General features: G+C 40.6%; 2 protein-coding genes across 4 annotated transcripts; both read right to left on the bottom strand.

The window, feature by feature from the left end:
* Positions 1 to 8,182: 8,182 nt before the first annotated feature.
* Positions 8,183 to 82,475, bottom strand: EXT2 (exostosin glycosyltransferase 2). 2 transcript variants are annotated; one of them, XM_033062613.2, is made up of 15 exons: positions 82,435 to 82,454; positions 81,798 to 81,907; positions 80,114 to 80,673; positions 79,852 to 79,941; positions 75,032 to 75,148; positions 71,508 to 71,703; positions 68,007 to 68,146; positions 67,029 to 67,122; positions 47,936 to 48,067; positions 38,395 to 38,584; positions 25,909 to 26,075; positions 18,903 to 19,046; positions 18,264 to 18,392; positions 16,995 to 17,077; positions 8,183 to 10,968 (listed from the first exon to the last, which is right to left on the bottom strand). In XM_033062613.2, the coding sequence occupies exons 3-15, from the start codon at positions 80,647 to 80,649 to the stop codon at positions 10,830 to 10,832; spliced, it is 2,157 nt and encodes a 718-aa protein (XP_032918504.1). In that variant the 5' UTR covers positions 80,650 to 80,673; positions 81,798 to 81,907; positions 82,435 to 82,454; the 3' UTR covers positions 8,183 to 10,829. The 2 variants fall into 2 exon arrangements, with proteins under 2 accessions (XP_032918504.1, XP_032918503.1); XM_033062612.2 differs by lacking the exon at positions 81,798 to 81,907 and having other exon boundaries at positions 82,435 to 82,475.
* Positions 82,476 to 88,666: 6,191 nt separating this feature from the next.
* Positions 88,667 to 102,337, bottom strand: LOC116998086 (probable inactive 1-aminocyclopropane-1-carboxylate synthase-like protein 2). Of its 2 annotated transcripts, XM_033063438.2 has the most exons (16): positions 101,652 to 102,337; positions 99,932 to 100,545; positions 99,071 to 99,130; positions 98,236 to 98,247; positions 96,450 to 96,520; positions 95,851 to 95,920; positions 95,121 to 95,187; positions 94,555 to 94,652; positions 93,917 to 93,994; positions 92,806 to 92,906; positions 92,046 to 92,135; positions 91,017 to 91,062; positions 90,725 to 90,866; positions 89,985 to 90,127; positions 89,470 to 89,623; positions 88,667 to 89,262 (listed from the first exon to the last, which is right to left on the bottom strand). In XM_033063438.2, exons 1-16 carry the CDS (start codon positions 102,286 to 102,288, stop codon positions 88,964 to 88,966), a joined length of 2,682 nt encoding a protein of 893 aa, XP_032919329.1. In that variant the 5' UTR covers positions 102,289 to 102,337; the 3' UTR covers positions 88,667 to 88,963. The 2 variants fall into 2 exon arrangements, with proteins under 2 accessions (XP_032919329.1, XP_032919330.1); XM_033063439.2 differs by lacking the exon at positions 98,236 to 98,247 and having other exon boundaries at positions 101,652 to 102,336.
* Between the last annotated feature and the right edge of the window lie 33,182 nt (positions 102,338 to 135,519).

The raw sequence follows: 135,519 nt of genomic DNA on the forward strand, positions 1-135,519 counted from the left end.
TGTCCATCAGATTTGCGCAGGCAGCTGAGCACAGTGTTGAGAGCCTTTTCCCAGGTACACTAGTGATCTTGATGCTTCCCACTGTCAGCAGGCAGTCAGTGGAGGGCTGCTGCCTGAATAGTCCAGTACCCTTGTTGACAAGGCAAATTAGCAACAAGCAGAGCTAAGGAGAGGGCAGTGGGGCAGGCATATGGGGACAGGTCTCACTTAGCCTGCAAGTTCTGAAGGCAGCTCCAGTGGAGGGCTGTATCTATTCAAGAGCTTAGCTGCATTCCCTACTGAAGTTAAAAGGTAGCTTTTCCTCACAGACTTCCACAGGGCCAGTATTTCATTTGAGCTGTTTAACAGCCCAAAGGATTAAGTACTGTATCCCTGTCTTGTAACAGAGAGAGGAGAGTCTCCTGGCAGCAGACTTGGCATTCAGAGAAGCTTGGCCCCCAATTTCTCTCACCTTAAAATTCATGTGGAAAGCACATGTTGGACTCAGTCTAATTTAAACACCACTGCGCATGCCCAGCCCTCAGCCTGCCTGAAAACAGCATGAGGCAAAGGGAATGTTGTTCCCTGGACCCCCTTCTGCAGGGCTCCCTTCCCACCTCCAGCTGCAGGCAGCCCCACTGCTTGTCAGGCTCTGCCTCCCCTCTCTAGGTGCTGCTGCCATTCTGGCACGGTCCCTTGCACACTTCTGGGTAGTGCTGGTAGGGGTGCCCCTCCCAAATCTTCAAAAGCAGTTGTTCTGGTAGATTTTAAGCTACATGTATCTGTACTTACACACATTTTTAAAATTAATTTAAAAGGGTTTTTTAAACTAGCTGTTAAATTAACATGACAAACTGCATAAATATATATATATATATACTTATATATATATATATATATATCTTAACCTAGCCAGCCTGCAGCTACTACATTTCTTAAGGGTCACAGGGTCAGTGCTGTTCTTGCAATCTCATGTTATCATTATGATACCTTTTTTAATTATTATTATTATTGTTATTATTTTAATACCTTACAATTCTATTTATGACTTTCTTCTCTATTTATTTCTTATTTAGTATTTCACTCCTGTCTATACATTGAATCACAATTTCCTAGCTTGGAGTTGCCTTCGAAGCTGCAAGCTTTGTCCCCATCCACACCAAAATGTCTCAGAAGCATCAGCCGTCCCAAGACTTGCCATGCCCTTGGTGGCATCCTCTGTGGGTGCAGCCCCAGCTAACTGGGCTCACCCAGATGCTCCCTCCAGCCTCATGGAAGTAGCAAAACATTTCTCCCAAGCAAGTCCTGGCTATGCAGCAGGCATCCTACAAGGTTGCCCATGGCTGGGAACCCCAGAGATGTCCCAGAGCTTTGAGACCAGGAGGATGCAAATAGCAAGAGCAGCATGAGTTCCTGGCACTGGCTTAAAAGTGGTTGGGTACCACTCACTGCCAAGTACTCGGAGGCACTTCTTGCCTACAAGCAGTAGTTAGTGCTTCGGTAGCAATTGCAAACCAGTGGGGAATCAGGCTTGGGCTTGCTGAGCCCTGCAGGGTCCAGACTCTAAGGGCTGCTGTGCCTCAACAAGCTCCTGGAGAGGGGCCACGTCTGCCCCCTGGCACATCACCTACTGCCAGCAATGCCACCCACCTGCACTCCCATCAGGCTCTCCAACCAGGCTCCCGCTGCTTCCTCCAGAATAAGCTACCCAGTTCAGGTCCTGCTGCCCCAGCACCTGCCTGGGTAGAGCCTACAGGGAGGAAGACCAAGACAGCAAAATAAAAAGAGAACCACCCTCCCTCTCCTCTAAAGCCTGTGGCAGAGTGTGATTGAGCATCCATTCCTACCGGAACGCGCGTCCCTTCCAGATGAGATGTCCTTGCAGGACCACGCCTGGCCCGAGCCATCAGCATGGGCAGGGTGTCAGGGAAACACCACAGGCAGTGAAAATGAGTCACATGTGAGGTCACAGAGCTGCAGCACACATGGCTTCACCTGCCCCATCAGCATCACCAACCCAGGCCATGAGTACCCCATGTGCTGCCTGCTGGTTTCCTCCTGCAGCAGAGATGTTTTGGGGTGAGGAGGCGCATCCCTCTGCTTCCCAGAGTACACTCAGACCGGGCAGCACATTGTAAAACACTCTCCAAACAAACTAAAGCAAAAAGGTAGTTTTTTGCAAAAGGATTGAAAAATAATCAAGCAGAGGCAGAGCCCTGTGTTTATTTTGCTGCTCTGACTGACACAGCAAAAAGCAAACAGACTGAGGGAGAAATTAAACCCAAATGGGAAGGGGGTGGAATCGGATGGAAAGTCATTCAGCTCTTTGCAGTTTCCCGAAGGGAGCTGGGAGGAGGCGAGGGAGCAGCCCTACACCCCCTTAACTCTTTGCTGGTAACTTGGTTCTCCACTCCCCCCACATAGCTAGGTAGGTAGGTAGAGCTAGGACTTTTATACTACTGATTTTGAAGGACAGTTTTCAATGTATAATAATATATCGGTTTAGGTGTGCAGTGCTTGAAAGAGAGACTGGGAGAAAGAAAGAAAACAAACCTCAATCAATATTATTGGTTTTTGTTGTAAAATATTGTAACCTTGTATAAATGCTACCTTTTTTTTTTTTTTTTTTCTCTTTAGCTTAACGGCCTGGGGTAGAATATATAAAAAAATAAAAAAGTTTTAAAAATGTTCAGGAAAAAAAAAGAATAAAAAAAAATCATTTAAAATGTTGCCACATGAGGTTTGTGCCATGCAATGTTATTGCCTATGCAACCATGTATTACCAGTTCATAACAGTGGAATATTAAAAAAGAACAAACAGTCTTGCAGCTTGATTCTTTTTAACTTTTTTTTGAAGTAAGTTATTGCACTTGCAGATTTTTTTTTTTTTTTGGAGGTGAAGGGCTGGAATTTCCAGTCACCAATTTTTATTTTTTCAGGTTTTGAAAGGAGTGGCATCACTGGGAAGATTCCTGCTTCCCAGCCACCCTGGCCAAGAGGGCACAAACACTGTTGTTGTTTTGGTTTGCAATAAACTCCTTCTCTTCTCTCCTCTCAACTGCAATCTGGCTGGTTTGTTCCTGACTCATGACAGATGAAATGTGATCAGAGGGGCCTCCAAAATCTCACGTTAATTGAAGCTGGCAAAAAATACTAACAGTGCCCTTTTGAACTGCTGACGCAGTCCAGAATGGATTAGCCGGGGGTAGATTAACAACAGGTGGCAGCTCACGGGCTGCTGCCTCTGCTGGTACAAAGAGCTGGTTCAGAGCCAGCAGCCGGGCACAGGAGCGTCCTGCCAGCGCTCCCGGCTAACGAGGCCTCGCTGGGCAGCCGCACTGGCCAGCACAGAGGGCACTCTGACTGCAGGGGAGAGTCAGCTTTGTGACTGCTCTGGAGCTGCTGCTACCAGCACAGCATAAGCCTCACAGGGCTACTGCAGGTCTCCCAGCCCTTCTCCAGCAGCCCTTAATGAGGCAGCCTGTAACCACAGCTGACAGGCAGAAGTTGACTTGGCAACAAGAGGCCACAGAGCTGGGGATCCTCAGCTCCCCATGCTGTGGCACCACCACTTTTAGATAGCACAGTCATGCTCGGGGCACCAAGCACAAGGTCTCTTGAAGCCCTGGAAGACACCTGGGTCTGGCAGTGTTTCCCATATTCCCACAGGCTATTACACTCTCTCCCCTCCTAGCTCTACTTTAGCAGAGACATCCAAGCCTCACCCACCCTCTCCTCCTCTGTGGCTCTGCAGGGTTTCCCAGAGGTGCCTGCCAGAAGCTGCTCAGTGGGCTGTGGGGCAGACTGAGTCCTCTGGGTTTCACTTGTCCCCATGAAAAGGGAAGGGTTTGTCTGGACCCCACCAGTTCACAGGGCACATCTCTTGTGCCGCTGCAGGGAAATCTGGATTCTGTGAGGGCCCTTTCTGTTGCTTGTACTCCATCAATAAACTCAGCTGCAAACCTGTTTCCTTCAGACTGCACAGACCCACCAGCACCAGGACCAGTAAGAGCTCAAGTCCCTGTGCTAAGTGGACTGGAAAGAGCCCTTCTTGTTCAGGCAAAGCTGAGAAGGTGCCCAGCAATTGTCAGCAACTCACCAAGACCCACAGAGCCCCTATGGCCTTTCCATCAGTTGTCTAGGAGCATAAACTTGCTTCAGATGGTGCATGGCTGTTTTCTATCTCACAAAGAAATGGATAATGCAGGTGCACTTGCAAGCTTATCCATTCCTCTCACTTGTAGGAGAAAAATTCCTTCCCTCCTCAAGCACTCAAAGCCAAATTCTCCAGATGTTGGCAGAGTTCAGAGTGTTGAGAGCCGAAAGCCAGTTTCAGTAACATCCTGCTTGTATGGGTTCACATCAGAAATTGCTTCTGGCCTAAATGATGACAAAGAACTATAAAGTGTCTCTCCAAACTAGATAGTGGCAGAACACAGATTAGAAATGTGCATTTTCTTCTTGAAGCTGCACTTTCTTAGTAGACTTACTGGAGTTATTTAAAACACATGGAAAAGCTTCTCTCTGGGAGATGTGGCTATAGCTCCTAGGTTAACGCGTTCCTTCTCTGCTGGAGAATACGACTTTGAGGCAGGGCAAAGTTCGGGCAGTTTAAATGAAAAACAATTTTTTATTCCTGTAAACTAAACAGATTTGCCTTTTTTTCTTCCTCTTTTTAAAAGCAAGTTATTAACCTTTAAGCAGATGGATGTTCAATAATCTTCTCATTGGCAGGGAAGGTAACAGCCATGCAAGGTGCATCTACTTATGGCCAGCTGGAGCCCACATGTAAAGGTGTTGCATTTAATCTGAGACAAACAAGTGTTTATTATTTGTGAAAGGATCTTCCACTTTCTCTTGCTTTGCAGTTCGTAACTTACTCACAGGGCAAAGACAGATGCTCTGAGTTAGCAATCTGCTCCTTTTGCTGTAGCCTTACTGAATTCCTGGATCTCATTTTACGGTCCTTTCTCCTTCAAACCTTTCCCCTTCCGTGTTTGTATGAAGTGTGGCAAAGCAGTTATTGCTCCCATCAGTCCTCAGCCGAAGGCACTTGGCTCTAACTGTGCCCAGCACCCAGCTCAGACCTGGCCCTCACCTTCAAAGACACGTTTCACAAAAGAGGGACCTGTAAGTTTACAAACAGCCAGCCAAGCAGGTGAGAAACTGTGGTTTTCTTGAGTGTATGGCACATACACACAAGGACACATGGCAGGGAACACAGCCTGTGGCTTGAAAAGCCCAGGTATCTTTCCAAAACATTATGGGCTTATCTCCTGGATGAACACAAGATATTCACACTGGGCTGCTGGATATCTGTAAGTGGCACTTTGTTCAGACAGTCCCAAGCTTTTAGTTGTACAGGTTCCCATCACTGCACAGAATGGAGGGGAGGGGCTAGAAGAGATATGCCTCATCCTTAAAAGCGCAGGATGCAACAAAAACCACACCTCAAAATGACACATGGAAAACCTCATGTGGGTCTGCATATCCCAAGTTCTTCACACCTTCATTGGTCAAATGGTCCAGCTTTGACCTTTGTACGGCCCCCCTCAACTGAAATTTAGGTTAAAAATCTAATAGATGTGACTTAATAATTAGGTATTTTCTTAGTCACAACATCCCCCCTGCACAGAGTCTGGTACTGAGCACTGACACAAGTTTGTAGACCTAATAAAATCATAACCAAGTTGCACTGATCTCTGTCCATGGTCACTACAGAGTTGTCATGCTTGTCTGGAGCAGGAGCATTTCCTGTTTATGCAAGTAAACAGGCATTTAGCATGACTAAAGGAAATCTGAAGGACAATTACTGGATCCTTTTCCAGACAAATGAAGACAGCAAACAGGCAACCTTGCAGGAAGAACCTTTGAGTAGCACTGTTTTCAGTCGGAAAACTCGCTTCGTGCTGCTAGCTCCAAGCCAGTCCACATAATTGCCTCAATTGTCCCTGTTATCCTTTAATGGGAAACATAACTCACTTTCAAAGCAACCACAAGAAGCTGCAGACAGGGGAATCCTGAAGATCAGCAGAGGTGGGACTGCATTACAGCCATTTCCATCAGGCTGAAATTACACAGAGTGCACCAGGAATGTCTCTAAATGGCTTCAAGCCAGGGCCTGCTGAAGCCTGCTGATTCTTAAAGTCAAGGCTAACAGTCCTCTACCTTGCTAGTGAGGAACCCAAAACTCCAAACAAAAAACAATTCAGACTAAAGTGTAGCTGTTCTGATAAATCCCAGGCTTGGGATACTGGTGTTCAGTCTTATTTTTCCCCACACATCTCCAAAGGATATCCAACTGCCTCTGTTTCCTTATCTGCAGCTACAAGGAAGAGGCTGATCTTACCCATGCAGGAGGACCATGAAGCTCAATTTCTTGTACTTAGATACAGCAGTGGCATGTATCATAAAAAGAACTTACACTGTCCTTCAGGCACTCCCAACTGCATGTGATAAAACTTAAGGACCTATGACTCAATATTAAAGCAAAAGTGTTCTGCCTGAATTTTCTGCTAGGCAAATGTTATCTCTGTCACATGCCAAGGTTAGCAAGAGGTTTGAAGTGGCCAGCTGCTCATGGGACAACTTGCAGATCCTACAGAGTATTGTGTTTGGTATTTTCTGGCAGGTTTTGACAGAAATTATTATATTCTATTTTTATTTTCAAACTAAAAATTGAAATGAAAAGGCAGTATAGATGGAATACTTGCCAGGATTTGCTTTGCTCTTCTCAGCTCTTCAGGATCAGACTGAAGTTAGCAACTAGACCAATTGGAATTGGAAAATTGCTCATTTTCTAGCACAGATTTGATCAAACATACATTTGCAGATTTTTTTTTCATTATTCAAGTACATGGATGAGATTATCCACAAGAACTATAAGAACTACACATAGCTTACATTTTAGTTCACAAAAGAACACATTTTGCAGCAGTCATAGTAAAATTTATGTATGCAATCTTCAAAGAGAAAAATGAAAAAATTCATACTCACTCTGTGTGATCCCATTTTCTCATCAGCACCATTGATTTAGTTTTTCTTCCATTTATCATGCTTTGGTTGTGAGAGTAGCTTCCATGTAAGAGGGCTGGACAGATTCATGCAGTACCCATTAACCCTTCTGAGATCTTTCCTGATCAAAAGATGCTCTACCTGTGAGAAGTACCCAAGGTATCAGACATTTGTTATGCAGGGCATTCATATCAAATCTTGGAGGTATATTTAACATTAAAATTGCCCATCTAAATACATTTTGATGTGTCTCAGTATAGCATCTTCCTAGAATGCTGAACACTGACCAATACAGCTTTCCTGAAAAGGAAAATGAGTCAGAAGTACTGAGCACCACTTAAATTCCACCTCACAATTATTTTGACCTCTGTGTCTCCAAGGTCCTTGAGTTTAAAAGGCCCTTGAATAGATAATTAAGAGGATAAACTTGTTCCCACAGTAAAGCATATTTGAACCACACCAGTGGAAGCATGATGGATGGCAGGAGGTTCCAGAGCAGGAGGTACAGATGGAAGGACAGAGTCGTTCAGAACATCAGGGCCTGAAGTTTCACATCCGGTAATGAGATGGTGGAGCTGTGAGGAAGGAAAAACCTCATGCATTATAGGAAGAGTTGGTGATGCTAAAAATGCATCCTTAGGACTCCCCACGACTGGCAGGGCAGCCCCTGCAGGCTGCAGTACCCCCCCACTTGCTATGCACAAGCAGCAAGGTGTGCCATGCACACACTGCCCTCGTGCAGCATGATCCACAGGGACTCTGCTGCAGCGCTTCTGGAAACAAAAAGCTGCCACCACATTGGATTCCACAATCTCAGTGACTCAGTCAAAGATCTCAAAAGCAAAGTTATTTAACATCTGCTGTATCTCTTTGCAAAAAAAGTTAAAAAAATCTGTTCCATATTTCTCCAAGATAAATGCTATTGTCAAATCTTGGCAGACAATTAGAGTAACAACTACTCTCCCCAAAAGGTGACTGGGATGAATTCATGCAGACCAAACTTCTGTTCTCAAGACAACCGTCAAACTCCAGTTATGGGAAAGACAAAATATTGACAGATCTTTCCAAAGTGCATTGTGGATATTCAAGTTTAACACAGATTTATGAAGTAAAAGAGCTTGTCACTGAAATTCTCTCTTCTGAGTTAATTCCTTGTGCCACTCCAAAAATGAAATACAATAAACACTCATGTGATTTAATTTTTAATATACAATTATTAAGTTTTTCTGGATATCATATATACAATGAAAAGTTTAAAATTATCTTCATTTAAAGATTGACAAAACCCCCATTCCAAATCAGACACACAATTACATCTTACCTTTCTAGAGTTTGCATCAAGAACATCACAATCAAAAATGCAGAGAGCAAGCAAATAGCCAATTTTACAATTTTTCTTTATGGTCAATTGACTAATTTTCTTCATGGCACTAAACAGAGACAAATGGGGCTGTAAATGAGCTAGCCCTATAAAAGGAACTGTAAAAGCCCAAAGGATAAAACATGATTGTTAGGGGTCAGTGGGCATTTTGTGCAAGGGGAAACTCGGATGCTCCTGGATGCAGGCACAGCGGCCTGTTACCTTTTTACTGACTGGAGATTATAGCTCAGCTTAGCAGGACTGGTTTGACTGTCTACATCTAAAAATATCCAACCAACTATTTCAAATCCTCAGTGTCTTTTAAGACTCTGTGCAAAACAAACTTTTTACCAGCTTCCTGAGAAAAAATCAACAAATCTACAGCAGCTTCACAACTCTGTAAGGAAGGTGAAACTCAGTGAAACTGCTAGAGCCTGCCAAGCTGAGATCAGCTCCAAAAGGACAGCTAAAACAGAAGTGACTACTGCACTGCCACAGCTACTCTTTTAAAGCAAACTTCTCAAGGGAAATATGCTGGTATCTCCTGGTGCTCATGCACCAGCATGTAAATCAATAGGAAGATTCAGTAAGAAGGTTCATATTAATAAACCTGAAAGGCTGCAAAGGAGAAATAATGAATAACAAACCTTCCTCTCTCTCTCTCACTCATGATAGCCACTGTGCAGACAGCAGTTGTCACTGCAACAGCTACTCTTTTAGCTCCCATAGCAACTCAGGAATGAAACAAAGAGTGCAGCAAAAAACATTTACTAGTAATTAAACACTCCCAGAGAGTCAGATGATACAGTTTGCAGGCACATCCCAGGGAGGTTATGAAGTGAAGTATCCCCTCAAAGCTATTGTTCCAGTATGATTTTCATTCACAGCACATCCACTGCATTGGGCAATAAGATAAGTCTTAGTGGGGGTGAGACAAATAGGAGCAGATGTTTCCTGTTTCTAGCCTGACTTTCATTTGGTTTCTGTCATTGCTGCGTATCCAGCTTAGGAGAGGGGGTGAACCATGATGTCTAACACTTGTCCTATTGTTTGGGGTTTGGCAAATCTGAGGAATAAGGTTGCTTGCACTGTAACAGAAAAACAGCCCATCAAGTAGAATGTGTCTGTAACCAGCAGTAACAGTGGTTTCAAAAGACAGTGAAATCACACTTATCTAGTAACAAACATTTCATCAGCAGAGCTAGAAAAGAGATTGCTTTCTCAGCCCAGCTTAGGACCTTCATTAATACTGAAGGGCAAGAGTAACAGACCAGGCAACTTTATTTCTAATTTTGTTGCATTTCATTTTCTCACTCGAGTTCATTTCAGTATGGAGAAACAATTCAAATGCTCCTAAGAAATATAAATCTTCTCCAAAAGACTTCCTAAACTGTATGTTTCAGCCTATGGCAATGGGTTCCTTAAATTACAAGCAAAGACCCAATAGTTTTTCCAACAATGGTAACTTACAGGAGTTTGTAAGTGTGCATTAACAGTGTCTTACACATACACATATGCCTGAAAATTGAAGCTGAAACTGGGAATTTCTGCAAATATAGGTGTTTTACAAATTAGTAGACTGCTTGCTAAAGAGGATTTAGACACTAAAAACTTATTTCATACTTCATCCCTATTGATGGCTACAATGTAAAACTGTAACCTGATTGCTGGTTTGATAATGAAAATATAAAATGTAAGACGACTAAAGACAAATAATTTTCTGTATAATACAACTAGTTCTGATATAGAGTCAGAGTCTTTTGCATGAGTGCAGCAGAAAACCTGAGATTTACACAGGAAGTGCAGCAATTGCAGTTCTTTCCTGCAGGTCTCTGCTTTGAAGGAAAGTATCCTCCTGGTTGCTGTGTCTCCATTTCCATAAAAATAATTGAAGTAACACAAAATGCTTTTCTCTTTAAACTAGATGTAAACAGACAGATTTTTGTTTTGATGTTGTAAAAAAATAAACATTTGTCTCATATTACAGAAGAAAATATTTGTTACAGTTACTTAAGACAACATTTAAAGCTCAAAAGACAGAAGCCCACCAGCCACACAGGAAATAAACTCCTTCCAAAAGAGAACAGCTCTACATTGCAGACAGTTGCTTTGAATGGATGGATGCTCACTAATCAGAGAGCCTGCAGCACATTTGATAGAAGAGGTCAGTCATGCCAGCGAGTCCACAGAGAGCAAGACCCTGTTATACTCTTCCAGGTGCATAGCCTCCTTTGGACAAAAGTGTATGTCTGACATTCTTTGGAGAACCCACAAATAGATTCAATTCTCTGTGAGCCACACAGAAGCAATTGTTCAGATTTCAACTACAACTTTGTGCAAGGTAAGAGAAACACAACATTAATTTCCATCTCCCTCAGATGCAACCCACTCTCTAGCAAGTTTTGTCTTCAGGGCCCTATATTCCTCATAGCACCTTTTCAGTTGTTGTTTTTCTCATTGAGGTTTGTCTCACTCTTTACAAGCTGCCAATATTGGGAAAGCTCTTCAGTTTCTCAGGAAAGTCATCTTTGTACAGGACAGGATCAGCACGATGTTCCACCACTTTGAGAGGCATGGTTCCAAAGACAGAGGCAAACTTATTGATGCATTCCGACCTGGTGAAAAGGAAAGCAGTAGAATTAAGAACTCCAACAACTGGGCTGGCTAGCAACTCCCACACCAAAATTACTGGTAGAAACCTTCCCTCTTGCACTTGTAAGTATTTCAGCCATGCTGGCTACTAATAAATAAAAAGAGAGCCTCACTGCAGAGAGAACAGAAAAGAAGCTGGTGTTCTTTGATTTATCCATTTAATCACAGAGACGAGCAAGGGGATGCTGGCAGCAGCACATGTGCACATGGAGGTCAAAGCTTCCCTTCTCCCTCCCCCTAGAATTCCAGTCATTCTTAAAGCAATGTACATGCTGTAAACCAGAACAGATTAACTGCCAACATGTCTCTTAAAGGGCCACTGTTGGGTCAATTTCGTTTATAACGAAGGTTTTGCAAAAACCAAGGCTTTGTGAAAACAGAGTTCTAAAAAAAAAAAAGTCTGTCTTTTTTCAGGCTTCTTCAGAAGCTCTATCTTTTCCCACAAAATATAAACAAGCCTTAGAGAATAGGCAGAGCTGATTGTACTGTAACTTAAAGGTGAAGCTGAATTAATACTATAAAATGAAACAAACTAACTAGTTTATTTTCCTTGTCTAAATAAACATATATTGAACAAGAAGACATCACATTAGCACAAAAAAACTGGACCACTGATGACTCTTTCAGTTTTAATAATCTCAGGTATCAGGAATGTGGAGAGGCAAAGCCATCTTCTTCAAAAAACAAGCAAAGAGATGTTTAACCATTACATTGCTCCATTAACTCTCACTGAAGGGCACTGTACCTGTGGAAACAAGGCAGAGAAAACCTGGCTCATCTTACCCCAGACAATGCTCAGTTAACATTAGCTGCCTGCTGCATAAAACAGCTTTTAAGGAATTCAGATACCAAGAATCATGACAACAGCTCCCTACACACACCAGAGAGCTACAAGAAAACAGGTGACATTTCTTTTGCCATTCAAAAGAGAAAACAAAAAGAGAAGTGAGCACTTTGACTCAGCTGCACAGACTGATGTGCTGCAGGCGGTCTCAGAGCAGGTCTCTCACTCTCCAACCACTGCACCCTCTCCCGACCCCTTTGAAGGGTTAGGGGGTCACCTTGGCTCCAGGATAATTTTCCTCATCAGGACCTGGTCAATCACACCAACTAAGTGTGACAGTTCTATGATGGGGACTGCTCAACACTGCCCCAAACACTCTTTTGAAGTAGACGGGACAGCAAGAGCAGTTTTCAAAATTATTTCCTCAACCCCATAGCTGTTACAAGCTATAATGGTCATAATTCAGTCCATTTTCTGCCTCGAGAAAAGTGTTAGAAAACTATTTCATATGAAGTAATACTTGAATAAAATATTTATACAGGTAAATGCAGATGCTTCACTTTTTGCTGCCTTCCCTTTGCTACCTACTTCATACCTTCCTATCTTCAGATTCAAATCATTGGGTCCACAAACAAAAGAAAAGGAATTCAGAGTGTAAGAGAAAATCATGTACAGTGGGACACAACCTCTACTCCTGTGACAAGCTCTATCTGCTCCAGTGTGGCACAGATCTGACAGAGCAAAGGAGCCACCAGTGAGGAGCCAGGTAGCTGTTCAATATCTACAATAACAAGGTGAACCATCAATAGAATGAGATTTGGACCCCAGGCACTAAAAGGTGGCAGTGGCTCCTGCAGACAGCGGGAGCTGAGTGTTATCTCCAGGAACATTAAGCAGTTTCTGTTGCTTCCACGGGGTGCCCACTGTGAGATATCTTAAACACAACTGATTTTTAGATAAAGTCAGACTTTCAAATGATCTGTTACTTGTAAGAAATCTGGTCAACTAATCCATGATGTGTATTGGAGAAGCCTCATGGCAGGAAACCCACAAACTTCACAGGCAAGGAGGTAGATGCACTGGGAGATGTGCATGCTGGGAGTTTGCACAGCTGCTGGCCTTCACTGGTTTCTGGAACACAAGAATACTTTTAGTCTACTGGTTCAAATCCTGCCTTTGCCAGTAATGACTGAAAGACATTGTAATGTAACAGCTGCTTGGTGGCTGGTGTGAAATGAATTAGTTATCTCAGCCTACTGCCTGGTAGGCAGGTGTCCACATCAGACCAGCCATTGTCACAACCGGAACTAAGTGGCACCCTCAGAGAAAAAGACAAAACTAAATGGATAGGGCAGACAAAATTGACCTCTTCCCTCCAGAGGTTATACTCCCAAATCAAAAGTGAGGTCTTATGACAAAATATCAAGATGGGATCCTTCTACAGCCAAACTTATTATGGTGGCAAGTCCATTTAAGCCTGTGAGTACAATATCTTTAACCACCAAGAAACCATTTCACTGTTAAAGAAATGGCAAAAAATAAAAATGGAAAAATTAGTATGTTCTAAACACTCTGGTTGAAGCAAAAGTTACCCTTCCACAAATAAATATCAAATTCAAAGATCAGAAACAGGATTTTTTAAAGGAAAGAAATGTCATGCACAAGCCACAAAATATGTTTGAAAGAAAGACACTTCTTTCCAAAAATTTCATCTCTAGCACTGAGCTAAATCACTTGAATTCTGAAGTCCTTGTCACTTTTGGACAATATAAACCAGAAGGGATATCTAGAACATGAAACACTAAGAGCTAGGTAGCCAAGAGAATGTAATGTCATCTCAATATGGAGGGAAGGCATTTCACTTAGTTGTGTCAATAGTTTTGCACATTCAAAGTAACAGAGGCATGTTTGCTTCCAATAATTATTTTTTTTCTTTGCTTTGCTGACAACGCGCAGTCATGGTCAGCTAAAAAAGACATGAAGATTCTGTGAACTGAGAAATTGACAGCCCTATTGCCCCTGGATGAACTTGGTGTTTGTTAAGGTCTCTCTTAATCAGGTTCCTCACTGCTATAATCCAACCAATTCTTTGGCAGTCTAGCCCTGTACCTGCAGCATTTGGCCAAACCTGGGCAGTTTGCCTCTTAAGGAAATGACTTCCTATTTTGACTCTGACAAATACATGTCCTAAATAAAACATTGCTGTTATTCTGGCTGCAGAAGCAGCTCAGCCCTTTGCTATATTTACTGTACTGGCAGTTGCCCTCTAGATTGAAGTTTACAGAGTTCTCCATTTTGAGAGCCAAAGAGGCTTAAGGCAGTAAACTTGTCGCAACTTAAATACCTGTAAATACAGGGATTATGAGACCTTCCTGCAGTTTCTTCTGTGACCTGATGTAAAGGCTAACCTTGTAGGACAAGAAGAGAATTCTTGGCTCAAAGCTTTCTTCAGTTAATGTATTTTAATGATGGAGTTCAATAACCCTGAGGACTAAAGTCTTCTATTTAACTCAAATAAATTACACACCATGACTTTGCTCTCCCATGATTCAGTGCATTGCTAAAAGAATACAATTTCTTGATAAGAGACAGAGTTCAACTGTACCATCTTCCTTTGTCTCTGCTGAATGAGTCAAAATGCCCAACAAAACCAATTAGTTGCATATCTTTCCTAGATAGATCTCCACAACTGACTTCTCCAACCTTCTCCATTTACAAAACCAACAGGCAGTTGCTGGGCATCTCTTTGCTATTTCTGAACCAGAAACCTAACGCTAAATGTTGTGCATGCACGTGACAACCCTGATAAACTGTTTGTTTCACAAACAGTGGGTTGATCCCTGGATTTCCGGGCAAGTAATTAGCTCAGACTACCTGTTTGTTATTTCTGAATGATAAAAAGCAAGGAGTCAGGCACTTAGGAAAGCTGCAAATAAAGTTGATAATAGCTCTTTGCCTGACACCTCAGGTATTGTTCTTGATACCCAATACTGCAAAAAGTTATTCTTTTATAATGACAAGAATTCCTTGATGCATACAATTTTTTCCATTCAGGTTCTCTCCTGACCCTGAAAAGAGTTAGTGATTAGACAGACAGACAGATAGATAGACAGATAGATAGACAGACAGATAGATAGATAGACAGACAGACAGAGAGATAGAGAGATAGATATGAGAGCCTTACTCACTGCTGAGTTAGGAAAATTTGCTCTAGGAGTTGTTACCATTTATTAACCACTTTAAATCAATATCTAGCTTAGAAGATTAAAAAAAATAAACCCTTTCAGATTCTCAAATAATTCCCTTATAATTAGGTAGATAATAACACAAGGCAAGAAGGCATTAGGTGTAGCAAGTAGTTTCAGTATGATATTAAGGATTTTCAAAATCAAGTCTGAATACACCTAAACTGTATATCTTTCCAGATTCTCCTACACTCAGACTCTATCTCAGCATGTACTTCCTTGGCTGGGCAAACAAAAGTATGTGGATTTGCAGTCATCTAACACTTCTCACAACACAGTATTCGCCACTTTTCAAAATTTCAAGACAAGCAAAACAAAAGCTCAAACATGTTCTCAATAAACTGTCAATGACACTTTACTCTGAGGATACAAGAACTGCTATAGACATGGAAACATGACCTTTACCCAGCATCATAATGCACTTCAAGGCAAAGAGCACTTTTTAATCTCCTGTTTTTATAGCATTTACCTTAATGAGAACCTAGTTCATAATTAAAATTCCCACGTGGTGTTGCAGTGCTACTACTATGACCATAGGAAAGCTTAACTGGCTTCAGGTAGTCCTTCCTGTAAGCCAGGTCAGAATTGCTAGACATGGGGAAACCTCTTGCTCCCTTTCAGTTAACATTTAAGATCTACAAAACTTCTCACACCTTTCTCAAGTATTTTCCTGCAGAGTAATTTTTACCATCTTAATGGAGTATGCTTTACTTCTGAGTATGTTTTACTCCTTTTTAAAATCCACTCTTATTAAAGCCCATACAACACTTTAAATTTTCTATGTTCTGCAGACAAGGACAGAAAAAAGCTCACTGTTAAAATGATAACTAGCAAGATAACCATGCTATAACTCCCCATAAAAATCTGAAATGGTCTATTTTAAATGCAGGTCAGATTATTTTTTTGGTCACATCTTAAAATCATAGAATGATCAATGTTGGAAGAGACCTTTAATATCGTCAAATTGAACTGTTTCTTCTGGTGACTTCTTCCCCCAGCTTACCTACCCCATCCATTCTATGGTTGCAAATAATTTTTCCCAAAGTTTGCAGGAGAGATGCAACAGCCCAAGAAGTCTAAAGTAAGATGCCTTTATCGGTCTTAGATCTCAGGTTAATTCCACCTAATAACTAGTATGTACATTTATTGTCAGATAGCCCATTTGGGTACTGAACAACTTTGCAAAATGAAAAGACTTTCCCCTATTACACATGTTCAGAAGCCAAGGCAGTGAGAACCCTAGTGTCTTGATCAAGGCTGGAGAGCCCTTTACTCTAAAGCAGGGAATGCAAATCTCATACTCACAAACTTTCAGTATTTCACCCTAAGCATTCACTGCCTTTCCAAATGCATACTTAATTTCAAAAATATATTTTCAGAAAAATATAATAATGCTGCCATTATTAAAAAATGCAACAAGGAATTGTACAGCAAGCGCCCTTCACTTCTCTCCAAGGATTGTGAAGCACATTCACAATCCTAGCTGTGAAGCACAAGGATTGTGAATGTGCTTCACAATCATTGGAGAGAAGATAATGTACAAATAGCATTACAAATGATTTTATTAATATTTTATATCCTTTCTGGTCTTTGGTAAGCTACCAATTGTCTGGTTAAAAAAAAAATTAATATTTAGTACAGCTGATATTCTATGGCAAACAGAACTGTGTTACTATTGACAGTACAGACAACCAAGAACCTGAACTTCATATATGTGTCCTATAATCTTTACAGCAAACCTGCTAAAAATTGTACCCTTCTAAAATGTTTTTTCATAGTAGTCTACTTTTCAGTGACATATTACCCACTGTAGGAATGACTTATGCTGATCAAATCCATGTAACATTCTTTCAAAATTAGTAATTTATAAAAACACTTTTGATCCTAATGCAATGAGACACAGGATAAGATTCTAGGGATCAGAACAAGGCAATCAGAGAAATAAAGAATGGTCACTCACCTTTCTACCATGTGTGTCTGGTCCAGTGATAACCCATCAATTGCTGTGCATTCTGGACATTTGAACTTCTTTCGTGGGGTCACCTGCAGAAAGGCACGCCAGATATTATCAAATATCAACAGAAGGGACATTAATCTCCTTGCACAGAGAGCAGTGCAATACCTCTGAACATGCCTACACTGTAAGCTGAGCTGTCTCAAAAAGAGGGGGTGTACAAAAAAAAAAGCCACTCTGTTCCTCCATTCAGCTCCATCTGGCCCGGCTAACTGCAAAATTCACAGGGGCCCAATAAAAACGGCTTGGAGAGTTTTTTCCTTCTGTAACTGAAAAGAAGTGGCGATGACAAGCTCCTTAATTCCTGTTTAATGACTGTTTTCTCACTGCCAAGGTCCCTGTATAAACACCATTTGTTCTTGCAGCCATAACAGCGATGAAATATAGCTTCCCATACTTCACCATAACGTTAATCCAACAGGCGCTCTTTTGCTCTCTCCAGTTAAGAGCTGACTGGCAAACTCTGCAAGACTCTCCGAATCGCACAGAGGTGCCAAATTGCTCTGCTGTGCCCTCATACAGCTCCAAACCTTTTTCAGCAAAAGTACACGCTTTATCTTCTAAAGACTTTTCTAGGAAATGCAGCCACCAGTCCCAGTAAATGATGATGGACAGATGGGAGAACGGACCCTGCTAATTGAAGTAATGCCTGGTGGCCTCTAAATCTCATTCCAAATTGACACACTTGGAAATGAATGTACGGAGTGAATGTCTAGACCTGAAAACGTGTCGAAACATGTCAGGAAATTAATTCAGGGATAAAAAGTTCATTTAAAGCTGATCTTGCAATTAATGTTCTTGCAATTAACATTCCTATAAATCAGCTGTTGTCAGGCCATGATAGAGCGAGCTGTGGACAGTTGGCAATTTCTTTCCTCTAGCGATCTCAAATACCTAAAATATATGTATGTGGGCATGTACATACACACACACACGTACAGCTGTCACTTAAATTATCTTTTTTATAGCTCATCTAGATGGTTAAAATAACCATCAGAAACAACCGGTAAAAAACAATTCTCTGTTCTCAGTTAATATAAAAATTTTACTAGAAGGGCTCTTCTATCATGGAAGGAGACCAAGATACCATACTGGGGGAAAATGAGAGAAAAAGGAGGATTAAGTAACCTAATGATATTGAAACCTAGTGAATAAATTTAAGTATGTACCTCATGTTTTTTAATTTTGTAAAGATAAACAGCAGAAAAGCCTCACCTTAATGACTGATTTGCCAGTGACATTTGCTACTAGAAAATTCATGGCAATATCTTCACAATTCATATGAGCATCCACCCAATTCTTGATGTCTCCAGGCATTTTATAGGTGTAAAGGTAGTTGAAATACTGCAGCAAGGAGAGAAAGAAGATAATTTTAAATACAGATACAGTAACTGCAAGACTAAATATTTCAGTCATGGAATGGCAGGCAGCTAAGTGATAGTGCCTTCAGACAAGAACTACTTCAGCAGATAGAAAATAATTTTTGAGTGCTAAACTGCATAATTATTCCTTTCCTGACCAACACACAAATTTTGTTAAAATTGGTTTTCTCTCCTAAACCTGTCAGCTACAAAGCTACATTCCCTGCAAAATTCGCTATGTACTTTCAGGTCATGCAAACTGGCACGAGTTTTGTAAGTTCACAAAGGTAAATAATGATTTAATTGGCAGAGACAAATCAGTGGTTTTCACAGCAACTGAAAGAGTTCTAGGGAAAGTTTGCAATCAGTTCTCCAACTGTTTTAAAGAACATAATCGTAGCACCACAAAAACTGATGGAACAATGACAGAAACACATACAGATATTTTTTAATGTACAAATTAAATGCACAATTAGTCCAAGTTGTATATTACCTTGTGATAAAAAGCTGCCCCAGTGAGCACCATTGAGACTTCATTGGTCCATTCTGATTCATATTTCCATTTGTTCATCTCATGGTCCCAAAGATGCAGGCGGCCTGGGTATCCAACCAAGCGGTCAGGGAACTCACGCCAGACCTGAAGAGAAAAAAAAAAAGTGACATGCTGTTAACCAGGTCTGCACAGAAAGCAAATGCAACACATCTGCTTTGGAAGGGTAGAGTTTCAGTGGGGCAAAGATCACTTAAATTCTTCTAAGTCCACATTCTTGGAACAAAAATTGCCAGGAAGAAGTAGAAAAAAGAACAAGCTTGCTGCAGAAGGACTCTACAACTCGGAGAAGCCACGTCCCAGAGCAAAAGGCAGTTTGTGGAATATTAAATTATTGTTATAGAGAAACACAAATTACTATTCAAAGATATTTTAACTCTAATGAAACACAAGTATGATTAAAATGAAACTTTTGATGTCAGTAGATATGACTACAACTTAACTACTTTCACAGCTGGCTTTGGATCTAACCAACCTGCTTCCTTTGTCAGGAACTGGCTTAAATTTTAATATTTCTGGTATTCTTTAGTGGGTGCTCGGCTACATGGAAGGCTGCTTTGCCCTTGACTTGTTCCAGACAGCTGGATACAATCAAGATACCATCCTTGTCACTCCATACATTATTTTATAGCTGACTACAGGATCAAATACAGTAGACAAGAACAAGGAGAAGGGCATCATTAATGCAACCCCAGTTCTCCACACTGCTGGCCACATTAAATAATGGACAATTTTTCCATTAGAGAAAAAACGAGGAAAGGTTATAATTTTGTAGAGGAGTCCGAATGCTATTTGTTTACTAGATAGTTTGTCTGCTTTATTTGCAGACCAATTATTTGAAATTTGTCTATTAATCCAGATAACTGCCAGTTGGAAGAATGAGCCTTGACTCTCTAGCATACAGTTAGGTTACAAAAGTTTCTGCTTTAGGCTGGTAATGTATAAACAAACAGATGCATACATAATGAAATTTTTGTATGCTAGATCAACAACAACAAAGAACCTCAAAAATCCTCAAGGATTTCTTCACAATCTTTTTTGTCTGTACAAAAGACAAGGGAACCCTACAGCTGAATGTACAGTGAAGTGTTATCTGGAATTCCACCATCCTGCAAATGTCACTCCATCAGCAGTTCACTTTGGGCACTTTTTATGTGTCAGTGCATTTCAGTTGGGAGGCCTGGACTACAAAGACTCTATGCAAGTATTTTGTCAAAGTAAATACGATAAAACAATCAGTTTTAAATTACTGCTTCTGCATCTACATTTCTGTGATTTTGCATTACTATATACCTTTTCATCTATACATCTCAACACATTTTATTGCTGTCAGTTAATACAGTTTCAGAATCCCATGATGAGAGCAGTTATTATTTCAAACGTCCAGATGAGGAAACCTGCCAAAAATCATACAGGAAACAAGAATGGGAACCAGATCTTCTGACTCCTCGCCTTCTATTTTATCCAGAAATCAATCTTTCTAGACAGTTCTAGGGCACAAGTACTGGGATAGTATTTAGATATGACAATGCTCCAACACAGAGGGTTCTTGAAAGCAGAAATAACTTGGAACTGAAGGAAGAGAATTCATAGGACACTTACAAGTTGGTGCCATAAGCTAATTAAAACAATACAGACTTCTGGCAGGCAAGCCACTGAAGGTTTGAGATATCTATTTTGACATGATGTAGAAAACCTTAATAAAGAACACAAAACTAAATGTACCATACTCAAAATTTATTCCTCACTCTCCAGAACTCAAAAAAACCTAATGATTTAGTTTAAAACCTGAATATTAAAATGTCTATCTCCCAGCTGTTGGAAGGCACCACCACATAAGCTACTGAGGCTCAACAAAGGATTTGACAGAACACTACAGATCTGCACCGTACTGGGCTAAGAATTCTTGTAGAGGAAATGGCATGCATATTAACAGCAGCTGAAAGGAAGATTAAAGTCAGCTACTGCTTCCCACGGGACTGCAGTGCCTTCTCAACACAGAACCCTGGATTCAAATCCCTTTTAGTTTTCGCCCTTGATGTCATCTTCAAGAGTCCAAATAAAAATAAAAATAAAATAAAAGCCAACTATAATGCACGTTGCTCATACAGATGTCCTTGTGTCACTCTAAATATCAATTCTACCCTGCAAAAAAATTTGCTGGCCTCTGAAAATTGTCAGTTTGATGCATCTAAAAAATAACTTTGGTGTTTTGAACAAAGATTGTCTTTAAAAGTAATGCTTTCGAAGTCAGTGGAAAAGCTTGGGTTTTTCATAATGTTCACCACTAGCTCATTCAATGGCAATTCTGGAAAGGCTCCCAATGCTTTGTGCCAAAATTAATATATACAGCTACTACTTACAAGGAAGCTTTCAGAACAAAAATAGTGGTAATGATTCTAATACTATCCTCTATTTTGTACTAGTGTCCATTTTCTTGTTTGATGGTTGCATATAATTTATTAGTCTGTTATGAATATATTTCATTTTAGCCAGTGATCTTATTAGCTTCCTCAGACTAAGAAAGATGGCCTGATTTAATACTGGTAAGGGACACATCCAAGGAAAAACCTGTTGCCAAGTGAAGAGGAGGTATGCAACTTTGCAGACAAGTCGTTCCAGAGACTCTAGTCAACCCTGAAGAAAAATATTTTTGGATGAAGCATCTCCCAGATGAAATGTCAAATAGAAGTTCTGACTTAGTAGTTTTACTAAAAGTCTTGTCAGAAAAATCAAAAGGAAATTATTGTAATTTTGTTTCCAAATGGAGTTCCCAAGTGACCTAAACAGCATAGCTAAAACACCCTCCAGCCTCATCACTCTTTCTGCCTCACAGCCTCAACTATTTTGTGCAATTGCTGTGCCATCAGAACAGTAAACTCTCCGTGCAGCCAGAAGGACAGGGAATATCCTTCTGCAAAGCATTCTCAAACATTTATGCATTAAATTCAGTAGACTATATTTAACCACATGCAATTTCAGCCATTTAATGAACAGAAAAATACTCAGCATTTCTAAAGCTACCATGACAACATTTTAAGAATGAAACACTGACTGCTCTCTACAAATGAAAACAAACTCAACCCATCAGTACTCCTTCCGCCTTCCAGAGACCCATCCACTCTTAATTCTTTCCCAGTCCTCAAAAGAATGGCCTGTGCTATTACTAAAACAATAAAGCAAAATGTAAACATAGAGTCCATTAAAAGGCACTTGATGCTTTGCACACACACATTTTGTAAAATATCACCAATTTGAAGAAGAGCTTTGAATGTGGCCAGCAGTGAACATTGCTTTTGTTAATCAGAGTTATAGTACTTGTCCTACAAAGGAATGCTGAAAACTAAGCTTTTAAAGTCAAAATGAGCAAGGAAGAATTCCTCTGAAGAAGGCATTCAAACTTCATGAAAATTTCAGCCTAGAAAATATGCAATTCAACAGAGAGTAGGTTTTTTAAAAGAATGCCTGAGACATGAAGCACTGAAAAACAATTCTGAGACAAAACAAGATCATCTATCAAGAGAAGGCCAAAAGTTTTCAACAGAAAAAATGCAAACTTAGCAATGCACTAAACTGTACATTTTATGAACAAAAAAACATAGGCTCAGAACAATAATCCCCATTTAGACTATTTCTATTATTGCTCTAATAGAAATATTTTGTTCTGTAAGGACAAAGTGCTGCATAAGTATGTGATAAGAAACTACTTCATGCTAAGACATCTGCCTCGAGGCCAGCTGAGACACAGAGGTGGGAATGCTACAATGTTTGATTTCATACCAAACACTTCAGAGGTGGCCAATGGTTCTGCTTTAATTTTTTAAGATTATGGTAATCTAAATACTTGTTCCATTTCTTTGGTCTTTCTGGTACTCTCTCTGTGAACAAAAAAAGTTCAGTAAGAAAAAATTATCTAGACATAACAGTTTTTTTCCAGGGTCCCAAGTCATGAAACTTAACAGAACTACTTTTTTCAAAGTCAGAATGTCATGAGTATTCTTCTGCTACCTTAACACAGCAGCACACAGGGACTATTTTTCTGCTTGCTCCAATAGATTTATGCAAGGTCATAAATCACTGTACCATAATAGTTCACTTTTAACAAGTAAAAAATGTCTGACACTTTGAGTGTTACTATAATTTTTATGGCTGAAAGTGTACTGAGATCAAAGTTTTCCGGGTTTTTTTTTTAGGCTTGCTCTATACATTCAGACAAGTGTGTGACAGAGGGGGTTTTGCCACACGTTTAAATGCAAAGGCTCAAGGATGTCAGGAGAGAAAAGAAAATTACTGAATGTCACGTTTCCAGCCCTTCACATGACCAAAGCAGAAGCAGGCCTACTTTTAAAAGAAAACTTTCTAGTAACCTTATATGCTGCTACTGTTCCCTCTGGATTCCCCTGCAAATGAGTCAAGAGTTTGAGAGATACTTTTCTGGTAACACACATAAACAGATAAATAAATTATCACAGGCTGAGGACAATTTAAACATCTGGGAGCCAGCTCAGGCCTGTCAAGCAAGTCACAGACACTCAAGGACAGGAAAGATCAATCTTCAGCCCCTGATTTCTGTGCCAGAGAGTAGGAGTTACATCACCCACCCCCTATACGGGGAAAATGGTGTACTTCTAGAATAAATTGCTCTGTTTCTGTATTCAAACACATTTCTTTTCATTTAATTTACTGGGGGGGTAGGGGTGGTGAAGCCAAACCCAAAACAGAGGGATTCAAATTACTCATAGGTTTGTCTCAACTATCTTCTCAATATGGAACTTTAATTTTCCATCAATGTTACTGCATAGTAAACTGACTTCCCAGAATCAAAAAGGAATAGGATTTATAACAAAATGCAAAAAACTGCAGAAGAAATAGTTTCCAGTCTGCCAAACTAAACAACCTCATGTCCAAACAGTTACATTCACACACAGAATACAAGGACTGTTACTCAGATAGTCCCTGCAACCAAGGGACATGGCCATAAGGCCAATAAATGAGCCAGCACAGCCAAACTGCTGGACCTGTTGGACTTAATCCTAGGAGATGAACAGTCACAAGTCCGAATTATCCCCTAATTGCACTGACTAAAGGGGAATTCACATCAAATTTTCTTTGCCTTACTTTTGTTTTCCATGAGGATAACTCCTTTCTGTGTGAGTGACTGGACTCACTATATGTGATGTCACAGATATTGTCCATTGAGGGTGTTAAAATTAACAGTTCAGACACACAAAAAACAAGGTTCTGCTTCGCAAGACTTCTGGCTGACACAGCTGGAGCTCAGCTGCAGTTTGGATCTTCAAAGCCCTTCAAGGCTGCTCTTCTAATAGCAGAACTACTTACACAGTCACTTATGTGACTTTGGTAAGTCACTCTTTACTCTTAGCCACTTCATTTGAGATAGCCTTATGAAAATGAAAATCAAACTGCAGCTGGAGCAAGGATTTATGCAGTGTGCATGTTATGGATCTGCTATCTTTCATCTCATCAGATCACCCTCAAAATTGGTAGCTGGAAGCACCAACACAGGCAAAAGTAAGTCAGCTTGCAGAGCTGCCAGCACTTGATTGCTCTGTTGTTGCAGTACCCCATGCTTAAAACATTCAGTGTAGACAACAAAGTATAGAGAAGGTCTGTGTAGCCAAAATCCCCCTCCTTCAGTTGTCTTCTCTTCCTTCCATCTTTCACACCTCATGAATTAACCTGCTACTCTTAACCTGGCAAGAGAAGTATTTCCTTTCTGGAGACATATGATAAATGAAACCTCTGTCTCCACTACTTAACATCTTTGTTATTACTTCAGCATACCTACATCATCACAAGACATTTCTGGAGTCCAAAAGCTTGTTACTGGCTAACAGTCTCTTTTACTCAAGAGGGAGAAAGAGCAATATTTTACCACACATGTACATATATTAAAGAAATATTTCCAACATATTTTTAAAAAATATCATCTTGTATTAACTGCACTTAAGATTGCTAAAAATTGAGCAACTATCACATTTCACTAGCTTTCTCTACCTTAGAGAAGCAGTTTTCATAATTTCACTCAACTTAGGTAAGTTTCATGTACCAGCTCTCACATAGGAAACCCAGTGTTGTTTTGCTGTTGACAATGCATGTGTGACTAAATAATTCAAAGCTTTCTTAAAGGATGGTATTACATTTTTTAATGTTTCTGATTTGTTTACATATACAGGATCTTTGTTTTAAATACACACATATAACAGTAATGTTAGATTATGGACTGTGTCATAAACTCAAATACAAATGGAAGACAAAAATGACCTAATTCAAAACATAGTTTTAGAAGGAAACGTTGCAACAGTGTTGCTTCAAGTGTACTTCTAACAAACAATTCAAGTACCTATGAAGACTGTCACCTCTTTGTACCACCATGGGTAACTGATTTGGACAAGCTTTCTTTCTGTCCATACCCTCATCACAACAGCAGCTGTTGAAGCTTTGCCATTTCAAGCACATGATCCATGTGTCCCCTCCTTGAAATTCTTCAGCTCTTCTTTTCACTGCACTCCACCTTACTTCGGCATGTCCTCAAGAGGCCTCCTCTGTTCCCAACACTTAATCTCTGAAACTTGTCTTGTCCATCAAGACATGTTCACTTGGCTAGCATTTCTGATTTATCTGAAGCTGTTAGGAAGAATGCAGTTCAGTCTTCAGGCTGTTTTCACTATACTAATTCCAATACAACATTTTCTGGAGTCCCTTGGGACTCCTGTGCCAATTACTGAAAACCTCTTAGCTGGCAGGTTTTTCAACAAAATAATGACTATCTATAAAACTATTTTGGTCAGCATTGAACTGTTATGGTAAAGAGAGATGCAACAATCTGAATCAACAGACTGTGCAGTGCTTCCGCCAGTTCATATACACTTTATATACAATGTTGAAGCGGACAGTCTAAGAGACAGGGAAAAAACAATTCTCTTACCTCATACCCAAACTGGAGCTCATCTGAGGTTAGCATAATGATATCATCATCAATAGCCAAGACTGCTTCTGTTTCAATCTCATCATAAGGGAAGAAGCGGTTGCTAAGTTTGTTTTCTGCAGTCCTAACAACTTTCAGGGGAACACGAATCTTTGGCCAGAGGGAATCTAGAGAGAAAAATTAAAAGAAATAGAATTCAGTGTTATACTTTACTTCTGAGTCTGCATATCCATCTTAGCTGCTCTTTAGTCTTTTCTTCTTCGCATCTAAACAAACACTTCTTCATGGTGAATTTACAGCAGTTTCAGTTTGGCAAACATGAGAGCATATGAAGGCAAGAGACAGAAGTTCAGCTACATTTCCCTCTGTGTCTCTCAACAAAGAACTTCACAGGCAGTTACACAGAGGATACCTTGCCCAAAACGGTAGCTTGGAACATTCACAGAGCCAATATGTATTGCTTAGGACATACAGCATGAAAAGATACTTCACTCAATTGCAAATAAAATAACTTGAAGCAGCAGTGTACAATCACTGGCTGCAAGTCTAGGGGTCATAAAGAATTTGACTGAGAATGCTAATTCTATCCAGGGCTGAGAAAAATAAATTTTATTATATCAATTAAATGTTTAGCACAAAGGACTATTGCTAAGGAGTAGATTCAGCATCTCAGCAATTTCTTTCATCTTCAAAGTCCTAAGTCACAGTGAAAATTTAAAACTAGATAAATACAAATGGATTCTAATTTGTGCCCTACAGCATTCTTCCAAGATGAAAAGAGGACTGGAGAACACAAACATTAAGATTCACAAGTTAAATGAGGATTTAAACAGCAACAAAACCACCTGTATATAAAACTGGATCCAATTCACTTTACAATAGGATTCATTTCCCTTTTTTCTATATGTTTAACATGTAGCACTTTGTCACGTTAACGGATTCTGCATATATTAAAAAATTTTAAACACTATCCTATTCCTACAAGAGAATAACTGTAGGTGTAAGTATAGAGCACCAAGCTAAAGAAAATGGAAGTAAGGGCTGAATAGCAAACATTCATTCTAAACACATATAAACATGTACAGTTTCTAGCACAAAGGTTAATAGCAGTCATTATTACAGTATCATGCATCCCAAAAGCAACTATTAATGAAAAAGTATTTTAAATAAAAGCAAGAGAGACATGGGCAAACTGGAGAGAGTTCAGCAAAGAACTATGAAGGTAATTATGGCACTGGAGCATCTCCCCTACAAGGAAAGACTGAGAGAGCTGCGGCTATTTAGCCTAGAAAAGAGAAGGCTCAAGGAAGGTCTCACCAATATGTACAAATACCTGAAAGGAAGGTACAAAAAAGATAGAACTAGGCTCCTTTCACTGGTGGCCAGTGAAAGGACCAGAGGCAATGGCACAAACTGAAATACTGGAGGTTCCCTCTGAACATCAGGAGAGACTTTTTCAGAGTGAGTGTGACTGAGCACTAACACAGGTTGCCCAATGAGGTCATGAAATCTCTACTCTTGAAGACATTGAAAGCCATATGGAGGTGATTCTGTGCAACCTGCTTGAGATGGTCCTGCTTGAGAGGAGAGCTGGACAGCCGATCTCCAGAAGTCCCTTCCAAACTCAGCCATTCTCTGATTCTGTGGTAAGTGAAGTCTAGAGGAACAGATACTGGGCCTGAAGCCACTGGAATTTTCATGTCTGAAATACATATTAATTTCCAGTACAATTTGCAAGTGACACAAAGCCTGGAGATATGAAAAACAGTGAGCACAATAAAGTCATACAGAGTTTACTTAAGTCTATATGACTGGACTGCTTAGTAAACTAGGCACATTTGAACAAAAAACACACTGACACATTTGACACACAGGACCAAGGTAACTTTTTCCCTAAAAGCAGCTTCTGAAAAAGATAAAAGGGACAGAGTTCTCAGACATTAGTTCTCAGCATGTTGCTGTGGCAGAATGGACTAATCTACTTTTTGTATATATAGATGGGTATGTAGTGAGTGGGGGCAGAAGGCTAAGGAATTTTACCTCTAAGCAGACACAGACAGACAGATGCTAAAATACTGTTTCATTCTGGTGTTTTTATATTACAAACCATGTTAAAACACCAAAAATGGTGCAAAAAGAATCGTATGAGTTATTTGAGGTCAGGAGAAAATGCCTTTTGGTAGAACATGGAGATCAATCTGTTTAGTTTACTAAAAGAAGGAACAAAAAGTAGATTTGATCAACACGTACAAGCACCTACACAAGAAGAAAAATTACATGTATCTTCAACAAACTGGAGAACGACATAACAAAAAACAATGACAGGAATCTAAAGCCAGGCAAATTCAAAGTATAAATAAGGCAGACATTTTTAATAGCAACAGTGGTTAACCTCTGGCAAAAGTTAAAAAGGACAGCAGTTGGTTCTGTACATCTTGTCATTCAACAAGACTGGGTATTATTACAGAAGATATAGTCAAGTTAGAAGTCACTGGACTGAAAAGAAAGGCAATGTGGTGACTCATTCACAGGTCAATCCAGATGGTCTTACTGCACCTTCTGCCTCAAAATTCTATGAACAGTAAGATGATTGGCACCAGCATAATAGTAGGAAGTTTGAATAAAACTACTAGGACATGGGGAGCAAATATAGAAATTCAGAAAAGAGCATAAGGAAATAAGATCCTTGTTTCTGTGTTTTGAGAATGAAAAGTGGAAGCTGAAATAGGTGTCAATGAAAAAAGCCACTCTAACAACAAAAATAAGAGAAGTCCTAACCTGAGAAAATGGTTTAAGTTTTTAAACAACAACATATGATCATATTCTGGAATTGTTCTCAGCAGAAGGATGTGATGAATGCTGGCTGACAGATGACACCAAAAATAATGGGATACAATTATGTGCACACACTTCCACTTCCATTATAACCTTGAATCAGGTCTGCCTCCACGACAGTTTTGCACTCTTTCCACCATCAGTCTGTTGCACTAGGAAGACAGTAACAGAGAAGAAAAGCTGCTTTATTCCCACATGCACAAGTAAAATTTGCTCTAAGAAGAAGTGTCCACATCCTCATTGCCACTGGGCCTCTTGGATTTAACAGCTCACACAGCACTCAAAAAACCCACAAATCTGCACACTGCTAAAAGACACCAGAGTCCAAACACTACTTCACTCAGGAAAACAAAGCAATATTTCCAAACCACAGCAAGACTTCAAAAGTCAGTTTTTCTTGGAGCTGTATTTTAGAAAAGAGGATTGGCATGCATGGGTGGCAAAAAAAAAAAGAAAAAAAAGAAAGAAAGAAACATGGAGTTGTGATATTTACTGGCAAAATTTGTATTCAGTTTCCTACCCCAAGGTTTTTCCTGTAAGGTCGAAAATGTGTCTGTAAAATCTACTTTTATCTGTGTGGTCTTGTGGACCACGGCCTTTATCTGACACATATGCATGATCTCGTCCTGTTTTACTCACTCTTGTCCTTCTAGTAGAAGGCATAAGGCATCAGCCCTGGCACACTTGAGTGGTCTGTGATAATAACCAGTGGTCAGCTGGAAGGATTCCATCCCATTACTGACGGACCCAGTGGAAGCCATGGTCAGCCACCAGCTGGGGAGATACAGCAAACTCCTTGGGGCCACCACAAAAATGGAGTATTGATTCCAATTACAGCCTTATGAGTTCATTTTATTCTCAGCACTGTAAGGTCTTTAAAAGCCCTGAATTAATCATAATCTGAAATGATAATTCCAGTAGGAGACCACTGAAATTCTAAAATTTTCAGCTTACTAGTCATTGTAACCCCAGAAGGCAGTAACATTGAATGACTGGAACTGTTTATTGCAAATTAGTACTCTTGATTTCACCCACTGCTTCTTACTGGTTTACCATACAATGTGCAAGTGCCATTTTATAAATGGTAACAGTTACAGGTACTTCACAAAGACAGATGCCATTGCCTCAAAGACTACAGACTGTGTAAGGTTTGCAAGCTTCTTAAAGACCTTTGGATAATTGCCTATAATGATCCAAATGTAACCCCAGGATTGGTATAAAATAATTTTAAACAGCCTGATAGATCCCAAAAATACAAGTGTTTCAGTTGCAATCAGAATTGCCATAGATATGCATGCATTTCTAAATTTGTATTTATATGCAACCTCAAAGTTTACATTTGATACATGTTCAGCATTCTTTGATTCAGCCTTTTCTTCTTTTAGTGTCTACTACATGTTGAAAAAATGACAACCAAACTGCACCAAAGTGCAGGAATATATTCAAACATAGATTGAAACTGAAAAGTCACTAGGATCAAAAAATAATACTTCAGAAAAACAAGCATGCATTTAAGCATTAAACTTCCAGCTCTTCTGAAATATCAATTATTTGATATCTTCCTAACAGACATGCCACTTGCATAAAAAATGGTTATAGAAGAAAAAGTAATGAAAAGTGTATGAAAAATGAAGATGTAATCTAATTATAATCAGCACGCATCTCAGATGTCAGCAAATCCTCTTAAATCCACATGATTTACTAAGGTCTTGGAAAGCCTCTCAAAAGGACCAGTTCTCAACAACGGGTACGTTACTGTCAAATATCTGTGCTTTGAGAAACATAATATAAAGTTTCTGAATTTAGCCTTCGATTAATGAAAAGAAAATATAAGCATTTCGGAGAAACTCTGAATAAGACATAAGGGTACCAGTTACTCTGCAGCATGCAAAATGTCAAGGCTATTTGTGGCTTAGAAGCTGACTTGATACTGGAGGTTGCTGCCCCTACAGAGATGGAAGCACATGGGAGATGTTATGACACAATGACACCTGGGTAACAACTGGCAACCTGGGCAAAATTGACTATCATAAAGGATAGCAGGCTCCAGTGAGAGATCTAAATATTACAAATTAGCTCTGCCACAGGAACTCCAAAAGAAATATATAAAAGACAACAGTCACTTCAGAAGTCAAAGTTTTGGAATCCATCAGGAAGGTTAAAATTGTCTCTATTTATTTTAAAGGATCACAAAAGGAAAGTATTTGTATTAAAAGAGCAATCAGAAACAGGGTGTGCCGTTTCTGTAATATCAGACTTTGAATTTTCAGATACTTCTTGGAAAGTTCTGAGAAACCTCAGCACTAGCAAAACCTATATGGAAGAAATTCTCAGTTTACTAGACTTTGTTATAACCAAGGTAAAAGTACAGGCTTTGTTCTTAAGACAGACCTTTAACAAAGTATGACAAACACAAAAGAAGCTTAAGAGTCTTACATCATGGCACAAGATCCTACAGGCATACAAAAGTAAAAATGCATGTTTGGACTGAGGACTACTCTTACTTTTTAAAAAATCAGTGAAGACTCTGTGATGCAGCAGAAAATAGAAACAAATTATGGAAATAAAGCTCTCTGGAATGAATTCAAGTCTATATACATAAGGAATCTGAAGAGAATGACAGGCACCTCCTATTAGGCATCATATTGAAATAATCATGAGAGAAGAGTGAATAACACTTACACTTGCTGTCTGGTAATGACTCAGGTCACGACTGGCATTATGTGCTATTTAGGACTGGACTACTGATGCACTGATTGCTGGAGAAGCCCACAGAAAACAATGTGTGGTCCTCCAAATACAAAATCAGTAGTTTCCCAATGCAGCTCCCTCTTCTAATGGGATTACAGACCCTAACAACCACATACACACTGTGTTTCTAGCCCACAATTCCACCGTTAAGTCCTGCAAGTCCACATCTCACAGTAAAATTTTCAAGCATGATTTCAAGATGATTTAAACTGCGGGATAAAAAGGTGCCATAGTTATATTCCCAGTTAAAGCACTCACATATAAACAAGCAGCAAAAGTCCCATCCTCTAATTATCTATTTCTCAGCTACAGCTGCCAGTGAATCACATGAGACATGTAAATAAGAGAAGGGAGGACAGTCATGAGAAAGAGGCAACTTCATTAGAACCTAAAGGAATACCCTCTCAAAACAAAACATCTCTCACTTTCCATACTTCCTTAGGTTTGTGATCAGATGTTTGTAATGAAAATGTAACTAACATAAGGTTGCATACTGTTTATATATCAAAATGATTTCTTAGTCTGAAATCCAGCCCTGTTTCTCAGTACTGAATGAACTTTTATATCATACATGAAAGGGGATCATTAAAAATAATAGAGCACAATATTTCCATGGAATGTATTATTTCTTTTCAAAAAGAAATGGCACAGTGTCATGGTTTGGGAATGGTACTCCCCCGTTCAGTGCCCCCACCAAGACTCTCCAAACCACACGCCTCTCTTGCTCTTTCCCTTCCCCCTTCCTGCTGCAGAAGGATGGAGAGGAAGAGAATTGGGGGTACAAATGGCAAACATCACAAATTGAGGTAAAAACAACTTACTGGAAACAGCAATGAGATAAAATGAGCAGTAACACTGTGGTTACAGTGGCAATAGTATTAACAACAGGGTACAAGAAAAAAGAACATTCACATGGAAAAAAACCCCAGGGATACACAATACCAGACAGCTCCTTCCATCAAGTTTTCTTGACCAGAAGGAAGTCCTTCTCCTTGGATCACACTCCCTTCCCATCAAAACAAGTGAGGTAGTACAGAACAGTGAGGTGGTACAGACTGCAAAAATTAACCCTGTCCCGGCTGGAACCAGGACACAATATTCTGTGTTAAATAGCACCATTCCCTGTATCTTTGCTTCTGAAAAACTGGAAAGTTAATAACATCTGAAGAAGTCCTTTTGCAGCACACACATTATTGTTGATCTCGTCAGCAGACAGAAGTGTATTTACAAAGGAAATTACTTGCTCTACATATTAATCATCTATTCCCAGTTTCAACACTGAGCCTAGGGAAAATGAGAATCAGTACAGCAGCTGTACAGAGCTAACCAATATTCTTGGGACACCACTTCTAAGTAGTATCAGGTTCAAAAAATAGCAAGTGATACTTGAATGCTTATGTTTTGTTGCATTTGCAGTGGAAGCAGCAGGTAAGAATAACTTGCAACAGAAGTAGCAGGTAAGGATGAGGAGCTGGAAATACAGCCTACACTCTTGATGGCAAGAACTGAATGCCTGTCAGTATTAAAATCAATATGACAAATTTTTAAAAATCCACTTATTGGCTAAAATCACAGCATTTTGATGACTCATACAAAGACATTTGTACAAACATTCATTTTGTGCTTTACAGCCTCAATAACAACAGCTAAGAATATCTCATGACTAGTGATAACCTGAGTTCAGAACATTAATTCATATAATGCTCTGACTTACCAAAACCTCTATGGAGTCCATTTGGAAACATAAAAAGAAAAAAACCTTTCCAGAAGTTGTGCAAGGTAGAAAAAGACTGATAAAAAACTGACAGAAAACATCTCTAGATATGCTCTGTTTGTACCTGCAGTTGCACAGAATCCCATACAACATACTCAATTTTCATACCTGAACTTTTGTACAAGCTCTCATCTGATGCTTAATCTAGCTGTAGTTTGCATTAATGCAACTAACTGAACATTGCTGAGGAAACCTAATTAATACTTTTTCAGCCTCTAACACTGAATGGCAGAATTTAGCTGAAGTCTGAAGTCTCAAAAAACCATCAGAAACAACATCAAGCATGTTAATTCTGCTTATTATCAGAATTCCTTACATTATGGCTGGGTGAAAAAGTCTGTTCAGTGTTCAAAATAGGTGCTTTCCACCCACATTACAGTGTTTATATTGTTCTACAGAAATGCACAGAATTCCTTTTGTATATAACAAAACAGAATACTTGCTTCTAGGACACTAGGGCCCAGTTTGATAAGATTATCAAGATCTTATCTAGATTTCCCTAGGAAGTAATATAGCAAAATGTTTGTAATATGCCTTATAGAAAACTAAAATCACCATGAATTAGTTCTCTAGCTAATCAAGGAAAATGGCAGTAAGTCCATCATCAAGAAGTCAAATTAATTCAAAACTCAGAGAAAAGTTAAAAAAACCCATTCCTATCAGTGCTAACTACCAAAGACACTGTATGAAAAAAAAAATCCAAACCTGAAGATGTCTTTATTATTTTTTTTTAAAGATAACACTTTCTTAAGATACAGTAATCCAAAGAATACTCACTTTCTTTAGCCCCAACAGTTTATATCAATGCTGTCCATTATCAGCATCAAATAGAAATAACAAATTATTATTTCAGTAATTCCATAAGAAGTTTATCAGCAACCTAGCTCAAAGGATCCACAACTAAACAGAAAATATATATTCTTTAAAATACACTTTTCATTTTCACAAAACTGAACCTAAAAAGGAATCAAGCTACAATACATGATGTGTAGCTTGCTGCATATTTAGTAACGGTAATGAATTTATACAATGTAATACGATTTATGTGGCAGACAAAGTGGTTTCTTCACTTGTTTGAAACAAATGTTGATGGAAATTTCTAATACAGACTATTTTCTTGAATTTCAGAATGAGCAATTTAGAAAAACACAATGAATGAGCGGAAAAAAAATATTTGGCTGACTGAGAAAATAATGATTTCTACACAAACATTCCCAGCACCAGGCACTTGGACCAAAATGTTTAATTGATCCAGAGTGAGTGAGGGAAAAAATTTTTTTCCTGTAATATTTCAAGACTTTTACTATTTTTATTAGTATTATACACACAGTTATGGTCCTACCAACATTACCGCTGCATTGATGAGTATCTTGCATACAATGCATGGCAGAGAAAATATGCAAATCTGAGCCAAAGACACACAGCAGAGATCACATCCCTAAATTCATTGAGTGCTTAAGATAACAAGCTGATTCTATAATGTTTTAAGGTTCTAGATTAGAATCATCATTGTATGTCATGTTTTCTTTCTGCTATTTCACATATTAGATTTAACATTTTTACCATCAAAAACACTGTATTAACTTCAAACTTTGTTGTCTATGCACAAGACACCTTGTTTCCTTTCACAGATTCTAAAGAAAACACAGAACCATGAGTTCAGACTTCTACAGACAGCTCCCAGACATTAAGCTAAAAAAACGATCCTTACAAACTCTTAAGTCAAAGGAAAAAACAATCTTAAAATTACTACTGATATCTAGCCCCCATAGATGTAGTATTATATTTTTACATGTGACTTGGTTGAAAACTTTCCAGTCAAGTGTTTAATTAATTCATTGTCCTCTTACCTGCTCACCTTTTTTATCAACCAGCACAACAAATCATTTCTGTTGCATCAGAGCTGCATCTGTCCTGAGAGGTCTAGGTTTGAAAGGAGTTTGTTTCCGGACACCTTGCACATTCCCCACACCTGTTACCACTGCACAGCAGTAAAGATCAGCTACAGCCTCTTAGTTGGGATGCTCAGCACTACTGATGGCAGTGACCATCTGTGACTCCATGATCTTAAATTTCGTACCATTTTTAGAGTATTTAATTTTCATTTGGTTTTCCCCCGAAGTCACAAGTATCATTACATAAAGGCTTTATGTGAAATGCATAGCATATTGTTTTGATAATAATGATGTTTTCAGTTACAATAATTTTCTGGTGTTGACAGAGGAAAGAAAGGAAAGGCCACATGTCACTTGTGTGGCACTTTGCCAGCTGCATCCCAGGAAACCTAAACCCCATTCTCAATTTAGCACACATACTCACTAAGGAAGGCAATGTGGATGTTCTTCACCCAGCCCTCCCACTTACACATGCAAAACAAAACGAAGACACAAAGGGTTGCAATGACAAAAGCCAAGATTTGCTTCTGCACTGACACAGGTCCCTTATGTGGAAAGGACCAACAAATGGAGCACTTGATGCTCTAGAAGGTTAAGCGCCTCTGCTTTACTACAACCAATTAAAAATGAATAGCCATAAAAGTGCAGATACTACTGTAGGGTAATAAACTAGACTTTATCAGTGACAGTGGTGCACATTACAAACTTCAAACTCATTCCTTGATCTAATCCATCAGAAACTTCCTGGCTTTAACAGGCTATAAACAGCAGAAGCTTTGAAGTCCGAGGATTAGGATCACTAATAGACAGACTGAACGAGAGACTGGTTGAAGAGCCAAGTGGAATGCCCTGCATGGATCTGGAATAAAACAAGTTCATTTAATCAAACTGACCTCTCTCTAGCCATAGGCCAAGAGATTACAACGGTTGTAACAGCAGTAAAGGGACAAGGGACACTAAAAACAAATAGTTATTCGCTGCAATGCAATGCTTAGGCTAATGCAAGGACAAAATGGCTTATGCTTTCAACTGTGCTCTCAAGTCCACAATTTTAAGCTCTACAGGTTGTTTTTTTTTAAACTAGTTTATGACTTAGCGGTAATAGAGGCAGAAAAAAATTAAACACACTTTGGTTTTCAATATTAATACAATGATTGAAAATAAAATTTTACTGTAATGATCTATTTGCTTAAATTCTCCTGTACCTCAGGCTCACTTGAAGGAAATGTGGAAACAATTCATTTGGGTTGAATTCACCCCACACTCAGTGATCACATAACTGTCTATATCACTAAACCTTTTTGCTTTTAGAAAAGAAGTGCTTATTGCAAAAATTCCTGTTGTATTAATTGCTACACAACAATTTTTACTCTAAAGGGCCGCAAAACATTTAAAATATGACTAAACTTGAGGTATTTACCCCAGAAGTAATAAAGAACACTTTTTAAGGTAAACAATAAAGCTATTCAACTTTAAACTGCAGCAAATTGCCAAAATGGCAAATGAGCCAAGTGAATGATAGCAATAGATTCGCTCTGGGAATCTCTTAGGAGATGGCAAATTAAGACAAGTGGTCAGGGATAAATTTCTACATTGCATCTTGCTGCTATGCAGAATAACTAACCTTGAAGAGTAGAACACAGCAGCAGTTGAAGCCTCTGGAAAGAGAATGATAAAGTGAGGAGTCCTAAAAACACACTTCATTCACTACAGAAGACAGAAGAATCCACAATACAGCATTTTTTTGGAACATATATTCCTAGAAGACAACATTTCTTGTCCCACAAAATCACCACATTTTCAGATGACAATGACAGATTCATATGTACAGCACATGGGAACTAGACTCATATACAGTTACTATAGCTACAGTATTTAATGCAGAATGAGAAGAGGAGGCTTCAATTGCCTAGCACAATGCTCAGGGTTTTAGTACTGGTGTTCAGAACTTGAAGAAAGTCACCATAGGGAACGTTAAGCACAGGAATAAAATGAGCAGTGTTGGAGAGTTCCGTCTAGCACTGGAGAGGATTACCAAAGGCCAAACCTTGCTAGCTTCCCTTACATGGGGCAAGACCTCCCACTTATTCCATGGTGATTTCATAATGGAATTCACTAATGTCAGGATCTGTGTTTCCAGCTGAGGACCTGGGAAAAGATTAGGAGCAGCATGGTCTCATGAGGCAGGCAGCCTAGGGATGGGAAAGAAGTGAGTTGGTTGGACATAGAGCAGCCCATGGAATGTACCATGACATTGCATGGAAGGAGTCAAAAAAACATGAGATAAGGATCTTAGGTTTGAAAATGTAGGCAGCAAGCTGTGAGGACTGGGTAGGCTGAGACTGAGGTCTTGCCACAAGGGGACACAGTACGGCATATGCCAGACTGGCAAAGCACACCTCAGCTACTGAAAATTAAATAATTGAGAGATTTACAGCACTGAATTCACACTGGAGTAATTAATATACCTTTGAAACCAAACCTTGTTCCAAAAATCTACACATATAAATAACCAGGGAAAATGCCTGTGAATGAGTACTGATTTTAAAATAATCATAAATTAAAAAACAATTAAAAAACCAAGCAGATGACCACCAGATTGATTCACATACTACAAAGAGCAGCACAGTATACCATGTGTTGGAAAGAGAAACATTTAAAACAGGCACTTATATATAGTCCTACTGGGCAAACATTAGCATTTCATATTCTAGTGGTATGGAAATGCTATTTTTGACACCTGAAACTTCCTGAATTTTCATTTCATCAATCAAAATATTCCCTTATTTTCTAGCTCCAACCATTCAAACTACTTTGGTGCTTTGGACCACATTTGCTCTAGACACAGTCCAGTAGCAGCAGTATGTACACCATGACGAAAGTGTCTACAAAGAAATAAAAGTAAGTATTGACAGATCAAAAATAGGCCTCTCCTTACTACTCCCTCCAAAAATGTTAAGGACAGAAACGTTTCTGTAATATTGTATTTGTAACTTTTGATTCAGAAGTTAGCAGAACAACCACTGGCATGTTTTTTTTTTCTTGTTATCTACTTTGGCTTCTCTTATCTCACTTTCAAACACTCCGTCACAAAAAATCCAAACCAATTATTTTGAAAGAACCATGAAATATTTCTTGAATATAAATGATGTAGGAGAGAGGTCATTCTGTAACAGGTGTCAATAGACATGCTATGCCCCTTCCTCCACCACCCTTCCCATGGGTTTTTACCTTCTGGTGGATTCTTATTCTGGTTGTTCCAGACCACCAACAATTTGGATAGACTAGGCACCTTAGACACCTCGGTGATAACTCGGAAAAGGCTCTCCACTCGGTCATAGGTCAGAACTACGGCTGTGAAACCTTGGGACTGAGGTGGGATCAGTGGAAGGAAGAGTGGGTTGCTCACACTGCTCCATTTCTGTGAAGGAAAACAAGAAAACAGCAAACAAATTTGATTAAAGTGAATTATCACAGTAGAGAGTAATTCATATAGCCAGGCCCTAACCATCAGATTTCCAATTTGCTCAAATAAGGCAGGCCAACTCTCCAATTCTGACATTGGCAATTTCTCAAAACCTTTATTCCAATCTCTTTCTTATTCCAATTTTCATTTTTGTCTAGCTGTAATGTTGCAACAAAATAAGGTTTAAGATGAAAACTAAAGTGGAAGAAGAAGATAGATTTGTGGAGAAGGAAAATGAAAGTGAATTGAACCCAGCTAGCATGGTTCAATTCTTGTTTACTAATCATTATTTCAAGATATTTACATCTATAGTCAGGACTCAATGAACAAAGACAAACTTAATCAGCACTACAATTTCAGAGTGAAAAAGTGTTTATGACAACAAAACCAAAGGAAGAAACCCATAAACTTGGCAAGAAATGTGCACCCAAGCAAAAAGAGAAAAAGCAGATACAAAGAGGAACAATGTACCAATTTCCACAAAGTTTGTTCAATGGTGGAAAAAACCCATCTGTTACATAAAAAAAAAATTAAAAATACATGAGATTCAAATAAGAATTTCAGAGTTATCTGTTCCTTGTGAATTTTAACTAGGGCATCCCTTTTAAGACTTTAAAGGTCTTACTTCAATACACAGCATAGGGAAGCCAGTGCAGACGGCAAAAGACAAGACAGACAACTGAATTCCCACTGAATGTGCCAACCCCCTTTGGAGCTGACAACATGGGGGAGGAAGCAGTGAAGGGACCATTTGACAAGAATGAAAACACCAGCATTTTAGTCTCAAATTTTCCATTCCAACTGTCGTTCCAAGCAGGGGTCGGACAGAGAAGCAAAGGGAAAAACCAAACCCTTTGGGACAAGGTGAAAAGGGGAGTTGAGAAAGCAGAAACTGAGTGATGCTGTTTTGCAAGGAAGTTTTGAATCCTAGCCTGTAAAAACTATGAAGAGGTTAGCAACTGCCAGCAGCTTACAGAAATACTGTGAAATTCTCCAGCTACACTCATACCATAAGCCTGCTTGTATCAGGAGTAAAGAAAGTTTTAGAGACTCAGAGTAACAAAGTCATATTTACAGAAAGTAAATTTTGAAATTTTCTGTTTCCCTATTTAGTCTTTGGTTAACTTTATACATCCAGCAATCACCTTCCTTACATTTAATGGTTAGACACTTCTAACTAGAATGACTTCAAGGATGAGGAAAATAAAGAGCCTATTTACTGAAAGACATCATAACATTTTGACCATTTTGGTAAAGGAGGAAAAAATAAGATATGAATATGATTTCCTTCTATGGATAAATCAAAAGTGAAGAAGGGATAAATATGTGAGGAGGAAAAGTTAAGCATAGCATTGGCACACTCTTCTCCAGGATGGTACAAGAGTATGTTCCAGGTAAGGACCTGTTTTAGTAGACTTCCTGAAATATTTGGAAAGACTGTCCTTCAGCTATACACACTTTATCTGGAAAAAACAGCACTCATCTTAAACTGTTTGTGAGGATCCCAATGGAAAACACAAAGTTCTAGTTTTTATCTAAGAGGAATAATAGAATAATGTAGAAACAATAACAGTACAATATGGAACTTTGGCTCATGAAAGGGACATGGCTACCTGTGAAAGCACACTCAGTAATTCAGAAAATATACATCCATTACTTCAGTAATTGATAAGTGCAGAGAAAAATCTGCTTTCAGATTATTAAATTTTCTAAAATAAAAGACTTTGTACATACTTTGCTAGTTATTCAAGATGATGAGTGGCAGATGGGGACAGCCCACTGATTTTGCTGTAGCTTCAATAATTCCTACAGCAAATCACAATCTAAATGTTACCAGAGCATAATCCACCTCATTAAAGCTTTACTGCAGACTTGTTTTCACACAACCCCCACCCCAAGGCTGCTATTATCCAAACGACCCTGGTAATGTCAAGCAGCTTCTTAGCACAACTCTCAGGAACCTCTTTTCATTAATACTTGAAACAGAGGTTTAACATCATAATCAGAGTGCCAAGAAAATATTATGTTTCTGTCCTACAAGAAGAAATAACTGGTAGAGCCATCTGCAGACAACGTTCTATTTATTACTTATGGGTGAGAATTGCTACCTGGATTAATGGCTCCCATTTGAAGTTTTTCTAGAAATATTTTCTCTCTGTCCACAGCACTTCCTAACAAATTGCTTGCTATAATATCTTTTGAAAAGGATTATTCCCTTTCCTTCGTCTAAGACTATTCTAGGTACTTACAGAAAGAAATATATCATGCATATGTACCTAGAATGGCCATGAATTTGTCTTATAAACCTAAATTTTAGGTACATTCCTTAAATTCCAACTTCTACTACTTTCAGAAAGGCATGAAAATTTTCCCCTGCTAGTCATAACTTAGGAAAAATAAGGCAACTTTTGAGAAGGTTTTACTTCTGCACTTATAAAGGATGATGGAAAGAGGGAAAACCCTGTAGACACACACTAATGGATGGGAGAACCATGCCTCTCATTTGAGAAAAACATTTCAAAAAGGCAATTAAGCATCTCTCAAGTGCCATTAAGAGCCAACCCCCTGCTGCCTGCCTGAAGAGTGTGTCTACAGTCTGAGACCTATTGACCCCACTTTCTGCAGGAAATCAGGCAAATTCAAGCCTCCATAATTTGCTAAAGTCTTCCAGATTTCTGCTAGGGAAAAGCAAACCATACAGGCAATTAATACAACAGCAACCTAATTAAATCTCCATTATGGCAGCAAAGCATGAAATGGCTAATGACATAGGGATGGGTTCTCCCAGTCACTGCTCAAGCAACCAAGTGATGAAGGCACATTTGCTCCATTCCCATCTTTATTAACATTCTTGACAGAAATTCACAGGAACTTTCACTCTCAGAGAGGAGAGCAAACAGCAACAGTAGATTGATCATCCATCACCTTTCTTTGACAAAGTGCTGACACTCAGCTATGGATAAGACAACCCTTCACTATCGCCCTCCCAGCTAATATCATCAGAAGGGCCGGGATAATTAATCCAAGATTAATAGGTTACTTGCTGTGAATCATTTTTATGGGCAAAAAGGATCAAATTGAAATGTTAGTTTCCTAAGAGTAATTTCACATCCTTTAAGTCTCACAGTCTCAGTTGTCTGACAGCTCTTTGCAGTTCATATAAAAATCCAAAGTATTGCAATGTGAGCGACAGTGCGAACTTGGGAATAGCCTGAAGCTGGAAGAGAGGAAAAGTCAGGAATGGCTAGGTATGTAAAGATATAAGGATTGAGACTGCTGCAGCTGTTCTGTGCATGCTTTCTGCAAGTGTAGAAGGCATTGTGTAACAATGCCTTAGAAACAAGGCACCTTCCTTTAGTATAGCTCAATCAAATATTGTCCAACCTGATTCTACTTTAGGAAAAATAAATACATTAAGGATGATATATCAAGGGAGCTGAAATCTCATTATGTGGGAGGCTTCAGGCTGGACTTGATGTAGAGTCTTTTGGTTCAACTTAGCAGGAAAGTTTATAACAGACCTTTCTTAGCAGAAGGGAGATAGGTGGGAGCTTTACAACATCAATGAACACAACTGGACTGAGAAATGGACAATCTTAATATTTAAATTCTATGATGCCTCCAAGATATTGGTAAAGCATCAGAGACAACAAAGACTTGGTCCTGTCCCACAACATCTCAACTGGTTGTTCACCACTGAGACTTGAAGAAAGGTACAGTAGACACATTAGAAACTACATCACAGAATAATCTCTGGGAAAACAAGGCTGTGTAAGATGTTCCATATTAAAGATGAATCAAGAACTTCCCAGCTATTTAGTGGGAAAACTCAGCAACAGCACTTAAGAAGAATAAAATTTCACTACTCCCATGAACAAGACAGTGAGCTTTCCCACTTTATTTTCAACTGCTTGTTGTTGTCAGCCTGCTTGTTGTAAACTACCTATTAATGAAATCACATAGTCTGAACAACAGTTCACTGTCTTTTAAAAGCACAGAGGTAAGGACAGCAGTGTGTTGAACTTAGTAGCTGAGCAGTCCTATACATCTAAGAAAAACAGAGATATATCCCCTGCCACTCTGGTTAAGGTTTTTTCAGCTAGATGGTTCTTAAAATCAATCTAACCTCAATATGGTTTCAATTATGAATTACCAGACAAAAAAAAAGCCTTGATTTATTCTATTTTTCTCCAATTATTTATGGTAAGTTTCTATTCAATACTTTGAGAAAATATTTCATCATGCTTCCCATCCTCAAGTGGTCACAGGGCAAACCCAAAGGAATTAACCCTCCCTACTTGTCCAGAGACAACCAAAGTGCTTACACCCAACAGAATTACAAACAAAGTTGCAGTGGTCATCATTTCATGTTTTAATGCAGATCATAAACCCTCCTCACAAAAAAAGTTAGCCACAAGACAGATAGGAACTTCTACTTACTGTAGAATAATTCACTGTGTAAGAAAAGTACCCTAACCTCTGGGCAGGTAAATTAAAGAACCAACTGTTAAATCATGTTCCACACTCACATAAAACTACCAATGTTTACATCTGAATACATGTGAGATATTCAACCTTAACCCCAACACAACAAAAACAAAAAATAAATAAACTGAAATGTATTTAATATAAAAAAAGAATATCTATTTTCTAACATAATAAATAAAGCATTATTTGATCCAGCTGATTGAAACCATCACACAAGTAGTTGGAAAATACAGTAGAAATGGAAATCTAATATTGTTCAATTGAAAAAATACCAGATATGCACTGCCCAGAAAAATGCTAGCTTGTTCTTATTTACAGGTAGATAAAAAATGTATGCTAATGTTTGCTTAATGTTTTGAAGATGAAAAATGGTGCTAAGAGGGATGCATAGTCATAACAGTAGCATTTACTGTAGACTGAGGACTATAACATATTAGTCAAAGAGTTTAAGAATAGTTTAATTTTTTAACAAGTGTCAAGTGCCTAGCAATTGGCAGGACCCACAAAGTATTCTGTAAATGAACATCCTACTTGGGCTTTGCTAAATGAATGGCATTCTGGGCATTAAGAAAATTCTGCTATTTTAGTTTACACCAAATGATGGTGCTGTTTTCTGCCTCACTGGAAGAAATGAAATCTGGTATGTTTATTGTTCACATACTGATATTCTCAAGTGATTATTAAACTCTGGTCTGTATCATCCAAGGTCAGAGCTCAAAAGCAGCCTCCGACAAAAAAAAAAACATCTAATGTTTCATAGGTCTACATTATAAACAGGCTTGAAAGAATTTCAACAAAAGCAGCTGAAGAATTCTGAGAAAAATCTGTCTTACTCATTTTTCAGAAACCCATATATATATTAGGAAGGTATAAGGCAAAGAGAATTTAAGTAATCTACAATGAAGCATAAGTGAGGAAGTAATTTACCTCTATTAGAGCATAACAAAGTACTTAATTGAAGGTAACAGATCACATCTCAAGCCCAAGTCATTATTTCTAATCCAGCCCAAACTGGTAACCATCAAAATGCACACCATAGAATCAGTCATTTTCTGGTTTACTTGGACGTAACTGATTGCCTCTGCCTAATGGATAATGGTTGGGCCAAAAAATACAAAAGACACTAAACTCTCATGCTTCCAACAAAAGACTGTCTGAGACATAAAGGGTTCGAGTAGTCCAGCAATGAATTTCAGGCCCCCAAAGTATCATTTGCTCCTCTTCATTAAAAGGAGGAAATATGTCATAGTGCACTTTTATTCAAAGTATTATTCCATAACATATTAGCATGTTATATGCTACTAGTCTTCCATTTCCTCAACAGAACAGTGAATAAGTAGAAAAATAATCTACTTCATAACTTTTTTTTTGCTTGAGAAAGGCCAACAGTCTTCAGTCAGCCCATAAAAACACATAAAAAATGCTTGGATCACTTCCCCTGTGCAATGTACTAAGTATGGAATTAACTGTATATGCATTTATCTGCTGCATACCTTATACTCCCTCCTGGAAAAACACCCTCCTGTACCACTGCTGGATGGACACACTGGTGAAGATACTCAGGCAACAGTCTTACTAATATTTTGAGCCAATATAAGTCAAACTAATGCCAAGAAAAGCAGCCTTCAAGCCACCCAGTCCCTCCTTTGCACACATCCCCATGCTTTCTTTTTTATCTTGCCTGGTAAGTTTTATATAAGGAACATTATTTTGGCGAATTCACCACAAATGAAATAGAAATATAAAAAAAAAAGTTGCACATGAAAGAGGAAACTGTTACCCAGCTGTAGAAGAGTGCAGGACTGCTTCTTTGGGCGGCAGTACCTACTATAGTGGTTTAAAATGTTTGGGAAACTACAAACTCAACACAGGATGGGCTGATGTTTCTTTGTGTTGAGACTTGAGAAATATCTCAGGAACAGGAATAAAGCTTATCCATGTGCAGATCTAGCTATGAGTATGCCTCACTGATTTTAAGTGAGTATCATTTTCATGCTGACTGTACAAGGTAACAGCCATCCCCTCAAATGAGAGATACAAAAATCAATGCAATCAATGCAACTTTGCAGTAAAAACAATGTAATCATTATATTTGCAGATGTGTCAATTCCTATTTTGAAGTATCTCAGCTCAAAGAAAAGCAAAGAGAAGGCTATCAATCCTACTTTGTAATTCACACCAAACTAGAGGCAGCCTTTTTTGAAAGTTGCAGCCTTCTCAGCTTTTTATGTGCTGCTGTTAGAAACTAAATTGAACATTTGAGACCTCTAAAAATCTTTTATCTGGCACACATGCTGCCATCTGCTAAGTGTTTGCTAACTGAGAATCTATTCTACTATACTACAATCAAAATACTAAACGGCAGAACTACAGAAAATCACAGAAAATAGACTGAAATCAGAAGATGAATCTAATTCTGGAAGCAAACACATGAAGCTACAATACTTCAACAAAATGCAAACTTTAATGTGCACCTTGGAGAGTTATGAGCCATTTTAATTGTCAAAGTAGATATAATGGTTATACTGCTTTGTCTAACACCTGAAGCAGTTGTAACAAATGAGCAGTACAACAATTAGTAACCAGGACATTTTACTAAAGCTTTTCTATTACTTCTCAGGATTCTAGTGACCTACTGTGCAAATTAACCCCTAAAAGTGCACACAAAAAAACCCCACCTTAAAACAAGAAGGCAGGCAGGTGAGCAACCATGGCCAAGAGTTCTTTCTTAAGTATCATCCTTCCCTACATAATGATCCTGCACAGTAAGCTCTTCTTTCGATTACATATGTGAATTTGTTCTAGCAAGTAAATTCACAAATCCCTTAAAGCTGGCATTTTCCTGTGTAGATATTCCATAGGCAAACCTGTGCTCTCATTTTCAAAACCTCACTACTCAGAGTACAGGGATCTGAGGTCTATGAATAGCCTTGTACTAATTAAAGAAATTTCTGGCTAATTTCAGTAGGCCCTGAAAACAGTGATTGCACCTCTTGTTAACGTGCCTACAGTTTCTACATACTTTTTCTGCACCTTTGTGTTCCTATCAAAACCACATAACAGGAACAAAAGCATACAGAAAAGTATTGCCCTTCATCCTCACTGACCACAACAGCACAAGGAACAACAAACAGAGCTAAAGGAACTGGCTGCTGAGTCGGCTGAGTTTGAAGGCAGAATACACATGGCAATTTCTGGAGGTTAGTTCTGGCCAGTAACATAAGAATTTATGACAGTTACTCACACTTTTCACCGTGGTATTAATGTTAACTCACAGGTACTTATTTTAACAGTTAGCTATATCCTAGCCCTGAGACTGACCTGAAATCGTTTTCTTTAAAAGCTTCAGTCATGGAGTTTCTTTAGAGAAGAATACAGAAATTCTCTTGTAAACAAAAAGTACATTAGTCACTTTGCCTTATATAAAAGTTAGAGGATACAGCTGCCATTTTCTGCTACCTCAAGTGTATATATGTAAGTCCTTCCAACTCTGTTTCATCCAGGGTGATGAAAAACTGTAACGCTGCCATGAGTGGATACTGGGCAGGAGCTAGATCAGACACGGGCTCAAGCGGATTGTTACTGCCCAACAAGCTGACAACTTTGAAACTCTGACTAGTGCATTTATTTTAAAAAAAAAGTATAGGAGAGAATCCAAGAGATGTTTTTAGGCTCCCTTTAAAGACTGACCAATCCTTAAAGCATTTTCTTCATTTCGCTAAGTATGTTTCAAGGCACTTGGTTCTGCTACCATAATTGTAAAAGTGTTAAGGTATTCTGATTCCCTTCTTGTGGAGTACACACTTGTGCAGATTAATTTCTTCCTTAAATACTGACCAGGGCCACATTTCCACTCCAAGAAATGACAACAGGAGATTATTAATGCCTTTGGCTAGGCAATGGAAACACAACTTCTGAAACACAGCAATAACCTTTTAACTCTTCATCAGCAACTGTTCACACTCTGTCGGTCTGAAGAGTTTAAAGTAAAACACACCTCCCTACCCAGTACTCCTACCCACCTTTCTTCCTCTAAACAATCACAGCAAGATAGTTAACAAGTTTGGTTTTATTAGTAAAACAAAACTATTTTTTTATATTTTGACACAGAGAAAATTAACTGATTATGAGTGAAAATCATCTACAGGCTTTTATATAGTAAAAAATCAGAACCAGCTGCTTGGTGCAGGAGGTTAATTAAAACTGCACTGTTTTTTCTTAACAGAAGTGAGTTCAACCAGTGAAACTTCAAATTAAACCAAAAACAGGCCAAAAAAAAAAAAAAAAGTAAAACTTTGATCATTAGTTTCTGTATAAGAGAAATTGTTAAGAAATAACATGGAAAAAATTATAGGCATAAGAATTATTAGCTATTTCAACAGAATTATATGGAAGATCCCTGCAGATTTTTTGAGATCTTCAGGATTTCCACTATTTTCTCTGCAGTCATACAGACTGTGTCCAAATATATACAGTGCTCCAAAATCTCCCTGAATTAAATAGAAACAAAATGTGTGTGTGAATCAAGGAAAAATAAATAAATAAAAATATAATCAAGGAACCAATCCAATGTGTCCAATAGCAAAAGTTAAATGTTCTCATCTTAGTGCCAGGACACAGAAAGAACTGCTAGTTATTTTGCCAGTTGTCATAAAATATATTAGCTTCATCTGTGCAAATTACCAGCAGAACACATCCAAACACAAACCCAGACACAGAATTTGCACCAAGTTGCATAGCACATACCTTTTATACAAGGGGAAAAAAACCCAAAAAACTACAATTTGTTTTACAAGTAAATCAAATGAATTTACTTACCACAGCTGGGGGATCATTCCATTCTTCATAAGAAATGGCAGCATATGGATAAATTCTATCATTGATAATCTGAAGAGTAGCAAGAGCAATTGCCTTCATTGATCGAAAATATGCTTCCCAGAACCACCTTGCCTGTAAAGAGAATAAAATTGACTTTCATATTGCACAGATCCAGTGCTTAATAATCAATTTTGGCTTGCCATGCACAATCTGTTCCGTGTAGTCTATGTATCAGGTGGAAATTAAATTAGGAGGCATGTTTATTGTAGATAGAGTATTTCCATAAAGCCTGAAGGCTTCAAACTCAACTCCACCCCTTAAAAGGACTTACAGCCAATAAAAAGAGGCAGCAGCATTATTTTGCAAGTGATTAAACAGAATGAAAATATTTGAAGGAATCAAGTATTTTCATACTTTTATCATATGTTTTCCTCCTGAAAAACATCAAAAGCAGTTTGTCCAGAGAACAAAATTACTGTTATATTCCATTTTTTCCTAAGTTAAAGGAATCTACACTGCAGTTAAATAGACAAATAAAAGCATTCTGTCTGAAAGGCAGAACTTAGAAGTCACTTTTTAACATCAGTATTAAGAGACACTAGATCAGATAGAGAATTTCAGTAGTCATGAACCCTAATAGACTAATAGTTTCCCAAGTCTTCCAAGAAACCTATTATTTATATACGTAAATTATTATAATTTTCAAATGAAAGTACATGTACATGCCAATTTATTACAATCGTTAATCTAGGCTAACTTCTAGCACAGTGTAAAACTGCTGAAATGAAGCATGAGATTGTTATACACAGGTGCTCTGAATTTCACAGATGAGTTATTCTAAAACTAAGGTCCTGTACAAGTTTTCCTCCTGTCCCAATTTCTGTGTAAGACAGAAATTATAGAAGAAAATCAGGGGTCTGGAAATGAAAATGTTGATTTATCTGACTCTCTGTTAAGAGATATGAACATACTTTTTCAATCCCTAGAACTATCAAATGACCCTGTATGTCTCCATTCAACCTAGAAGGAAACATGCTTAACCAAAACATGCAGTTCAAGAACTCTGGTCCAAAATATACAATTTTTTTCAATCTTACTTTTCTTCAGGAAACTGCAGCACTTTGAACTCTCCAGAAATTAATTTCATTTGCCAACTCCCTATGGTTAATTACCAACTATAAAGTATGTGTTTGCTTCTAGGAGGTAGAACAGTTAAAACAAATGCATTTTTTGTCAACTGGAACCTTTAGAAGCTTTCAGAGTCAGGACACAGCTGAGGACAATACACAGATTTGGGCAAGTGCTGTTTTACTCTTGCTACAGAATTCTTGCATAGCAAAAAGGCTCTATAGACAAGCCAGTTCTAATAACATGCTATGAAAATATTAAATAATATTATTTACCTTATTTCATCACTGTATTATTTACTTTATTTAATTACTGAAGGAATACCAAGTTTCTGGAGGTACAGATCTTAGGATGAACCAAAAATAACTCGTTTGTCTGTTGTTAAACGCCAACAGATCTCACTCTGTAGGTCAGTACTTTATAACAGAAGACACACAGTGATTCCTGCATATACACTTCCTTTTGTATATTCCCAGACTAAATAATAGTATAGAGGAAAGATTAGAAGCACAAACTTGCATATATTCATGTTTATGCTACCCTGTACTTTACTCTGAGTGTAAGCTATGGGGTGTAGAACTACAGACTTGCTGCCAAACCACCAGCCCTAAAATTCTACTCTGTGAGTAAAAAAAATTTTTAGAAAATTAAAAAACCTGTAAAACAGATTCTGCAGAATATTTCTGTAAATATTTAAGATTAATAAAATCCATGTTACAATATAAAAAGCAAACTAGGAGAGAGATTAGTGCTCTGTAAAGCACTATATTTACTGTGCAAGCAGTCATAACTCTGACTGTTTTAGGCTATTTCAAAATGTTACTACAGAGTGACAGGTATGTCCAAAATGACACTAGTCTGGGGCTTGTCATCCAGAGAGAGAGCAAAGCAACTTCAGTTTAGAATGTAATAACTTCCCTCTCCTTATTTCTCTTCCTGATAGGACTTAACAGTTGGATAACAGGTTGATTACCAAGAACACAGAACAAAATTACTACCACATTCAAGTATAAAAGCAGAAGAATTATATAAACGGGTAAGAATAAGTAAAAAGACACTAAATAAAGCAAACACCACATGCTAAGCAAAAGCATTAGTATTTCTTTCTCCATGTCCTTAAGAAAAATATATTATCAAACAACAAACCATCTGAAAAGAAAACAAGAAGCAGATTAAGAATTAAAATGGACCAGAACTAACTTCTCTGTTCAAGTGTGCTAAGTAAAAAGGATTCTAAATTTTATTTTCATGCTAGACAACAGTTTAAAACAATTGCTGTAAGCAGCACTAAGTGGGAAGGAGAAACTATTTAATGTAGCCTTTTAACAGACAACTTTATAAGCAATTAAGTAACTATTAACATGTGAAAAACAGCATTATGTATTCTACTGTTATTAAATGACAGCATTCCTATAATGTTCTAAGATTGTTTATTAATATCATAGTATCTATTATTATCTAGCTTCATAAAAATCAAAGATGGTTTTCTTCCTTCAGCAAAACTAGGATGGATCTGATCTAGCTGCTCTTTGCTTAGACTGCTTGTAATGTCAGGGAAGGTTACACCTTTATACCAGAAGCAAATCTGGAGAAGAGGGCAGAGGGAATTTATGTTTTATAGACTAATATTTATGTAATTAATTTTTTGTAAAGAGCCATAAAATGTTCCCACAGTTGGTTGTAATATTTTTGGAGTTGTGTTTCTTTAAGGCAGAACTCAAAACCTTCTAAGGGGATTTGAAGTCCCCAAACAGATGTTTCAGGGTCTTATTACTTCCTCCCCACCTTGTTTGCTTTTATAAAGCAGAACTGATTAACATGGCTTGCTAGTGTCTGCTGCTCCGCATGCTGAGTTACTAAATATTTTGGGAAAGTTTTCTATTGGGAAGATGTATGTTGATTCCATTTGAAATGCATTTACTACTCAGTGAGGTTGAAAAGCTTATGTTGGAATGTAAGAAATAGAGGGGATAGAAATCCCATGAACACATTTGTGATACAGGAGAGAGTAACAACAATAAAAGAAAAAGGTTTCTGTTCCAGACTTCTATGCCAACTTATTGTTTTTACATAGCTTTACACAGCTCTCTGTTTCTCTTTTCTATATCTATGAATCCAGAAAACTCAAGAGTAACTTTAAGACACTAAGCAATGTTTTTAGGGTATGGTAATTGTAATATACTAATTAGAGCTACCTGAACGCCTTTCAGAATCTTGAAATAAACAATCTGTAAGTCCAGACCTTGGCTTTCACATAGCATTGATTATACAAAGACTACAACTATGATAAAATTAGACTTCTCCTTTCAACTTGAACTGAAATCAGCTTCTAGTACTCTGGAAGCCTGCTTGATGAGGTTTCCAGATTTTTTCTAAGGAAACGCTCTATGTAGACCACAGACTTGTAGAGAAAGCTAACTTTGTATATACCTAAATACTGCTTAGGCCATGGGCAACCTGGGTGGTTAACAGAGATCAAACATCTACTCTGTATGACTGCCAAGACAACACAGATCAATGTACATTAACCTGTATGACAAGGAATTGAAAACAGAAAGAAAAAAATTCTCTTCTCCTTCTGAATTTCTGGATAAATAGAAAATCTAGGATAGATCCAAAATGAAAGACAGAAAAGCATTATTTTCGGAAACAGCTTTACCAATGCTTTGTAGAGCCAAATCTAGCATACTGTATGACTTGCCTGACAATGAGAAATACATTATATTATTGGGCTGCCCAGTGGGTTGGAATTGACTGGAAATTCTCATTACACAATAGATTGCCCATGAAATTAGTTCATCTGAACTCAATTTCTGCAGTAAATTTAACAAAACCATAACTTCATTATGGAAGCCAAAGACTGAAGGAATTGGAGACCAAATTCTCTCCTCTCACCAAGCAGTGAGTTCTGCAGACCAAATTCACAAACATGGCCATGCCAGTAAGTAGTTCTAAGTCACTGCCCTTCCTTTCTTCCTTCCTCCTGCCCCACTTTCAACTGCTGCATCCTCACTAGATCAGCCATGAAAACTCATCACTTTCTGTAAAGGCCAAAATTTCTTATAACATAGTGTTATCAATTTATCTCTACAAAGATACATGCACACCTTGAGAAAGACTAGCAATATCTGTAAGACAGATGTTCCTTAAACCAAATGAGCAAGCATCCAACTCAAAAGTTCAATTTCATCTGTTTTCAGTTCCAAGATTTAGTTCAATTGGACTACAAAGAAACTAAACTGACAATATTCAGTACCTACCAGCACAGGCAGGAGTTTGGGAAGGGAGCATTTGTACTTATTTTCATACCAGAAAACAGGCAGCAGCATGCAGCAATAGGGCAGCCTACTCATAGAAAGTAACATTTATTTAGGTAAGGTGTTATTTTCCTTAGAAATAAACACACTTGGGGGCCTAGCATCTCTTTATAAGCTCTTTACAAGCCAACATAGCATCAGGTTACAGAGTCCATTCACTTTATGTTTATAAGTTCTAGTGTTAATGCCACTAATGGTGCTCTGGTGTAGACTGCAAGACAGATCCATGCAAATCTTTTGATTGGTTTGTGAAAAAAAATCCATTGGGCATAAGGCAAGGAAAGGACTACCTTCTGTAACATTCAGATCAAGGGGAAACAGTCCATGGAAGGAACTTTCTAGCCTTCTGTCTTTTCACAGCCCATGATTTGGTGGGAGTTCATAAAAGTAGCAAGAGGGGGGAAAAAAACAAAATTCGCAAAAGAGTAGTAAAATTTAACTGCCCATAAACCACCACTTTTCTCAACTTTTAGGTCAGGCGCCATGATGCTGTGAGATTCTGCCCCATTGCAACAGTTCAGTGTTTCCAAAATGCCTTGAAAGGGTTTACAAGGCCTTGAAATACAACCATTCTCACACCACCTATGGTGACTCTACTTAAATGCTTTCCCTTCTTAATGGCTCTTGGTGTTCCTAGTTTTTACTCCCAGCTGGATTAGAGAAGTCTATCCAAGCAAAAGCATGTGGCCTACCTGCTGCAACTGCAGTGGTATGGAAACTTGTTTACAAATAAAAGTTTGGCATTCATTAGATTTCTTGCTTCTATTTCAGCCTCTCAGCAGTATGTGTAATATTGACCTCAAAGAGATGTTGTGAGACTTAACCATTCTAAACCTTTCAAATTTATGGATGGACAGAAGAATAGGGAAAAAAACCAATAACTTTATCTTTTCTTTTTATTTGCAAATAGAAACTTTAAACTAATAAAATATTTAGCTAAGTAACTGAAGTTACTGACTGCAGTAATCCTTTGCTAAAGTGTTTACCTTCAACAGAGATACAAAAGATATTACAGTAAATATCTACAGCTCAGCTGTGCATCTGACAGCTCTGGACATGGAAGTGCATCCACAAAGACCTGCTAAAGTTATAAGTCATACTGTAATTAATCAAATGTTTTCTAAATTACTGAGACATAGCACATTATTTCCCATCAAATACACTACTCAGACTGGCCCCAGGCAATCCCCCCTTCCCCCAAACTATTTCCATTGGGCAACAGGATTAAATGGGCTACTGAGGTTCAAGATAAATTGAATTTTTGTATGTCTGCCCTATACCCAAGATGCATATGAATATAGCTGATGTTATAGAATAGTCAGATAGCAAACCTGAGCCCCCAAGAGCCCTACTGAGCTCCCCTGCCAAAACGTGGCTGAAGAGAAGGTAAGTTACTCTTTTGGAGCAATATGCATTTTAGAAAAAGTTTCCTGAGATAAATTTTAGGTTCAGACTGAGGACCTTATGGTCCTAATTTCACACATTTTTCTGCTTATAAACTGCAAACTGCACCCTCTTTCTGCACTCTTTTACTGTTCCTACATCTGGTTCCCTGTTCCAACAGTTTCCTTGCTGATCACACATACTACTTTTAGTGTGCAGTTCTCCAGCAAAGATGATACCAACTTATATTAGCTAAAACCAGTGATATGTTTAGTTTTTTTACACAGGCTTACAAGAAAGCCTCAGAAGACTACACTATTAAGAATTAAACAGTACTTTGTTGCTTCTAGAAAATTGTAAGAATTTGGGATTAAAAAAATGCTTGATTGGTTTAGGACCCTTGGTGATAGCACTCAATCACATTCAACATACTAAGGCTGGATGGCTCATTCTCTCTGTAATCAGTGCAGGGAAAAAACTGGGTTATTCAGACAGAAATTTGGACCTCTGGTACCTTAAAATACCTTCTGAAAAATCCGTTCTCTTAGTAAGGGAGCATGAGAGGATAAAATAAGTGACTACCTGTAGGTCACAGTCCTTCCTCTTAAAGCTCTCTTTTCAATAGTGACCTGAAGTAGTCTCATTTTTTCCAGAATGACATGAAGATTTGAAATGCAAATCTAGGCTACACAAATCTACACAAATGTAGGTTACATTTTGCAAAAACAACTCAGATTTTGCAGCGTATGAGTAACAGTAAGAGAGCTGTGATCTGAAAAGTTCTCACTTTTGGGGTGCTAGTACAATTACCTGAAACTGAAGGTAAACTCTTTAGAAATTGCACTCTGAAAGTAAAAATTAGTTTCTTGTCCCCATATATGGCCTATGTAGGAATTTTAAAAGCTAATCAATTAAATCTATGAAATACTGGTAAAATCACACTAAATTGCCTAAAACTGAAAAGTTTTCTGAATTTTATGTTTTATAGAATATCAGATTAAAAGCATCTTTCAAATGCTACCTAAACTGGCTGTGCTGCATCTGTTTCTCACCGCAGACCTATGCAAGAAAAGCAGTAGTGCAGACAGTATATAAAGAGTGCTCAGAGTATCAGCATGTCACCTCTAAAGCTAAAAAATGGAGGCAAGCAAGGAATTGGAGTTTTGGAGGCCCATGATCACTTCAGATAAAGACTAATCCATATTTCAGCATCAGAGTTATCTAAATCTCAAACTAGAAGTTCCTCTGCAAGGGAAAAAAGAGGAATGAGCAGTAGAACAATGCAGGGCACACACTGTTATTTACAGTTAACTAAGGTTTGTTTCTAACGCAATCTGACATCATTCTTTCAATATTATTTCTGAACTTTCATTCCATGTTTCTGAGTTATGCACAATTCTCAAGTAAAGCCCTGAAAATACTCAATCTGTCTGTTTAACTTACACAACTTATATGAGTGGCCTATAGAGGAAAATTCCTTAATTACAAGACATTTCAGCAGTATGAGCAAACAAAACAATAATTTATATCATTACAGTCAAATATTTTAAGAAAGAGATTCTAGACAGATATTTCATGGTGCTGGTTTTTATTGCAATACAGCTTCAAAAACAATCTCTTCAAAAGTGAAGCACTAAGTGGATGTAATCCTTTGGCTCGATATTCTCTGCTGCAGTAATTTCAGCTATGAAACAAGCACATTTGCCTCCTTCAGATACAGAGAGTGAAAACTGAATCCTTCCATTATCCAAATTTCTTTTTTTTCTTTTTCTTTTTGAAGCTGCCAATTCATAAGGGGACAGAGGTCAGAGTTCGAAATGCTAATCTTACCCATCAGATACCAGCCACTTGGGAATCACTCACTTCTACTCATTCTCAGTTTTATTGCTGGAGACTACTTGCTGACTCTTCTAAGAGTTAAAAGAAAATGTTAGTGCAAGCTCAGATATTAAAATTAAGCTTCTTGCACTGCAGCCTTCCTCAGATTCTACTCTTTGGTGCCTTGAAAAAATCACATCAATTGTAGTAATTCATACATACTGTGCATACATGAGAATGGTTCTTAGAAGCTTATCTGTTAAAGTTAGCATTTTCACTCTTGCTTCCTCACTTTCACATAACTTTGGGAGTTTGAGGGGTTTTTTGATTAGTTTTAGGGGTGGTGGGTTTTGGAGATTTTTCTGCTTTGGTGTTTCTAAGGTTTTCATCTTCTTATGAAGAGCATTCTTCTGCTTAAATACATGACACAAAACAAGGTTTTTTCAAGAAAAGTTCTCATTCTCTCTCATTACATGGCAACTTTTTACATAGTTTTGAAATCCTGCATTATCTTTACCCTTTAAATACAGATTTATGCTATTCCTTGTCCTAAAGATAGCAACTCAATACTAAAAATAGCAAGAACACAAGACTTGAATAGATAAAAATACCACTTAGCACTGGTGTTCTCCCCTTCCTCCATATATTTCTGCACCTCAAACTTGCTTCTTTGATTAATGAGTATGCCAACTTAGCAACTCTGTTGCAGAAGGCAACACTGCTCCAGCCAGGAAACCTGACTTACTGTCCTGGCACCCTACAAATCCATGGTTAAAATACTTTTCAGTTATGGAGCCAACAAACAGATACCAGCACTATGAGCAGCAAAGAACCCACCCCATTCTCAGCTGTGGCTGGGAATACTGTTGCAAAGTATGGAGACAGAGCCAGCAAAGAAAGCAGTAGGATGAGAGGAAGAAACAACAAAACCCCAAAAAACCCCACAACCAAACAAAACCCCAAAGTTTCATGCAGTATTTACAGCTTTAAAAACATGAGATCTAAAAAATTACTACAATTTTCTGAATTCCCTTTGCTCCCAAAGAGCTTTCAGTTTGTCTCTCTATTTACAAGCAAATGGTATGTGTTGACACCATAGAAATAGCACAGCTGAAAAAGAGAAATAGATATAACTCTAGCTTCCAGATAAGCCATTATATCTACATAGTCATCAATAATGATGTAAAGACACAAAGACCAGCCTACTCTCTTCCCTCCAGTTTCCAGGAGCTTGCATAGCTCTCTAATTACTCCAATTTCACCAGGCCATTACTGTAAAGGTAGTGGCAGGCACACCTAACTTGGGGAGTAGTCAAAAATACTTGAGCCTGTATCATCCTTATCATATCTGTTCTCAACATACTCAACATAAAACCACACCTATAGTGAGCTAGAATTGTGTTGATTCAACAGCAGTCGGGAAAATAACAGAAAACAAATATATGTATGCAATTGCAGGGAACATTCGACTACTGCATGACCAGAAGTTGGGGGGTGGGAAGATGTTTTACCCACATTTCTTGACAAGTGATGGACAGCTCCTGAAACTGAAAGCAATAGGTTTCTAGTCCTAGGGGTATTGCCTTCAAATATGTCTGTGTTCTCAGGGTAGATCAGTTTTCCCTGCTGCAGGCATCCTGCTGAGAGGTGAGGTCCCAAGCAAAACACAGGAATCTGACTGCAAGTCTTTGAGGTGGCAGGAGCCAAGGGAGGTTCAAAGACAAGGCTGGCTGGTGGGCAGCACCTCTGAGTACTGCAGAGGTTAGAGGTTAGTAAAGCAGGAGCCACTGGCCAATAAAACAGTGTTTGGAGAGCCCACCCTATAGATAAATTGGGGATCTGTTTACACCTTTCCCAGCTTTCTGTGTTACACACACTGATGCTTCCCACTGTGATCTTGTCCTGTGTCCACCAGTATCTCCCTTCCTCGGCAGCTGCCCTGCTCTCTGCTGGTTGGCTTCATAACATAGCTTGGAAACTTTTAATCAGCATCCAGAATCAAAAATAAATAAATAAAAGCACAACTGCTTTTATTTGTGTCAACTGCTGCAATAAGATCTGGCTTGTTTGAGATTTCCCATGACTGCTGTACTAATGCTGGGAGAATAGAAGCTTAAATTCCCTTGATTAGAGAAGCTAAACACAAAGCAAGCCCAGTGCCAATCACACACATGAAAGGACAGCTTTTTGAAGGAAGAAAAAAAATCTAGGTAAGGTTACCACCATATTATAGCTGTCAAAAATCAGCACATATCTCAATTTCAGAGCTTAAGCTCTATACCAGGAAGAACTTACCCTTTTGATGAAGGTATGTTTTGCTCAGTTTCCTGTAAGCTATACAGCTCTGTTTTATATAAGCACAAACATAATACAAATACCCCCATACACACAGTTCTCAACATTGGACTTTAACCACAGACATCACTGCCAGCATTGCCTGAATACAAATATATCTTACTGACTTCTCTGAGGATAAAAGCTGAAGGACTGGTAGTCATGAGGTTTTTTCCATATTTACTGGAAAAATTGCATTTAGGACATGGTGTTGCTTTTTTTCCTCTACATCTTAAAAATAACTTAGCTTGAGCTATATAAAAGTACCTCATCCTTCATGGCTCAAACTGCCCATGGCTGTATGGTCATCTGATTGCAGTGGGGAAGGTGAATATTAACTGCAGGTTGTAATAACACTATGTGGTAGTCACACTACAATGAAACATGATTGAAAATAAATTAACATGAAAAAAAATCATTGATAGACATCAACAAGAGTTATTTATTTCTTCCTAGCAAACATCTGGAATAGCATGCTATCCTTTACTGTATGAAGCCAAAATTCTATCCATGATTCCCTAGTCCAACATCAACATCCTGGAATATGCACATCCTCTACAATCCTGCACATAGCATCTCTATGGAATTACGTCACCAGGTTTCAAAGACAGTTAATGCCAGGTACCATTTTAATTTCTAAAGAGCGTTCAAAATTGTTGCTAAATGAAGGAAAAAGAAAAAAAAAAATGAAAAGGAAGAAGCCAAGCCCCAGATACAAATCACACCATTTGAAAGCCAAGGGGCACTACAGCATATTCCTAAACCAGCCCAGTATTCAGTTTGCAAAAAAAGACCCATAATTTTCCTACCTCCAGGCATCTAAGAAACTATTCAGTATATCTGCATAATTTATAGACAAAGATGAAAGGAAAAGTTGGCTAAAGATTATCTGGTGGCAAATTGTTTCTATAGAAAATGTAAGACCTTTCTAATTTAAAAGCCAGATGTTCCTACTGTCTTGTGAGATACGTTTGATACAGTCATTAAAACAGGATCTAGATTTCTAAATTCTATTATTAATATTATGATTTGACCTTGTACAAGTTGTTTACATATCTATGTATCCATCAGTAAAATGGATACAAGACTACTCTACTACTCTACTACTCTAATATATTCACATACAAATTATTACAGCAATGCAGTGTATTTATTCTATATAGATAAATGCTAAAGTTGCAATACTTTCAAAAATTAAAGGGGGTAAACAAAGCAAGCAGATTTGATAATGAATGCGATGTGGTACAACTATACAGCAGCAGAGGGAAAGTACAGAGCAACAAAGAAAGAGTGCAATACCAGGAGATATGCTTAATCATCCATTTGTCTGCAGCTAACTATTTCATGTGCATGACAGAATATTTTCAAATATTCTTTCTAAAAGTACATGCCTTTCCAATTTCTAGATCATCTGGTTTATCTGTAGTCTATCCAAGTTGTGGATAGCAATCTGCAAAGGGTAAGTACCAAAAATCCACCATGCAACAAGACTCTTAAGACAGACTCTTAAAATCTCATCTGAAAACAAAAAAAAATTGTCTTAGAATAGAATAATTTTCCTCTTACAGTTAAGTTTAACCTTTTACTGTTTAGAAGCTGCCAATGTAGATACAAAAGCAGCCCAAATGTATCCTATAAATTTATACATGGAGGTGCTGATTGGTCTCAGATTTCAGAGCTCTTTCTCAGAGATGCCACGAAGACAGTTTTCTTCATTCTGAAAAACAACAAGGCATAACAGGGAAGAAAAAAATCTAGGATAAGGATACTCTCTGCAACAACTGAAGGGAGAGAGGAGCAATGAAAGTCTCATATATAAATGCCAAGGATTCTACAACTCCCATGGTGATCCTGGCAGTAAGCCAGGAAAAAGTTTTTTCTTTCCTTTGCTGTTTGCAGCAACAAATCTTTCCTCTGGGGGAGGGGTGAGAGGGCTGGAACTAACTTCACTGCATCTGATAAGATGGCAAATTGTCCAGGCCTGACATTTATGGGGGACCCAGAGCTTCACTGAAGCACTCTGGGAGGATTAAAGCAGGGTTAGGCTCTGCAGTCGCACTCCTTAAAACGCTACAAATGGCAGGCAGATGAAAGTTCTCTTAAATTTGATAATGATGATTCTACAGAACCCAGAGACAGAAGCTGTCCCCTGTCAGGGAAAGAACTGCAGCTGTAAGTTTAATATTCTCATTAAAGGACTTGTAAAAGCCTAAGTATGCTCAAAGAGCATCTAGTGTCCAGATATTGAAATGAATTTCTGTTTAATTGGTTAACAAGAACTAAATCCCATGTCTTTCATGTAAGCTGCACCACCCACAGGAAAACTACACCACCCATTTGCTTTAACTCTATCCAAGACCATTTCACTGCAAGAATGGGATGTTTCACACGCTGGCAGTGGTTGCCTGGAGCCAGCAGAAAGGCTCATATAGCTGTCAGCAAGCTGATAAGAGTTGAAACTACTCTACAGAGCCCTCTTTAAAGAAGAGCCAAAGAAGCACATTAAATGAAAGGGAGGAGGGTCAGAAAAGCCAGCCACTCATGTTGTTTTAACGTGGCACTAAAACAAGTCATTGATTTATGCTTGTGTCTTCAGCTCTGTTTGACCTGGAGTCTGAACTTCAGGGCTGAGGCACAAGGCATGTGCACAAGAAAAACTCCAACTGCTTGTCCAGGTATGGCAACTGTGGGAACAAACATTGCAAACTACATGTTTTCTATCCACTACTTTTTACACTGAATTTATATCCTTTTTTAGCCTTTAATTGTCCACTCAGGCTAAAAATGCAAGAGGTTGTGATTATCTAAAACTTTAATTAATGAAAAGCAAGAATGGTACATGGTCACTATTTCAAAGTCTTGTGGAACTCCAGGAAAGTGAAGTACACATTCATCCAAAGAAGGAGACTATACATCACTTTCAACAGTCTCCCACTGAAGTGTTTGGCAGCCAGTGAAGTCAAGATGCATTTTAAAAACCACTGATTGTCTGACAGCATTATTACACACAGCAATACAATACTAAAGTGCTTTGTAAACATGAGTCCTGAAGCTGCCAGGTCTGACCAAATGGCCTTCTGTTCCCATATTCTCCCTCTGACAGTGCTCCACAGCAGGTACCTCAGGAACGCCCCCCTCCCACAGACACAGCAGGCATAAGCCACCACTTCCTCAAAGTACTCTCCAGCTTCCAGAAGTCTGCAATGCAGGAACTTTTAAGCCAGAAGGTATATCTTTGCATTCATCTCTGACAGATTTTCCTCCTCTGGATTTCTTCATTCTGCCTTTTATGTCAATAAAACCCGTTCACTCACACAAAATTATGAAGCGGCAATTCTCACAGACTACCTCTTAGTTCTGTGAGATCATCTCTTTTTTTTTTAGACCAGATTTCAAATAATAAAAGTACCGTGAGACATCAAATGGAATTGTATCAAACAATGTACAGTCACATCCATTCACATTTTCATTACCTTCTTATTTTATAGTTCTGTATTATATTCCTGCTTCATCATCACCAATCATTCATTTTCAAGACAAAGAGTGTTAGGCTACTTGATCAGTCTTCTCTTGAAACTTTTGATCATCTTTGTTCTAATCTATCATTTTCAAGATGGGAGAGCCCTAACTACAAACTGTATTCATGGTGCAGACATACAACAGATTTACATAGTGGCATAGTATTTTCCATCTTGTTTTCTTATCTCCTTTCTAAAAATTCTTTGTATTTTTTTTTAACATAACTGACTATGGAATTTTTACTTTGACATACCTATTTATTACATCTCTTAAGAATTCTTTTCCAAGTGATTGCAGGTAGTTAAGAGGCCAAAACTACCTATGAGAAGGCTGTTTTAAATTGCATATATACCCCTTTGTATATTTATCACCTTATCATTTGGCCTTTTTGTACCTGAATTTCTGTGGCCTACGGAGTGCCAGTTCCAAACAAAACCTTTCCCAAAGCAGATAATTCATAATGCATAAATACAAGGGGTTTTCTATGACTGTTAGCTCAAGTTGCAAAGTTTCTCTTAAAAGGCCATGTTATTCTGGGGTGCTTAACTCCTACACAGGTACCTAACTTTATGGAATTTCTTATCTCCAACCTCTCTACTTCTCTGTAAGTTTGGTTGGGCAGCAAAAGAAATCAGAAGAGAAAACAGCATGCACATTATATATGATCATACCCATGTTTCCCTAAAAAAACAGGATGAAAAGAATTCCCACACTTAAGAATACCAGCTCTTCATCCTTGTGTCATCAGAGCACACAAAGTCATCCAGTTTTCCAGAACAGATATGAATTCAGAAGTTTTATTTCTGGGAGATGGGAAGTGTTACAAAGTCAAAAAGGATCAGGCACACAAAGCCACCTTTTGAAAATAAACTCCTTACCTAAAATCTATTCAGGGAGAAATACTACCTAAATAAATGGAAGAGTAAGTCTTCTATTCTCACTACATAGTACTTCCATATTCTGTTTCTATGCCTTAATGAGTCTATCCATGCCAGAGAGTTCTAAATACAGTAATTTCACGATTATAAGCTGTACTGAGTATAAGCCGCACTTCCGGGTGTCAGCAACTTTTCATTCTTTGTCCATACATAAGCCGCACCTGATTATAAGCCGCACATTACAACACAGAGTGGGATAAAAGGTATCTATTTTATCACCATCTGTTGAAGGTGGGGGCAGTGATCCTTATCTCAACGGGAGATATTCTGCTAATGGGCCATCCATTGAAACCAGGCAGGGCATTGTTCTTTATCTTTTCACAACCCATCCTTCCTCCAGCGAGTCATTTTCTGCTAATGGCCATTGAGTCCCACTGTGTGACTGATAAAATTACTGCATCCCATTGGGAGTTGCTCCAGCCAGGGGCAAGAGCCCAACATTTCTTACCAAGATAAAAACAGAGGGTTTTGGACACTAAGGGAGCCCCTTTCTCCACTGGACTCCAGAGGAAAACCGGATTTCTCCACATCACCACTGGACCTCCAGAGGGAAACTGCACCTTCTGCAGGAGCACTGCTTCAACTGAATCACATCTGTCACTGCAGGAGGATGCAGCCACCATTTAATGGGACTGCTACCAAAACCCTGCCTGACGGGCTGTCAGGTTGTACTCTGACTTTGTCAGGGTTTGGAGTTTGTTTCTTTGCAGTATTGTATTTCTATTTTAATTTCCCTAGTAAAGAACTGTTATTCCTAATTCCCATATTTTTGCCTGAAAACCCCTTGATTTCAAAATTATAATAATTTGGAGGGGGACGGGTTTACATTCTCCATTTCAAAGAGAAGTTCCTGTCTTTCTCAGCAGACACCTGTCCTCCAAACTAAAACCTCAACTTTTTGTTCTTTGTCCATATATAAGCCGCACCTGATTGTAAGCCGCACTTTGGGTTAGGACCAAAATTTTGGTCAAAATGGTGCGGCTTATAATTGTGAAATTGGTATTGGTATTAAGTGAAGAAAAATGTTTACAAGATGCCTATATATTCAGATAGACAGATTCACCTCACAAAAAGAGGGGGAAAAAAACACAGCAGCTGACATATAAGCTGAGGAAAACTTTCACACTAGAGACATTTATATATCAGCTACAGTGCTAAAACATGTTTCCAGAGACTAATAGGTTTTCAGAGTAAAACCTCAAAATAAAAACAAAACAAAACAAAAAAACCCCAAAACTGTTGCAAGGGAAACTATACAAGGCATGAGACAAGGTGATACCAGCAAAGTTTTGTTTTGCTTATTTTAATCTATTTCACTCTGCATGAGCAAGACAAAATTTCAAATTTTATTCTCTATCATACAAGCCCATTACATCTGCCTCTTCCCCTCCACTTCTAGAACTTTGCTATTACCTGGATGCTGGTGCAGATAAAATGAAAACATAAGGATGCAGTATCAACTCTGAGCAGCTAAGGTGCTTATCGAGTTGCCTTTGGGCACTTCTACCAGTGTTTCAGGCTCCATATGGAACTATTTGTGAGAGGGGGTTGGTTCAAGGAAGCTTCAAAGAAAATGAGAATGACAACGTTACCGCAGAAAACAGAGAAGACAGCAACCCCAGAAATACGTAAGTTTTATCCAGACTGCTATTAATTTTAGCAGCTCAATCAACAGAGGCTGGTTTTGATGGTCAAAATGTTGCAGTTTATAAGAGCTATTATACGCCACAATCTGGTTTTCAGGGACATAGGCTCTACATGCAGTATTGAAAATATATATCAATTTTTTACAATTGTGTAGACAAGGCTACAAGCACAGAAACTATTTGTTTTTGTGAGGACAGACAGGAAACTGCACTGGGAATTGTTGGGAGCAAACTGTCCTGCAAGTTTGAACAGTAAAGGCATAAGTTAATACAGCCGATCTCCAAAGATCTCAGTGCAATCAGGTATGATGTAGGACAGCAGAATTAACTTTGATTTCCCACACTCAAGCTCTGCTCAAACCAATGAATCTCCTACTCAGTTTATACATCTACTGTCTGATAAAAAAATGAGCAAAATAAAATTGTGTTGTAGGAAATCACAGCTCAGGTCATACCAGACACAGATCCTAGCAGATGATGTCTCCAAAACCAAAACTCCTGTATTTTATCCTCTTCATGACAGTGTTATGTGATGTCCATGATAGGTATGCAAACTAGAAAAAACACTTTCAAATATGAGTTCTTATATAACTTAAATGTAATGACTTCTCTCTACAAGACTTCCTCTCTTTCCCAGTTGATGTATAGCTAGAAGTATCTCTGGAAACAAAGAAAAAATTACCCACAGAGAAAATTTTATTCATTAATAGCAGACAACCTTCAAATTTGAAAAAAAAAATGTATACAGTTATAGGTAGGTGTCTGCTTATATGTTTATGTCTACATTTTAACCTTGATGTATGATCTTCAGAGAATCTCCTGCGATAAAATACTGCAAAAAAGTACAAAGTAATCAACAAAGAAAGTTGGCAAGTAAACATTTACAGTAATATTTGTTTTAATTGTGATGTTTTCCAAATAGGGATAAGAATTCTATCATAAGACAATCACTGAAATCAATGCACTCGGGCACCAAGGCTCCAATCCCACAAAGGTTATCAGACCCAAAAAGTCTGATAGGTATGATAAATGCATACTTCAGCCAGGAGAAATTCAGAGCAAGAATTTGTTCTATTTGCCTAGAAAAAGATTATCTCAACCATACATGTCAGGTACTGGTAGTCCACACAGTATCAGTCATTAAGTACTTTTTTCACCATACTAGGTGGCTAGAAAACAGAACACCTATCAGCAGGGGAATTTCAGAGACACACAGGGATTTTGCTGTGTAAATAAGGCTGACAGGACATGAAATGTATGGATAACATGTTTAAGCATCCTCAATACACAAACAGAAATAAATTCATGAAGAAGAAAGACCTTTTGATTTCATCCTGTTACTTTTACTATCAGAAGCAACAACATGTAAGAAGAATCTTTAGAAAAATACATCACACCTTCAGCCAGTAGAATCACATTTTCCAGTGATGTTCAGTGGTGTTTTGAACCCAGTGATAATGACTATATAAAACCACATTCACTCTGAATAGAGACTATATCTGTACTATGACCACTGAAATACCATCTATTTTAAGCAAATTTTATAGAATTACAGGTAATACAGATAATGTATACATCATCCAATTTAAAGGGGTTATTGCTGGTTTGCTTCATTGTGAATGTTTATGGGGTTTGCTCCTTTGTCTTTATTTTGTTGGTTTTTATTTTACAGATGAGTTGCCTGATTTCATACTTTAAAGTTAGTGTTTAAGGTGTCACTAATATCAAGTGCATTGTCCATAGCTGGAGAACGCTATCCTGAAATTATTATTTTATGTTATCAGTGAAACAGACAACAAGAAAGTTATTGCACACTTTGACAGACTATTAACATCAGTTTTAAAGCTTTATAGGTTAACATCTCTAAACCAAAAAATACATCTCTAGGAGTTGTAACACTAAGGTTACTTTCTCACCTCCTGGTTTTGGTGGTATGTTGGTGCTGCCAGCAGGCCCCATCAAAATGGCTCATTTGTGTGAAGGCACTAAAGAGAAAGGAGACCCCTGATGGCTGCTGTGGTATTTGCAGACTCAGAACAGAATGAAGTGAAGCTGGCAGCAGAATTCAGGTGTGAAAGAGATTTACTTCTAAATTTGAGAGTCTATTTTCTCTTCATATATCCGTATTTATATACACTAGGTATCTTTTAGTACTGCCTAAGCAGAAATAACTAGAGTGTTGTAGGCTACACTCTAAAAAAATGTGTTGAGTCACACAGAACATGACTTTGTTACTAAGGTTGCGTAAGGGAATTTCAGACACATAACTTCAAAATTCTTGCAGAAACTTGACTACAGAAATCCCTCACATCCTGAAAAGTCATCTGAGATCAGATATTAACTTTTTCCTTAAATACTTAGCACTTATTTCCTCTACGATTTTCCTGATGAGGAACTGAGGCAATGATAAGAGTACCGTCTTAGCTTATAACAATACACTCTCAAGTACAATTAAGATGTCAAGGATGAAATATCCTAGATAAAAGTGTACATTCCATGTTAATATCCTCTTTACTGGCCTGACAGTTCATGGTCTCAGCTCTTGCAGTCATCAAATAAGAAAAATCTCTCTCAGAGGAATTGTCAACGTGGATAAAACAGTCAAAATATTTTGGATTTAATGCTCCCCTCACATTTTAAGTGACTAAAATTTTTCTACAAACCAAAGCTTCTTTTGAAAAAAACACAAACTCTTGAACATCTTTCCTAGAATTTAAATACCACGTAAAAAACTGAAACAAATACATGCTGTGATTTCATCAGAAATATGTCAATAGTTACCAGTAGGCAGTACACTTACATTCAGGGAGAGCTTCCATCCCACTGAAAAGTGATGGCAAATGCAGATGTTTAGCATAAAAAAAGAACAGGGTCAAATTATAAAAATACTAACATGAGAGTGTAATGGATGTTTCTGCATTCCGACAGCTTTCAGAGCAAGGCAGGTGTATGAACCTACACTCCAACTGTAAAGCAAGTAAAATAATGTTAACATGGTACATTGCTTTACCTGTCTTTGCATCTCTTCAATCTGTCGCTGGGGGATACTTTGCAGAATACTGTACATTTCAGGCATCTTCTCTTCAGGGATGACAACAGAGGCCCTAAAAACAGGGGAAAAAAACAGAAATCTTATGGCAAGGTGAGAAGAAAGAAATTCTACATTAATAGATGTTGACTGCTTTTCCAACCCAGAATCTTATCCTATTTTAATAGACATAATCAGAAGACACAGGCAAAAAGAAACAGTCTTCTTTCAGTGTAACAAAGTTCTCCATAGCAGTTCCTTCCCAACACCAGCCAGTCTGCCCACAGATAATGCCACCAAAGTCTGTAGACTTATCTGTCCAGGCTATCAAATATCTATGCAAGGGACAGAAATCCTGAATTCTCATCTCTGAATTGCCACTGACGTGCTGTCAGCAGAGATGGTTTGAATAACCAAACAGTAGTAGCATATATAGTGTTACACATAAAACAAATAATTTTTGTACATATTATCCCTATCCCAAGATCATGTCATTTGGCATAGTGCGTGCATTGAAAAATAAATTCGACTCCTAACTCAGTGTACTCAGCCACACAGTAATGATACCTTTCCATCTCAGATAAATTTGGGAATCACAGTGCAATATAGAGAATTAGCATTTCTGTGAAGCAATATTTAGTACATATTTTCCTTCAAAGAGCCTGAATGGAGACCAATACTCATTGAATTCAAGTACAAAACTATACAGCAAATCTGTTTTAGAAAAAAAAATTACTGGCTACAGGATAATCAAATGCTCTGTTACATCAGTCTCATTTTTTTTCCTCTCCTATTTCTGATACATACTAGATCAAGGGCAAAGACAGTGTGCATCTTACTCTGCATTTCATCTCCTGTAACCCCCAGTACACTTGACTTATCCCACAGATTTGATTCAAATCACTGAAGGCAGTGATTCACTCAGGCAGTGGTTCAATGTACAGCAGTGAGGGTACAGACCTCTTCCAGTCCAGAACCTCAGAGAAAGGTAGAATGTAGGAGTCGGCAATGATGACTGGGACACAGCCAGCTTGAAGAACATCACTTAGCACAGCCTGTCCCAGGCGGGCTCCACGTAGAACAACACAGAATGTAGACTCCTGCCAACAAATGGTATCCAACACACAGATGAGAAAAAAAGGATATGCTATATTTGCATTGTGTGTTTGTGTGTACGTATATATGGATTATGTTTTCCTGCCCTTCCATTCATAAAGAAAAAAAATCAAAAGGAAAATCAATTTGCTCTCTGCAATCAATATATTCTGAATTATTAGCTAATTCAAAATAATTTTTCAGCTTTATCTTCCAGAAGCTAGGAAAAATGCCATAAGTGGAGGAATGAGAAATGGGCTGGTGGGACAATTCTGCACTTTATTTTAATGGCCAAACTTTAGAATTCAGCTGAGAAAACTCAAGGAGAAAAATTAAGTTTAAAACATTTCAAAAGTTTGGCACAACAAGATTAAGATGAATTTATTTGAGTATAAACTGATGGAGCCAATTTCATTTTCTTCTGTTATAAGGCAATGCAGTTCTACAGATAGCAGGGAAGTAACATATTTCATATCTCAAGTCATTTGACATGTTTGGCAGCATTTTCACAGTCAAATTAAGAAATCAGGGGCTAGATAAAGCCCTCACAGGTTTTACAGTTACATAAATTACAATTACAGAACTCCAAGTATAAAGTAGTTCACAGTGGCTCACAAGTAAAACAGTGATAGACCAAGTAATCTTTCCTAAGTGCAACAGCATTCAATGTGTCCCTTAGTTAATTGAGTAGTAGAATTAAGACCATACTTATTAGACTGACAACACCTATGATTCTGTAGGATTAGCTGATATAATGGATATCAGGATTATATTTCGACATCATATGCATAAATCAACTAAGAAATACTGATACATGTAGAATTCAACACTTAGAAAAAACAGCAAACTGCACAAATAAAAATCATGAAGTAACTGGCTAAGATCTGCACTTTGCAGAAGAGGGCATTTCCTGCAAAAGAACAAGCAAAGAAAGGGCATTCATGTGACAGCAATGTTGTACTGTTGAATGAACAAGCCACTCCACCCACAGGTAGTATTCCAGCCCAAAAAGACACGCAATTTAAGAAATCTGAAGGATTCACTTACTCTTCACTGTAACAAAAGACCTCAGACAGAGCAGGGCTCAGTCTTGGGCAATGCACTTCCAGTGGTAAGTAAAGGATGATTACTTACCTTGAAAGTATAATCTACAAGGAAGGACTGACTCTGTCAATGTTACTTATTCTGAAGGAAAGAGGGCAGGAGGAAGGGAGCTTCAGAGATTAAAAAAGTTATCACAAAAAAGAGTATAATCCATTTACTCATGTCCACAACACAGAAGACAAAATGCCATGAGTTTAACCCGCAGCAAAGAGGACTTGTTGACTGTGTTGCACTCACCCTCTATTTAGGGACTTTAGTTCTCACTGCCACTGAGGAATCTTGCTACAGATTCAAGATCGCAAAATAAATGCCAGTAGAGTCCAGCTACACAACAGGGAAAAATCCCAAATCAATATTATCTCTAAGTTTAAGAAAGAAAAATTATAAAGTTGATACAGTGGTTCCCACAGATAAGAAAACATTTTTCCAGCTTGTGTTCCATGGCCTGAAGAAAAGGAGCCAGAAGGCTCAGCAGGGCAGCAAAACATTAAGATGGAGCTAGGAAATACAAGGGGTTTTGCTGGCTCTTCGCTTGTTTCCTGATGCAATCATAAGACCTGTGTTCATACCCTAGGAGTACTAAGAGACTTGAAAATCTCATCCAAGAGAAGGCTACAAACAGGAAGCATTAACAGCCCAGAAGTCCAAGAGTCTGTCTAGTAGGACATCTGTCAAGGCAGTGCTGGAAAGGATGAACTGTGATCCAAGTCCCCCTTCCCCCACTCTTAGACAGGAAGAGAAGGAAAAGAAGGGTGTGGGGAATGGAAGGAGTCGAGAGAATGAACACACATTTTAACCATTGACTCACTAGATCACACAGCAGCAGGTGGAAGAGACTAGTAAGGTCTGAGAGAGACAAAAAAGAAAAAATAAAAGCCCAGATGTGGACACACATGCTCATCTGCCCAGATAACCATTTTTCCTGTCTAGACAAAGGTTACTATAAATACATCTCCTCACATCACCACTGTTATCAGCCAGACATTCCAAAGGGAAATGCAGGGGAAAGTATTTTAACAATCTCGGCATGTGCCAGCTCTCTTCTGAGTTATAAAATCATATATAGAAAGATATAGATATAGATTCCCTGACTTGCTATCCTTTAGCAATTCAGTCTATATTTAAAGAAATAAAGCAAACAAGTTTTTGTTACTCAAAATTTAGGACTCACAATGACCCTTTCCTCCCTCTCCTCCTCCTCCACATGGAATTTTAAACATATTTCCTACAAAACATAACAGGAGGGATGGAAACTTTGCCTCTCTTCAGCTTGTTTGTTATTTTACCATCACTTGCTGAAGTTCAAAGACAGATTATATGCTGGTGGCCGCAGACAGTGGCCTATGGCATAACTCACTTCACCACACTGCATGCCAAAGCACCTCTGCTAGTGAATTGCCAAGAGACACAGGGGTCTGAAAACACTATCTAGTTTTATCTTCACTGACACATCAAAAGGCCTCTGGAAGTTGGGCCAAGGCCATGAAACACATTTCACCTAGATGTTTTCATAGCTGCATGCTGACAAGATTTCTAGCTCAGTCTGTCATATCTACCCAGACAGTTTTGTACAATTTAACTACTAAACTGCATACAAAAATGTAATCTGATTAACAACTCTCCTTGAATGTAACACTCTTTTTTGTGGTCCAAACATAAGAGCATAACCTCTTTAAAGCTCATTCTAACCTTCTATCCAATTGACAAACCCATCTTCAGTTTCAAGTTTCATCTAGCAAGGCCCAGACAGTCATATCTGAGAAATCAATTCCAAATTCATGCCTGCTGAAAGCCCTTTTGCCAGCTATTTCGGAAGGCGCAAATTCCAGTGTTCCTGTCCAGTTTTGAAGTAAGCCACTTCATCTGCCTTCAAAAGCTTTTCCTCACAGTCCTCCGTTTTATCATCCCATTGCTGCTGGATTTGGCAGTATCTTCATGTAATTTTAAGTTTACACAACACTGCCTCATGTTACTAAACCACCATGACCAGTCTCATATAAGCATAGTCTGCATATAAGTTTGAGAACATAGCTTTTGATGCTCTTAAAAATAAGGATAAATACTCAAGGATGTAATACTCAATACTACTGAGGATATATCCTCAATAATTAGGATATAATACTCAAGCTAACATAACAAATTATGCATATCCAGCACATTAATTAAATACAAGGAAGTACCCTACCACTGCTAAACAGGAACAGAATCACTGCTAAGACAGACACTGCTGGGAAGAGAAGTCTGCAGGAGAGACAGCCTTACCTGAAGCACTTGAGGATAATCAAAGACTTGATTCTTGTAGCAGCGTTTGCGAACAGCAGGGACCCCATCTGACAGGTTTGTACATTTGTCCAGGATCAGCACTGATTCCCCATTCTCAGCCTGAAGAGCTTCCAATTCCACGCGGTATTCTGGGTGCAGAGCCATTTGAGATGACAGAATGAAATACCTGCGAGGACTGAAAAAACACAGCCAGGTTACCTGACAGCAGTGCAAGTTTACTTCCAAGATGCTCAAGAAGACATTTTCTTCCATCCTGGAAAAGCAGAGCAAGATGTGGACATGATGCCAAGGCCCCTGGAAAGCGTAATGATGAAATATAATTAAGTCTGGGATAGTAAGTGGCTCAACATTATTTACAATTCTGAATAAATCTGTGCTTGGTAAGAGTGTTTATTACATTAGAATAGGCACTTGCATTATAACTTCTATTATAAACTTAAATAAACATTATTTAGCTGCATTTTAAATCAGCCTGATACTGATGCCAGGATTGTTTGTACTTTTGTTTGATGTTGTGCACTAAAACAAAGTAGATAGGACACTGAGTGCTTCTAGTTTCTCCTCCCATATATGTTCTCATCAATTTTAATTGAAAAAAGATGCTGAACTGACAACTCAGTATTTAGTATTTAGCTTATTTAGCCTTGATATGGTGACGGCAGCAATAGAACAAGCTCATCTTTTTGAACTGTGATTCAGTTCTGTCCCTCAGGGCAATATAGAGGCAATATTTCCAAGGAAAAGTTGAAAGTCCATATGGTGTATGTTATCCCATACACTCTCAATCCTACCATGTTCCAAAACCATGAACATTTAAAACATGCTGAACATTTTAAATACTGATGTGTTTAAAAACACTAAGTAACACTGGAAGTAAACCACACAGGAATACAAGCTCAAATTAGGTGCTTGCTGCTTAAAAAAGTTGTACTAATATTGGAAAATAGCATGTCATATAATTGTTATCTACTTGGGTTTCCTTTTAAAACAGGTCAGCTAAAGTCAGGCTGCTCCAGCACTCCCCAGTGAAAGGAACACACATAGTGAGTGAGTGCCCTCACGCTGCCAAAAGAACACAGGAAGCACGAGGCCTGTACTTAGGATTCCAGTTCTACTCCACGTGATGCTATCTTTAATTTACAGCTCTGAAAACACACAAACACACACACTTTATAGAGTCAGACCTCTCCTGCTGCTCTTCTCACCTCTTCTACTCATTTTCATGCTGGTCACTTTAGTCGCTCCAATTAACAGATGCATAGTATTTTTTTTAAACATTCTTTTTCACAAGTCTCCAGCTGCTGCCAACTTGCTACCAGCAGAAGTGGATTTTAAGCAATCCAATTTAAAAGGCAAGTATATCAAACCTCCTCAGTTCAGGTCTGTAAGAGGCCTTTAAAAAAGGAAATAATGATACAGAGTGATAAAATGCATATAACCAGCTAACAAAAAAAAAAAGTAAGTTTGTTTGTGTATATGTTTAAAAGCAAATTTTGTCTTGAAACTGTCATCACTCTGTGACACTCAAAATCTAGCTTATCAAACATTGCTACAGAAGAAAGTTCACGCCATCTCCCAAGAAATAACACACTAACGCAGTGTGATGAGAAGGTTTATCCCAAGCAAGCCTGGCTTCTGAGCGGTGTGTCCTCGTCCCACCCGTCCTGCACAAAGCAGGCGAGGCTGGGAACCCGTCTCACTGTAACACTGACTGGCCACTGGATGGCACTCCGGACACCGGGCTGCCCAACACAATTTTTTAAAAAAGCAGTTTTGAGAAACGGAATCTCCAACGCTGAACTGAACACAAGACCTATTTCTCTATCTGACCCAAAAACTAAGTTCAGTTGACTACGTGGACATGAACAATATGACTGCTTCTCTCTTTACAACATGCTGGAGCCTATCATCACACTCATGCTGTCCAGACAGATACACAAAGCACGCTTGCACTCTGTGTCAGAATGTAGCAACACTTGAGACCTACGACCAAACAACTGGGATGCAACCAGATGCCACTCGCTGGCCTGGTCCAGGGGCATCACAAGCAAAGACATAAAGGGTGTGAGCAAAGCAAACCACTGCTGCACAGGTTTGTCCTAATTGACTGCATTATCGTACTCAGAGAGGCCAAGAGCAACAGCAAGAGCACTGCTCTTACCAGAAAAGACAACTGAACCCTAAGACCAATAACTTTTGTGTCCAACAGAGGCTGCACCATTTCAATCAGTTTTCAGTTTTGAAAATTCATATTCTCTACAGAATGCAGCAAGAAGAAACAGACATAAAAGTTTATACATTTGTCAACTTGATCTTCACAATGAGCAGACAGATCATTGCCTCTGTCTGTCCATCTTTTAAACCATAACAGAGGTAAGACATTGTTAGAGTGAAACTTTTTCAGCTGTGCAATTAGAAGACTTATGAAATGTAAAAAGAAGAACTTTCCATAACCAGTTAAAACATGTCTTCCAGACTTCTATCTCCTCATGTTCTGAAGACATGAATGGATTAGACAAGCCACCATCGCCAGGGTAGTTCATTTCAACGGCTAATTACATGCTTTGAGAAAATCAGTGCTTTATTTCCCAACATTCTCGCTTTACTTCCAGCTGCAAGGTTCAGGGAGGGGAGGGTTGTGTTGTTTGTGTTTGTCTTACTCCATTACTTTAAAAAAATAAACAAATAAAATCAGTATTCTAAGCTCTGGATGTATGTATTTCCATGATCACACATACAAGTCTTCATTCTTCTTTCTCATGACAGGTCAGGTGCAAATGGTGGGTGTTACATCAGGCTGGCAACTTGTCACAGTGGGGTTCCTCAGGGCTCCAGCTTAGGCCTGAGCTCTTCCACATCTTCATAAACAACTTGGACACAGGACTGGAAGGGATACCTACTAAGTTCGCCAACAACAAAAAATTGGGAGGAGCTGTTGGCTCCCTTGAAGGCAGAGAAGCCCCACAGAGAGATCTTGACAAATCAAAGAGCTGAGCAGTCACCAATAGTATGAAGTTTAACAAAGACAAGTCCCAGGTTGTACCTGGAACAGGGCAAACCTGGATGTATGGACAGGCTTGGAAACAAGAGGCTGGAAAGCAGCCCTGTGGAAAGAGACCTGGGGGTCCTGGTCAATGGCAAGTTGAATATGAGCCAGTAGTGACCCAGCAGCCAGGAGGGCCGACTGTGTCCTGGGGTACATCAGGCAGTTGGTCAAAGGAAGGGATTGCCCACTCTGAGTCCTCTGCACAGTTTTGGGCACACAATACAAAGAAAGTATAAAGCTATTAGAAGGAGCAGATGACAATTGAACCAAGACCATTAGCACTGGAACCATCAGCATTGAAAGCATAATCTATTTTAATAGCAACAGCTGTTAAAAACAACTCTTACAAAATGGCCCAAGTTCACCATAAAGTTAGTAGTTATATTTATATTTCATAATCATCAATATGAAATATGATACTGAATATGCTTCGCACAATTCATGGAAATTACTTTACCCTGGTCCTCTTTCTGGCAGATCTACTTCTCCTGACAATGGGCTGTAAACAGGAATACTGACATCGTAGCCTTGCCGGTAAGTCCAAGTGGAGAAGCCTCCACCAGCCAACAGAGCTCTGGAAAATACAAGAAAGTAAGTTTAAACTGAGAATGTGTAACATTCAAACTCCAGCAATTCACTGCTTGTCATTGCCAGAACAAGAAGACGCATGCTCGGAGGAAAGCTTTTCCCTCAGCATTTGCCAGTGGTATGTTTTCATGATGGTTTTAAGTTGACTTTAGCTTTTGTGATCTTGGTTTACTGCTAAAATGGATTTAGTCACCAACAGAGTGCTTGCAATTGTGTATGATCACTGAGGAATGGAACATTTTTGCATTAATATAGGGAAATGTAATATAGTGTTGAAATTTACAAGCTTACATATCCTAAGACAATTTTAATCTGGAGAAATACATTCTGAATTATTTATACTAGTTAAGATATTCCTTGATGCCTGTATTAAAATTGGGTATAGCACAACTTTCAAAGTGTTCAAGACAAGCTACATTTCAGATATAAATCACAGTACAGCAACAGTATTTTAGCATCTTACAGTGACTTTGGACTTCTCAGGATGGAAAATAAAATGAAGTTATTCGCAACTGTATTTTCAAAGTTATCATACTGTGAAATTTATTTCATTTTTATATTACACAAAAATTCTATGAACAGAAAACATGAGAACAAGAAATCTGTATATCATGACACTAAGTTCCAAGAGTAGAGACTCCCTGGGATACTATATACTAAAGAGCATGGGAATAATCAAGGACTGGTAAATTAAAATGCAATTTAACCTTCCAACAGGATGACCTGCATTGTGCCTTTTCCTAGATGGGACAACCTTTTGCCACACAGAAGCGCTTTAAGAAAGAGAAAAGAACAATGTGTATAGAAGAAAGCAGTATATCATATACAATTCCAGGGGGAAAAAAAAAAAGGAGTTTGCTACTATCTCCTATCACAAACCAAGCCTCTTTGAAATATGCTAATAGAGGACAACAGTTTTTCTGTTGCCATTTCACATCCAGTGACCAGGTGGCATCAGGAACACATCATCCTAGTTCCAAAAGAAGCTCAGATTCAGCTTCTTTTGTGACACTTCTCAAAGAACTGATCAAGCTTTCAGTCCTTTGTCACTCAAGAGGAGGGTGTGCTATACTTTTAGCCACTTCTGGGATACTGGCTCTGTTTAAGGTACCATATTTCTCAATTCCAGTTTGTCTTCTTCTCTGTGGAAAGGAGCAGGACACAAATACATTACTAGACAGAGCACTAAAGAAAGGATCTTGAGGAGTTGTACCCATTTTTGCAGTTATGATTACAGTGGAAAGCCTTACTATCACACTTCAGAGCAGACACAGGTCTCATCAGTAATCAGAACACAAAGGAACAAAAAGTCAACACAAGACTGGAAGAGGCACCAACAATCCATTAGCTAATATTCTTGCTTTCAGATATCACTGAATGAAATCCTTGGCGAGGTGTTTGGAGAAGCAGTTTCCCACAAATGTTAGACAATATATTATTATTATTATACCAAATTATCACCCAAGATTTTTCCCATCAGAACAAGACACTCTGGATGAACAACAGTACATTGTACCTGTTCTAATCCCTATCAGATGCCCCACAGGATACTTCACTTCCTGCTCTGACCTGCAACACAATTGTTCAGCATTCAAACACCATGATCACACTTTGCCATAAATGTGACTCTTCATTCAGAATACAAACTTTGATAGGAGCAAAAATCAACTTGAGAACCAGATGATAAATTAAGTACATGATGAGTCTAGAATTTATGTTCCAAATAATTTCTAATTCCTTTCCAATGTCCCCCAACCCCCTGCTTTTGGTGACACGTACAATGCCGCTATGACTAGGTTTCACCATTGAAGCTGCATGTTCTATGTCTTACCCATATTAATCCAATTACAAGAAGAGAGAAAAAAATTTGGCTTGGGTGTTACTGCTCTTGCACTTTATATCTCCCTTCTCCTTTTTTACACTCCCCCTCCAAACTGGGAAACCAGAAACAGATTGTTTTAATAGGATCCAGTGAAAACACGACAGCACCTCATCAGCCTTGAGAAAGCAGGTGTGTGTCACGCAGACTTTTACCTAAATAAACCCACAGGGAACCAACACCAGTTAAGTAACTCCACTTGGATTTTCACTGTACAATGCACTAAGAGAGTAGGAATATTAACTCCTAATGTACTCAAGACAAATAATCTTTAAATTGCACTGATCAGCAAGGAATGACTGTCCCTGAGCAACTTTTCACCACTTTTCAAATATTGATCCTTTTTTCTCTCCATGAAGTGCTCCAGCTGGCCTGTACTCTAAATGTTTCTGTCCAACTGCCATCTGCAGCAGCTTTCTGCCAAACTTCACAAGTCACTGAACTCAATTCACGGACTGAAACAGAAATAAATAAAAAGTATCTTAGTTCATAAATTCAATTCTACAGTACCAGAATAGCTTTGCAAAAGAAATCCTTTCAACCTCATCATTGTACTAAATCCAACAGCACTAATTAACAGATAATATACTGCTTATCTTTTAAGTTTTATGGCAGGAGATTACATATGTTACGGCAGCTAATACTAGCAACATAACCTCCATGCCCACAAGGCAAACTTTCACCTTTGAAATTATGGAATAAAGCACTTTTACACTGTCTTTGGAAATTGGATTTAAAGATTTAATAAACAACCCCTTAGTGAAGTAGCTTAGCCAAGAACTTTTCCAGATGTAAATTTATTATATAACTGAACTCTCCCCTGTGTATAAGGTCTTACTTTACCTGGACCAATATTCTGCAGCAAATTAATAGAACACAAGTCTATTAAACCTCACGATCCACTACAGTTCAACTGTGTATGATCTCTCAGACAGGTTGACTGTAGAAGGCAGGCTACACTCCCTGTGCAAACTTCACAAATACTATCTGTGTATTTCACAAGCGATCCACAAACTCCCATAAGTGCAGTCCTTCTGGAGTTGTCATGGTACAGTTCAGACAAGTCATTCAAAAACCAACTGAACTCTGCCATCATGCCTTTATTTTGGCCAGCAGCTTCTCACTCTGAGATGCTACAAACAACTGTCTTTCACACTTGGTTAACTACCTATTCCTAACACCTTTAGACAATCTCAAATTAAGAAAACACACCCACATTGCTTGCCCCGTTAGACATGAACTAAGAACTCCAAAGGTCTCCAAATTCATACTGAAAGCTCATACTGTGTCACTTATGCTTCTCCAGGACTAGGTCCATACTCTCAACTTCTTTCAGAGGCCCTTTGCACCTGCAACCTGTAGAATAGGTTCTGCACATCAAACAGCCCAACTGTTGGCTGCCAACAAAAAGGAATTTCCACTTTTTTTTCCATCCCAAGAACTGTTATTGCCTCTCTTATGTATTACAGCTCATGATCATACAGCTGTGGACTGAGTCAGACTGGCAAACTATAACAGCTGAATGCCAAAAAATACTTCAGTTTTTTACTTAAATTACCCAGTTTTCCATGTTAGCATGACAAATACTTAGGAGAAACACCTACCAAAATAATAGATTTCCTGCCTGCTAATCCAAGGCATCAAAGGCCAAACGTAAATGGAGATTTGAGATTAAAAAGTTTTGCAGCATATCTACTATATTCAGTTAATAAATTCATTTCTTTGACAGACTCATGTACGCAAAAACATGCAGCCCATTCCATTGTCAAAGTATAAATCTAAGATAACAATGAAAGTATTTACTAACAGATTAACAGACTTGTTTACATGAGACTGATGCTTGACTGCCCTCTCCAGGCTAACCCATACATACAACGTTTCACACAGAGAAGGAAAAAAACTAAAGCCTTACTTCACAGTAATTAACTCTTAAAACACGTGCAGAAAAAAGAATCTGTTGTGATACTGGAAGATGTTGAAAATTGTCTTTGCTGCAAAGAAATAATCAAGATAAACCTCATTGACAATCATCTTAGCAAAGACCCCATACCTCAGTCAAGATTTTGTTAACATTTGGCAGAAGAAAGTTAACTTTGACTTTCAAGAAAAGCACTGGTTGAAATGGACCTAACTCAGCAGACCTAAGCACACACAGGCTGACATATTAGAAACATCTTCAGTAACAGTATCTCCTTCCTCTTTCGCTTTACAACCTCCTTTCCTCTTCCAAAACTAAACAATCCTGCAAGTGAAAATTGAGCTCAGAATAAGTGCCTTTTAAGTTCCAAATATTTTTAAAGCACACTTGCCAGAGAATAACAAAGAGCATTTGCCCAATTACTAATATAGTCTAATTATTAAGATAACAAAAACTGAAATTCAGCATAGTTTTGTTAAGCAGAGCACCTGCTTTAAAATGCCCTTGAAGTACGTGACTTCTATTAGAAAGCTGCTGCTACAATCATCTTTGAATTTCTAATTTGTATCAAATGGCACATTCTGTAAAGCATTCACATTCAGTTACACACCAGATCAAGATTCTCCAACCTTACAGCAAGTCCAAGAGTTAAAAGCAAACTGTCAGCCACATCCCTTATAAAATTAAGGATGAGGCTAAACTATCAGATTTCAAAAGTAAACACCTCTTCTATACAAGGTTTTACTTTCCTTTTTTGAGAAGCAAGCAAGTCATAGTCTAGTTTTGTAAAGGTTAAGGAGCACATCCTTTGCTATCAATTGCCCTTCTGAGCTTCTTGCTTCTTGAGTGGCATTTAAACCCAGATCTGTCCATCACACAGCACAACACATACCTATCTCTAGGAACATCTAGTGCAGTGTTATAATCTGGTGGCCCTCCAGGCAGCATGTTGAAGAGCAAATGATTTGTGCCTCGATCCCACCTATAGCAAAAGAAGAAACAAACTGCAATTAGAAAGGTGTTCTCTACATGTAGACAAGTTCTGTCAAAGTCTAGTGCTGGCATTAACTCACTGCATTCTCCCCTCCTGCATAAGCCTTACTTTTTTTCACTTTGTGTTCTTTCCATTCACACACTGAAGTTTCAGCACATACCTGGATAGCTGTGCCAAAGCCTGAGCTGTCTCTTTGATACGGAGGGCGTTCTGATTGAGGACATCTATGGATGGCACAAAGAGGCAGGCCCGGTTGACATCGTCGGTGTAGAATTCACTGTCAGAGATGGCTGTCAGCAGCTCATTGTACTCCCTGGAAATGGTGTTGCTCACCAACGTCCCATATTCATCCACATACTTTTTCAGTGAATAGATGTACACTTTGATTTTGTTCTTGGGGTTGAAGCCACATCTGTAGACATCGAAGCAGGTGTGCATCCTGCAGCTGAGGTCTCCCCGCTCAGGAATGGGGCTATCAGCAGGAAGTTTGACCACAGGCACATCATGGACACTGCGTTTTTCAACAGTCCAGTCACTGGATGATTCAATGGAGTGAGGCCAGAACTGGAACATTCCTGTGGCAATTAGGCCAAGTAGAACTATGGAAAAGAGAGTGATGTAATAGATGCGATGCTTGGTTTTCATCCTTGGGATGAGGGCTGGACCCCGAGTGTTGTATTTGGCCGAGGCACACATAATGGAATCAATTATTTCTTGTTGCTACAAAATAGAGAGAGAGGTTTTAGGATGAATCCTAGGAGAGATACATAGTTATCACAGTGTAGAGAAACATGCAGTTACTCCTTTCAGGGAAGGGTCTTTGCCTCAGCAGATCATAGTAGGCTTTCTTCAGATGTTCATAAATCCCATCAGAAGCAGGATGCCAGCCAGGACTGCCACTTGGCAAGCACCAGCTGAGGCTGATCTGCTGGGCCTGGCTGCAATGAAATGATGTGGGCAAATTAACAACCACAAGCCAGAAAAAGGCACAGCTTGGGCAGAGAAGGGAGAGGAAATCTCACACTGCAAAAGTGGTGAGGCCTCATAGGTCCCGCTACAGCAAAGTCTATTCACAGGGAATGCTAATAAAAACCAAAATGCTTACCTACAGGAGAAAAGAAACAACCTGGATACCTGCAAAGGGGCATCACACAAACTTAGGACCATGATACTATTTCTAAGATAAAGGTGCTTCTAAACCGCATTTCATAGGAGCCTCATCATTAGAATGATGGCAAGAAAAAGGAATTAATTTGTCATCTTTGTCAATGTGCCTTGTGGGGCATAAAAGTATTCTATGAGCAGCCACATTGAGAGAAGCATTTAAATAGTACACTATAGCCTGAACTAGTTAAAATGAAAAGCATGACATAATATAAAGTATCACAAACTACTGTTATCTTTGATACTTCTTACAAGCTCCTACACACAGAACTGTAGTTCCTGCAAAAGACAATTTACATTAACTACAGACTGAAAAATCGGCAAGCAACAACTAGGTTTTCAACTGAAACTTTCATAATAAATAAACTCAACCTGACCTCTCCATAATGAGAGCTTTTTAAGAGTTGTAAGCATGTTTTCCTGAAAAAGAATGTGACCGGTATAATTATGTTTTCCTTTTGCACAAATGGGATGTTTTCTTGCTTTGTGAGCTAGAAAGAAAGTCGGACATGTCAATGCTCCAGTAGGCAAAAAATATGATAAAAGAAGTATCAGTGAATGAAACAAGCATTGATTTCATTAATAATCACCTCGTGTAACAAATTGAATAATGTGTATTTTGTGTTCTTAACAAAAGATGCTACGATGGAGTGGGTAATGCATGACTTGACTGTACTTACACACAGTAGCACTAAAATAATCTCAGATGCTAAAAAGCATTCCACTTTTAACGGCTCTTCTCATCACTTTACGTCCACAATCTGATTCTGGAGGAAGCTTCTAAAATCTCCTGTACAAGGCAATACATGTGTCATGCTGTTATCAGGACAGAAGTCAGAATGCTACATTACTATCAGCTTTACAACTAAAAACTTTCCATATGCTTCCAGCTGTTAAGCACGTCCTTTATTCCTCCTTCCTGACAAAGCACCAGAAGCAGCTATGCGATGACACGGGTCGCACTCTGCAGCGAGCATTTCAGTCACTGGGCAGATCTGTGCAGCCTGAGCCCGGCTGGAAGAACCCTCAATGAAAGGTCCCTCTCCATGCATGGAAACGTCCTCTCTTACACGGCACAGGAACGGGACAGGGTAGCTGGCACTTGGAGTACTGGAGGCAACGGGAGCGACACGCAGCAGACGGAGGGGGGGCAGCACATTGCGGGGCGCAGGGGCCGAGGGACGGGACAGCACGGGACGGGCCGCTTTCCGAGCGGGCCCAAGGCAGCCCGGAACCCGGGCGGCAGGAGCCGGGCCGCCGCCCCGCCGCGGCTCCCGCAGCTCCTGCTCTCCCGCCCCCCGGCCGGACCGCACTCACCTCCGCCGCAGTCGCCGGGGCCGCCCGGCCGCCCCCGCCCGCCCCGGCCCGGCCGCTCCGCGCGGGGCCCGCCCGCACCGCCGCCCCCGGCCCGGCCGGTGCGCATGCGCGGCCGCCGGCCCGGAGCCTAGCGCCCCCCCGCGGCGGGAGGGCGGGCGTGCAGCGGGGCCTACCCGGCAGGGCCGGCAGCTCCTCCGGTCGGAACGGCGTCTGCTTCCTAAAACTTGTACCCATGTAAACCACCCTGGCTTACAGCACACTTGCATTCTCACCTCGCTTCCCTCCAGTCCTGTGTGCCTTTCCAAAACTCTATTTGGGCTTTCTCGTTGACCGAAGACCTTTGGCTCATGTGTCGCTTTCTGCTGGATCACAACTACTTCAGTAAGGATATATCGCAAATATACACCTTCCCCAAACCCTTCACAAAAGTAGCTGCAAGTATCTTCAAACAGAAGACAGAGAAGGACAAAACTCCATCCGTGTGGGAATCAGAGACACTGGTTTCATTCCCAAAAATGGGAGCCAACTTGGTCTGTAGGCCAAATAAAACCCAAAACAAACAAAAACAAAAAAAAAAAGAAAAAAGAAAAAAACCCCCACAAACAAATGAAAAAAAAGAAAAAAAAAAGCACCAAATCAAAACGAAAACAACAACAAAAACAAAACAACCAAAAACCACTCAAGTAGGTAAGATCATAGAATGGCTTGAGTTGAAAGAGGCCATCTTCAAGATTGTCTGCTTCCAACCTCGCTTCCAGAGGCAGGGACACATTCCACCAGACCAGTTTGCTTGAGACCCCTCCAACCCGGCCTTGAGCACTTCCAGGGACGGTGCATTCCCAACTTCTCTGGGCCACCTGTACCTCACCACCCTCACAGTGAAGAATTTCTCCCTAATATCTGACCCAAACCCTTTTCCAGCTTAAAGCCATTCCCCCTTACCCTGTCACTACATGCCTTTGTGTAAAGTCCCTCTCCAGCTTTCTTGTAGGCTCCCTCCAGGCTGCTCTAAGTGTCCCCAGAGCATTCTGTTCTCTGGCTGAACACTCCCAAAATGCTGCAGCTGAACTGTGCACAGAGCAATGGCACAATGGAGACATTCCAGCAGGAGCAGCGTGGTGTCCCAGCACATGACACCATGTTCTTTATCCTTCTCTGCTCTCTGGGCTGAAACAGCAGAGCAGGACCACACTCAGTGCCACCGAGGTGGAAACAGGGCTGACTTTGTATCTCTCACCTATAAACAATTTTCAGCTGTTCCGACTGTAACTGTTTCAACTGTTACAGTTTAACCAATAAAGTTTTCTACAGTTACGTCCTGCACAGAAAGTTCTCCTGCTGCAGCCCTGTCAGCCTCCTGATCTCTAAGCCAGAAGCATTTCCAGTCTCTCTGCCCCCTGGGATAAAATGCAGGCTAGCTCTGCTTCTATCTCAGAATTCTTGGTGGTTTAAAAGACTCTTACCGTGTGTGTCTCATGACAGTGTTAGCTTTTGCTGGCCGGAAATGTATTTTTCCTCTTTTCAACTTTTCTTGTAGCCATTTTCATAGATTTGTATCTTATGTACAGTGGTGACATGATGGTGTCCTATCCTATAATGTGTGTTTGTGAAAGGATGGAGGTTTGCACCTTGCCTGCTCTAAGCCTCCAAACTGAATCTCTCTGTCACACACACTGACCGCAGTGTCCTTAAACAGCCTTGACTGCCAGCAATAGATTAGTTCTCTTTCACTTCACCTGCCCTTGGGAAAACTGCTTTCTGCAAAGCCATTCACATGCACGCACAGAGACAGCTCGGTATTCCCACAAAAAAAAATAGCAAAACGCTGTCACTGCAGTGCTTTCTCTTCTTTCTTTCAACTTCTCACACACGTGGCATTGCAGGTGGTGTAGCATTCTCCTCCAACTCACTGCTACCTTCATCTTGTCCGTGACATTCAAACCGACAGCACTCACAGATCTTAAAGCATCCTTCTGAGAGCCGGTACTGGCTTGTTCCTCCTGCAAGTACCGGGGCTTGTTAGAGCACATAATGTTTCTGGGCGTAACCCATCAGCTCCCAATTGCTACAAGCTGCCCCATTCATCAATCAGAGGCAGGAGCCCTCCTGAAGGAGGATGGTTGGACCGCGTCTGATTTTTTGTGAATCGGAAGGCGCCCCATTCATGTGTTGGGGCTGCTCGGATGAGCACTGGATCTCTGCAGTTAGGGGATGCACCGGCACGAGCAGTGCCTGGATGTGTCTCAGCCCAGGAGAGGGGTTCCCAGCCCTGTCGCGTGACAGGGACACTGGCTGGTCCACGTGCGGCGGCGGGGAGGCGGGGTGGGGGTCACCGAACGCAGCCTGCGCCTGCCCATGCTGTGCCCGCAGGCGCTTCCTCTGCCTCCCTGCTCTGCCAGGGAGAAGAAAGTGCACCGAATCAATTATAGCTGAAATATTCACCGAGACTTGATGATCCTTTCATCCCTGTAGGAAAAATCTGAAAATCACTGCAATTTTATTAAAAGCTAGTATGAAAAAAAAATACAAGAGGCATCAGCTATTTTATTTCAAAATATAGCAAGTAAAATGGAGGATGTAGCCTGTCTTGATAGAGATTTCCCTGAAACCACATCAGGGAGCCTGTTTATATTCTAGTGATGTAGCTAAGCCAGACAAGTCTGCGGCACAGCATCTATTTTTAGACTCCAGGTTGCCATTTATAGCTTGTGAAAATATTCATCAGCATCTGGAGAACCGGCTATCAATTTTTATAAATACACAGGAGAAATCAGATATTTCACTTCTCTTTGCTTGCCCTTTTATGCCCTGCCTCATGAGGTTCTTTGGGAGTCATTTGGAATTTGTTTTTAAGGGCTTTACCATGACACCATACATTTGCCTGCTGCCGCATGCAGCATCCTGCATTTTCTGCTGGGATGATTAGTGTACAGAGGAGAAAACCTTTTGCTAGCTACTGTGTTTCCACATGTAAAGAAGCTGCCTGTGAGGTTATGGTGCACCTTATGCGGTGATGGAAGCAGCACATTCTGAAAACACCTTTATAATAAAATGAGGTAATTTAAAAAGACAAATACGAAGAGGAAATCTAATGGTTTGAGGACATTTTTTCGACCTTATTTTCCACCTATGGCATAGCATAACTAAAACCACATAGCTCAGTTTATTCTTCTGAAAAATTTGTCATTGACTACTGCCAATATATAAGGTACTGAACTAAATTTAAAAGTTTCTATTATCAGAAGGATATTGTAGCAGTTAGGTCCTTGCCTTGGTTCACTCCTCCAGTTTAAGTCTTACAACCAAACGATACCCTCATTCATATCAGTGAAGTTTCTCACTAGACTGATCAATAAACTATTTAGCAGTCAATTGGATGGCTTTCTCTCTTGATCCAGTCCATCATATATTTCCAGTGCTACTGGTTTGTGATGGATGTCACTGGTCAAAACAGTGGTTTAATTTATGTCTGTAACTCTTACTTCCTCTCTTGCCTTCCTGAACTGAAAGGAAAAAGAAGTGTAAATATACTTAGAAGGGGTGCTGCAATAACTCCCACTGAGGGACATGAAACACAAGGAAATTCAGTTAGGCAAGAGTTCCCTTCAAAGAAACTATTAATCTGGCAGAAAGATGCAGATAGAAACAATCTGTCAGTGTGTGTTCCCCCCTCCCTGAAGCTTTCAGCTGTCACGGTCTGCAGAGGCATTAATCTTTAATCAATTGAATGCCTTCTGCACTGAGGCATCCAGGGAAAGGGCAGGTCATAACAAGCATTCGCCTAGAATAACTAAGCAGCCGTGCACGAGCTGTGCCATCAGACCTTGCTGGATAGCAGCAGGGAATAGATGGAGAGCTAAAAATAGCCTTTCCTTGCAGTGTTTTTCCAGACTATTTTTGATTCTTCATTTTGATAAGGTCGACTGGCTATTTGCTAAAAATAACCAATCCTGGCAAACTGAGGACAAAAAGTAGAGTATTTATAACCTCCTCAGACTCTTCAGTACATTTGTTGACTGCAGATAATATAGGATCTTGTCATCAGTCAGTTGCCAGTGTTTTATGTAAGTCAGTAATAAATAAAGCATTAATTGGAATGGAAAACTAATCTATCTTGCCACTGTGATTTTCTCAGATGGAACACATATATTTTTGTATATAATCCTTGTAGGTTACCTTGCCCTATTCTTCGTGATGTGGTCTGACTTGCTTCAAAAATAAACAAAATAACCTCTTGTTAGGTCAGCCAATCTTAAAAAAAGCATAGCTGCATATGTAATTAAAAGTGTAAAAGCAGTTTTGTATGCCTGATATTTCAGATGCAGAAATTTTTAGGGGTGTAATTTATGTAGCTTCCTCCATGAGAGGCTTTTTTATCATTGAGCCTCTGTGTGCCACTATCAGTCTGATGAAATGAAACCACCACTCTGCCAGCAGGATGAGAGCAACTAGGGATTTTGTAACCAAGTAACTGGAGAAGGACTGCAGAGTTGTGGATATAAATGATAATTTGACCCCAAGGCAGGTTTCAAGAAACTGTGTCATTATGGGGATGGGGGAAACACAGAGCAGTCAGCCCAACTGTGTGATCTGTTGGATGTTCCAAGGGAGAAAGAGAACAATTAAGGTATTAAAATTAATACATTTGTTATTTGAGTACATTTGAGCAAATGCCCCTCTTCAGCTAAGGTGGAAAACTCTTAAGTTATCAGTGAATATTTTCTCTTACAGATATTTTGCTTAGAACCTACTAAATTTCTGTAAGGGAAAACTCATCTTCACAGATTCTTTCTTGAAGTATGCATGAGTCTTCATAAATACTTCTCTAGAATGGGCCCCAGTTATGTTGTGGGGCTTAACTGCAATGTTACACAGGTTAATAATTTGGAGATTCACAGATTTTTCCTTCCCACAAACATGAATATGTCGAGTATATGCCTGAAATATATGTTATGAAAGTTTCTGTGACCGAGAGCTGTGCTGCACAGGAAATTCCCACCTCTACCCTCAAAGTGCTGAACATTTCTCTGGAGAAGACAGACAGAATGGGGCAGGGGGAAAAAAGAAGGGGGCAGAGAGGGAGGGGGACAGAGAAAGTGACTAGAACATGGAAAGGACCATGAAGCCATCTAGGATCCTTTCTGTGCTCAAATGAATGATAATTGGAAAACAAAAATGTGCAAAATAGTTCCCAGCACTGATGAATCTAAACAAGAAAATGCCTGTTCCTTCACTTCTCCAGCTCTTCCCCACAGCTGCCCTGCTTCCCCTGCTCATATCCTTGGTGTGCCAAGGCCCTGCATCTCCCTGGCTTTCCAGCTATAGCTCACCTTGTCCTGCCTGTGGCTGATAAAATATAATCCATGAGGAGGGGAAAGGCACACTTCTATTCAGGTTCTGTGGGCAATTCCCTCAACTCTTGATTAACATATGTAACTAGCTCCAACTCCTTCAGGACACCTACATTTTACAGTACCAGAAGTTAAAGAGCTTTGTATCTGTGAAATAAGCTTTCTAGTTGAAATACTCTACCACCTGCAGACAGAAAACAGTGCCTTAAAATGATAGAGAGACAGAAGAATACCATTTAGTAAAAAAAAAATACCCTGCAAATTGAGAAACACAGACAAAATATTGCATTAATTATTGTGATAATGGTGGAAGGTGCCTCCTTGGATGTCTGTGGTAGGTGACAGAAGCAGCTGTACCTGCAGGTACATCTAGCACAGTGGCAGAATCATTCTCTGCACTCTTTTTGCCAAGAAAAAAATGCAAAAAGAACATCTACTTTCCATTACCTCTCCATTTGTAGCTCTTTTCTGAACATTCTGCCAAGAGGCCAATGGATGCAGTTTATTTATATGAAAATTTAAAAAAATAGAAACAAAACCAGGCATTTCACCAACCAAGCATGGTGGATACTGCCTGATCTGAGGTCAGACTGAAAACCAACTGAAAACAAAAAGATTTATAGAACTCAGTCTAGATGACCGTGATCCTAAGAGCCTCAGTCATGAAGATGAATCCACGCACATGCTTATTTACCCTTAACTGGGGCTAAGTTAGGGCTGACACTAGATTCTATCTCCCAAAAACATCTCTTTGAGACAGCTGACCCCAAAATAGTTACATTTGATCATCATTTAAGAAAAGGGAAACTTCACATAACTTAACAATCTAACGTCTCTTCTTGTAAAGTGTGAAGAGTAAAAAATTACACCACAGGACCTTATAAGAGTGTTAAGAGCATATTCATTAGAAATTAAATATAAAATACAATGATGCTGCAGAACAGAGAGCAGCACACAAACAAGACACCCTCCCCTCCATTCCCTACCCTTACCCCAATCCAAGCAAACACACCTATATAGTACAAATTAGAGATCTCAAACAGGGGGGAGAGGAGGGGACCTACAAAGTAATTTTCTTGCTATACAGAAAATATATTATTTGCTGGAAGTCACTGCTGAGTTGTTAGGGGCCCAGGGTCAGTCACTGCTCAGGAATGCCCCTGAAGGCACACTGACCCCTATTGCTTCCCCACCAGTTTGCTGAAGACATCATAGATCTCTGGCTTTTCCTGGGCAAACTGCTCGGCTGTATTTTTCTGTAGCCAGTCAGACGAACGCATCTGTTGCTGCAAGAGGCCAATGAGGTCACCAAGGCTGGAGCTACTGGCACAGGTAGGGTCCTGGTGGCGGGAAACAAAAATGACTTCATCTGTGCTATCTGCTTTGCCATCCTGATCTGACTGACAAGGCTGCTCCTTCTCCTCAGCCAGGATCTCCTGCTCACGCTCTTCCAAAACCTTGCGTATCCGTTGCATACCTGCAGTGGTATAAGGAGGAGAAACACTAGCGGACTCGTTTAAGCAACGAGTGTCTCCAAATCCATCAGATCCAGAAAAGGAAAATGGAGAAAGGGAGAAAAAACAGAGAAGACAAGAGGATAATAATAAGCTAAGTTTAGGATTAAGAAGAGAAGGGAACAGTGCTGCAGAAATTGTGGTGGGAGGAAAAAAACCCCAATACTCACCTAACTGCAGCCGGTGGGTCTTGTCAGCAAAGATGATGCGGAACCATCCAGGTTCACTGCACTCAAAGGCTTTCCCGCAGGACAGGAGGACCTTATTATCCAGAAAACGCTTCCAGAGCAGCAACTCCTCCTCAAATGTGCCCGTCTTAAGGTACTAGGAGAACCATCAGAAGGGCCAGAGGTTAATACCATATAGACTACATCACTGAGATCCTCATGAATTTGTGATTCCCATGAGGTCTGCAAAGGCCAAGGGAGACACCTTTTACCTCTGAAGTACAGCAGTTGTGATACAAAGGAAGAAATGGGGAGGGAAGTGGCTTGAGAGTAGTAAGATTCCTGCAAGGAGGGAAGTTCACAGATTGTCGAAAGGAACAGACTGAAACATCTCCTCATCAGATGACAGATTTGTTAAAACAAAATGATTGTCACAATATTAACCTTTCCTCTAGATGCAGTTGCACTACAGGCCTGGCCTCAGCCTGGGAGAAGCCTCACTTCCTAAGACCACCAACCTTTCGGAAATCAATCCAGACAAAGAAGCCTGCGTTGCGGTTGAGAAAAGGAACCCCGAGTGTCTTCAGCTCATCTGTCACATACGTATGGGCAGCTTTTAGGCGGGCATGGTTGGCCTTCAGGTACACCTGGTTGATCCAGTCTGACCAGAAGAAGATAAAGAAAAGAATCATGAACTGAGGAACTATTCAATCTGTTCAAGCTTCCAAAACACTCAGTGTCTTTATCTGCTTCACACTTCACCTCCTTCTTTTGTTTTCTGTTTTCTCAAATAAAAAAAACACAACCAAGAAGTATTTTGCAGTTTCATGTCTGTGCAGAAGAGTATCTCCTTGACCTTCCTCAGGAAGTTTCCCTACATGTATAGTTCTTAATCATTGTGGACTGTTAGCATTCCACCCTGGGCAGAGTTAGGCTATTCCATTTCCCTTGTTCCACAAGCCTGTATTCTTTATTTCTGCTCATCTGGTTCCAGATAACACTGGCAATTTCTGTACAAATAGCTACAACACTTCTTCCAAGCTTCTCCTCTAACTCTGCTGATCAGGAGCTCTGCAGAAATAGTCCTTTCCTGCAGAGCTGTCAGCCTTGTGTTGCATGGGCAGCTTCAGAGTAATTGAAGACTGTCAATTAAGGTGTACAAAGAGGAGACCACTAAGGAACATAAGGGGAGGGGAGATCTTCCAAGTACCAAGACACACAGAATGGTAGAGGACTGTACATGGAGCTACTGACTCACCTCTGTCTCTAAGCAGCTGTGCAACCTTGTGCTGGACAGGTCCACAAACCCCGTGGAAATAACACAAAGAAGCCACTGCATTAGCAACATCTTGGTTCTCTGTATATAAAGTACCAAAACGAATCCCAGAAACAGCAAAATCCTGCAGAAGACACAGAGAGACTACTTTATTACACTGAACAACTGGGATCCTATTACTGCTAACTTGATCTTTCCAGCATGAGGAACCTGAGCAGCCCAGACCAAAACCAACCAGCCGCAAAGGCACAGCACAATAACTACCAGCACTCACCTTGGTTATGCCCCACATCACATGAGTCCGCTGTGGATCAGGCAATCTGTATGTAGAAGGATGCAGATGGGCAGTTAGTGTCATAGGTGCTGAAGCTTTTGGATCACCAGTGCAGCATTGCAGAAACAGAGAGGCAGCATTACACAATGATAGACAGTGCACCACCAAACAGCAGTCAAGCAGGGAAAATTCAAATGTGACCTAACTTTAGAAGCTAGGAATCCCTTGGAAGTAGTTTTGAACAGAATTTTTAAATATTTCAAAGATACAGATGCTTATAAGTGCTACATTTAACATGTATATTTCCTGAATATATGAAGCTCATACATTTAATGCTAGAAATCAGGCTTCTGCCAATGTATTTGTCAAGAATAAAAAGCGATGTTGTTTTACATCTAAGCCCAGCAACACTGAGCTAACACTTAACCAAGTATATTTTATTTTCTTGCAACTGAGCACAAAAGGTAGATAGCACCATTGGTGAAGACTAGAAATTGATTAAAAACTGAAAAACCTCAACACCACACCATATTTAAAAAAATATTTTAGAAGTTTTTCATCTCATTAAAACCATAACTAATAAAAGCCATTATCCAGACAGTAATGCTACTGCGATCTGGGACTACTCTGTGGAAAATTAGGAAGTAGGCAGCAATAGAAAGTCTTTACAAGCATTAACAGAAATGTGGGAAAAAGATGTTTAGGCAGGAAGAGAAGCATCACCTTTCAACAAATGAAAAATCTGTTTCAGTTTTGGGGGCTGTCATAACCAAATACTGATGCACACATTGAGAAGTATACCACAATAAAAAGCTAACTAACATTTTTTAATTGCTAGATTGTATTTGACAAAATGCATTTGCCATTCAGAAGTTATTAAAACAAAAGAAAAAAAGAAAGAAATCAATGTAAGGTGGATTCAGAATTTGTTAGCTCATGACTTAACTTCCAGTCACAAGTTCTCAGCAAGGCTTCATGTTGAACTAACTGTCACTGGAAGATGGCCAGGGAAGTAGGAGCTGCTTTTACCTGTCCATGCCTAGGACACTGTGAAACGTGGCTGATTCATCAAAAACTGACAACATGTAGATCTCATCTACTATCACATGCAATTCATGTCTGCAAAAGGACAAAATGGAGATTACAAAAGGCTGCTTCTGGTTTAACAGAGATAAATTCAGGCCTGCAAATACTTGCTTTATACAAAGAAGAGGGGATGCCAAATTTTGCAGAAATAAAGCAATTTTTCTCAACCTACATCTATTTTGTCTACATTAAAACGATTAGAGGTATATCCACTTAACTGTCACCCACTGTAACCATTTAACAAGACAAAGATCCTATCATTGCCAATGAGAAAATTAATTCCTATATGTACTACACATCCACTCAGAATCTTATAGAATCTGAAGCTCAGATAGTATTATGATCCATGATGAAACTGGGAACCCATATTCATATACTTCTTTGTCTTTACAGATAGAGAGAAACTAAGACGAAAAGAACTCAGCTTCCTACATGGAAGCACAGTGCCATAGTGTTTCCTTGCACTACTGAAAAATAAAACTTGCATTCTTTGATGCAAGTTGCTTTGCCACCCCAGATGACTGCATGGTCCATGACCCCAGCGCTCCCCTCTCCTTTCTTAAGTCCACCAATGTGAGCAAAGAACAGACTATTTGCCTGACTTGAAAGACATTCACAGATAAATTCAGGGACAGCAAGTAGTCCACCAGATTCTGAAAGCTGTATCTGACTCAGGATATCTCAGCCTTCCAAACTGACATACCTTTTAGCAAATTCCAGGTAATCCCGTAGCTCTGACAAGGAGTAAATGTCCCCAAGGGGATTTTGGGGATTCAGAAGAATTAAGGCCCTTACAGTGATGCCCTGCAGAATACAAAGACCACAGTATTAAGAGAGTGCCTATCATGGGATAAATTTTCAGCTCCTCTACTTGAGCAGCCCCTCACTTGAGTGTGACACAGGATTCTGCTGAAGCTTCCAACATGACTTTTCACCTCAAAGGTTAGATTTGCATGAGAAAACTTTCAGCCACAAATTAAAATTTATTTTTTTACAGTTAAATCATTTGCAAAGTGAAATGAACAAAATATTATAGAATTAATCTATGATTTTGAAAAGAGAGAATTGCTATCACCAAGTAATTGGTTGCCATCTGGTCAAGCAATTAATAAGAAAGATGGTCTCACATGCTTTCACTATATAAGTACTTTTTTTGAGCTGCATTAGTAATTGGGAAGTAATAAATTACTGAAGACTGCCTATGAATGTGGCATGAAAGATGAGAATTTGAGTTAGGTGGATGCAAAGTGTATTCATTTAGAGCACACTTGGCTGGAGATGTCAGAGCTGGTAACAACTCAAAGATGCAGCTAAACATGCATGGGATTTAGGACAATGCCAAATTTACTGACTAACTCTTCAGAAAAGTGATATTCACTTGCATTTTATCCTCTAGAGTTCCCTCCTGTAAAAACTCTCAGCATTCTTAGTGTATTCATTTGCCCTGCTGTGTAGAGCAGTCAGTTTAAAGGTAACTTGGCTGGCCTTTCTGAGGGAGAAACCCTGGGTAGTTCCAAATTCTAGTGTGTGCTCAAGTACTTTTTTTTTGGATTATATGAATGGGTTCCAGTGCTTTGTGAACGGTCAGGTTTATCCTTTCTTCTGTGACCAAAACTGGACAGACACAACACTGAGGGATTTCCCCTAGAACTGCACTGCAGTTTGCAAGCCATCATCTTAGATGGTCTACAAGAACAACCAGAAGGCCAGGTGCTAGGTTTTGAAAAAGCTTTGATCTTTAGGCCACTTCTGGGATGTGACATCTCCAACATATTGTAAACTTAGGTGGTAATGTGAAGCTCAGCTAAACTCACCTCTGCCCGGGCATCCTGCAAGGCTTTTTCCAGTTTTTCCACTGTAAGCTGAAAAGGCCGAGTGCTTGTTCCAGTTATCTGAAAGACATAAAGATTAAAAAGGCAAAGTTGTTTCAGTAGAAACTGCCTTGAGCTAATCCACTGAGAAATGTTCCCTGAAAGAAAATAAACCCCCAATGACATAGCAATCTTCTTATCCTTTTATATTACAGAGAGAATAAAATAAATCAATATGTAAAACCAAAGGAAAGGCCATCACAGGCTGGCCAAAAGCAGGATTTTCTTACTATCCTTGAATAACTAAAACAATGCAAGATCTCCATCTGCTATTGTACCCTGGGACCACCTTCAGTAGGACACAACATAACTTCTCTCTTCAAGGTTCAAAATAGTAACTTTTTTCCTTTCAAGGACTTTTATTGGGAGTAAGATACAAGAAAAGGACAAAACTGGAATCCAGATTCATGGTCTCAAGTGACTTTCTTGTAAACTATGTGCCCATTTTTCCAGCAATAAACTGTGTAAATGCCCACTGGCTATAGTGTATCCTTGTTCTGAGAACTGCTTGCAGAGGTTCCCAAAGCTCAGCTTTCCAGTTTAACTACAGAGGTTGTTTACTCCCTTCTCTCAGATCTTACCTTACTGTCTAAATAGACATACACCAGCTTGACATTACCATAGAGGAAGACACTCTGGGTAATACCACCGTAAAAGGGAGTAGCAATCAGAACAGCTTCTGGAACCAAGAGAACAAAGTTGGTTAGCAACAGGTCACAGTCTTCTCTCCTAATGTGCTTTAGCTAAACATGAAAGCATTTTTACAGCAGTGTCCCTTGGAAACACTGTAATTCTACTGCCTCTTTCTTCCCATTATTTTTACATTATTTCTTTAATCTTCTGCAAGAGCCCAGGTAACCATGAGTATAGCTCATGTCTAGTCTGGCAAACTAAGACAGGGCACCACAAAAACAGTGAAGGCAGACAGGGCATCAAGTGTGACATGTGTGCAGGTCTACATGACATCTGCAGACCCTGGAAATGAAGAATTTCACAACACAACTTTGCAGGAAACAAGAATTCCACAGCAGGCCAATGCCAATTCCACTACTTCACTTCTGTCTAACAGTATTTAAAAAAAAGTAACATTATTTCTCAGCATCAAAAAACAGACCAAAACAAAACTATGTTCCAACCATCCACTTACCCCCTGGATCACAAATGACTGTAGCTAATGCAGAAAATAAAGAGCCACAACCATTTAAAACAATCACCTGCAGAAGAAAGAGAGAATCTAGTGATAAATCCAGACACAGAAGTCAACACTATAAAATAATAATTCCTGACAATATAACTGAAACAAATTTTCTCCCTAATTCTCCATTAGAATTTTCCTGCTGAAATCCCACTTCTACCAGAATCACTTCAATTCTGTTTTTTGACAGACACTTTATCCAGGCTGTATCTCTCACAAGTCAGCAGAGTCTTGCAGAGTCCTGAAGAGACTCAGGTCCTGATGTCTTGGTAGCAACACTGCCACTTATTTTACAGGCTAAAACTAACTCTTGGTTCAATTACAAATCTTTGTCTTGAGGTATAACAGAGAAATGCAATGACATGGAACTCAACAGAAACAGCGGGCACTCTGTCAAGGCTGAGGGATACAGGCATAGTAGGTCCCTGAGCCTCATTGAGAGTACAAGCAGGAGGAGTTGGCACACAGAAGTGAAACATGAGGCAAATATACACTAGACCTGAAGTGTTTTGGTGGAAATGCGCATCAAAAACTACTGAAATGAAGAATCAATCTCATTTACATGATAATAGCTTGCATTCTTCCCAAGTCATTTGTTTTAAAAAAAACCCAGAATTTGAAACTGTTTCCCAGCAAATGGCAATACATTAGAACAGACATCAATGGACACTGGGTTACCTACATTCTCTGCTTTAAGAGGTGCAGGAGCCTTGCAGTAATAGGTCAAAAATCGAGCCACTTCTTCCCGTAAACTGAAAAACACACGAAAGCAAATACTGATTCAAATATCCTCCAAGAGGCTGGGCTTCCAAACCAGGTTCCAAACTTAGGAAAGTTAAGTCAGGGACAATAAAGTCTGGTGAGAATAGCTAGAAAACAGGATAGCTCTGGCCCATGGAACACACATGATTTTTATACCCAGCAGAAGTGCCACAGATAATGTCTGTAATGGTGCATGCATTTCTGATGAGCTTTAATCTGGCACAGAAGAGAAGGATTAACAACCCCAAGTGTTCACTATGTTTCAAAGAATTGTTTGGAGTTACCCAATTTGTTAATGCATACAAGTGCATTTAAAACTCTGCTTCAGAATATCTGCATCTTCTCTCACATAAAAGGAGTTTTAACTGGATAAGCTGGTAAGACAGCTAATGAAAAGTTTTGCAAAAAAAAGTGACCTAGAGAAGTTTTAACTACAGAATGTAACAGAAGAGGTTTGTATTCATCCCTTCTGTTTATTAAACAAGTAGCCAAAATGAGAAGTGTTACAGAAAGACTTACAACAGATGTCCTTTCCAGTCAGGATACTGAAGCAGTGCAGGGTCCATCACATTCATATCAGCCTGCGTCAGCTGGGAAAAATGAGAAGAATCATTAAAAGCGCAATTACCGATAAGGGAAATACGGAGATAGACAGGATCCATGCACAGGGACACATCTGAACAGACACTTGTGCAACTTCAACAGCTGTCAAACTGGATTGGGAAAGCTACTGACCATCAAAATTAAGGCAGCTTGGAGAAGCAAACCGATCTGTGGTACCTTCAGGTTGCATGAACTACAGGTTTCTGTTAAGTTATAGCAGCCAAAACTTCACTGCACAGAAATCTACAAAAAGGACGCAAACAGGCAACATATGATGCCCATAACCAAGGTGCCTGCAAAAGACTTTCTCAACAAATGAAGCAAATCCAAGAGTGTTTTGCAAAGCTCTGAGGACAATAGCTTTTAGCTGGAAAAATAAGTCCCAGCTGTGAAAGCTCAGGTCTAGATTGTCAAAAAGAGTTAGAAAGGAATTTGAATCAGAGTCAGATATGTATTTTCTTTAATAAACTTTCAATATATTAATATTTTAATTAATTGCAGCTTTCATTTATGTCTCAGTTCAAAGTTACTGCAGCTTCTTCAGATTTATATTTCTGATCAGTTTGGTAAGTGTTGAAGTGTAACAGGAGCTTCCAAAAGACAGGAGAAAAATGAAATTATCTTCCTAATAATTATTCCCCAGGGCAGGCACTTTGTTCCTTATGAGAAGTTCATTCTGATCTCAAAGACAGATTGACCTGAACTGTGGAGGTCCTTTTCAATATTTATAATTAGATAAAGTGTGCACACTGCTTTTACCTAAATATTTTCAAGGTTATAAGTATCAGAGTTTCACATAATCCAGTTCTGTGAAGTTCCAAGGGAAAGCACAATGCTGATACAGGCAGAGAGAACATTTTAGATAAACAAAAAGGTAATAAACAAGTATTATGTACAATGTCCCTTCCAAATATTTAATGGCAACCAAATATATGAGTTAATACTAAAAAAAGTAAAGGTGACACAAGTAGGTGATAGTGCAAGGGAAGAGGGAAATTCCACATGCAGTGTCAAAGTTTTGCACATGATAACAAAACCATAACATTTTCTATACGTGTTTTAATAACTGGTGCCAAGCTCTGGAGTTTAAAGACAATGTTCCTATCCTATGAAGAATGACAACCTGATATTATGGGATAAAAGTTCCTTTATTCAGCTGTAAATGTTCTTTGAGTCTATGTAGCTCCAAGAACTGTGCCTCCTTACATCTCCCTCCTAAACTTATCTAGAGAATGATACACCAAACATACCAGCAGACTTGGCCAAATATAACTATGAAATAATAAGAGGAAAACCCCTAAAAGTAATGTGTTAAGTATTCTCTAAAGGTCAGAAGTTGAAAACAGAAACTAGATACCTTATTCAGTGGCAGCAGTAAGTATTTTCAATCCCAAATAGCAAAAAAATATTTGCCTACAGTCCCTGCTGATGCTGCATTCAGTGAATTTATACTGTTACTCAAGGCTGCAATGACTCAGAAGCTGGCAACAAGATTTGTTCTGCTTGTTGCCACAAGCACGAACGCTATACCTGACAAAGTCTCAACTCACTTTCACAGAAGGGCTAATTAAGATGCAGCTGACTACTTCCCTCTGCACTACTTACTGCAGACATAGTGTTAGTTTTAAGAGGAAAGGACAGTGAAGGAAGAAAGGCACAGCCCAGAAGGCACCTTTCCATGCAGGCAGCAGCTCTGCCTTACCTGTTCTTTTAGCTGGAAGGTGGAGTGGTGGGGTAGCATCCCCCATGTCAGTGGAGTAGCAAGCAGAAATAAAACAGGGAACATTTTGAGGGTGGGAAATGGTGGAATGGGAGCAACCATGAATTTTAAACTGCAGAGACTGACTGTCCAACCCTGAGTGACCTTCCCTCCCCACACACAGGTAGGAAAAAGTGCTACCTGCCCACCTCAAAGGCTGCCTGCCACTTGGGCAGTGATTTTAATGGAAATCTAGAAGCATTCCTCTACAGCACAGTTCTGTTGTTTCCTTTGACTTTTTCTACTTTTTCAGTTCTGCTATGTGTTTCACTCCTCTGCCTGGTGCAAAGCCAGCAGGTAGCAGCTGACCCAGTCAGATTTTGAGATTTCACTGCTGCCACACTTGCACACTTCAGGTGAGTTCTGAACCAGGTGTACAAGTTGTGTGACTTGATAATGGACAGATGTAAAGATATTCAAAATTAAATAGAGTTCAAACCTAATTTCAAAACATCTACATTAAATCATCTACTGTAAGCAGGGGAAAAGAAAATTAATCTTATTTTCATCTAATTTTTTGAAATAAGTACATCCCCAGAGGGAAACCCATCATGAAGAGGAAGAGAAAAACACCCATATTCCTATTTTCCTGGGAAAATTAAATAAATAAATAAATGTACAAGTAGTTGTATTCAAAAGTGACTTCCAATGAATTTAAAATTCACAATGAAAAACTTTACCAGAGAAACCTGAGTAACAGCAGTAACTCTAGGAAAGTGCAAGCTTTGAAGAGGAACTGGACAGCAAATTCAGTGTATTATTTTGGAATTGAACTTACCCGCTTGGACATCAGGTCAAAGCAGAGCTTGTTCTCACTGGTGCCAAAGTTTATTATACCCTAGAAAAAGAAACAGTATTGTTTATAGACATATAAAACATGACTTCACATCATTTTATCTATCACTTCACTAAAATGCCTCCAAAAAGCTTACCAAGGACAAGTCAAAACACAGTTCTCATAAACTTCATCATACACAACTCAACACATGCATCTACGTGCGTACATGTACTGAAAGTTTATACTTCTAATAATAACACATTTTTAAAGTTTCAAGTAGTTCAGTATATGAATGAAGGACCTAATTAAAAGTAATCCACATATAAATTGTTATTTGTATTTACTATACTTGTTACTCAGTAATAATTTATCATGAACTGTTGACACAGCCTTTGTGCCACAAGAGGGCTATGATGAGCTACTTAAAACTGAGCAGCTGAGTGTAAACAGGCAGAAAAAGTGCTGAGTGCTATTAACAGTAATTTTTAAAATAAGGCTACTACTTAGTAGTTCTACATCCTGAATTCATCACCTGCAACAATCAGATATAATCAGATAATCAGAGACAGTCCTCAGTGGGCAATAGAGGCAATGAGATGGAAGTACTGAGCTGTGCTCCTGTAGACTTTTTACATCTTTCAAGGTCTGCTACTGCTATTACTACCCTGATAAAGAAATCAGAGCTGAACACAGCATTCATCTTTGGTATCTAGATGATCCACAAAGCTACTTTCAAACAAACAGTTTGACTCACCTTGTATTAGTGAGATCAAAAAAACCCCCCACAGTTTTAGCATATCTGTCAGCAAACTATTTTTCCTTACAAGGAAGCCAGGAAAACACTTAGAGGTTCTTACTCACATTGGGGTTCTTTTCTTCATCATACTTGTCAGCGTGATAGGCTTTGTACCCTTCCTCAGTGGAGCCCTGAAAAATGCTGGCAAAGTTGCCACGAGCAGAGAGGTAGGGGCTTCTCTGGAAGCCGCTGGGGTTACAGAAGCTGTGCATGTCCACCCTCCTCTTGGCAAGCGGCCGAACCCTCATCTCTTGCAGGCTGCCCCCTCTTCCTCCCATTCCCTCAATTTCAGACAGTGCCTGGCTGAAGTCCAAACCCTGAGGCATGGCGACAGAGGAGGAGGAGCCACTGTGGCTCTGCTTTAGGATGCTGAGCATTTGAGCAAAGACATTGAACATGCGAAACTCATGTTCCCGCTCCAGTTCAAACCGGCGCTGCTCCAGTTGCATCCGACGCTCCTCCGCGTCCAAATCTCGCTGAAATCGGCGCTCTTCCATCTGCAAAAAGCGCTCTTCCATGGCCCGCTGAGATGTCAGAGTCTTCAGCAGGAGATCATCCAGTGGGTCCCTCATGCGTTGCCCTTTCCGCTTTTTTCTCAGCCGATGCAAGGCAGAGAAGCCAGGCCGGGGAACAACGTTCTGAATCCGTGATGAGTTTGGCATGTTTGGCTCACTGAAACCTGTGAATACACAAAAGCAAAGAAGAAAAAGTGCAGCAAGCAAAGTGGCATGGGCATGCTTTGCTTTCTTCTCCTGCCTGTCCTAAGAACACCCGTCTATCTACCATAGAGTTCATAGAAAAAAAACTAAGTAAAAGCTGTCAGGTACATCCTGAGGTGTGCAAACATCTTTTTAAGTTTGTTTTTAACATCACACATTGGGCACACCATGATGCTGCCAGCCCCAGCCCCTTACATGGCCTCCACATTAACCTGAGTGATCACCAGCTCCCTCCACTAGGCTAACTAGGCAAGCACCAAAGCCCAGAGGAAATACCATTTCTTCCTAACCTCAGACATTAGACCTCAGGTTTGTTAACATCTCTTCTTGTCCAACAATTCATGATCAGCCTGTCCTAGATGGTTTGAAATCCCCAGGATTCCCAGACTGTACCCTTCCTGGCAGCTAAGCAATGCCAACTGCACTTTCAGTGCAGGAATCTCACCTCCTGTAAACAAAAACACTTTTTCTGCCAGTGACTTTCAAAAACATCTTCTTTCCAGGTCCCACTGAATAGCTTAGAAAGTCAGGCAATGATTATTCCCAAGTATTCTTCACTGTTGAGTGGGCTAAAATATTAGATCTGGAATGTATCTTAGAACAATGCAAGTAGAGTTTCACCTGCAGGTTTATAGTACAACTACGGCAGAAGAGGGAGTCCTGATACAATTCAGCATGAGGACAGCAGACAGCTCCAGCTGTGTCCAAGTGATACCAAAAAAGCATGCAAATGGGTTTTTTTCAATAAGGCAATTACTTGTCAGGATTATATGCAGAAATCTAACTGGCCCAGCTTATGGAGCCCTTTGAATTTCATACACATTTTGCCTACCTCGGTAATTCTAGACTATATTTACCTGCAGTGAGATACCTGTGTTGTGGGAATGCCCAAAACACCATAAATTCAGATATCAGCCTTCTACTTTCAAGCTTTTTGGGATGTGGAAAAACAAGGATCCAAATGTCATTGAGAAAACCAGGTGTCCATCTCTGCACCAGAAATAATCTTCTGTTTCTAGGAAAATGGGCAGAAACCTTATGCTGGAATGTAAGAGGCTATCCCTACCTGAAGGTGAAACACTGGTTTCAATGGGAATCTCCACCCTGGAGATGGGAGAGTCGTTCTGGGCCCTCTCCAAGAAGGCTCTCTCCATCTCCTGCTCTTCAGGGGAGCCCTGCTGGTAAGACATAGCTTGTGGGGGCTCTGGGGTCAAGCTGTGGTCATCAGAGTTCACCTCCTCACATTTGATTTCCATCAGCTCAGGGTGTTGGGAGTGTCCAAAGGGCAGGGCCGAGGAGGCGAACTGGTGGTGGTAGCTCTCCACCATGCTGCCCTGCAGCACCTGCTGAGCCATCATGCTGCCGCTCAGGGAGCCATAGGCCAGGGCCGGCCGGCTGGTCAGCACCCTGTCCATCACCTCGTAGAACTTCCACGTCCGCCCGCCCCGCGGGGCCTTGCTATTGTCCTTGATCCGCCGGTACTCCAGCTTCATCTTCTTGATCTTCTCGCGGCACTGGTCGCCCGTCCGGTGGATGCCCTTCTCCCGCAGCACCTCGGCGATGCGGTTGAAGACGTGCTGGTTGCGCAAGCAGCTCTCCAACTCTATCTGCACCGACTCGTCGGCCCAGAGCTGCAGCAGCTCCACCACCTCGGGGTCCGACCAGTTACTGCCGCGCTCGTACTTCTTCCCACGAAAATCCATCGCTCCCGGGGTGCCGCCCGCCGCTCGCCCCGGGCCGCGCACCTGCCCCTGCCCCGCCGGGAGGGGCTTTCGCACCTCGGCGCTCGAGGGCGCCCGGGCGGCCCGGCCTCCCCCAGCCCCTACCGGGCTGCAGGGCCTCGGGCACGGCTCGGCACGGCACGGCTCAGCACGGCTCGGCACGGCACGGCTCGGCTCGGCTCAGTCCATCCGCTGGAGCCAGGCGGAGCGAGCTAGCGGGGAGCCGGGCCGGCATGTTCACATCCGGGGTGACGCACATGCGTGCAGCCTTATTCCGGGATAACTTTATCCCGTGCCAGGCGCTTGTCGCGCTCCCGGGGCCGGGCCGGGCTCCGAGCGGCGCCGTAGGGTCCCTCCCACCCTGCCTCTTTTCCTCCCTCCCTATCTCCTGCCGCCCGTCCCTGCGCACGCCTCGGCCCGGGAGGAGGCAGCACGGACCGTGCCGAGCCGCATCACCCCGTGCCGGGCCGTGCCGAGCCACAGCCGCGCCTCCCCTCACGGCGCTCGGCACCGCGGCCCCGCCCCGCCCCGCCCGGCGCTGCCAGGCACGGCCCGGCACGGCCTCGCCCGCATCACCCCCGGCTCTGCGGAGACCCCGGGGGCGGTGCTGCCCGGTGCCGCCGGTGCCGCTGCCGGCGCCGCTCCCGCCGCCCCCCCGGGTCGGGGGCACTGGCGGCGCTTTGGGCGGGGCGGGCCCGGCCGGCGAGAGCTGCGGGTGCGGCGGCAGCCCCTGACAGCGGCTGTGCCCCTGTCCCCGTGTGCCCCCGACAGCGCTCGGGGACACGCACGGGACGGGCACTGCCCGCCGCTCCGGACACCAACCAAGCACTTGTGCCTCCGGTGCGGCCGTCCCGAGCGAGCGGGCATTACATCGGTTCGTTCCTCTGTTTACACCCCACCATCAGTAGCTGCGTGGTTCAAATCCTTCCAAGTACCCACTTCGCCTTCTGCCACATCTCTAACCGGGCTAAAGGACTGTAGAGAGCGAATGCAAGAGTTCTTCCTTTCCCTCTACACCACACCAGCTCCAATTCCTGCAGGGATCTGTAACTGCGGAACCCGATTTCACAGAGCTATCCTGCCCCGCCGCAGGACACAGCTAGCAGCACCGTGCCATACCGGTGCAGAAATTTCGGTCCAGACCCCAGTGTGGCAGGACAAGGACTGAGCCCTAAGGCAGCAAGTACAAACATAAACCAGTAATTAATGAGGAAACCAGAATGACACATAGTGTGTCCATATCCAGTATCACCTGTGGCCAATGTACAGGTGGTGAAGCACATACTAAGTTTGTAATTTTCCTCTTAGACCAAAAGATCTACTTCATTGCAGCATTAGGGTTTTTTTATCCAACTGTTATTACCTTAATTCTGGATTTTAATAAATAATTCGCAGCCTCTATGATTCCATTTCTCAGTCTGTGAAATGGAAACAAAAAACTTGATATTTGCTAAATTTCATTAAATACTTTGAATACTGTCTTGGGGGTGGGGGCAATAAAAAAAGTAGCAAAAAGACTTAGCAAAAACCAAAAAACAAAACCCAAAAAAACTTAGCCTTAAAATTCACACTATCTTTCTTAATAAATTATGTCCAGAGACTAGTTTGGATTTTTTAGTGGTCTGCTGAGCTAGAATTAGTGTTTCTACATGCCCATAAGATGTTCTTTTACTTTTTCTCATGGGAATGGCACTCTATGTTCTACAAGTACTTACTTAATTACATAAGGACTTTTTACAAAGATTGTATACTGGAGTACACAAAGACCAAGGCAACAATGAATAGAGTCATTGATGATAGAAGTTTAGTAAATATAAATAGATTAAAGGCAGTGTGGAATAGTCTTTTTAAAAAGCTTTTCAAAGAAGCTTGAGAGCTTGGCTAAAGCCTATTATACCTGAGGGCCAGGCAGCAGCAGAGTATGCTCAAAAGGAACTTGTAATATATCCTGGCATCAGGAAAAGCCACTGTTTCAAAATGCAAACATTAAATGAATGGAACCGACCTTCGTGATATAAAAAATATAATAAATCTTGTATTATTTTTCATGGTTCAGTTGTTTTCACCTTCTTATGCCTTGTACAGTGGAAACTTGATTTTTAAAATTAAATCAAGGGCTTCCATTGCAATCATGTATCAAACAAGCATGGATTTGAGCAGGAACATATCATGTGGTGTTATATTGCTGAGATACTTGTTTCACCTGCCAGTTCTTTGAGCTGCTTTTCCAATTCAAATGGAAAAGGGAATTAAGAGGGGCTGTGTTCCCAAAGCACAAGAAGTGATGTTGTCAAAATGTGCACAGAGCAATCCACTAAAAATTGTGAAACCAAAAAGAAAGACTTTATCTTCTGAAGTGTTTTGTACACCTATTTAAGTGACCAAAGTATTGGTGCCACCTAATTTGATGTATCCAAGACAGGTTAGTTCTTTTAATATTCCTTTGCCCAAAAAAACCCTCTCTACCTTTCCTTTTCATGCAGCAAGCCAAGGAATGCAAACCAAATGCTGTCATGGAGTTCCCTCCCTTGTTTTCAGAGAATTTCATGTCTCAGTTTCATCTCAGCCAATGACAGCCAAGTGCCTCAATTACACATCATTCCTTCCCAGCAAAGTGCATATCACAACTCCATTTCTAACAAGCCATGACATGTGATCCTGAACATACCATCTCTAAAAAATTATATATTAAGCTTCACTGTTTCAGGTTTTTTTAGCTTTTATAGGACTATAAGGCATTGGTGCAACTACTTGATGATCAGCTAAATCTAAGACAATAATGCTTACCCTAAACATTGCAGGCCATCGGAGCAGGGGACTGTGCTCCTCTGCCATTGCCCATAAGCAATGATATTTAAAATAAAGTTTTGTCAAATCTCTTCCTCAACGCCACAGTCACACGCAGCACTGAAATGAAAGCCCTAGAATTTCTGTTTGCTTCCAGCATATGTGCAAGCTGAGAGGAAGGGTCTCATTGAGTATCAGGCCTTCAGTCAGGAAATATGACAACCATCATGATGGTTTTGGTACGGAAAATTTTACAAAATAATGGAGACCTTGCAACTCAGTTCAATGACAGATGGTAATAAATTATTTTGTAATTACATAGGATTTAACCATAATAATAATAATAATAATAATAATAAAGCCTTAAAACTATAAATGCCTTCATGGTGCAATGAGGATGGCTCATACCTAGCAGCATTTGGGTTAGCATCTCCACTGTCCCCCTGCTTCCCTCTCCCAAAGAATGCCTTTCACATCCCCTCCCAGGGGAGAGGGCATTCGGCAGCTCCCACTGCTGGCATCCCCCGAGCCAAGGCTCGGCACAGCAGGACCTCTCTGACCTTTTGGCTCCATCCACCCTGGCAGTGTGGAGAAGCGGCGTGGGCTGGATGTGTCCCTCCAGGCAGGCGTGGCCGGCGCGGTGACGGGAGAAGGAAGGTCCCTGCAGAGGGTGCTCCAGCCCCAGCTACCTTCCCTGCCTGGCGCATGGGTTTGCGTGGACACCGACGGGTGGGGAGGAACACGGCGGGGGCCCTGGCAGGCTGGGGATGTGTTAGCAAGAGATTTAACAGGAGGGCCAGTTGCCTAGCAGTTTTCCAGAAGTTCGGTACATGGCTCTCCATGGTTCGGTGTAAAAGGAAAGTTTCTGCTGCGGTCAAGTAAAACACAAGGGTTTTCAAGAGCCTCCACCATGGGAAAGGATGCTGGGCTGGCTTTTACAATGCTGTAGATTAGAGGAAGGTTACTTCCCCAGGATGTGTAGTGGCTGCTGGCAGCACTTAAGTAAAGCCCAGAAGCACCTGACCAAAACCACAACCATTTAAATACTGCCTTGGAACCAGACAAACTGAGCAGACTGAGGTCTGTTTCCTAAGGGGTGGTTCTAGTAAAAATTCATTGCCATAATTGCAGTTTAAGAAATTAAAGCCCAAATCGACCATTGAGACAAAAAACTTCATGCATCTCCCTAGTTGGGTAGATAGTTTAAATAAAAAATATGGTATTTTGCCATGTTATCAAACAAATGGGAACAAGTTAAAACTGTCTTAATTCTGCTAGTTTCTCTGGATCTGAGCTACCGCTCTGGCCAGTCATGGTGCAGAAGAACACCCCCAGGCACTTTCTGTTCTGCTTCCCCAAATTGCCAAGAGGCACTGAACAGCTGAAGCCAAAGCAGCCTTAATTTTTACATTCTTTTAAAAATGACCATTGTAAGAAATGGAAAACACCCTTTCTGCTTCACAGACTTTCTTGTTATAAAGCTTATTAGTAATATTCATAATCCACTCAATTTCCTGCAAAACACTTCATGCCAGCCCCTGAAAACCACAAAATGCTGACTGAAACAAAGCACCTCAACCAAAACTAAGGCAGGATCTCACATGTACCAGGATCTTCCTTCCAAACTTATAACTAATTCTTCTATTTCTGTATGTTTATTTGGAGATGAGTTTATTATATCTCACTCGGTTTCGGAACCAGCAAGACCAAAGAGCCATTACAGATGCCTTCTCTTAGGCCTCCTATTGCATTGGCAGCCACATGAAGGGGTGGGGAATGTACAATTAGCTTTGCTAAATTAAGGTATTGCTTTAATCAGCAGCTGCAGCACATGGGCATGACAGAAGAGAAGCAAAAGTTTCTGAGGGAGTCATATCCCAATATATGGCCACAGGGTTATTTAAGGTACTTCACAGTAAAGCCCACAGAGGGCAGTAGGACAGTCTTCAAAAATACTTTGTAAAGTGGAGCCGGACAAAGAAAACTGCAGAAGAAAAGAAGAGTTTGACTGTTCAGCTGCTAGACTTTATGGGACTGATTCTGATTGGTTTTTTTTCCCCAAGTGTCAGTTTTATACACAATTAAACAGCACATTGCATTTCTGATGAAACTCTGAGCAGATCCACAAGACCTGTCCCACAGCAGGCAGAGGGAATATTGGAAGTACTATGTGTTTTCGACTCTCAAAGTGTAACAGCTACACAAACAATTAAGGAATTGTGGTTTACACACTTTCCGTGCGAATTACTTTGATAAGAGCCAAGTCTGCCTACTCATCCCATGTAAATATTTAATGGTATTCCCTGGAGCAGGAAGTGGTGGTTGGACTGGGGGTGTTTCAAGTACTGGCTAACCCCGTGACTTAAAACAAACTGAGATAAAGGGAATCAGTGTCTAAATTACGTAAATTTTTAGAGGGATTCAAGAGAAGACATGTATCCAGGTCCCCATAAGCCATTCTCTCCTTCAAGATATCTAAATTTCTGTAGATTTAGCTGCCATAATATGATTTCTGTAAGTTGTGACTGAATAAGTGTTTATGTTACAGATAAATGGAGGCAAATTTCAGATTGCACTTCTGCTAAACTAATGAGCACACCACTAAGGAGTGACAGAGCCTTCTCTTCTTTAGGGTGAAGTAACACTGACTGATGCCACAGGCAAGAAATCAAACCAAATATATCTTTTAGGGCAAATAAATTTAACTTTCCATATGACACTGGCACTTGTCATCCTATATGCAGAGAAAGCTCTTGCAGTGCTTCATGTTCTCTGCTAAGGCTTGCCAGGCACTCAAGGCCAAGGCAAGCAAAGGCGACTCAGCACTTGCAGATTCACATGTTCATTTAAATTCCTTGCAGGGCTTATTGAAATCTTCCTTTTCTAAACACATAGATTATGCATTGCCCTAGAGAAAGAAACCCTGAGAAGCTTCACCTTGAAGGACAGGGAGTGGCATCTGACAAAGTGACCTCTGTTTGCAGTTTCTTTGTAGGCACAGAGGACTGCAAGGCAAAGCCATGTTCAAGGGTGTAGAAGTAAAGAAGAGCTACTGGCTCTAGCTAGAAGTTCCTTTCCTCTTGACATGTTGTTTTTATTAGTCAGGCATGCATTTTTGTCTGGCTTCTTTCTTTTTTGGCCATTGCTGCTTCTTGGGCTGACTCTGATCTGGGAGTTCTTTGCAACTGTTTTTTCCCTCTCTGCTGCTGGAAGACAACGTGGGTCATTTCAGAACCCACAGACACCAAGCCCAAAACCCCTCAGTCTCTTTTGTGGCCCCCAAACTCAGATTTACTGACCACTAAGGTAAATACAAGAGATAAAATTCCGTAAGTAGCGACACAGCAGAATCAGGTATCAACCAATTTCTCTCCAGATGCATGGTTGAACTGTGCCCTTCAGTTGCCATGATATATTTTTTTGTCTCTCTAGTTTTACGTAAGGCATATTCAGGATCTGTTGCATTTGCCTTAAAAGAGAAAAGCCAGACTCAAGGAAGAGCAGGCTAACTGCCCTTATCTGATGCTAAAGATAGACACAGAGACCTCATGTTTGGTCTCATACAATAAACAGTTGGAATTCAATTTCTATATAAAACCATGGGTGAGAATTCTTCTGTATTTTAAAATATTTATATTTGTGTAATTTATAATAGTGAAGAGCTTATACTGATTTTGCCTGAGTTAACTACATGAGCTGAAACTGGGATCTTGTTTCCTGTAGCATAACTAAGAGCCAAGCAGCATACTTCTAATGTCCCCCAAAAGGACCTGTTCATTCACACAGAGCCTTTTCTAGGCAGGGGTGATGGTATTTGCAGTTTTTTGAGCCCAGCCACTGCTACAGCTGTCCTTGGTTTTCACAGCGGCTCTGCCAATGCAACTCAATCCTGCTGGAGCCCCACAGCTTTTCTGCTTTAGCCTCACTGCACTGACAGCAGATCATCATCATCACTCTGGCCTTCTTTTCTGCTCTGCCAGGCCTGAGAATAACAAATGGTGATAACACTTATGGTAGCCTCGTGTCTGAGGCTGAGCCACAAAACTCATAACTGCTTGCCTTGATCAGAGAGCTATAAAGACAGCATCGATGTATCCATCCAGCTCAGCTGTGCTCAGCTTCTGCTTTCCTGAGCCAAATATAATCCCCAGAAAGGAATGGTCCCCTCACATATTGTCATTGATATTTCTTAGCAACTCTTACTAAATACTCTTTTATTCTTTTTTTTTTTTTAGCTTTTCTTTGCCATCAGTTCATGAGAGATAGATACCTTTCTATTCTCCTCTCCTCATTCTCCCTATCTTGTTCAAAACCTTCATTGATGTTGCCCTTAAAAATTCAGCAGTTGCTCTCAGGAACGTTATTGTCCCTGTGTAATTACCAGGAAACCTCAGGAAACAGCCTGAGACCCTGTAGATCAACACTGGCCTGGTATAATGGCAAATTCCTGATCTGCACAACTCTTTGGCATCTCATCCAGCTATGCTATCATTAAACCTGATGCAGACCAAAAATAAAGTCCTGTTTTTAAATATTATTTTAATGCAAATCTCCTGAGAGCAGGCTGGGGAAACCACCACTGTCCAGCTGTGCAAGGGAATGAATGAGAGGAAGGTTTTTGAGTTGCCTGAAATAAATTTTTAAGTAAGGCTGGCGAAAATTTTATGCTAATATTTAAATTAAAATAACCCCACTGGATTGATTGCTGTCTGGAAAGAAAAGATAACCAGAAGCTGAATTAGCACAAGATTTTGGATATTTGCCAATGCTGCTGAGAGTCCATCTTCCCTTCAAAGCAGTGCATGGATAAAAAAATCGGTCAAGAAAGGAAATATGGAAGTGATTGGGATGGAAGTCAAGTGTCCCAAGAATGGAAATCTTTCCAATTTCTCACATGGATCCAGAACCAGAACTTGAAATCCCTTTAAAACCAGTGGCCCCCAGACACTTAAATTGAAGCTGGGGAGAAGGTCCTCTTGTTCCAACAGTTGCACAACATGTCATTAGTATTTGCAGACTAAAATAGGACAGAAACAGTCACCAGAAGTGTGCAGGTGGTGCTGTTAACTTTATTTCTAAACAGGCTGACAAACACCTCTTTTCTTACCGAGTGATTTCTCCTAGCCTTGGCACAGACTGGTCTGTTCCACAGTAAGATTACCAACAGCTTGAGGCTGTAAAAGAAACTTGTTTGCCCAAAGGCTTGTCTGGTTTGCACAGCTATCCTATCTGGGTTCCCTGTTGTTCTCTTGTGATTTACATGTCTACCTGTGGCAGCACTACCATGAAAATTCCTGGAAGATGCAAAGTTTTTGAAATGTCACTTAGAAGACTCCCAAACTTGCCTAAGCAACTTGGTCAGTGCTCTTCTAGGTTTGGAATGAGAAAGGCTTTCTAAAGGCTAACCCTAATCTCTCCTGATATAATGTAAGTTGTAAGGAGAGTTCTTAACCCTACCTAGCACTGACTCAGAAAATTGTTTTTCTTCTTTCTTTCACAACAAGCTAGAGGTTAGTTTACAGCCTTGTCAACAAATTGAAAAAAATGTAGAGAATACCCTCCCTGGACATCTGGGGTTTTTTTTCCTTGTCTAAACTCTGTTAAACATCTATGGCTTTTGTGAAACCTGCAATCCACAGTTATCATAACACTCAATCCAAAAACCCAATCCAAAAACCAGTGCAAAGCAGAGAAAGGAGGCTGTTTCAGAGACTATATTCATGTCTGTTTGTCTCAGGATAAGAACGGTCTCTTAACAGTAGCAAGGCATTTGAAACATTCATTTTGTGATCACTTAAAATCACTAAAACCTTCTTGCTGTCCTGCAAGCTGTCACCTACCTTGTATTTGTGCAGTGGATTGTTAATTCCTATTTTGTACCTCTCCAAGTTGAATGTTATTTCATTTGGTCCTCCAGCACCTGAAAACCCCTTTGAATTCTGCCCCTGTTCTCCCGGGTGCCTGTATGCATGACACCGCCCTCACATTTGTAAGCATTATCTCTGTTGCACCTGTGAAGCCATTAATGACAAGAGTCCCCTCATTGCTCCCTCCCATGGAATAGAGAACATCTCCTTTTTCATCCCTGGTTGGTTCCCCTGTCAAAAAACAGAGGGCAGGTGGCTCTGATAGGATTTTTTCTTGACAGGCCTGTGTGCCTGCAACTCACCAATTTGTTCTTTTATATGCTATGCACAGCTCAGTTTTCCCTCTTCTTCCAGAAATTGCAACTGTGGTGACCACTACCTAGTTTATTCCACTTCCTTTTTCCTTTCTTCAAATCTATCACTGCATGCACTCTTATCTTACACATTGGAATCTCATCCCTTTCCTGTGATAGCTCAGAAATATTTCCTGATATTTCTCAGCCAGTTCCCTTAATGCTAGACTTCATCAAGGGGGCATGAAGACATGTATCTAAGCAGTGCCTGGGCAATCCTAGGGTTGAGTGGTACTAAACAAAGCCAGCCCAAATCTCTCAGAGGCCCATTCCCTCTGACACTGATTGTGAGCCAACCCAGTCCTCAAAGCACAACAACTGTGTGCGTGCAGTCTGACCTCATTATCCCTGCCACCACTGTTTCTTCTCACATTACAGGGGTGCAGACCCATCCAGAAAACTGCCACAAAAACACTTAGATCTGCTGGTCCTGAGTCTGGTTTTTTGCAACCTGCAGCTTCTTCATCCCAATAAAGAGTGTATTTTTCCCTACCAGTCAAACAATGGTGAGTTGACCAACACGCATCCTGCTATGCTGGTCCAGTTCCAAAATGGTTAGCAGATGGAAATAATTACTCTTAAAAATACAGTTCAGGGTCACCCCAGTCTTGTTGTCTACTATAGAATAGGCAAATTCCTTGTGTGTTTATGGCTGCAACATTACAACAGAGTCATGCAGCTTGTTTCCACTTTACAAAGAGAGGCACAGGGCAGTTCAGTGACTTTTCACGGGTCAAAAGAAGCACTAACCAAAGATTCTTCTTGCGGAGAAATACCAACCAAAGATGCTGGATGTTTTCTCAGAGGTCAGTGCCTCATGATAACAACAGTTTCATTTATACACAACTAGAATGCCCCAGAAATTAACTGCACCCATTGTCTAACGGAAACAGAACTCAATCTCTATACCTTACAGCTGAAGGAAAATACAATTGCAGTGAGATAGTAATAGTTTGCTCTTACCTGTAGACTACTGGAAGAAGAAAGGGACAGAGAGACAGTCAGATTTTGCCTTATGATCCTGGGTACAGCTGCAGTTATAACTCTGGAAAAAGGCTGAGGAAATGCTCCCTTTGATGTTTATTTACTTTGTCAGGTACGTTCATCAGATTGCATCAAGGAGCTCCCAGAAAAGCATGTGTGAGAATCACACCCCCCCTTGGGAGGTTTTCCCAATCAAGAGGTCATGTCCTTGTGCCCTTGGTTTGAGTCACGTGGCTTCCTTGTAATATTTAAAGAGCAGACTTGCAAGAATGTGCAAGTTATCAATCATCAGGTGCCTTCTGGGGTGGAAGGGAATATTCAGAATTCACAGCTCTTGCTAGAAACTTCTGAAAATCTGATTCTCTGGAGGCTGACAGGGGTGTTTTATTACACTGAGGAAAAGAACAATTTGTTTTGCAATTTCTGGCAAACCTTTTCTTTGAAAATTCAGTTTGAACTGTGCTATGCTCAAATCTTTTTAACTCTTATGATGTTTACTAAACTGTTTTTAAACAATGATTCATTCTAGGGAACTTCATAAAAGGTTTGAGCAAAATGTAAGAAAATACTTCTAGGTCTACAAATGACAGGTGTTCATCTACTCACTTGTTGAGATGTCAATAATAATCAGATGTTGGTGCCTTGAAGAATGCCAATGTATACTGTTTTTCTGCCTCTAACTTCAGAATTGAAAAGAGAGTTTCTGCAGAGATCATCTCCTAACCCAAGACTGTTGCAGCAAATTCCCACCCCAGAGCCTGAGGGAATACTTGAAACCCCTCTTTCCAGAGCTAATAAAGGTCTGTCAAGCTGAGGCCCAGCACCCTTTGCAGGTGTGTGTCTCAAGCCTACTGAAAGTCAGTCTCTGCTGCTGACATGTTGAGGTCACTTTCCAAATGTGATACTCTGTGGGAGCAAAAGAATTTCCTCTGGTTTAGTAAGCTGTTTCTTAAAATAGTAGGTAAGTTCAGTGGCAGTGAACTGAGTCAGGGTACTCACACCCTGAGTGCAGCCAGAAAGGGCATGTCATGTTCAGCCAGCAAAGGAAGGTTTCCCCCTGCCACTTGCCACCATTGCACGGCTTAAAACTGGTGGGTGACTGCAAGAGATAAAAGTTTTTCAATTTGTAGTTAAGCCTTCAATGCATCTGGCAAGACTTCAGAAAGGGAACTGCTTTTGTGCCATGGGAGTTGAAACTGAGTAGGGGCCCCTTCCACCTAAATCTCCCCTCCACACTACTGGAACATGTCCAGGACCATCACCACCCTCACTGACAGATGGAAGGAAATAGAGCTCACCAGCATTAAAGATGTGAGCTGCTTGGCTTGAATTTGAGTCAGATAACCAGACTGTAGTAGCATCCTTCATCCTTTGTAAATCAAGAACAGGTGGGAGAGAGGGAACATGATCTCACCTGCAGTACTGTCAAAGACATGCAAAGAAGTCTTCACATCATTTTCCCAATTTCTCAACCTTTCAGTCTGTCCTGTCATCTGATTGTACACTCCTTGAGTATCCTCACTCTGAAGAGACTTTGTTTTAATTGAACCCAAACTTGAATCTACCCTAAAGTTATCTTACTGATCACATCTAGTTCATGTTCACCCCTTCTCCTCTGCAGTTTTGGCTCCACTGCAGCTGAATAGAGTAATTATGAAGGAATACACACATTAACTTTCAATTTGAAATGTGTGCATATTGCCATCTTTCTTCTCTCTGCTTTCCTGTTTTTCAGTTTGAGTAAAGCTGCTTTCATTCAGAAGTGACCAAAATTACAGAAACATTTATGAAGGAAATTAGTTCCATTTTGAGTCAGTTATTTAGGAATGATGAATACCTAACAGAAAAACCATTAAGTCTGTTGCTGGCCCAAAGGTCATGACTCAAGCAGGCTGTTTGTCCCACAAGGGAACTTGCCTTTTTCTAATTAGAAGAAAGAAATATTTTGGCAAACAAAGGCAGCATACATGGAAATGTGTTCTGCCTGTATCCAGACTGCTCCAGTCTGAGAGGATTTCATTCATTCTATCTCCATGAAACTCCTTAAGCTTCACTCAATTCAAATATACAAAACGAGAGAAATGAGAGTATACTTATATTCAGAAAGACATCACAAATTTCCAAACTAGCTCCCCTTGACAGCACACTTTGAACCTCTTTGTCTGCAAACAGAAGGATACCTCTTCTAGAAAGCGCTAGCATCAGATTAAGCTAATGTTAATCTACTTTAATAATAGCAGCTGGTTTTAAACCTCTGCACATTTCATCTGCATTACTGACCTTTGATGCAGGGATTTTGCTAAATGGCAGTGTCACTTAGTACCCCAGAGGCAGCGCTGTCTATCACTTACGTATCTCCAGGACTGGAAGGCATAGAAGACCTCGGGTGCCCAAGCAGGAGTCACCTCAGCCGTGTTGTTTCTCCAGGCACTCTCCAAACCACTCCAAACCACTGGGGGAAGAGCAAGATTATTGCTGTCTCACTTCAAACCCAGGTGCAAGGCACATGCCTGTCCCACATAGAGAAAATGCCAGATGCTCACAAGTGATGCTGGGGAAAAGGCACAGCTGATCCACTGATTAAGTGGTCAAGGTCTGGCATCAGTCTAAAACCAACCATAGTTATTTACAGAACAATTTGCAAGAAAGGAGGAAGAAAAGAACTTTTATTTACATCTTTCATAGACTTTTTTTCTCCATCAGGTGCTCAGCTGAAAGAAAAATGTGTATATTAATAGACACAAAAATGTGTAATTTCTTGATGTCTGTGTGTGTCCCTATTTCAATAAATAAAATTAGAAATTAAACCAACATCCATTTTCCATCAAAATACTGAGTTAGAAAATATTCAAAAATTATTTAAATATTAATAAATAAACACTGATTTTTGTAAAGCTGAGGCATAGAAGAAAGCAAAAGCAACTACAAGATTGATAGAAAAATCCAGACTTTGGCTATTCAGTGCTGGTTCACTTCTCCCATTTGCAGTCAGTCAAGCCTTTGCCTTAGCTCTTCCCTCTCTGTCTTTCCTCCCTCTTATCCACTGGGAATACTTATTTGCATGTGACCAGGCTTCAGATGTTCCCCATAAACTGAGGAGCTAAAGAGTTCATTGCTGTGCCTGGGCTGGTGCAGGTACTGCACGTCTGTGTAACCTCTAGCCCTGTTTCAACACTTGGTTGTAGCCCAGAAACAAACCCAGTGGTAGCCCTGGTGTGACTGAGTGTATCTTGGGCAGAGAGTGGAAGCAGGTGTGCAGTGTTTATATTCCCTCTCCCAAACCACTTCAAGGCCTTGTGCCAGCTGACAGAAAACTGATTAAATACAGTGTTGGTCTTAGTGAGAGAAGCTCTAAAAACCTTTACCATGGGCAGGAGGCAACTGGAGGATGCAGCATGCTGCAGTCACTACCAGACAGGCAGCTGGTTGTTGTCTCTCACATTCTGACATAAAGGATCCTCCATTTTGAGTAAATCCAGCATCACTGAGGATAAATTGGACCTCTTTCTCCAGAATCTCATTTGCTTTCCATTTCCTCCACTGCTTCCACAGCCAGGCCATGTGACAGTAGAGGAAAAAGAGCTGCTTTCACACATATGTCCAGTCTGAAGGCTTGATTCATACAAGCACTAAAGTGCAAAGAAGATATTCCAAACCTCCAGCACTTTTTCAAGACTTTGTGTTCTGGTGCACAGCCTCTGTCACAATTAGCTGCAACAGTATAAGCAAGGCAGACAGTCCCATCCATATTCTTTGCTTTTCTGCTGAAGTTCACCACTCCTATGGGTTGTGGTAACCTTTGGCAAACTTGTGCACCAACTTCTATGAGAAGTTTAGAAATTTCAGAAACCTTTGCCGACAAAGTCACTGGTGTCAGGTTCAGCACTCATAGCAGGAGGTGATGTTTGTCTTGGAAAAGATGAGCAGTAGAGTGCCTGTGCTCCAAACAAAGCGTGCTTGTTCATCATTCCTCTCCATGTTCATAGAAAGTACTGAAAAATTAAAAGAGGAATGAGAGGAAACAGCGTAAAGATGCTGATCTTCAGTCAAAGCTGATCTGTGCTAGGAGGAGCTGGGACCCTACAGAATTAAGAAGTCACCAGCACATTGGTATTTCAGTGGTCTGGGGTTAGAGTATGAGTATGGTGGTGTTTTACCTCTGACACCAGACTTATGTGAGATGCTATATTGATTACAATGATCTGCAGTTTAAGCATAAACCTTTCCTAATCTGATCCAAGATTTTCATAGAAATGGTGTGATATTTCTTCTTCTGCACTTACTAAATTATATAATTTTATTCTGAGGGATATTTAGAGCTTTTCAGTGATACAGATTTGTTCCTTTCTCCTAAATATTTAGCTGTACAAGCTTATGCTGTTTAGGTCTGGAATGTCTCAAGATGGAAGAGGGAAATGAGACTGCCTGGAGTTGAGCCTAGTATTTCCCTGGCAAATGTGCATCAATAAAACAAAACATTTACACACATAAATAAGAAATCATGAGGGAAGAGGAGTGTGGAACCCAAATATCTCTCCCATTGTGTCCAGCTTTAACTCAAACACAAGTATTAGAGATGAGGTAAGGGGGCAGAGGAAGAGGATAACATGATAGACACAAAAGAATGTGAAAAAACTGTATTCCAGCACAACCTAAAAATTTGCAGGAAGAAAAATGGGGATAAGCAAGTAATACTGTGTGGCCTTTTATAGGAAGTCTTCCATTCATAGGAATTCTCTTTATTTCTCCATGACCATGTCTCACTGCTCTTTTTTTTCCCACCATTGTCTGATTCTGATTCACAAGTCCTCTCTACAGTTAACCACTGCAAATATTTCTGAGCATAAGTCACTTTGCATCTCAGAGTTTTGGAAAAGAAACTTGAGAGACCTACCAAGGCAACTTCCAGAGCTAATAATTTACTTTAATAATAAAACAATCTCTTTTAAATTAGCATGTTTAATGTAAGTGGAAAGGAATGCAATCTTTCATCTACAGATCAGAAGGCAACAAACACCATCTCTCCCTCAAACTTCACTTTCTGATGTGATCAATGAGACAGAAGCTGTGGTGGTTTCTGTCTGGAACAGAACTGCCCCAGGGAACATGATGAGACATGCCACTAAACAACATCAGATGAGAGCTTGATTGCTCTGACCTCAGGAAAGAGTCAAGAAGATGACAGAAGCAAAAGGATCATCTGTCATTCCAGGGCTGCCTTAAGATAACAAGGTATCCATGAACTTTGAGTCAATCTGTTGTGTTCCTTCAAGGAATTTTAGCTTTAACTTACTTTCCATGAAATCAAAACATCATTGTAGTCATATCCCTTCTAGAAAGCAGGAATGTCTGTGAGTTATTCTCAGAGAGGCAAAACCAGGTTTCCCTAGAAGTAAGTGATATTGGGATAGGAATGCTCCTCCAGATAATTTAAAAATATCCATTTGAGCAAAAATGCAACAGGTGGAAATCTGGCATAAGCAGGTATTTTTGGCATAGAGGTATCTGAACTAAGAAACACATTATTTACCCCAATATTAAGAAAAGGCAACTGTAAGAGTTTCAGAAGGTCCATAAATTATTAAGAGAATGGGACAAACTGCCTTTGCTGGTGTTTTAAGAATAAAACTAACCCCTACACTGAAATAACAGTGTTCATTTTTTTCAGAAGAAACAGCCAAAATAAAATTGAAATTTGTGAAGGAGCAACTAGAAAGATTTGAAAATCCATATAAAAACTCTGAGAGGGATCTAGAGTAAAGGTTCTTTTATGAACAAAAGAAAGCAGATGAGAAAGAATAGAAGAGGGCAGACATAAGCTTGCCCATGTAAGAGATCATTTAGGCATCCCTAATCAGCTCACACTGAAACATAACTCCTCAGAAAGTTGAAAGACATGGCCCTTGTCTTGAGATCTTGCTTGAGAAATAGTGCTCACAGGAATGCAAAAGTATCCAGCGGAGATTTATGGAAACAGCAGAAGTAGTCTCCCCAGTCAAACATGGTTGTTAATATGGTGCTACCCAATGTCCATTTTAAATGGTGTTTTGTGCTGTCCTCTGAAGCAATAAAAGCTGAGCTCAATGACAAACCTTTTGTCTAAGCCACTGGGGCAATTTCTGTGCTAGAGTGCTGCACTGATAAGGTGCTGATACATATTTCTTGTTCTAATTCACTTCCACGAAGGGAAATCCATTTTTCCTTTGTAGAAGTCAGTGGTTTTACTTCATTTTTCCCACTGAAAAAAAAATTTCCCAATAATTTACCTGTCTACTGCTCAAGAAAGTTCCTGCAAGCTGCAGTACTGGACAAGGGGGAGCCTCCTGCCTGACTTCCCTGAAGTAGCTGAATTTCTGGGGCCACAGCCTCACTTTTTCAGAAACGACAGCCTCACATGCCAGGTCAATCAGAGAGGCTGTCTCTGTTCACTGCTGAATTTGAATTAAGGCTTTTTCTATTCAGCGTTGTTCGATGACTTTGGAATTTTAAAGAATAGAACAAATTTTGATGGCCAAATTTCTGCATTCAAAACAAACTAGCACCAAGAAGGAGATAATTAGATGAATTAGACTGTGGAGAGGGAGTCAATCTGGGAAGAGTGTGCTTAAGAGAGCAATCACAGAGCTCTATAGATGGGCTCATGGGTGGGTTTTCCAGGGACTGGGGAAATTACTGAGGCAGCCAGACCAGTAACAGCTGCTGTAACAAAAGCTCAAACTAGATGCCAGGCCCTGTGAGCTCAGGAGAAAATACAAATGAGGATCTGACACTGAATGCATAAGGCATTGACGTCAACAGTGTTGCACAGGAATGCTCCTGGCCCCTGAGCAAACCCAGCTCCACCAGAATTCCCCCTGCAAATTCCCTGTGACTCCCATCCAAACCCTCTGCCCTTTGAAGCCACAGGACCCCTTTTGTGTTTGTTGAGAGCACAAGGGGTTGGAAGCCTGTTTCCCACTTTGCATCCCACTGTGCAGCGCACGGTGTCTGCAGCAATCAAACCCAACTGGCTGAGGCTGCATTGATCCCAGCTGCTGAGTGAAACCCAGGCTGGAACCAGGCAATGAGCTGCTCCTGCTTCAGGGTGTCACTGCAAGCTGTAGTGAAGGCAAGGTCTGCTCAAGTTCACAAATGCTTTGTCAAACAGGGTTATGCTTTCATCACATCTGACTGTTTAGAGAGGAAAAAAAATGTGCAGTGTGGAGAGATCTAGAGTGTTTTTTTCTTTTTTCTGAGAAAAAAATATGCTTTGTGTGTGAGAGCGCAATAAATATCCAGGAAGCTATGGGCAGCCACAGTTGTTGGGAATTTCACTCCCATTTCCCTGGGTGGGCTGGGTTGTGAGCCAGGCTCTGAGGTGGAATTTCAAGCCACAACTTGGACAGGCACGTGAAAATTTTGATCTCAATAAGAATGAGCAAGCAGAACTTGCCCAAAGCCCCCTTCCAGATACAACTGTGTTGGAGCAGTAACAGAGCCCTGTATGATGTGTGAACTTGGCAAGTTCAGCCCCATCTCTGAGAGCTGTCTGGTCTGGGGTAGTCTCTCTGGAAGAACAACTTTTCCTCTAAGACTTTTAGCTTTCTAGATCCTGGTAAATATTCTGGAAGATGGTACACCATGTACAGACTCACACGTCCGTGTCAGATCCCTAAAGACAACACTGAGAAGAGCAGATATTTTTCAAACCTACAGCTGTAACAAACATTATATATTTTCAGAGGACGTCTGAGCCAGTGGAGATTCTGGCAAGAGGGAGCAGCTTTCTACCTGTTTCATACAGCACAACACACTGAGTCACAAGAGATGTTTTCTCTGCAGAGACTCTGTGTTTCAACAGGTCCATTGCACGTATGGCCCCACAGAGCATATCACAGTACAAACAGAGAGCAGATAGAGCCCCAGTAGCCCATGAGACTTTTCCAGCTGTGAGTCTACACAGAGCCAAAGAGGAAGCCATAACAGCTGCTGTCCCCAGGGGACCTGCCAGACCCCCAGGCATCACCTGCAAACCTGGGAAGAGCTCAGCTGGCTCTGATCACCCCCCTCATCACTCCTCTTTTACTTTTTGCTAAACCAGGTGGGAAAAGTTTTCCCTTTTCTATTCTTCATAAGCCAGTCTGCCTTCTGCTCAACTTCTACTCCCCTTCTCGTTTGGTTTGGATTTCACCTATGTGTTTGTCAGGTTTAGGAATGTTACTCCCCAGTTCATTGCCCCTGCTGAGACTCTCAAATCACATGCCACTCTCTTGCTCCCCCTTTTCCCTGTTCCTGCTCTGATGGGATGGAATTGAGAATTGGGACACAAAAGATGAAGATCATGGGATGAGATAAGAATAGTTTACTGGAAACAGCAAAGATATAAAGAAAAAAAACCCCAGTAACAGCAACAATGTTTATTACAAAAGTATACAAAAGAGAGGGTGATTCACATGCAAAAATGCTCACGACAGACCCCAGACAATAAAAAATGGTGGCCAGCTTACCCTCCCCCCTTGCCCACCACATTTTTTGGCCAGAAGCCACACTCTTCTCTTACTAACCCAGAGTCCCTTTCCTCCACCATCAACAACCATGTGAGGTGGTATAGATTAACATCTGTGTCATGGCCAAAACTAGGACAGAGATGCTACTCTCTCACAGAAAATATCAATGAGTGCATGCCCTTTCTTGGGATAATGTGCAAGGGCAATTCTTATTCATCATCCATGCACCTCAGCTTAAAAACCAGGAGTCATTCCACCTGAAACACAGCCTTTGCACTCAACAATTTCTACTGCAAATAACAACCTGGGAGATTCTATGGGTTATATAGGCCGCCAGAGAGAATATTGTCAGAGATTATGCAGCTTGGTAAAGTTAGTATTTGCCTCAGGAAAAGGAATAGCTACAGGCCTTCCAAGTCCACTAGTCTTAAAGGATTCATCCTTACTCCCAAAGGATTAGCTATTATAAGGATTAAAAACTACAGAAATAGAAAATAAGGAAAGTGGAGGGGAAAAATAAAAGGTGGGGCAGGCATGTTTCTGACCTACTCTATTATCTAATAAGTTTGAGAGTTAGAACATTAGATTTCTGCTAATAATTTGTTAGTTTTTTATTATTATTGACATTCTCAAAATATTTGAATATACTCTACCATTTTCACCCACACTTTCAAGGGTTACAGAAGTAGAATGTGTCTATATACAGAGAGCTATCACAGCCAGCACAGAAAAATCTCTGCAGCATGGGAAGGTTGAACTGAATTTTTTAAAAAAACAGTTACTAACTGAAGAAAAAGGGGCTGAACTTCTTCTGCCATGAGAAAAGGAACAGAGAAAAAGGGATGAAGGAAGGAAAGAAAGTAGGGCAGAGCTCACTGGGGAACACAGTAACCAACCTGCCTCACCAGTACTCTGGCGCAAGTACAGTGGGGGTCCACGACCTGATTTGGTATCCCCGGGTGTCCCTTGCCCTAGATCTGGCAGGGTCAAAGCCTTCCTCAGCTAAACCTGAAAAAGTCAAGTCTCTGCTAGTGGGGGGAAAGCTATTCTGCAGAAGTTTTTCTGACAGAATCTGAGGAAATACATCCCGTCCTGAAGGACAGAAAGGACAGTTCTTCTGGATAAGATCTGTGGATGATGTTCTCTGGGATACTTTCACTTAGTTGTGTGTAGCACATCGCTAGTAAAACATTATCAAAGTGTGAATTCAGAGACAAGAAACAAACTCTAACCAGACTCTCAGAATTGAGCTGTATCTACCATTTGGCTAGGAGACTAAACAGATATGCTCCCAAGTCTGCAAATATGGCTAAAATAAACAGAAGATTTTTTTGTATTTAGTGCAAGTGAAAAAGATTTAAACTGAAAAAAAATAAAGATGTGAGTTGGGAAAAGGTAATGTAATACAGTAGGTCTGAAACATTTCGTACTAGAGTATTTTTCAAGTCAGACTGGTTGCAATACTAAGAAATCCTGCAGAAGGACTGGGTTTGTTTTAGCAGAAAGGACAGGAGGGAAAAGGAATGACCTGTGATGCTGGGAAATCAGGATAAATTAGGCTGAAAAAGACCTCTGAGATCATTGAGTCCAACCTTTTACCAATCACCACCTTCTCAACTATGTCATGGCACTAAGTGCCACATCCAGTGTTTTCTTGAACACCTCCGGGGACAGTGACTGCACCACCTCCTTGGGCAGTCCATTCCAATGTTTAGCAGCCCTTTCTGTGAAAAAATTCCTCCTGATGTTCAATTTGAACCTCCTCTGGAGCAGCTTGAGACTATGTCCTCTTGCCTGGTTTCTAGTTGCACCCAAAGCATTCCCGCATTCACTGGACAGGTCACCTGGTCATGAAAGACAATTGGGTTGGTCAGGCAGGACTGCCTTTCTCAAACCCATGCTGGATAGTCCTGATCCCTGGTTTTCCTCTGTATGCTGTGTGGTTACACACTTAAAATTATCTGTTCCATAACCTTCTCATGCACCAAGTTGAGGCTAACAGGTCTGTAAGTTCCCTGGATCCTCCTTCTGGCCCATCTTGTGGATGGGCATCTCACCAGCCAACCTCCAGCAATCTGGGCCCCTCCCAGTCAGCCAGGACAGTTAATAAATGATGCAGAGTGGCTTTGCAAGCCCTTCTGCTGCTCCCTCAGTACCCTTGGATGTAGCACATTCAGTCCCACAGACTCGTGAGCATCTCAGGAGGTCTGTTCTGCTCCTGTCATTGTCATTATCCTCAGTTGCCCTGAGGATAACCACCCTTAAAGACTGAGGCACAGAAGGCTTTAAGTACCTCAACTTTTTCCTCATCCTTGGTGACACTGTTTCAACCTGCCTTCCATCCAGTGAAGAATATAGGTTTTTCTTGGCCCTCCTTTTATGGTTAATCTACTTATAAGAACACTTCTAATTACTATCATTCACAGCACTGGTCAGATGGAGTTCTAGCTGACTTTTCTAATTTTCTTTATACATGGCATAATGGCATCCTTGTACACTTCCTGAGAAATCACAGAGATCCATTTTGTGATGTGTGAGGAAATGATATCAGGTCCTTGGGTACTTTCAAATACCTAAATGCTTTTTCTGCAGTACTCAACTCTGATGGTCTGGTGAATTTATTCCATTTCCTGAGTGAGGATTTCTTGGAAAAGGAAATGTGAAGAACAGCACTGCATCTAACTCCCTGCTGTCCAAAATCTTCACATTTCCACAAGAGACATGGCATTTCTTAGCTGCCCACTTAATGCCACCTCTCCACCTTACTGCATGCCAGCCCATCAGCCTGGAGCTCACAGAATTTACTAAATCACTCAAGTGTTTAGGTAATACAAAAGAATATGTAACAGAGGCAAGCTTACCTGAAGCCAGCTTTCAGCAGCAGCTCTGTTTACCTGTCCAGCACTTCTTCCTGTACTTCACTCCTCTAATTGAACCTTGACCTGAAACAACCTGTGTGTTTTTAAAAAAATCTTCCACCCAAGTGAACAAGAAATCCTGCTGATTTCAGCATGAAGGAAGAAACCACTTAAAGTAAGCAATAATAATGAAATCAGGCCCTAAAAGTTTAGATTAAGCTATGGAAAATTGCACCAGTGACTCATTCTGCCTGGTGACTCCTCATTTAGGATGCTGAGAAATACAGCTCTGCTTGGAGAAGATTGTATGTGAGGGTACAAAGAAGAAGGATAAAGGATGTACAACATCATCTTGCAGACAAGAAGGATAAAGGATGTACAACATCATCTTGCAGACAAGAAGAGAGAAGACCTGCAGCACATGTTGGTGTAATGGGATGGTGAAGTGCAGCAGACCTGACTTCTTCCCAGGGTCTGTCCAGATTTCGGTCTCAATGAAATCGTAGAATCCCAACATATCGATAACATCCCAGAAGCAGCTGTTGTGAACCTGAACAACTGAGCAGTGCAGCCCATCTACTCAGAGTTTAGCACTTTGGTGTGCCCTGGCAGCACAGCATCAGTGGAACAGGAGAGATGGACAGGCAGGTGGTTATAGCATGGGGCCTGCAGCAGAGTGCTTTAAATCACAGACACAGAAAGAGAGGATTCATCCAAGATATTCCTTAAAAATAACAAGAAATGGGGAAAGGCCTGGGCAGCCCTTCCAAGCCCAAGAAGCAAACAAACATAATTAAGGCCTTTGCAGTGTGCCTCAGAGCAAGGCTGCATGCAGTGGTTTCCCAAAAGCAGGGTCCTGTGCTGGTCGGTGCCTCACAGCAAAGATCAGGAAAGCTGGAAGACCATGGCTCAGCTGAAGGCAGGCAGCAGGGTGGCAGGTCACCCTGCCAGGACAGTGGGGACAGGGGGATGTGCTGGCAGCCACTCTGCAGAGTGGGAAGGGAGCACCCAAGCGCCATAAGGCACTGCGCTGAGGGTGGGAGCTGGGAAAAGCAGAGTGTTTTACTGACTTCCACGAGAAGGGAATAAAAATGACAAAATGAGAGCCTTAATTGCAGAGTAGAGACATATCATCCCCTCTGCTCTGCACCCCTGTGGGGATGTGCCATGCAGATGTCTCTGTCTGGGGTGGTTGCCAGCAGGGCTTTGCAGAGGCTTTGTCTCTGGGCTGTGCACTGGCAAAGAAATTATGGCTTTTATGTGCTCTCTAACTCCAATTGCAGCTCCAGCTTTATGTTCCTGCTTTGCTAGAAGACAGTTTGTCCCTCCTCTCCCTCATTTAGCCCTCCTGAGGAGCATAGGGGTGTTATCACGGCCCAAATGACAGATCAGTAGGGAAAAGATGGAAGAACGAAATCACAGATTTGACATTGGAGGCTGAGGTGAAGGTATCCCCATAACACAGATAGGCATCATACTGCAGGCAGAGTTGCTGGGAAACAAGACAGCCAGAGGCAGCAGCTGCGGGGCAGGAAAGTAACTGAGCCAAGGTCCTTCCTTGGACACCTTCTGTGGTGCCTGGAGGAAGGTCATGGCAGCAGGAACGTCAGTCCTTCACATTGGTCAAGCAAGACAGACAACTCGAAAGAAGGAGCACTTCAGTGGCCCCAGGGCATGTGAATGGAGCAGTTCAGCTGTCAGTGGGTAGAGAGAAAAGTGCCCAAAGGACAGATGGTGTTGTGAAACTCATCCATTTGTCAGAGGCCAGCCCTGAACCTCTGAACCACTCACATCTCTTATTGCAGGGCTGCCTTTTCACTGGGAAGCAAACAGGCAGTGTGACTCACTCAAATATGAGCTTGGGGTCTGAGGGTGCCCCCTTATCACAGCCCCCATTGTTTCCCTCAGCCTGAGCACACTTTGCAAGGCAAGGGCAGATAGTGCTGCCACTTTCACCACCTTGCCTTTAGCATGAGAGGAGGTGAGGCATTAGTTAATTAATTCTGTTCTGTCATGGAACAGGGAGGAGGAAAAAAAAAGGAAGTGTTGTTGTGGGTCCCCCTGAGAATTACTTCTTTTGGAATATCTGGCAATCTGGAAACATTTGGCTTTAGATTAAGTGAAATGTTTTATTAGGTGGAAATCAAGTAATTTCCCTTGGGAGGCATTTTCTACAAAAGCCAAAGGAATCAGGCAGAATAGCTGGATTCCCAAAAGAACAGAAACTGTTCCTGGGCTACAGGAGAGAGGTGGTACCACTTGGGCTGAGCTAAGCACCTGGCCATGGAACCCACTTTGATCTTAGGAGTTACTGGAAATGAAGAGGAGCAGCTTCTGCAGAGACAGAAGGCAGAGTAGGCCTGGCAATGGCTGTCCATCAGGTAGGAGAGAATCCCAGGTTCATGTGCTTCTATCTGATTTCCCTTCCTCTTTGAGGGTCCCAATTAACAAACCATCAGATATGCTCCCAGTGTATTTCAGGCCTCTCTTCTGAAGCCATCCTCCATTTCTATAACAAAACCTAATGTAGAGCCCCTGGTGACTGAAGCACCTGGGCACCAACCTGTGCCAAAAGAGGCTTGGATGTGGGTCTCTCACAAAAAAGGTTTTCTGCCCTAGAGGGTGGACTGGGAAACCCAACAGTAACTGCTAGCCAGTATAGGAAACCAGTCTGCAAAACATGAAACACCCTGTTACAGAAACATGAAGAAATGGATCAGTCTACATTCAGCCATAGACAGACAAAACAATCTGCTTGCTTTTACATAAACTAATCAATCATTTTGAGCAATCGAGTACTGCAGTCTTTGGCAAAATTAAAACAAAATCTGGTAAGGTGGAGCAAAAAATGTAATAGGCACATATTTCTGGATTTAATTTTCTCATATCTTTGCATTAATTATTCTTTCCTTTGGTCAGTTATGAAAATGGACTCACTTTTTTTGACCACATGCAGCTTTGTCAGTAACATTTAAATAGGCATGGCAGAACCCAAAGTTGTGTGGTACCAGGCAGATGTGCAATGCTCCAAAGAGACATGTGAACAAAGCCTCCTATGCTCCACTGGTATGTGGGATAAACAAGGTTATTTGGGATCCATAAGGGTGCTGTAAATACCAGAGGGAAGGACAACAAGATTCTGCATGAACAGCATCAAGGTCTTTTTGTGTCAGCAGTCAGCACCTCAGAAAATTACCTCATGACTAGGTTTTCAGGGACAGAAGAGTTCTGTACAGATTTGTAGCTTCCTTGACGTAAGTGCTTGCAACACACACTTACTGAACATGCTCTTCTTCAGGGCCAATTTATGCTTGTTTTAATATCCTTTCCAAAATATCTTACTGGGGTCATGGGAAGTGCTACGCAGCCAAGTCAAGTGACAAGCATCAGCATGTTGTCAGCATGTGAAAGCAAAAACAAACTTTTTTTAAAGGAATTAGAGAGTCTAATGACTGAGCTAATCTGAAACTGTTCCAGGAAAAAAATGCATCTGTAAAAGACAGAAACTCGAGGGTTTTACTTCCAGTTACTCCCCCAGGTGAAAATCCTCTGCAAAGATACAAAGCCAAGTATAACAGAGACAGCAACAGGATGGCCAAAGCAGGGATCTGGCACCAGAACATGCTATTCCCAGACTACACTGATTAGCCCATCACTTCTAGAACAGCCTCTGACAAAGCCAGCTCCCCACGTTGCCTTTGCCATCTGTAAAATCAGGAGAACAGGTGGATTTGTCCTACTTCCAAACCAGTAATGACCAAGCCTCACAAGCTGTACTGTATTCCCACGCCTGTGAGACAGAAAGATATTACTGCCCCCGCTTTGAAAATGAGAGCCAAGAATAGGTGAAATGAAACTGTTTGCCCAAATTTTCATCTAAGACTGATGACAGAGCATCTGACTCAAGACCAGTTGTCTTGTCCCTAGGTCAGGACTTTCATTACTCCAAGCTTGACCTGAGATTGTTCTAGAAGGTTAATACTGATGGCTGTGGGTGGGTTTTTCATTTTTCTTACCAGACTGCAGTTCTTGGAATTCACTTCATTAAATCTCAGTCTCTGTTTACTTACAGGCAGAAAAATTGCACACAGAGAAACTCAAGCATCCCACAGGTAATACAATGTCAATATCCTGTGAAGCCACTCGGAAACGAAGAGGTGGGCATGCCAAGGCTTTAGAGGCATAAATTCCACATTTGATAAGACTACATAGAATTGGGTCATAGGATCTCTTCAACCAATAATTAAACTCCCCTAGAGATTTTGGTTCTCTGGGGTGGGGTTTTATTCAAGCCCTAAATATACCTGTGACCAAATTCCCAAGAAAGAAACATCTCCTGAATGTAGAAAATATTAACACTGTGTTTTGTTGGTGCTGTTGACCTTCAAACTCATTCTGTAGAGACAGACCAGTCAATATCATATCAGTACCTGTAAAACAATTTTCTTTCTTGCAAAGAATTTTAGAAATGGCCAAATTTGTTCTGCCCTTAGACTCCACTGGATGAGCCTCTGGAGCCTGTGTGTAAGAAAACCTCAGTGTAAATTATAGTTTAAACAGCAATAAAAACAACTGCTATCCAAGAGTATAGTGGTTGTCACAACACCTCCAGCCACATCTGCTCAAAATTTCAGCAACAATAAGGTGGAAGTCAGGTCTCAGGCTAGCTGACTAATAGGATTTCTTTTCTGTAGACACTTTCAATAGCTTGAAATGTAATTTCAAATAGGCATTTAAAAAGTTTGCAGTTTCCTATGAAGCCAAAATACTGTTAGACTTTATTTCAGAAATGCTGATACATATACAACATTAGATGCTGGCCAGGACTTCAGTAGCTGTTGAGGAAAATGGCCATAGTTGGGTCTTTTTCCAATGTCATAGCTGGTCAGCACTGAATAAGGATGACAAACGTATTTGGGAGTGAGCAACAACAAAACTGAAGAGTCACATCAGCCTCACACAAGAATCATATTTCCAGGTTGTTAGGAGCAAAAGAAGTCCTACTTCAGCCAGCCAGAGGATGCCAGACTGACTACAGGGCAGCAATTCCTGGGCAAACCTCAGCAGCTTTGTTTTTGTGCAGCTCCCAGATCAAACGTGATACAACAGGCAAGCTATCCAACATGAGACTGACAATTAAAATTTGTCAAACCACATATGTTTCCATGAAACATTCCTGCTTCAGCACATACACATTTTCTAACTGCAGCAGCTTTGTTGGAACATTCCTACTCAGTTCCTTCTCAGCTTGTGGAAGCAAGCTCTACTTAGTTCTGCTTGCTCCCAGAACTACAATTTCTTCTCATACAAGCAACAGGAGAGCTGTGATTCAGACTTTATCAAGATCCTTTGAGCATGCAGATGGACAGGGTAATTCTGTTACTGCTGTTCATCAGCTGTAGCAAATTGTGTACATGTGCTCCCTTAACCAATTTGTCACAGTACTTAGAAACACACTGGCCCACGCTAAATAGACAGCAGCGACCAGCTCTGCAACCCTTCATTATTTACTGTGGAATCATAACCTAGCCCAGGTAGTGCTTTTCAGAGTGGAGCCACAGACACAAACTTTGTTTTGGAAATAGGCACCTGCACAGTACATAAAAGCCTGGCTAAGAAAGGAAAGCATGTTCCAATTAATCACTAATGACTGACTTTCCTTTGTGTTGAACAGACTGTGCTGAACAAAGCAAACCTAGAGCTTGGAGTATTTAAACAAAAACACAAAGTAGTACATTGAGAGACTATAAAAGAAAGCAATATATAAGAAATCACATTTCTGCATGTTTCACCTAGGAATGCACAGTACTGGGTACAGCTGCAATACTGGGGCTGTGGAGTTCTCACACTTCAGTTGGCCATGTAGGAGGCATCATAGTCTGCAAATTACTGAATTTTCTATTAGAAAAAAATACAGTTCTTTCTGTATAACCCAGTCACTTTGGTTCCCACAATCAAACAGGTCCATCAGTGTGTGAAGACCACTGCAACAACAGTCCTTGCCAAGTCACTGCTGGCCACCAGGGATGCTGGTACCCAGACTAATGACACAAACATTGGGACAAAGTGACAGGGTCTCCTAGATACAGTTACATCTTCCCACATGGTATGGGTGGCTACAGGCACAGTGTGCTCAGTGACCTGCCTCCTCATGAGCAGCCCCCAGGGCAGCTGCAGAGAAGCCTAAATAGATGTGCCCAAGCACCAAACATCCCAGGAGATGGCCTCCAAACCTACACTGAGATGACATTGGGGTGCTCTTCAAGGAGTCCCTCAGCTTTGGTGTCACACCTCTGAGCTCTCTTCAGAGCAGGGATTGTTTCCTGTATGTAAACTTGTATCAGGTTTGAAGCCTCTGGCTGTTACCGACATGGGGGTGACTTGGACTGAGAAGGCCCAAATTAACTTTTACTGCAATTAGGTAGATTTGTAAATGCACTGAAGAAATTACTATAGCTCATTACTGACCAAGAGACAGAATTACAGACCTGTGCTCATCTATACAACCCATGTATCAGGCACCACGTTTCATCCAGAAGAGAGCCACCATGAAAGATTTTCTCTTCCACAAGTTCAACCTTAGAAGAGTTAAAAGAAAAAGGACCTCTGCCCCAGCTGCATAAATAAGAATATTTCCACTCAGAACAGAACTGAAATGGAGGTTAGATAAGCAAGGCCTTGGCAGCAGGAAAAACAAACAAAGCCAGTCCCTGCTACGCCCACTGAGAAGCCGCTTGTTTTGCCATGAAGCAGTTTGTCACACAGGATCTGCAAAGACTCACTGCAGGCAAGAGCAACCCATCTGGGTTTCTGTGAGCCCAGACAGGAGGAGGAATGTTAGGAATGTTAGGATCCCAGTTAGGATGTTTCCAGTGTTGTGACAGGAGGACAAAGCTGCAGCCCATCCAGGCTCTCAGCAGCACACCACCAGCTAGATGTTCCCTGGGCAGAGGGCTAACCTGGAGGCTACCCTGAATCCAGCACACCATGTCAGCTGAGAACAGGAAGCCAGTTTAATCAGACCATGTAATTCCCTGGCAACCCTCACTTCCCTTGAAGAGGTTTTCCACTAATAACAGTCCATCTTGGCTCAGGCAGTGGTGGGAAGCTGAGGTTCTTCTGCTGAGACCTCAACACTAAGTTGAAAACAGGAGATATATAAGATCTGGGTAGACATCAGAGCACTTCCACACACCTCTCTAAGGGATCCCAGATGTTTAGGAGAGAGGTCTGAGCTCACCCAAACACCCTTTCAGAAATTACACTACTGCAGTCATTCATGAAGGAGCTTCAGCCCAGCATCCCCATGCTGCTGACAGAAGCAGCAGGGCTGTGCTGGGCCCAGCTGCACCCACTAACCTGCTCTGCCCTCTGGGACATCTTGCCCATTTTTGCTTTGGGTAGGCTGGCTGATGAACAGCTCCATGACTGAAGGGATGATTCAGATACAGCTCTAGCAAGAAGAAACTCTTGTGATATGGCAGAGACACAGATGCAGCATCTCTGTTTTTGTTGCTCAAGTGTCCTTTCCCCTCCTGCACCTCCCTCAGCTCTCTTCCTCTAATTTTATTCCCAGAGCTGAGTGATTGCTTTTAACAAAGATGGTTGAGTCATTTCCCAGCTCTGATGTGCCATCTACCAAATGCTTCAGATGACTGATGGCTTAAGAAAGAACCCTGCCTGCTCTCTTGCTGCACATCTTAAAGCTGCCAAAATGGAGCAATTATACCCATTTTCTGTGACAAAGAACAAGTAGACCTGTCATTATCACAGCTTCCCCTTGGAAAGGCAGTGGGTGAGAGTAGGAAACACATGATCAGTGTCACAACAATAACAGGCTGATGCATGCCATGAACCACAGCTGTGACTCTCCACCAGGAAGGTGTCTCTTCACGCGTGCAAACAGTTAAGCTCATGAAAGATTGACCTGGGCATTACAGGAAGGCACCACTGTTCAGTGGTGGGCCCAAGGGAGCAGTGGTGCCCCTGCAGTGGAGCCTCTGCCAGACAGCTGCCACTACACCTGTGATCCAACTCCGTGCTCTCAGTACAGACTCCAGAGGACACTAGGCATGGCACACTGCACTCCCCACACCATGCAGCATGGGCTCAGCAGAGCATACCCAGGACCTCCAGAACAGGTAAGGCAGCTCTCTGGGGAGGTGCATTACTCTGCTCTGACTTTTCAACACAACACCCTGACAAGGACAAAATTCTGTCAGGCAACTGCCAAATAACCTTTGTATGAGGCTACAGAACATTTCTGGCTTCACATCCTCTGCAGGAGAACACATGTACCTTTGGCTTTTATTCCCTCCTACACATAGTCCCATAAGGGATGCTGAAGGTTGACAAAGGAATGGCCATGCCTATGATCCCCAGGCAACACAGGCATCTGTTGTGGATTTTGGCAAGGCAGTGTACACAGCACCTCGCTGGTACACCCTGACTACCTCAAGCAACCAAAGCCATGCAGAGCATCCTTCCTTCCCTCCCCACACTCCTCATGTTCATCCCCATAACTCCCCCACACTTTCTTGGTCACTAGTTTCTCCTGGACATAAGGGATTGGCTGTTGCCTGGCTCAGAAGGTGCCTGACATGCTCCAGTGTGCCTCACAGCAATGATGAGTTCTTCCCTGGGAACAAGGAGGGGAGGCACCAGGCCCTGATCTCTACGGAAGACTCATGTGCAGAAGGTTGGAGATCTCCAGCTTTGTTCAGCCATGGTGTGAGGCTGACAGATGAAGGAAGAACAAGTAGAAGAGACAAGGCAAGTGGACAAGTCACAGTCCTCAGACCTGAGCTTCCTTGCATGACCCTTGTGTCTGGCTGCACAATTAATATTTAGAACTTGGATGCCATCACAAATATCAACAAGCAACACAGAAAATCTTTCACCTGCCTGATGAATCCCTTTTCAAGGGGTCTGTACCACTCCAGCTTTTCCCTTGCTTCTTTCCCATCTCATTTTCTCTGCCCTCATATTCTACTCCTCACCCTTCTCTCTTTTCACAGCCTATAACTCTTCCAACCATCTAAAACATAGGACCTGTTACACCTGAGTCAAGCTCCTTCCATCTCATGGCTAAGGCTCTTCTCTCCTGCTCCTCTCTCATGAGCCCAGAAAAGCCCCTTTCCCCACTGACTGCTGTCTCCAGACAGGGACATGTTACACACTAGCACACCCCCTACCAGCCGCTGCCCCTCATCCTTTGCTTTTTAAGCTTAAACCAACGCAATATAACTATACAAGTTTGAGGCATACCTTCCTGCTCCCATCTAACAAGCGTCAGATGCTGTGATTTCCTAAGGTCTAATCCTGAAAGTCAAAAGTCAAAGACCAGAGAGACCTCAGTTGTGCCAGTCATTTCCCTGCACTCAGCCTTCAAACTCCTGACTGGGTCCAAAAAAAACAAACTAATGAGAAGCCTATGGCTTGAGCCTGCCCTTTTACTGATTCAACAATTTATATGGCTGAAATAAATGTGTGAGAGCAGAATAAAGGTAAGCACTTACACTCAGGAGTCTGGAAAGCAATATACTATTTGTACTGTTGGCAGGAGATTAGTAGGTTGTCAGGCTTTATCAGTAAGTCAAGCCATGCTTATGTTTTCAGGTTTGAGTCTAGCTTACATCCTTTGGAAAAAAGCCACGCACACCTTCCCATCCACAAAGACAGTCCCAGGGATCAGCTCTTTCAGGCATTTTGTGTATTTTAGCAGTGTGAATATCCTTGGACAAAGTCATCACTGCTCTGTGGCAGGGTCACTGATCCAGCCTTCCTAATAGTACAGCAAAGTTTTCTTTAAAGACGAGCACTTGTCTCCCTAGAGCAAGTCTCTGCCTCAGATACCACTGCCTGTCAGCTCCTTTCTCTGTTGTCATCTGAAAGAAGGAATAACAAGTGAAAAACACAAACCAGTGTGGCCTGGGAAAATTCTGACAGCCTGACAAAGGAAAGCAGAGGAAGTATCTACTTGTTTATATATCTTGAGATTTTTGAATAAAGAATTCCCTGAAAAAACATCGTGACTTCCTCTAACCAGATGAAGAAAAGAATATGTCAGCTTGTATCTCATCAGATTTTCTGGTGTAAAATCTAAACCAGGTATTTAGATGGATGATGCTGTTCAATGACAGTAATGTTCCTTCTGAAAAGCACTACCTGCATTTAAAAACATAAACTAAACCAAACCCACTAAAAGAACAGAGTGTACTACATACCACCCACTCAGCCTTACAGATGCAAAACAACTGAACCCACAAGGAAGAAAATAAACAGGGAAGGCAGCTGAAACACAATGCCTGGCTCAGGCAGCACCAACCAAGCAGCAGCTGTGACATGGAGGTGGGTAAATGGCTGCACAAACACAGCCCTGGGCATGTGGTCCCCTGCGTCACCCCAGAGACCCCTCCAGAGCTGCCAGGGGTTCCAGCTGCCTCCTGCTCTTGCATGCTTCTCTAGCACCAGGGCTTACTTCTCAACATGAACACACTTACAGAGCTGCAGTGCCCCAGGCTTCCCTGAGTATAGTAGGTTCATGCTTGGCTCCAGTTAGTTCAGACACTTCAGGAAGGGCAGCAAGACTGACACGGGAAATGGAAGGGAAAGCTGATATGGGAATACATTAGAAGATCTCAATAAAGAGCACAACAATAGGATTACATAGAGTCAACAAGGACAGAGCATGGGAATTTTCCTTAGGTGTTAAGATGCAAAACAAACCCTGATGAAGCTGGTCAAGGAGTGCAAGAGGCTCTTGGAGAGGCTGTGAATTCCCCATTAATGAAGATATTCAGTAATCAGACAGATGTGGCCCCAAGTGGCTTTGCAGTTGGTCTTGCTTTGAGTGGATAGAAGGACCAGGCGATCTTCAGAGATCTCTTCCAGTCCAAATTAAAACAATGGTGTTTGATCAAAAGCTGCCATTAAGAATTGGAATGAAACAGGAGCTTGAGAACAGCTATTCACAGTATTTAGGAAGGGAACTGTGATCAGGGGGGACAAATCAAATGCAGAATTATTTAGAAATACTCTATTATTAAAATTAACATGATCAAATATGTTTCATTGAAATCACAGGCCAGTCATATGCCTGATATTTCTGATTTGCTGGATGCATCCAGAGTGGGAAGGGCACACTAAGGAGAAAAGGAGAAGCACCTTTTTCTAGCTTCAAGAGATGTCTTTCCTGCCCACCATGCTTTGCATGTTGCAGAGGCGAGGGTACAGACCTGCCCTAGGAAGAGGCAACTCCCTGTCCAGTGCTGGCAGGTTCTGGCAGGCAGGAGTGACCTCTCCTGGAGACTGCCAGCCCGGTAGCCCTGCTCCAGGGATGACAGGAACCCAGCCACAGGCCCTGGCTGGCCAGCGTGTAAGAAAGAGGCCCCTGACAAATCTCTGCAGGCACTCCAGTGTCAGTCCCCAAGACACACTTACAGTGAACATCCACCATGTCAGCCTGCAGAGAAACACATCTTTGGAAAGCACTTCTGTTTTGTATTTGGCATGAGCAGGATTACCTGATAATGAAGTGCTCTCCCTTTCATCCATAAACACCATTCTTTAAGTAGATTTGATATAAAAGATACTTAAATCTGAAGGGCCTATTCCACTTAACCTGTCTTTGGAACAGGGTGAAATGCAGAAAGGTGACTGTAGAGAACTGTGACAGTTACTAAAAGTAGTGACCTAATTAGTAACATAATTATATAATTACAGAAAAATTGGAGTTGGGAGGGACTTCTGGAAGTCACCTCATCCAAGCTTCTGCACAAACAGGTGTGATTAGGTGATGAGGTTGTTCAGGGACTTGTCTGGTTCAGTTTTAGTATCTGCAGAGACATAAATTCCACTTCCTCTCTAGGAAAGGTGC

Source organism: Catharus ustulatus, chromosome 6 (genome assembly GCF_009819885.2).
Source record: "Catharus ustulatus isolate bCatUst1 chromosome 6, bCatUst1.pri.v2, whole genome shotgun sequence".
Lineage (NCBI taxonomy): Eukaryota > Metazoa > Chordata > Aves > Passeriformes > Turdidae > Catharus > Catharus ustulatus.

Bases quoted from the DNA above. Each gene is read 5' to 3' on its own strand.
- LOC116998086 (XM_033063438.2), bottom strand. From the start codon at position 102,288: ATGGATTTTCGTGGGAAGAAGTACGAGCGCGGCAGTAACTGGTCGGAC. The intron at 99,131-99,931 runs GTGAGTAAGAAC...TTCTTTTTCTAG, and splicing joins ATGAAGAAAAGAACCCCAAT to GGTATAATAAACTTTGGCAC. The intron at 92,136-92,805 runs GTATGTCAGTTT...GTCCTTTTGCAG, and splicing joins TACCTGGAATTTGCTAAAAG to ACATGAATTGCATGTGATAG.
- EXT2 (XM_033062612.2), bottom strand. From the start codon at position 80,649: ATGTGTGCCTCGGCCAAATACAACACTCGGGGTCCAGCCCTCATCCCA. The intron at 71,704-75,031 runs GTAAAGTAATTT...GTGTTTTTTCAG, and splicing joins CTGCCAGAAAGAGGACCAGG to TCCTCGCAGGTATTTCATTC. The intron at 19,047-25,908 runs GTAAGAGAATTG...TTTTCTCTTCAG, and splicing joins AGCTCCAGTTTGGGTATGAG to GTCTGGCGTGAGTTCCCTGA.